Raw genomic sequence first — 144,179 nt, 5'->3', positions numbered from 1 at the left:
CCTGTGCTGTTGTCCCAGTGAATGCTGGGACACCGCATCGAGGAAAGAGGAGCGCAGGGCAGCAGGAGACAGCGCAATCCATTAAGGTAGGTTTATTTATTTATCTATTTCACTCCCCGCTCCCCCACCCCCATCTCTGTCTTCACCTCCCTACCCCTTGAGATTTGTGGCGGCCACGGCTGAGTCATCTGCTTATAACAATGCGGGTACTAGCAAGTTTCGATTGTCATAGTGTCCAATGAAGCTTTCAACTCTTCCCCGTATAGGTTGTTTGTGTACCATGAGCATTATAGTAAGACAAGTAAACAACTTTCTTTTACTTCGTCTTCCATTGCAAATGTCTTGCTCAGTAGACCTTTATGATTTAGCCTGACTTTTGTGGTGTCTTCTGTTTAAAGCATCCTGATTAGAGATAGTAATGCTGGCTCCAGGCCCACGAATTGTAGCTTTTTCCAAGTCTGGGACTTGGTACGAGGTCAAAGGCTGTGATAACGTCCTGGAAAGCTATGTAGAGTTGCATTTTTTTAGAGTGCAATACTTGAACACCATTTGCAAAAATGTAAGGATCTGATTGATGGTGGAAATGTTTTATTTAATGCTACCTTAAATCATATTTAAGATGTTTTTAATATTAATCCAGTCTTCAAAGGCATGGAGTATCATCATAGAGCAAATCTTGCTGTCAATGCCAATCAGGCTGATAGGTGTGTAGGATTTTGGGCCACTTTTGACACCTTTGTTTATCCTAGGATTATCACACTATTCTGCCAGGATGGTGGCAGGTAGTTGTAAGGGAAATAGCAGTGAAAGCTATGGTTAGAATGGTTTGCCACCATTCCAGGCAGTGAAAGAAGATTTCTGCTACAATCATATTTGGGACTGGGGCGTTTCTCTTAGCAAGGTTCTTTAATGTTGTCTGTATCTGGTCTTCACTGAAAATTTCTTTCATGAGGGTCTTCTACTAGTTAGCTCTGGCTCTGTCTCACTGGTTCGGGTAAATTTTCTAAAACCCATTTGGCATTGTGTTTGAAGGATTTCTCTACTGAGTTATATGCAGAGAAGAAGTGGTCAATCCATGCTCCTTTCAAGGTATGTGCTTCTAGTATATTCCTTTCTCCACCGCCAAGACATTTGCCAATTTTCAGCCAGGAGGACTGGAAATATTTTTCAAGCACTGCTTTTTCTAGGGCCTGCCATATTCTCTGAAGAGAAACTTTTTCCAATCACGAATTTGTAGCAAGTTCTTGCTTTCCTTATTTCTCCAGGGTCTGCTTCAGAACGTACCAATGTCTTCACACCTTCTCTACAGGATTTAAACTCATAATCAAGCCCCATGTCTGTTTGGTCACGATATTGATTTTTGTTATTTTGGTGTCTGTGTCAGATTGGGGTTTATTTGTGATGGGTTTTGCTCCTGGTGCCATGTTAGTGCTTATTACTGCAACTCTGCTATTTTTTGCCTGGCTTAGCCCGATTATTCCTCTGCAGTCTAAGAAGCGGTTAGACAGGAGGTTGCATTTTTGCATATCCTGGATTAGGTCGGAGTTGCTCCTGTTTCTGACTAGAATAGGCTCGTACCTGAGGCATGTTCCTTGGTCGTGTGAAGGTCGTCCATATTCACTGTGCCATACTTCCGTTTGTCCGTTAGCCATTTGTAGATTTTATTTTTTACGGAGAACCTTTTTTCCTTTCTGTCTGGTTTAGGAACACTGTGGCTTATGCAGTTTCTTGAGTCACATAGCCATTTAGCCGAGGGTGGCTACAATTTGCCGATTTGGCATTCTTTCAATGCCCTTAAGAGTTTTTATTTTGAGCAAATTGTTTTCACTTTTCCATACAGTGTTTTCCATGGCATCTTTTAGGTAATAGTCCTGAGCTGTGATGTTTGGAACCGTGCTTTTGTTTTTTTGTGTGTAATTTGATATCAATTCTGGATCTTGAATCCTTCTTTGCTGGGGTTTTTCTCACTCCTTTTTGGCCCACGTAGACCACAAGGTTTTGATGTTGAGACTTCATCGATGTTAAGTTTTGCGCCATCCACGTTTTCCCCTTCTCTACTTGCAAGATTGTTTTTTGTGTGCACCCGAAATTAGATTTTTCTTGCTGTGTCGATTTTGTAGTTAGGTGGAGGGCAGCAACTTTGGAACATAAGATTTTGATTTTGTGGTTCTTTTTGTGCAATATTTTTGCCAGTCACAGTGTCTTGGGTATCGTTTGGTATTACTTGTTTCATCTCATGGCTCCGGTTACTGGTTGCACAACTTCTTACCTTTACCTTGCTATTTTTGCTTTCCTGTGACGCTTGGTTATTGGGGTGCTTGTGAAACCATGATATCTGCCTTGGCATCATCTCCTTTCTCATTTTGGGTGTTTCTGCTTGTGGTTCCTCCCTTGGTGTGGCGCATGGTGTATACTGATTTCTTTTTCACTGGCATCCATAATGTTTACATTGTTGATTTGGTTTGATTGTTTTTGGGGTTTTCTTTGCATGAAAGAGGGTCCCGGATTGGTTATTTTGTTTCCGGGTCCCGTTTGCTTGAATCCAGCTTTCTAGTTGGATATAATATTTCCCATTTCCTTGCACTGACAACCAGGACTCTCCTCAGTACTCTGTTTTGGAAAAAAGGAGTTGGCTCGTTCTTTGGCACCAGCGCAATTATCTCGTTCTTCACTTTTTTGGTGTCTGTAGTGTTTGTTTTTGTCATTGGGCTCTCCTGACTTGTGCCTTCCTGCTAAATGTGGTGGTGGTGGGCGTTGGGGGTACATTCACTTGTGTGCATTGGGACCTCACTCCCTTCCTTCAGGAGTAATAATATTTAGTTGGAGGAGTCAAAGTCTAATTTCATAGCCATTATAGCACTATCTCTGCTATGTCTGAGGTGGCATTGGATTTGGCTTTTTTGAGTCAAGTCACAGTGGACGAGTGTTTGGCTATACAGTGATAGTAGTGTCAGTTTGCGGGAGGCTCTATAGACCGCTGGCCATCTTTCAGCCATTCTTTGACATTGTAGATTGAATCAGGTGAGTCTCCTCTATTCATTTCACCTATTTGTTTGCCCTTGTGGGGTGCTTAATCCATGGCATCTTTTAGGTAATAGTCCTGAGCTGTGATGTTTGGAACCGTGCTTTTGTTTTTTTGTGTGTAATTTGATATCAATTCTGGATCTTGAATCCTTCTTTGCTGGGGTTTTTCTCACTCCTTTTTGGCCCACGTAGACCACAAGGTTTTGATGTTGAGACTTCATCGATGTTAAGTTTTGCGCCTCCCACGTTTTCCCCTTCTCTACTTGCAAGATTGTTTTTTGTGTGCACCCGAAATTAGATTTTTCTTGCTGTGTCGATTTTGTAGTTAGGTGGAGGGCAGCAACTTTGGAACATAAGATTTTGATTTTGTGGTTCTTTTTGTGCAATATTTTTGCCAGTCACAGTGTCTTGGGTATCGTTTGGTATTACTTGTTTCATCTCCTGGCTCCGGTTACTGGTTGCACAACTTCTTACCTTTACCTTGCTATTTTTGCTTTCCTGTGACGCTTGGTTATTGGGGTGCTTGTGAAACCATGATATCTGCCTTGGCATCATCTCCTTTCTCATTTTGGGTGTTTCTGCTTGTGGTTCCTCCCTTGGTGTGGCGCATGGTGTATACTGATTTCTTTTTCACTGGCATCCATAATGTTTACATTGTTGATTTGGTTTGATTGTTTTTGGGGTTTTCTTTGCATGAAAGAGGGTCCCGGATCGGTTATTTTTTTCCGGGTCCCGTTTGCTTGAATCCAGCTTTCTAGTTGGATATAATATTTCCCATTTCCTTGCACTGACAACCAGGACTCTCCTCAGTACTCTGTTTTGGAAAAAAGGAGTTGGCTCGTTCTTTGGCACCAGCGCAATTATCTCGTTCTTCACTTTTTTGGTGTCTGTAGTGTTTGTTTTTGTCATTGGGCTCTCCTGACTTGTGCCTTCCTGCTAAATGTGGTGGTGGTGGGCGTTGGGGGTACATTCACTTGTGTGCATTGGGACCTCACTCCCTTCCTTCAGGAGTAATAATATTTAGTTGGAGGAGTCAAAGTCTAATTTCATAGCCATTATAGCACTATCTCTGCTATGTCTGAGGTGGCATTGGATTTGGCTTTTTTGAGTCAAGTCACAGTGGACGAGTGTTTGGCTATACAGTGATAGTAGTGTCAGTTTGCGGGAGGCTCTATAGACCGCTGGCCATCTTTCAGCCATTCTTTGACATTGTAGATTGAATCAGGTGAGTCTCCTCTATTCATTTCACCTATTTGTTTGTCCTTGTGGGGTGCTTAATCCTTAGTTGTACAGTTAATACGACTTTTAGGGCCAATTTTGACTGTTAGGCTGCCTGCTGGGCCCCCGTCTTTGCTGTCCAGAGTCACGTTTGTGGTCTTGAAGATGACTGCCACTCTCAGCCAAGTACTTGAGCAGCTTAGACTGCATCATTGGGCGGTGGTTTGGAGGGAACCTGGTGGGTTATGTTTAGGGTTCAAGGTCCCCTTACCATTTTGGGGGAGGGGCTGGACTGTGGTATTGCTGTGGTCACAGTGCGCTGGAGAGGAGCTTTAGATGGCATCTTTGGCTTTGACTTGGTGGCCACTTTTCTTCTCCATTTCGTACTTGCCCCGGATCAGTAACAAGTGGCTTGTCTCCTTGTCTCCAAGGAAGTGACATTACCTTAGCCATCCGGGCGGCACCCTGGAAGGGAGGCAAGGGGCCCAGCTTTCATTTACGAAGTAAAACAAACAACTTCTGAAAAGCAAGCTGTGGGCTCATGAGAAGAGGCAGTCGAATATCAGGGAAGAATCATCTACTAGGGAAACCAAACAGTAGGATATATGTGGACGAATTTATAGAGATGTTTACTTCAAAAGATGCTTGGAAGAGATTAAACCTGGGGGCTGTGAGCTACACATTTTCACTGCCTACTTTTGAGAAGATTTCGTTTAGGCTAATTTAATTTACATAAATATAGCTAGGCTTATATAGTTGACATGAAAGTAATGGTGGTCTCAGACCATAGCTTAACCATATTGGACATTTTAGGAAGGACTTCTAAAGAACAGACAACCACATCAAGTTGAAATTAATCCCTTAATTGTATCTAATCTATTAATTGAAGATAGAATCATCAGCCAGGCAAGAGCCTTTTTTTTGCAAATAAATCTGGCTTGCCACAGATATCAATAGTGAATCAATGTTCCTGAGAACAAGGTGGTTGATGCTACTCGTCGCACCTCTGTGACCCAGAGGTTTCAGGTAATATATTTTTTAAATTTCAGTCCTATGGTGGGTGCCAGCCTGGTGCAAGAAACCCAACCACCGAGGGTTTCAAAATGCACACAAACAAAGGCGGAGAAGAACCGCCTATGTCATGTGCTGTAAAATACAGAACGCGGGAAAAACTAGCAACCAGGGCACTCCAAATAAATAAGTCCGAGATAATTAAATTTTCATTAGAACTGTTTAATCCTTTATGTTGAGTAGTCGAAAGACATCTCCATAATAATTAAGTCCACATAGTAGAATAGACATATATGAAATCAAGATCAGCCAACACGTGTTTCGTCCTCACGGACTTTTTCAAGGCTGGAAACAAAAACACATAGGAACTATTTACAAATAATACCACCGTCCGGTAGGTACAGAGAATATACATGTTGTGTATTAGAATTAGAGAATGCGAGAAGGTTAAAAAAGTTCTTGTGCGTAGGGCGAGGTAACCTTTCGGCGTGAATAGATAGTCCACCCAAATTATAAAGAGAACCCATTATACTAGGACGTGAAACATAAAGGAAAAGCACCCTATAAAATGTCGGTGATCATAGATAGGTAGTGAATGAAAGAGAAGATAATTTGAAGTAGTAAAGAGTGGGGATGCAGAGAACAAAAGAAGTTCCAAAGCAGGGTTAAGTAAGTGGTGTGCTTATAGATCACCAAGGTAAGCATAAGCATAGTGTACAAACTAGATACTGGGTGAGGCAAACGGTGCCCGTAAAAGTATTGGTTTACCTCAAAAATAAATAGAGTTTGGGTAACAACAGTAGCTTCTGTTACCACTCCAATGGTGGTGTTTTCTCTGAAAGGGAGGACCAAAGGAAAAAGGAAAATAAATTATATTACTACCGTCATTGGATAATTTCCATTCTGAAAGTAGACGCACTATATATTGAAAGGGAAGGCGGTAATGAACCTACCAAGATCTAAGAGTAGTCCAATAGGGTATATGACTGTCCCTTAAAATCAGGGGACAGATATATTTGTTACAACACAGGTCCTGTGATCATAAGTGTATCCATAGTATACGTGCACAATGTCAGAGGGGCCTGTTTGAGACCCAACCTGTACAATTGGACGAAAAGAGAAAAGAAAAAATCACATTAAACAGAAGTGAAAAAAATGTGTGGTTCTGGGTGATAACAAAGAGATCGTGAGGGGAGTAGATTAGATAATGGCTATATAGTAAAAGAGGCCCAGATATCATCTGCGTTCTTAAATTCCATAAATGGAGGAGTTTTATGTCGAGAACGCGCGGTAAGTATACCGGGTCCATAGAGCAACTAAAACAGAGTGTATGTCAAAAATACTAGAGCTGGAGCATGTAAGTACAAACATGTAAGTGGTAACTCGCATGTTATAGGAACGTCCAAAACGTTGACAGAAAACAATTCAGTAACCTAGTTAATATGCGAGACAGATGTAAGGTTCACTTAGATAAACTAAGTGAGCATAGAAGCATGCTTCTCAAATTGTCGAGGAAACAAACGTGTGCCTCTACGATGACGTTAACCGTCATGCAGTATATAGGGAGCTGTAGTAGTGCGAGAAAAAATTATAATAAAGAGGAAGGCAAAACAGCCTTCCCCCTCACCTGTACTGCCCCCAGACTCCGGGAGTCAACGAAAAAGCAGCGCGAGTAGAGCTTTGCAGCATATGATAAGGCTGCAGTGTATTGTTGGGAAGACAGTTTCCTATGGAGTGTCGGCGTCTTAAGGCGCGTACTATCAAAACATGGAGAAAGGACTAACACCGGGCGTGCAGGAGACGGGCAGGAAACACTCGTATTCCAGAGTGCTGACATGGGCGCCATATTGGAGTGTGTCAAGCAAATCTAACTGAAAAAGGCTGCATGTGGTTGATGGACATAACCTAAAGCAGGTATGCTGGAGTGCAGAAACCCCCGAATTTAGAGAGGTGCATAGAAGAAAGACGAGTAGAGTAAATAAGACCCCATAACCAGAGTTATTGAAAAGGGAGATATATATATATATATAGTTTTTAAGGGAAAGGCATGTAGGGTGCATATATGAAAGATTGTACAATTATTATAAAGTTCCGAAAGTTTACACAACACTAAAGCACAATGTACATGGTATGAGAGCAGTTGGATATTGAATGACACGTAAAACAATGTTTTAAGCAATATTAATACATGATATTGACATATAAACGGGTAATATTGAGGACACACAGGGTTATATAGTGACATGGAAGGTATGTAACTTTCCCTTGGAGCATCCTATATGTACAAAATGTTGCATAACGTTTAACATATATAGTCATGTAGTACAAAAGGGGGGAGAACGGGGAAAAAAGGAGAGCAGGTTAGAGACTTCATAGTTTAGACATAACGAAACAAACTCACAACATAAAGGTATAATACCGTGTATGCGCATAGGTCTTGTTTATGTTCTCCTTGTGGAATAAAACGGAAAGAGGCTAGGTCATCAAGTTATATCATTGTGGACAGACATGTCCCTGATCACATGGTAAGGGTGTTCAAGATAGGGAATGTGAGAGGCATCACTATTCAGAGAAATACATGGAGATCCTTGTGAATATTGAGTCCCTGTTCTACCGCTCGTAATTTAATGATCCATCTACTTTCAAGACGTCTTAAGGCCAAAATACGGTTGCCTCCTCGAGGTGTTCTGTTCAGGGAGTCTATCCCATGGACATGTATGTCCAGGACTTCCCTGTGTCCGTGTAACTCGTTATAGTGGATAGCAAAAGGATAGTTGATGTTGGAAGACCGAATGGCTCTCAGGTGTTCTTGGATTCGCTCCTTTAGTGGTCGAATGGTGCTTCCAACATATATGAGCCCACATGTGCAGACAATGCAGTATACCACAAAGCTTGTGTTGCAATTAATAAAGTGTTTCAGTTCGTGTGTAACCAAGGTGTTGTATTGAAACCTTGTTGTTTTATCTTTAATATATCCACAGATGTTGCAGTGTCCACATCTGTATGTGCCAGGTGGTGGTTTTGGCAGCCAAGTGTCCCTATTTTCAGGTGGCATAAAACTGTGACATAGTTGGTCCCGTAGGGTAGTACCCCTCTTGTAAATGATGCTGGGTTTTGCAGTAAGACCATTCTTTAGGGTCTCGTCAGTTAAGAGTAAAGACCAATGTTTACGTATAGTTTTAAAAATTTGCGGGCTTAGTGCACTGTGTTTGATAACAAGAGAGATACGTTCTTGTGAACTGTTCTTCTTAGTGTTGGTAAGTAAATCATGGCGCTTGGTTTTCATGATCTTGTTACAGGCTTTGTCAAGGGTCTGTGGGTGGTAGCCTCTGTGTCTGAAACGTGATTTCATGTTTTGCAACTCTTTTTGGAATACCTGCTCCTCACTGCAGTTTCGGCGGATCCTTGTACTTTCCCCATAAGGAATCGCATTGATTTGTGGCTTAGGATGTGAGCTACTGGCATGCAGAAGAGCATTGCATGCTGTGGGCTTTCTAAATAATTTTGTGCATATGTTTCCAAGTTCAATGTAGATGGTGAGATCAAGAAAATTGATGGAAGATTGACTGGCCTCGTGAGTGAACTTGATATTAAAAGTGTTATTGTTTAGGTGCTCCGTGAAGGCTATAAGTGAAGGTGTATCACCTGACCAAAAAACCAAAATGTCATCTATATATCTGCCCCAGTAGAGAATGTGTTGTGTCAGCAGCGGAGGGCAAGAACGCCACACATGTGTTTTTTCTAGGTATCCCATATATAGATTGGCATATGACGGAGAAAATTTGGCCCCCATGGCTACTCCTTGTATCTGACGATACCAGTCTCCATTATGTAGGAAGATGTTATTATCCAGGACCAAACTAATCAGGTCCATAAGCATATTCGTATGGTCTAGTGAGGAGGCATCTCTAGTGTCAAGAAAATGTTGGATAGCCGTAAGACCCCCTGTTCTCGGGATGCTGGTGTATAGTGAGGTAACATCCAACGTAACTAAGTAGTGGCCCTCCGTCCAGTCATAGTCCGCAATTTTACACAGTAGGTCTTTCGTGTCTCTGATATACGATGGTAGGTTCTGGACAAAAGGCTGGAGGAAGATGTCTATGTACTCTGACAATTTCTCCGTAGGGGAGCCAATGCCAGAAATAATGGGTCTGCCAGGGGGAAACAGGCCAGGTTTATGTATCTTAGGTAGAATATAGATACACGGTGAGATAGGCGTATTATTGTACAGGTATTTAAATTCCATGTCAGAAATGAGGTCAAGGTTCAGGAAGGTTTGTAGTTTTTGTAGAATGCACCTATTTACTCCCGGCATAGGGTTGGAAGTAAGTTTGAGGTATGCAGTACAGTCAGATAGTTGTCGATCCAGTTCAGATACGTAGTCCGTTCTGTCCATAATCACAATATTCCCACCCTTATCTGCTTCCTTGATGACTATATCCTTGCAAGATCCGAGTGTGGAAACGGCTTGCTTCTCAGCTAGGGTAATGTTGTGTATAGGGATGGATTTGTGTCCCAAAATGTGTTGTTCCTCCATGCGATAAAGATCATGGGTAACTTTGTTGCAAAAGGAGTCAATTGCATAGTCCCTTGGTATTATAGGTGTAAATTTGGAAGTTGTCTTCAGACCGCTGGGAGTCCTAATGTTAGATTCTAGATTTAGATCGGAGAGAATCTCCGCCAGTGAAGGCACTTGGCCCTCTCTGTGCTCAATTGATAACAAAGTTTGAATATCCTTGACATCCCTGATGGTCATTGTGCTGGAGGTGTGGTACAAGGCAGTGGTGACCTGAACAGGGGTGTTATTGTCATAGAAATATTTCTAGAGTTTGCATTTACGAATAAATTTGAACAGACTGATGTGTAATTGTGTGAAGTCTGGAAGTGTGGTAGGTACAAACCCTAGACCCTTCCTAAGAATGTTAATTTGGTCAGGATTGAGGGTTAAAGAGGATAGATTGACAATAGAGATAGTGTCGGGAGTATCTCCCGTAGAGGCATGTAAATCTGTCATTGTTGAGCATTGCGGGTTGTCGAACGTGTGGCAACACCCTCTGGTCGTCTGTTTGTATTTGAACTTGTGTTTCCCCCGTCTGATGGTTTTGTGGTTATTTCTTCTCTTCTCTGGAGTTGTTTTTGACCTCTCCGAAATCTCTCCAATTCCAATAAAAAAGGTGATCTATGTGTGGAGGATGGCAATAGTGTTTGGTCCCTTGTGTCCTCACTAGTCCCACTTGAGATGCTGGATATATCTGTGTCACTAGTGGTGAGATTTGAAGAAGAAAGATTTTTCTTGGTGATTGGGGATTCCCTATTGCTATCTATTTTAAAGTTATCATACTTGCGTGAAAAGGTAAAAACCCTCCCATTCTTATAGTCATTGTCGTCTCTCCTAAGTTTTCGTAGTTTTTTGTCCTTTATATATAGTTGGTGTTTTTGTAGGACTTCCTTAAGAATATCAAAGTTTTTAGTTTTATTGTCAGTTGCGTCTATGTCATTAATTTCCTTTTCTAATAGTACAATGTCATGTAATATTTTATCTCGCTTGGCCTTGGCATCCCGGATGAGTATATCCATCATGCCATATGATGATGTGATTAGTAGTTGTTCCCACTCTTTAAGTAAGTCAGGGCTAAGATCATCAAAGGATGGAAATAGGATGACCCTAAGACCCCTCGGGATTTGGTTGTTTTCTATATATTTCTGTAGGATAGTGTAATCCCACCAACGTGAGAGTTCTTGTTTTTTTAGGCGCTCAAGTTTGATAAATTTATTTCTAAGACCCTCATGTGTAAGATTGGATGTACTAGGTGCACTTGTCTGAGCAGTGGTCTGAAATAGTTCCTTAAGCAGAGTATCTCTATTATCATCAACATTTGCCATAGTTGAACATATACAGATAATAACAAGCAGGTGTATGGTAACCAGTATAGGAATACAGAACTATGATAAAATCAAAAATTCAAACTGTTGTACATAGAGTTAGAGGGTGACAGAGTGCAGACAGCATTTACTTAACAAAGAATCAATGTTCCTGAGAACAAGGTGGTTGATGCTACTCGTCGCACCTCTGTGACCCAGAGGTTTCAGGTAATATATTTTTTAAATTTCAGTCCTATGGTGGGTGCCAGCCTGGTGCAAGAAACCCAACCACCAAGGGTTTCAAAATGCACACAAACAAAGGCGGAGAAGAACCGCCTATGTCATGTGCTGTAAAATACAGAACGCGGGAAAAACTAGCAACCAGGGCACTCCAAATAAATAAGTCCGAGATAATTAAATTTTCATTAGAACTGTTTAATCCTTTATGTTGAGTAGTCGAAAGACATCTCCATAATAATTAAGTCCACATAGTAGAATAGACATATATGAAATCAAGATCAGCCAACACGTGTTTCGTCCTCACGGACTTTTTCAAGGCTGGAAACAAAAACACATAGGAACTATTTACAAATAATACCACCGTCCGGTAGGTACAGAGAATATACATGTTGTGTATTAGAATTAGAGAATGCAAGAAGGTTAAAAAAGTTCTTGTGCGTAGGGCGAGGTAACCTTTCGGCGTGAATAGATAGTCCACCCAAATTATAAAGAGAACCCATTATACTAGGACGTGAAACATAAAGGAAAAGCACCCTATAAAATGTCGGTGATCATAGATAGGTAGTGAATGAAAGAGAAGATAATTTGAAGTAGTAAAGAGTGGGGATGCAGAGAACAAAAGAAGTTCCAAAGCAGGGTTAAGTAAGTGGTGTGCTTATAGATCACCAAGGTAAGCATAAGCATAGTGTACAAACTAGATACTGGGTGAGGCAAACGGTGCCCGTAAAAGTATTGGTTTACCTCAAAAATAAATAGAGTTTGGGTAACAACAGTAGCTTCTGTTACCACTCCAATGGTGGTGTTTTCTCTGAAAGGGAGGACCAAAGGAAAAAGGAAAATAAATTATATTACTACCGTCATTGGATAATTTCCATTCTGAAAGTAGACGCACTATATATTGAAAGGGAAGGCGGTAATGAACCTACCAAGATCTAAGAGTAGTCCAATAAGGTATATGACTGTCCCTTAAAATCAGGGGACAGATATATTTGTTACAACACAGGTCCTGTGATCATAAGTGTATCCATAGTATACGTGCACAATGTCAGAGGGGCCTGTTTGAGACCCAACCTGTACAATTGGACGAAAAGAGAAAAGAAAAAATCACATTAAACAGAAGTGAAAAAAATGTGTGGTTCTGGGTGATAACAAAGAGATCGTGAGGGGAGTAGATTAGATAATGGCTATATAGTAAAAGAGGCCCAGATATCATCTGCGTTCTTAAATTCCATAAATGGAGGAGTTTTATGTCGAGAACGCGCGGTAAGTATACCGGGTCCATAGAGCAACTAAAACAGAGTGTATGTCAAAAATACTAGAGCTGGAGCATGTAAGTACAAACATGTAAGTGGTAACTCGCATGTTATAGGAACGTCCAAAACGTTGACAGAAAACAATTCAGTAACCTAGTTAATATGTGAGACAGATGTAAGGTTCACTTAGATAAACTAAGTGAGCATAGAAGCATGCTTCTCAAATTGTCGAGGAAACAAACGTGTGCCTCTACGATGACGTTAACCGTCATGCAGTATATAGGGAGCTGTAGTAGTGCGAGAAAAAATTATAATAAAGAGGAAGGCAAAACAGCCTTCCCCCTCACCTGTACTGCCCCCAGACTCCGGGAGTCAACGAAAAAGCAGCGCGAGTAGAGCTTCGCAGCATATGATAAGGCTGCCGTGTATTGTTGGGAAGACAGTTTCCTATGGAGTGTCGGCGTCTTAAGGCGCGTACTATCAAAACATGGAGAAAGGACTAACACCGGGCGTGCAGGAGACGGGCAGGAAACACTCGTACTCTTACGGCTATCCAACATTTTCTTGACACTAGAGATGCCTCCTCACTAGACCATACGAATATGCTTATGGACCTGATTAGTTTGGTCCTGGATAATAACATCTTCCTACATAATGGAGACTGGTATCGTCAGATACAAGGAGTAGCCATGGGGGCCAAATTTTCTCCGTCATATGCCAATCTATATATGGGATACCTAGAAAAAACACATGTGTGGCGTTCTTGCCCTCCGCTGCTGACACAACACATTCTCTACTGGGGCAGATATATAGATGACATTTTGGTTTTTTGGTCAGGTGATACACCTTCACTTATAGCCTTCACGGAGCACCTAAACAATAACACTTTTAATATCAAGTTCACTCACGAGGCCAGTCAATCTTCCATCAATTTTCTTGATCTCACCATCTACATTGAACTTGGAAACATATGCACAAAATTATTTAGAAAGCCCACAGCATGCAATGCTCTTCTGCATGCCAGTAGCTCACATCCTAAGCCACAAATCAATGCGATTCCTTATGGGGAAAGTACAAGGATCCGCCGAAACTGCAGTGAGGAGCAGGTATTCCAAAAAGAGTTGCAAAACATGAAATCACGTTTCAGACACAGAGGCTACCACCCACAGACCCTTGACAAAGCCTGTAACAAGATCATGAAAACCAAGTGCCATGATTTACTTACCAACACTAAGAAGAACAGTTCACAAGAACGTATCTCTCTTGTTATCAAACACAGTGCACTAAGCCCGCAAATTTTTAAAACTATACGTAAACATTGGTCTTTACTCTTAACTGACGAGACCCTAAAGAATGGTCTTACTGCAAAACCCAGCATCATTTACAAGAGGGGTACTACCAACTATGTCACAGTTTTATGCCACCTGAAAATAGGGACACTTGGCTGCCAAAACCACCACCTGGCACATACAGATGTGGACACTGCAACATCTGTGGATATATTAAAGATAAAACAACAAGGTTTCAATACAACACCTTGGTTACACACGAACTGAAACACTTTATTAATTGCAACACAAGCTTTGTGGTATACTGCATTGTCTGCACATGTGGGCTCATATATGTTGGAAGCACCATTCGACCACTAAAGGAGCGAATCCAAGAACACCTGAGAGCCATTCGGTCTTCCAACATCAACTATCCTTTTGCTATCCACTATAACGAGTTACACGGACACAGGGAAGTCCTGGACATACATGTCCATGGGATAGACTCCCTGAACAGAACACCTCGAGGAGGCAACCGTATTTTGGCCTTAAGACGTCTTGAAAGTAGATGGATCATTAAATTACGAGCGGTAGAACAGGGACTCAATATTCACAAGGATCTCCATGTATTTCTCTGAATAGTGATGCCTCTCACATTCCCTATCTTGAACACCCTTACCATGTGATCAGGGACATGTCTGTCCACAATGATATAACTTGATGACCTAGCCTCTTTCCGTTTTATTCCACAAGGAGAACATAAACAAGACCTATGCGCATACACGGTATTATACCATTATGTTGTGAGTTTGTTTCGTTATGTCTAAACTATGAAGTCTCTAACCTGCTCTCCTTTTTTCCCCGTTCTCCCCCTTTTTGTAATACATGACTATATATGTTAAACGTTATGCAACATTTTGTACATATAGGATGCTCCAAGGGAAAGTTACATACCTTCCATGTCACTATATAACCCTGCGTGTCCTCAATATTACCCGTTTATATGTCAATATCATGTATTAATATTGCTTAAAACATTGTTTTACGTGTCATTCAATATCCAACTGCTCTCATACCATGTACATTGTGCTTTAGTGTTGTGTAAACTTTCGGAACTTTATAATAATTGTACAATCTTTCATATATGCACCCTACATGCCTTTCCCTTAAAAACTATATATATATATATATCTCCCTTTTCAATAACTCTGGTTATGGGGTCTTATTTACTCTACTCGTCTTTCTTCTATGCACCTCTCTAAATTCGGGGGTTTCTGCACTCCAGCATACCTGCTTTAGGTTATTTCCATCAACCACATGCAGCCTTTTTCAGTTAGATTTCCTTGACACACTCCAATATGGCGCCCATGTCAGCACTCTGGATTACGAGTGTTTCCTGCCCGTCTCCTGCACGCCCGGTGTTAGTCCTTTCTCCATGTTTTGATAGTACGCGCCTTAAGACGCCGACACTCCATAGGAAACTGTCTTCCCAACAATACACGGCAGCCTTATCATATGCTGCGAAGCTCTACTCGCGCTGCTTTTTCGTTGACTCCCGGAGTCTGGGGGCAGTACAGGTGAGGGGGAAGGCTGTTTTGCCTTCCTCTTTATTATAATTTTTTCTCGCACTACTACAGCTCCCTATATACTGCATGACGGTTAACGTCATCGTAGAGGCACACGTTTGTTTCCTCGACAATTTGAGAAGCATGCTTCTATGCTCACTTAGTTTATTTAAGTGAACCTTACATCTGTCTCGCATATTAACTAGGTTACTGAATTGTTTTCTGTCAACGTTTTGGACGTTCCTATAACATGCGAGTTACCACTTACATGTTTGTACTTACATGCTCCAGCTCTAGTATTTTTGACATACACTCTGTTTTAGTTGCTCTATGGACCCGGTATACTTACCGCGCGTTCTCGACATAAAACTCCTCCATTTATGGAATTTAAGAACGCAGATGATATCTGGGCCTCTTTTACTATATAGCCATTATCTAATCTACTCCCCTCACGATCTCTTTGTTATCACCCAGAACCACACATTTTTTTCACTTCTGTTTAATGTGATTTTTTCTTTTCTCTTTTCGTCCAATTGTACAGGTTGGGTCTCAAACAGGCCCCTCTGACATTGTGCACGTATACTATGGATACACTTATGATCACAGGACCTGTGTTGTAACAAATATATCTGTCCCCTGATTTTAAGGGACAGTCATATACCTTATTGGACTACTCTTAGATCTTGGTAGGTTCATTACCGCCTTCCCTTTCAATATATAGTGCGTCTACTTTCAGAATGGAAATTATCCAATGACGGTAGTAATATAATTTATTTTCCTTTTTCCTTTGGTCCTCCCTTTCAGAGAAAACACCACCATTGGAGTGGTAACAGAAGCTACTGTTGTTACCCAAACTCTATTTATTTTTTAGGTAAACCAATACTTTTACGGGCACCGTTTGCCTCACCCAGTATCTAGTTTGTACACTATGCTTATGCTTACCTTGGTGATCTATAAGCACACCACTTACTTAACCCTGCTTTGGAACTTCTTTTGTTCTCTGCATCCCCACTCTTTACTACTTCAAATTATCTTCTCTTTCATTCACTACCTATCTATGATCACCGACATTTTATAGGGTGCTTTTCCTTTATGTTTCACGTCCTAGTATAATGGGTTCTCTTTATAATTTGGGTGGACTATCTATTCACGCCGAAAGGTTACCTCGCCCTACGCACAAGAACTTTTTTAACCTTCTTGCATTCTCTAATTCTAATACACAACATATATATTCTCTGTACCTACCGGACGGTGGTATTATTTGTAAATAGTTCCTATGTGTTTTTGTTTCCAGCCTTGAAAAAGTCCGTGAGGACGAAACACGTGTTGGCTGATCTTGATTTCATATATGTCTATTCTACTATGTGGACTTAATTATTATGGAGATGTCTTTCGACTACTCAACATAAAGGATTAAACAGTTCTAATGAAAATTTAATTATCTCAGACTTATTTATTTGGAGTGCCCTGGTTGCTAGTTTTTCCCGCGCACCGATATCAATAGTATGAGAATCATTCAGAGCTACTGCTTATAGAAATATTTATTTAGCACACGTTACGTGTGGAGCTATACAGAAACCAGAAGAAGAAATATAGTGCCTAAATAAGTTGCAAGTGAATAGCGGACCTCAAACTGGAGGTTAACAGTTGTACAATTAATGACTTCGGAATTGAATATTATCAGAAAACATTTTATTTAATAAATCTACGAACTTTAGCTTTTGCAGAAACCGTTTTTTAAACGTTTGTTCGCGTTAAAGGATATGAATTTTAGAACGTGGTCAATTTTATATTAGCTGATAAAGTATACAAAAAGGACATCTTCTATATTCTCTAATGAATTTTGATTGTAATCCTACTAGATGACGCCATTAAAAATGGAAAAGTTTGATAAATTAACATGATAGAAAATAATTTTCCTTTATGTGACACTCCCATATTTTTAGGGTGCTTATGTGTGACATTTAATGCTTTATGTGCAACAACCTGAGTACAACCTTATTGCAAGTTGAATAAAACAGTTACATTCTGGTAATGAGATAAATTAACAACTTACGTGCCTTCGGTAACACTTTCTGTTGCATACTCTATATAACCATAGGCACCTCAGCTTTCACGTACCCCTCTCCAAGCACCAGGCTGGACCGGAAACTTTTTCATAGCATTTCTGTTGCATGCCAGGAAGTGGTGTAGTGTGGCTCCACTTCAGCGTCATCCTTCGCCAGAAGCGACATTCTTGACTGTCCGCGCATTCCGATGCAGAGCGCTGATACATAATCATATGCGACAGTGAGCAGATCTTGGAACTGGAATATTTTTTATAGATGGAAAAAAGAGTCCATTTGCCTAAACGGGTAGGTGGGAGGGTGGTGAGGAATTCGGGGTTAGAGTATCCACCAGAAAGATCATTGCCAAAAGGTAAGTAACTTGTTCTTCTGATGGATATTCTAACCACTTATTTCTACCTTGTGAGGCAGTAGCTCCCAAGAAGGTGGGACAGTGGAATGGTTCAGACCAAAAAGTCCTGTAGAGGCGAACAGGCAAAATGCCCTTCCTGTCAGACCTGGCTATCAAGGCAGTAGTGCTTTGTAAACGTGTGGATCACTACCCATGTTGCGGCCTGACAGAGGTCTTGCAGAGGCATGCTGAATGCATGGTAGCACTCTTGTCTTTAGTCAAATAAGCCCTTAGACCTTTGGCAGGATAGTTCTTGCCCAATACATAGGAGATTTCAATACAGGGGACCATCCACTGCAATATGGTCTCTTTTCACACTCTCTTACCTTTCGTTGCCCCAGTGAAACCCACAAAGAACTGACCATTCACCTGATGGTTCTATGTAAAAGCTCATTTTGGGTTCAAATAATGGACCCTCTCCTCCACTTTCAAGGGGTGAGGTGGAGGACGACTGGAATATCCAACTTCCAGAGATGTGCTGCAACCACCACCATCACTTTTGTGAACACCCGAGAAACAGTGGTAAGAGGACTACGGAAAACTGAATGCTCCTGGCCCACCATGACCTGCAGGTAACACCTGTGGGACTGCAGGATGGGAACGTGAAAATAGGAGCCCCTCACGTCCAGTGCTACTATGCTGTATTCTGCTGTACAGGGATAGAAAAGCAGATGTAGCATGCTGTGGCCCAGTTTCCTTCTAGTGCTCCAGGGCCATATCGCTGCCTTCTCTTCGAAGAGACGGGTGCTATCAAATGACACTTGAACGTCACCAGAAAAGCTCTTGGATCTTGTCCATACGAGGTGCAGAACCACCACATTGGTACAGACTGCCATGCCCAAGAAATCAGTGGTGTTCAGCCCAAATTGAATGATGTACTTCACTGAATCCGGATCATCTTGAAGGATCTTTGCAAGGTTGATTCCATATTCATTACAGACTGTTGGCACGATATCACTGACTGCATCCCATAACACATGCAAGTATCATCTCAGGAAGCAGCTGGTATTTACAGGTGGGCTGGGCAGTTGGAGGACAGCATCATCTTCCCAGATGCTTCAATAAAAATTAAGTTTCATATCAGAAGACATGGCAAAGAAAGAGTTACAATTTAGTCTACTGATGGAAGCCTGGACCACCAGACTTTCAGACATATGGTATTGCATGAGAAAAGGTAGGTCACCTGATTCAGGTCTGTGTCTTCTGGCCACTTGCTTATTTACCAGCAAGCGAGATAAGACTTGGCCCACGTGCCCTTCAGTGTGTTTATTCAGGTTTCATTAAAGAAAAGAAGTGATTCAGAGAAAGCCTGCCCAGGCTGCAGAACTTCCAGCAGGACAATGGTCTTCACCTCAATGGGATGGAGGTGCATATCTAGCATTTCAACAGCCAGTCAAAAGAGGCTGATTTGTCTGTAGGACAACTATGAGGCAGAATTCAATTTAGTGTCTGGGAAGGAGCCCAGCTCACTGGCCTCCTGAAAGTTCATATAAAAACAGTCCTCATAATAATGGGTTGCAGCAACTCAGTTTTCTCTAGTATCATCCTGACTGAGTTGACTGTATTCATAGAACAGAAGCTGCTTGTGGATGAATTCTGAGTAATGGCAATGTTATGTCAGAATGTGGTTGTGCCAAACGCTGTGGAGGGCACAACTGTGGTTGAGGTTGTGTCGTGCTCACCTCAGTCAAGAAAATAGGTTCATCTTCTGGCATTGCTGGCACCGGCATCGATGTGCCTGGGACAGATGAGAACTGTGAATTAACAGTGGCGCCTGGTATGAAATCAGATTGGGTGTCGACCCTGGAGTCAGAGTACCCATAAGCGAGTCAAGTTGTGCAGACAGCATTGAGGATGAATCTCCTGGTGGTATTCAGACAGGAGATCCTTGGGGCACAAAGAGGCAGCAAAGGGAGCCGCAAGGGTGCTAAAAAATACACAGTATGGCTTACTTCAAAGACTATCTGTAGCGGCATCCCCAATGGACCTTGGCTCTTGAGGCACATTGGAAGGGTTTGTGGAATCGGTTTCCTCGGAAGAAGACTGGGACCAAGACAGAAAGGCTCATTGATGTCCCTCACGACGTCTCTGGTTGAGAAGGGCAAGGTGCGGGAGGATCCCACTTTTACATTCTGGTGCTTCGTTTTAGGCTTGAACATAACTGATGACGTGGGATATGAGGAGGATTTTTTGCTAGAATGACCTTGAAAATGAGAAAGGTTGCCAGTCATGGACTTTGACCTTGATTGGCTCTTACATGCCTTCCAATGGTGTCTGGCAAAAAAGGGCTTGGCTTCTCAGTCCTGGATCACCTTGAGCTCACTAGGGCGCAGTCGACACAAGACTTGGGAATTGTGTGAGGGCTCTAGGCACCAGAAACTTACCTGGTGAGGTCTGTCACAGGCATCTGCTTGCAGCATTCGCTACACGGCTTAACAGTTTTTAGTGGGGTCATGTTGAACTGTACATTGTAGAGATAATATTTTGTTAGAACAATTATCAAAGATGAGAAGAAAGTTAGGGAGTGACCCCCCAAACCAGCATCCAAATGGCCGGAAAGAAAGGAACTGTCATCAGTGTGCAGAGGTAGTTCATATATGTAGTCCAATGTTACATCCGGTGCAGCCCCAGTCTCTTCCTTTTATCTGGAGTTTAAGGTGGAGTAGTCTTGCACATACTTGGCATATGTATTTATTGGTCTTTACTTTTCAGATCAAAAGATTTTCTTTTCTGGGCTAAAGTAAATATGATTAATTTTTGGACATAAAAAAGGTCTTTAGCTTGATGATGAAGTTGTTAAAGGTGAGATTGTTTTAACGTCTATAGCTTTGATGTTGAATGCCTTGACACGGTGTGTGATTTATCCCTTGACATTGATAACCTAGATATTCGAGCTCCTCTAATTTATGTGCACTGCAAGAGATGCAGAGGTGACAGCTGCCTTTGTGTCAACCATCTTCTCAATATCAAGTTTCAACAGCAGTTTTAACGGATCACTATGTCAAGCACTTTGATGTTGCCCAGGATCTCCACATTATCAGTTTCAAAATCTTTTTCAGCTTCTTACGGAGAGAATCTCTAGGTGTAGCTGCCAACAGAGTTGGAGAAAGATGCTCCCCTATTTTATCCTTTTACTGTGGAGCCCCTGCAGCATATTATGAAGATGGTTGAAAGTGCTCTCTTCCTCTTTGCTGGATGCCTTTGGGGTTCTTCAAAGTTCTTTTCAAAATTTTCTGGAAAAATAACTTTCTTGTACAGTGTGGCTACGTGGTATGGCAAAAGTGCTCTTTTCAGAATTCTTCCTGTTACAATCAGAGCATTTAAAGTAAACAAGTATTGGCAAAGCCAATAAGTCTCGCTTTTTGGCTTTGTAAATAGTTTTTGTTGACTGCAGAGAAAGCAGGGCACAAACGGTTCTACAAGCCATCAGAGCAAACAGGAAAACCTCTCTGTATCTGCAGTGCTGTGATACATAACTCTCCGGCCTCACGGAGTGAACTGAGAAGACGCACAAGTAATCAAGTAATCATCACTATGTCTTGAAGCGGCAAGAGTATAAATATGATGTGAAAAATAATTACGGTGACACTACTTTTTCATGCTTTTACATTCTCTATTAAACAAGAACACTGTGGGCTAAGACAATCCATTGGACAGGTAGACCAGTCCCAAAAGGTGAACAATGAGCACGTGCAGGCAACATCATATGAATTATTTAAGGAGGTTCTATTGCGTTTCTGTGGTGAAAATGCAGAACCACTAATCTGAACCCAGCTGTTAGCTCCACCACCATGGGCAGGAAGTATGATTTCTTGCCAGCACCTCACAGTTCATATGAGACAGCACGAAATCCATGGCTGCACACAACAAAGTCATCCCCATGGCCCTCCTGCTACCTGTGATTGAACTGGGAAGCCTCAGACACTAGACTACCATCGCCATACTATTTGGCAGCATGTGGCAGGCACATGCCATCATCACTGAGAGACCCAGCGATAGGAAATGGATGGGACAGGACCTGCATAAGCTGATGCTACTCAACCTGTCTGCGACAGCCACTACCTGTTATGCTACACAGCACTGCAATCTACAGGGGGCCCAGATGTTCTGTGCTTATCTGTAATAGAACATGTGCCTCCTATGTAAGCGTAATGCATATGTGGGAGCCCTGTTGCTTAGATGATTTCCATGATAGTCACACCTTAATTGATAGGTCGGGAAGGGTTGTGGCCTCAAGAACTATGGGGCAAGGTTTCCCTAGAGACCAGATTCAAAACGGCATTTCAAAACACAGTCAAATAAAGGATTAAATAAAAAAGGAAGTCTGAGATGAGGAATTTGTAAAACCACTAAGGTTTATTAAGATTGAACATCCAATACACAGATTAGGCAAATGAGCAGCAATCTCAATAATTTAGTAAAGATACATAGAACTCGAAAACTGAAAAAAATGACAGTCTCAAATGTACAGCTAATCAATTGACAATCAGACAACATCCCTAGCAAGAACCCAAAGTCTTAGACTCTCTCTGGCTCACTCCCAAATCTAGGGGTTTATGTAGCCAATTCCAGCATAGAAAATTAGGGAAACTGCAAAATCAGCATAGAGGGAGCAAAAGTGTTATAATTTCAACAAATGGTCACATAGAATCATTATCCTAATGAGGCTACTGGATTCGGGCGGCAGAATCACCTGAATTGTGGGGAACTGAGTTCAATCCCACACCATGTGACAACTGTCGGCCTAATCTGGGTCTCCAACTATCTAGAAGTGCCTCACCTCTGCCTAAGAGTCGGGAAGATTGTGGGAACAGGGTGCATGACAGAAATGACTTCTCAGGGAAGCCGCGATTGATCAGATCTCATCCTTTTCTCTCACTTACATTAGTCTCACATATGCAAAGGCAGAGAATGGTTCACTAAGGTTTATTGAATTAACTTCATCTTAGATAAAATGGTATGAATTGCAATAACTAGGACGATAAAATACGCTAGAAGCAATATGAGGGTGTATGTGTCCTAGGTCAGCCAGCCACAAGGTGGAGTTCCAAGGTGAGGTTTTTTTTTTTCTCCAAAGATCACTACTAGTGTCTTGTCAGTGTTGAGCTTGGGACAGCTGGTTTTCATCCAGGTGGCTACTTCAGTCATGCAGGCAGTGAACTTGTCCCTTGTGTCAGGGGTCTTATCTGAGGGGGGCAGTATAGGCATTATATTGTCGGTGTATGTGAGGATGTTGGTGTAGTAGGCATGTATGATGTTGGCTAGTTGAGCCATGTGTTGAAGAGGGTATGGCTGAGGCATTAACTGTAAGGTACTCCGCAGATAAGTTTATAGGCTTCCATGGTGTACTGTGTAAGGCTAAGTTCTTTCTGTCATGAAGGAGCAGATCCAAAGGGACAGCAGTGTAGGTGTCTGAAGAGGAAAGGATGTGATAGTGTTAAAGGATGTCAAGCAATCCAGGAGGAGGGCTGCTGTATCTCCTCTATCCAGGATCATGCAGATGTCATCTGAGGAGCACTGAGTGCAGTTTCTATGCTATTTTTGGGATTGAATCTTGACTTTGTTGAGTATAGGAGTGGTGGTTGACAAGGTAGTCACTGAGGCACCTGTTAATGAATTTCCAAGACCTTGGATGGGTATTATAGGAGGGAGATGGGTCTGTAGTCGGTGAGCTTGGTAGTGTCTGCTGAGGGTTTCTTGAGCAGGGTGGTGACTGCAGCATGTTTCCACGCTTCCAGGAAGGTTGTGAAGTAATTGGAGGCATTGAGGATCAGGGTGAGGGCTGTGCTGATAAGCATGAGTCCCTAGGTGAAGGTATGGTGTAGGGGTCTGATGGGGCTCTGGGGTGGATTGACTTTATGGTTCCAGCTGTTTAGTAAAAGCGATGGTGGGCAGCAAGGTCAGGATCTGTGCTGTCTGCTATAGGGAGGCTTGTAGTCAGGTTAGAAGGGTCCGGTAGTGGGTCAAAGTTACTGTACATGGCTGCGATCTTGTTATCAGGAGTCTCCTAGATTGTTGTAGAGGTCTTGACACAGGGTGATGCTGTTGGAGGTGTGAGCAGGTGCTGCACACTCTTTTTATAATGGTGAATTTGCATGTTGCCATGTTGATGCAGTCAGTAAGGACTGTGGGCTTGGTCTATCAGATTTGTTGGTGGTAGTGTGCTAGAGCGGATCTGATTGTGTGTTTATCTATTGGCTCGTTCTCAACTTGCACTTTGGATGCTTGCAGTGCCGTATTGTTAGCCTTTGTGCATCACTGTATTAACTGGCTTGTGTTAGTCTTTTTGTCGCACTTGAAGGTGGCCAGAACGTCATTATACGTGTGGATCTGGTTGATGAAGTTTACAATGTCGTCTGTTAGGTTACTGGTGAGTTATGGACCATGCCAGAGAGGGCAAAAGCCCAGTCAATCTCTTGGATGTTGTTCCAGCAATGTGGTGGGTCCCCTGTGGCTTTTGGTAAAAATGCTAAATCTAAGGAGTGTGATCTGTCCAGATGATGGGCAATTGTTTGACAACTGTAATGTTGTTGAAGGAGGGGAAAAAAATCAATTTCAGGGGGGTGTCTGGTGGCATGGGTGGGTCTGGTGGCATGCTGGGTGACACTGGGTTTCTGAGAATTTCCAAGACTGTGATTAAGTTGGGGGTTGGCATGATCGTCTAGGACAAAAGTCAGGCCTCCTCAGAGTATGAAAGTGCTGGAGTCAAAGATGAGGGGTGCAATAAAGTCTGTGATGTCACTGGCAAAGTTGGCATGGGATAATGGCACTCTGTAACTGAGGGTTCTGCACAAGGTGAAGTTGGCTGTGACCAGTAGCTTGAAGGTGAGGTGCTCCATATAGCTAGTCACTGTGTTCATGATGTTGATGCAGAAGAAGGTATCCTTAAATATGATGGTGACTCCACATCCAGACTTCTGCTGGTGACCTTATAGCTGGCAGGGAGGAGGAGTTGGTGACTAAGAGCAAGTCAGGGTCAATGTGCTTGGTCTCTTAAGTGTTGGGCAAATTACTTTGCTCATAAGAATGCCCCACTGAGCTTCCAGAAACTCTGCAAGCCTTAGACAGTGCTGCACCCAGTTACCAGTTTCTGACCTATTATGTGCCAAAAAAGAACTGAACCAGTCCAAATCTGGAAGCCTGGAAAAGAAACGCTTAAAGTTTTCATTTGTGTAAAAGGTTATTAATCCATGTCTTTACTTAAGCAATACTTATTTAGCTTGTATTGCTACTAAGATAACTGTATTGTGTTGCATGTATGATTGCCTCACCACAATCTGCTGCTGAAAGGTTACTAAGGGTGGAGGGCAGCCACTCGCATCTGCTAAGTGGCAGCTATGATAGTGTGAGACCCATAGCCAATTAATACTTATTAGGCAACAGCACTTTACTTGCAGATAATCTGGAACTAACAGATTGGTTGGGGAAAAAGTAAAACTACAAATTTCAGAAGGCAGAAAGAAGCTGGCTAAAAAAAGGCCAGGCTGGATGAAGGCGTCATATGACTTGAGACCACTAGGCAACTTTACAGTTATCCATAAGTATCCTGTCTAATATGTACATATATATGGGATATTTCTAGTGACCACACCTAGCCGAGAGCAGTACCGGGTAAAAGACAAGCACAAATTTCAACAATATCTTCCTCTGAGAACTTTAGGCTCCACAAATGCCAACCTTCTGACAGTCTCAAAGTACAATGAAATATGTGTGGGTGGCTGAGCCCTCCCAGCCCCTCTTGGCTCCAGTAGTGATTTACTTGGTTTCAGGAGGGCTCTGAAAACTTGGCTGTACACAGGTTAAACTTGTGCCACTATATATTCTCACCTTTCTTTTGTGATAACCAACACCAGGACACCTTTACAGGTAGCATTATTATAAACAATAATAAAGTTAACAAGTGATAGGAGAGCTAGCTGGCTTGTGGACGTTTAATGCACTGTGATGTAGTGTTCTTTATGGAGTTTAGTCTTCAACTCTTTCCTAAACTGGAGCAGCGGTGGCTTGGCCCTGATGGACATCGGCTGTTGTTCCAGATACTGGGCGTACAGATAGAAAAAGTCTGATGGTGTCCACCAGAGATGGTGAGCATGTCTTTAAGATAAGGAGGGGTGCTCATCATGATGTCTTTGTAAATTATGAAAAAGACAAGAAATCTTGGACAAGAGCCTATCATGTCAGCATTACCACTGTGATGCTAGCAAAACTGATTAATACTCAGTCACAAGCCTGGGTTGTCTCTCAGAGGCTGGTAGGCCTGAGAAGGAAAATGTCACTTACCCAGTGTACATCTGTTCGTGGCATGTTCTGCTGCAGATTCACATTTGTACATTTGTAGGACATCCCTTACTTTATACCTATATACTCTATCACTCCCTCCTTTACCCTCTGCGGGAAAATAATCTGACAATGTGGTCGATGCACATGCGCAGTGGAACCGAAGAGGAGGAGTCACTCGATCCCGTGACTCGAAAAACACTTCTTCGAAGAAAAACAACTTGAAACACTTTGAGCCCAACACTAGATGGTGGACTAATGCACAGCATGTGTATCTGCAGCTACACATGCCATCGAACAGTATTAGTCACTTGACCGAGTTGCTGCTAAAAGTCTGGTAGGTCTGGTTTTCATTTAATTATATGTTAGCCCAGTGACTGAAAGGTTAGTGGTGCCAGGCACATGCAGGATTGCCATGAAGGGCAGGCTTTGTTGAATAAACACCCATTGGATTTAGTGACTTAGTTAATGTGTGTTGGTCTAGTAGAAATTTCCTTAGGAGAAGATAAGCCAAAATAAAGTGAGGGTATTGAAAACAATGCCTATAATGAAGATGTAACTACTTATGTCCAAAATCTACCCAAAACATATGAATGCTTAGGCCAACAAACTTAGGAAAGTAATGAGCTTCTAAAACTGCATACGTGTTGTGAAAGTTTTATTTAGCAAAGTACATTCCTATGCAAAGGACTAGTAAAATTAATTTCATGAATTAATCAATGTATCTACCCAAAACATATGAATGCTTAGGCCAACAAACTTAGGAAAGTAATGAGCTTCTGAAACTGCATACGTGTTGTGAAAGTTTTATTTAGCAAAGTACATTCCTATGCAAAGGACTAGTAAAATTAATTTCATGAATTAATCAATGAATTGAAAATCAGCATAAGGTTCTGTTCTTGCCTGAAGGATTCTGTCTCAGCATGTCACTCTATTTTTGGCGGGTTTACTTGATACTCCAAGGGTTAAAAAAAAAAACATTTCAATGACCTTGAACTTTAAAAACATGAGTAAAAGCACTGGATTTTTAGCATTAGCTGCAAACCAATTCAAACGTTTCCAAGCGAAGGTTTCACAAGAGGAAAAAAAAACAGCAGACGTTTCCACTGCACAGGATTAAAGAAAATAGAGTGCCATTGAAAACAATGGACGGCTTCTAATGGCCGGTAGAAGCATGGAGCTCCAACATTCCAATGTTTTTGTTCATGGCTGTTGCTGTAAACTAAAGCATCACGGATCCCAAGGGGATTTCAATCCCCTTGGGTTCCATGAGGCCTTTCTTTTATTTTTTACAACATTCTGCCCTCTCGCACTTTGGCTCGGGCTTTTAAAGCTGGAGCGGGCCTTTAATGGCTGGAGTAGCCCACTACGGCGGGCAATGAGGCTATATACAAAAGAAGTTTAAACACCATATCACACAGCTTTTGTCTGTCAACTTCTTTGGTTTAGACGCGATCTGCCATTTTAAAAAATATTCTCATCCATGCCAAAATGAGAAAGCACTGTTTATTTTGAGCTATCTGCCTCTATTTAACTTTCTCCTTTGTTAAGGTTTGTTTCTCTTTTATCAGAGCGGTGAAGGATATTTTTTATACATAAGATTTTTTTTGATAGTATATGTACTTAAGAGATGGGTTTTGTTTTCCACACTGATATAGAAAAGAAATTACAAAAAATTCTCATCTGCCTTAGATGAGGAGGAGGTGGTGAACATGTAATAGGGGGGTTCTGGAAAACACGTACAACAGAAAGGCATTCTGTGCTAGGTCTACAACAGTAGACATGTTCTCTTTTGTGAGGGGAAGTTAAGATCTATAATAGTGAGGAGGAGTTTTAACCAGGTCAATGGTAGCGGAGGGGCTCCTTATCAAAGTGTGAGCAGAAGGGGTTCACAGGATGTTTTAAAGAGAAATCAAAGGCGGTCTGGCAGTGGACAATTTTGCAGATGAGATGTGCAACTGTGACATGGATGTCAAACACAGGACGAGAAAAGCTGTGGTAACGCGAGTAAAGATACTAACAAGCTGACGTTGCACATTACTTGCTTGAGGGTATAGAATTCCAGATCGAGGAAGGGACGGGAAGTGTCCACAGTAAAGGATTTGCATCAAGTTAATGAAAGGTTACTGCTGTGCTGCTGCTTTCATTGGCTGACCTCTTAAAATCTGTCACAGTGCACTGCCTTGTGTCTTGGCTAAATGTAACAAACCACAGTTTGATTTTGAGATACTCTGCTACAGCAGGCAGAATGAGTGGAAAGACAAAATAAGACCACAATAAAGGTAGAGGTTTCCAAGAGCTTTTTTCATCTTTCCTACATTTCAGTATCTTCTCTAGGCCTCCTACTGTCAGTGGATTAAAAAAAAAAAAAAAAAGAATCAAGATTTACTTCTTTGGCCATTGTTGGACATCTTACCAATGCTGTTTCGCCACCATGATGTTCTGTGGTTCCAGTGAGTCCGTAAACAGCGTGGTAACGGTCTATCAGCTTTGGTCATTTACAGAATTAGTTTAAAAACCAAACAACAAAATCCACAAAAGATGGTGATTCTGTTACAGTTACACTAAAAAAATTAAAACATGCCATGTGTGTTTAGTTATTATTGTCAGTCTGTATGTTTCCATAAAACAGTTACAGATCTTCCACACCTAGATCCTAGAGGCAAACCATTTTAGTTCAAACAGAAATAGTGAAATTGATCCTTTAGAGGTAGACGTAGTAGAAATTATGGTGGGCCAACAAGTTAACAAATGTTACTGTCGCTCTCCAAATTGCAAGATCATCAATTGCAGCACCTATATCATACTAAAACACTGCTCAAAAGTTAGTCACAGGCATTGTCTGTTAAAAACCTTTGACATGCCATAAACGTATTCCTTTAGGAGGCTTAAAACCTATATTATTTTTGGCTAAAACATTTGAGGAACCAAATTAAACATTCCTACTTGTGTAGGCCCTGCAAACCTTGAAAACACTCCTTTACTGCAGGTAACCTACAGGAAAAAGTCATCAACAGCAGCCAAAACACTATATATTAAGACATAATTTAAACAAGGAAACTGGCCCCCATATGGCCCCACATGGCCATGTAAACCTGAAAAACACCTGTGCATCTGTAAGCTCCTTCTTAAAATAGAGATGCTCTGGAACCTGAGGCAAGTCCCAAGTTGGCCAAAATGTGAGATACACATTTCATTTTGAAGTTGTAACAAATGTAGCAGCATTACAAAATATAAAAAGCATTTGCTGGTTTAACAGTTCAGAAAGAGGGTCTAATGTAAATCAGCTGCAGTAAACTGAAGCATCTGCATTGCTGGAGAACCCTCAAATTCAAGGCACATAGGGTGTGGACTGAGATGTCTTTTGAGCATTTGCGGCGGATTCTGGACTCCTTGAGGCATGTCGGGGGACAGTCTGGAATTTACAAGAGTCGCTGTGGTGCAAGATCTCCTTTCCTCATCTGTGATACATACAGTGGGTGGGAGTTGTTGTGTTTCACTAAAAAACAATTTCCTTGGGTACCTCCCATGGAAACTCACACCTTCCAAAATGTCCATAGCAGGCAGTTCTCTGATAAATTGGTTTTTTTAAATCCAGGTCTCTAATTGAGAGAGGGAAATGAGAGAAAAGTGATCAACACAATGGATTTACAACAAATAAGATTATAAACATCAAAAAGAAGAATTTATCAAATCTATGGACTTTTAATTGTTCAACGATGCTGTGGTTGGTTTCTTCTTGAGTATCCATTTAAATACTAGATAATATATGTATCACTATCACAACTGATAATCTTTCTTGCTATATTCGAATCACCTATGAAGTTCTCTTATCATCTGCTTGATCACTTCACACAGGCATATCCTTATATATTTTTTCTGTGAAGCTGAAAAAACTTTAGGGACAGCATGATTGCCTTTATATATTGCGTATTTCTTTATATATTGCGTATTTCTTTTTTCTTAAATTCTTCTGGTTTTTCATGCACAACTCTTTTGCACCACTTTCTTGGCTTCCCGGCATTTTCTTTAACATACTTATACTAGACCTTATCATACTATTTAGTCTCATGTTATTTCTTTTTCTACCCAGCCTTGAGAAAGCCCTGGCCTACACGCCTCTTGGGGCGAAACATGTGTCGGCTGGCCTACGTTACAACACTTTGGACTTATGAGTATCTACACTTTGGCCCTCATTCCGACCCTGGCGGTTTCAAACCGCCAGGGTGGAGGGCAGAGGAAGCACCGCCAACAGGCTGGCGGTGCTTCCCGGGCCATTCTGACCGCGGCGGTAAAGCCGCAGTCAGAAAAGGGGAACCGGCGGTTTCCCGCCGGTTTTCCCCTGGCCCAGGGAATCCTCCATGGCGGGGCTGCTTGGAGCGCCGCCATGGGGATTCCGACCCCCTTCCCGCCAGCCTCTTCCTGGCGGTTTACACCGCCAGGAAGAGGCTGGCGGGAACGGGTGTCGTGGAGCCCCTGGGGGCCCCTGCACTGCCCATGCCACTGGCATGGGCAGTGCAGGGGCCCCCTAACAGGGCCCCACAAAGATTTTCAGTGTCTGCTTTGCAGACAATGAAAATCGCGACGGGTGCCACTGCACCCGTCGCACCCCTGCAAATCCGCCGGCTCCATTCGGAGCCGGCTTCCTCTTTGCAGGGGCTTTCCCGCTGGGCCGGCGGGCGATCTTTTGGAGATCGCCCGCCGGCCCAGCGGGAAAGTTGTAATGACCCCCGCGGTCATTTGACCGCGGTGCGGTCTTTTGGAGGTTTCTGCCCGGCGGACGGTGCCCGCCGCCCGCCGGGGTCGGAATGACCCCCTTTGTTTTTTGCTTCTTTGTCCCTCTCAAATAATTAAATTGACTTTGGAGCAATACTGACGTCTGATGAAAATCTTTGCTTAATAATTAAACCTTATCCTTATAAAGGATCCGGAGAAGAACAATCTTATCTATCCAGTGGGTACCTCACCACCATTTGACTTAAATAATTGTTCAACGATGCTGGCTTCAATATTTGCAGTGGGATTTACAGTTAATTGGGAAGCTATACTGTACTATATCATTGTGTGACTAAGAAAGTGAAGTTGTCCTTGCTCTAAAATCTTCATAACAAACAAGTCCTGAGTTGTGGATCTTCGGATTTCCAGTCTGTGACAAGTAATAGATTTGTTAGAAGAGATATGCCTTGTCATAAGAAAACAACTAGTTCAACAAGGCTTCAACTGTTCCAGAATGCAATGGTGCTGCATGGAATAATGAGCCCCTTGCAGAAAGTTGCTGTCTGTGTCTGTAAGTTGCCTCTGTGCAGGGCTGCATTGTATGAGAAACATGCTGCATTTCCTTCCAAGATGGGATGGATGTCACAGATATCAAAGATATGCTAACTGTATAAACCGTAATTGGGGTTTGTAATGTTTTTAACAAGAGATGTTAAGCGGTGCTGGAGGGCAAAGCAGTGGGTGAAGGAACTGTCAGGAGAACAGAGAGACAAACTAGAGGGGCACAGAGAAGGTGGAGAGAGAGATAGCATGATTTACATGTGTGCCATGTTATCCCTTGTACACTTGCAGAACTCCAACTTGTAGCAGACACAAGACTGCAGATCTGTTTTCCGATTTGGCAAGTCTGTAAACGGTCCAGAAATTGTATTTTTATTATGCTTTGAAATGCTCTGAGTTGCCTCTTACAGGCACTCCTTTCAACATTCCCCCTCCCTATCAAACTTCCCAGAGACTCACTGCACTGATCCATTTTCTTATTCACGCACGGTTTTGCCTATCCTTTCCCATGCTCAAGCTATACAATGTTTCTGTGCCCATATACCTATGGAAATGGCTGCCCCAGGGCACATCCCACTGCTCTGCACTCGATCACTCTCTTTGCAGTGAAAAAGGCTGCCGACATAGTCTGCACGTAGCACTTTTAGATACCAGTCAGGCCAAACTTAGCAGTTTATATGTTTGTACTCTAATTACTTAGCCTTTGGGTTTTATTGCATTCCTTTAAGCTTCCAACACATTATATGATTTAAACATACCAATTTAATGTCTGGGTGCATGTGGTGCTCATGGTGATTTTAGCAATAATTTTATTCGGCGGTTTTGAACATGCATTATTTAGAACGACTGTTATGTTTGTTATTGTTTTTATTAACTAACCAATAAACTTGACATTGCTGACTTAGCAGTCCCCCTTGCCCTCTAGCCATACTACACTGCTGTGCATCACTCCATCACTCTCACCTAGCAGCCCAATCTCCTGCATTTCAAGAGTGAATCTAGTGATTTGCATCTAGCGTTCTTACACATGTCCCAACGTACATCTACAATGAAATGTTGGCCAAACCCACCACTCCTTGCATTCTGCAGATTATGGAAATTAGCTTCTATAATCTTAATTGGGGTCATTCTACTGAGTCCGAACTCTAAGATTTTCCTAGATCTTTTTTTAGTTTCAACTAGACAGCGCACGCTATCTCTGCGAGACCTTTCTTTACACACAGCGGGCTTGCCGCCTACCAATAACACACAATTTGTTAGTTTCATTTTCTTAGTCCAGGTTTGTCACTGCATGCAGGTGTGATGACCTCTTATGTTTGGCCCTCCCCTGGAGTATGGACCAAGTACTTGTGTCCATCCACTGCTTCTGGAGCTACTTTTTTTCCTTGTGTTCAAGCTCTCCATATGAGTGCTTGCATTTTCAGTCCATCTCCCATATCCCCATCCATGTAGCTTTTACCTCCTCCTACCCGAATTCTCTGTTGTATTTTTCCCCAACCCTGTACTCTATGCCACTGCACTCTACTATGCACCACTGCATTCTACTCTGCGCCACTCTATTCTATGCCCTTGCACTCTATGCCATTGTACTTTCCTGTATGCCACTACACTCTACACCACTCTACTTTGCACCAGTCCACTCTATGCCACTGCACACAACTCAATGCCACTGCACTACCTCAGTGAACTATACCCCACTCTAATATACAACTCTCCACTCTACCCTACTCCACAAAGTGCCACTCTACTTTACTCCACCCTACTCTATACCACTTCAAGCCACTCTACTCCACACCACTCCAATCTAGTCTTTCCCACTCCACTCTTCTTTATACCAGTCCACTCTAAGTCACCCTCCTCTATGCCACTTCACGCTGAGCCACCCCACTCCACTTTATGCCATACCACTCCACTCTACCCCACTTCATGTTGCTGTACAACATGGCTATGAGACATTGCTCTTGCATTGGTGAAATCGATTGGCTTTGGCAATGCTCGTTTATAGTTACTCTTAGGAACAGAATATATTCCATGCAGTTTCCAACTCCCCAAAAGTTCATAATGGTTTCCCCCTTAACTACAAGTCGTCTGCCACACTGTTGATCCCTCTGCACTCAACTTCTGCTGCTGAAAAACATCTCAGAGCAGTGCCTGACCTGGATCCAACACAACAAAGATACATTTCTTGCTAAGACTGAACCATTCTATCCTAATTGGTTTAGGTCTATGGCATTCATATCAGACTCAACTTCTGCAGGATGCAGAGCCAAACTTCTGTATTGTCCATCAGCTAGCTACTTCCACGATTGAGTTGCTTCATTCTGCAGTCTGGGAAAATCTAGGGGCTCACCTGACAATGACACCCGGTCGCAGGTCAAAGTTCTTATGCACGATTTCCAGGAGCTCCTTTTCAGATTTCTGGGATGTACCATAGGTAAACAATGAAACTGAAAGCGGATGAGCCACTCCAATGGCATAAGCAACCTACAAGACAAAAATGCTTTAAGAATACCGCAAGGGTGGCATGGTTTGTGGGCTGTAAATGATATAAATGATCTGGCATAATGGTCACAGTAATGAATCAGCAACAGTCTATTACATAGCCCAGTGGTGGGCAGCTGGGATTGGACAACGCCAGACAGTAATTGGAAAATGAGACATGCAAGGTAGATTAAGAGGCCACTGCTTCCATGCCAGAATGTCCCAAAGTATATAAAAAAATAAATTAAAAAAATCCACTTAAAAAGTTAATATATTTATATATGCTTATAAAATACTTATGTAATGTTGAGTGCAATGTTTTCTATAAACATACCCTGAAAGTGGTTCTAGGGTGCTTGTTTCTGGTCAAGGGATGACCTGGCTTGGCAGTTCGGCTGGACTGGTCCCATAAAGGGGGGGGAGGGGCAGGGTCAAGACTGATTTGCAGATGGCTGTGTTCAAACTGGGGTGGTGTGGTTGGCAAAAAAAAAAAAAAAAAATACGGTGGCTTAAGCCCATATCTTTGTGTCTTGAGGGAGGGGGGGGGCTGGGGTGTGCAAGGGGGAGATTGGTGTGTGTGTGTGTATTGTTCCATTGTTCAACATTCCACCCATCACCTGTTCGTTTTCTCTGATGTATGGTTGGCGCTCACATGGCAGGTGTTTTGCACCGTACAGGCTCACTAGCAGTACAGTTCTTCAATACTTCCAGTGTATCATCAATGTACATAGTACAGTAGTCATTTCACATCATATGAGCTGCAGAAACGCATAGCTCTACTGCATGCTCCCTGCTCAAATCGATTCTCTATTCAGCTGGGAGTCGCAACATTCCCAGTTCCCAGTCAAAGCAGTTCATGGCCTTCCAGCGGAGCAAGGCAACACCAGTTTTTACAAAATTAGAAAAGGAAGAAGTACACCAAGTTTTTAAGTACTGTGTCACCTGAGTCCTCTTGCAATCCTAATTTCCCATATATTGGTTAGTTTCCAAGAGTTCCAAAGTAACAATCAGGACAAAGGCGGTCATTCCTACTTTGGCGGGCGGCGGTCACCGCCCGCCTGGTGGGAACTGCCAGAAGACCATACCACGGTCAAAAGACCGCGGCGGTCATTCTGACTTTCCCGCTGGGCTGGCGGGCGACCGCCAAAAGGCCGCCCGCCCGCCCAGCGGGAAAGCAACGAGGAAGCCGGCTCCGAATGCCAAGCAGACACTGAAAATCAATGTGGGGCCCTGTTAGGGGGGCCCTGCAGTGCCCATGCCAGTGGCATGGGCACTGCAGGGGCCCCCAGGGGCCCCACGACACCTGTTCCCGCCAGCCAGGCTCTGGCAGTGAAAACCGCCAGAACCAGGCTGGCGGGAAGGGGGTCGGAATCCCCATGGCGGCGCTGCTTGCAGCGCCGCCGTGGAGGATTCACAGGGGCAGCGGGAAGCCAGCGGGAAACCGCCGGCTTCCCTTTTCTGACCGCGGCTTTACCGCCGCGGTCAGAATAGCCCCAGAAGCACCGCCAGCCTGTTGGCGGTGCTTCCTCCGTCCCCTACCCTGGCGGTCTCGGAACGCCAGGGTAGGAATTACACCCAAAGTCTTCTTTTAACATATAAGACTCTTTATTGAGGAGTTAGATCTTAAAATGAACTCGGTCAGCCCAGCCACTGTGTTGCGTTCTGTCATCAGAACTTCATCAGGACTACTGTATTAGTCCCATGCTGTACATCTGTAGCACAATCTTGCTGGATTCATTTTAGCATTTAAAGTTAACTCTCAGACATTCTCAAGGATTAGCTCAAAACACAATTGTTTTATGTCCAACAACTAGCTGCACTCTCAAATCTCAATTGTGACCTTCTCTCAGGAATAGATCCCCCATTGTTTTCTATTTTTCACAAGTAGTCACGTGAAACAAAGTGTTTCCCACTATAAGCTCCAGCATAGCTGTCTTGGAATGCTTTCCCTGTTAAATTATGGGGCCCTTATATAAATGAGAACAGAAATTGAGTATCTTACTCCTGGCACATTATTTAACGTCTTGGTCTTGCAGAGTTTCTTTCTGTGGCCCAACAAGTATATGGGAATGGCTCAGTCACCTATTACTGTTGTAAATAGGGAGTGTAGTAAGCTGCCAAACCTAACCACTGCACTTAGGCATTATACGTCACCCCTCTGCTAGGCCAAAGGGCAGAACGCATGTCCCAAGTGCGAGGATACCCCTGCATGAGAGAATACCTGGGCTCTGTAAGTGTGGGGAAGCCATCCTAAGGTATATAGCTGTAGGAAAGTACCCTATTTTTGGCATGGTTACCCCCAATTTCTGCCTGCTTTCAGTGCGTTATGACTGTTTCCCTGGGATCCTGCTAACCAGCACCCCAGTGACTATGCTCTCTCCCTCTAAATTAAGTTGCTTAGGACTTAGCACACCCCACAATTGGCATACTGGTGCCCCCATGTAAATCCCTAGAATGTGGTACGTAGGTACCTAGGGCATTGGGGCACCTGGGGTTCCCCGTGGGCTGCAGCATGTACTATGCCACCCATGGGATCCCTTGCAAAATGGGTCTGCAGGCCTGCCATTGCAGCCTGCATGAAAAGTTCCATGCACTTTTCACTAAAGGTCACTGCACCAGGTCACTAAGTCGCCCCTATTGCAGGCCCTCCTAGCGCAAATGGCAGGGTGCAAGCACCTGTGTGGGAAGGTACTCCTGCATGAGCAGAGGTCCCCCTACAAACTCCAGCTCAATTTTTCCTAGACTTCGTAAGTGCGTGGAAGCCTTTTTACCTGTGTACTGGAAATAGGTCATTCATTACCTGTGTCCAGCTACATGATGATACCTCCGAACGTGGGCATGTTTGGTATCAAACATGTTGGGAATCATACACCAATACTGTTGCCAGTATTGGTTGTATGATCCCATGCACTCTGGGGACTCCTTGTAGGAGCAGTGCTGGGGGTCCTCTCAGTCTTCTGGGAGTTTTCCGGGCAGCCTGCTGTGCTGCCACCGCATACAGGTTTCTGCCCTCCAGGTGCTTAGCTTGCTCAAGCAGAGGAACGCAGAACAATGAATTTTCTTTGGGAGAGGGAGGTAAAACCCTCCCCCTTAGGAAATGCATGTTACATGGCTTGGGATGAGTAGCCTCCCCAACCCACTGGCATGCTTTGAAGGGCACATTTGGTGCCCTCCTTGCATAAACCAGTTTGCACCAGTCCAGGGACACCCCGTCACCCCCCGGCCCTGCTCTGGCACGAAACTGGACAATGAAAAGGGGAGTAACCACTCCCCTGTCCGTCACCACCCCAGGGGTGGTGCCCAGAGCTCCTCTAGGTGGCCACTTGATTCTGCCATCTTGAAAATAAGATATGCAGAGGCCCCTGGGAGCATCAGACTGGTTAGGCCAGGTAGACAACATCCCTGACCCCCTCTGATAGGTGGGTCACTGCAGGGAGTGACCAACACCATTTTAGGGTTACTTAAGGGCTCCCTCACAGGTGGGTCCTCAGGTTTGTCTAGCAAGACTCTTTAAGGAACTCTGCAAGACATCTTCTGCTCCTGGCCTCTGGAAACACTGCTGGTCTTCATTGGAACCAAAGAAGCCTGCTTCTGGTGGGAAGGCTCCCATTGTAACATTGTTTCTCCGGATCCTGCAATAATTCTCCAACCTCCAAGGTTGTGCACCCTCCAGGGACTACTAGGGCTCGGTTTGCACCAGGAAGCACAAAGGAATCTCCCTTGGAGTGAAGGAGTCACTCCCCTGCAATAGCAGGCACCTCAAGACAACGCTGACTGGCTGCCTGAGAGTTGCAACGGACATCTGAAGATCCTGCAACAAAGATGGTGAGTCTGGGGCCTCCTCTGGGTCCTGCTCGTCTTCTATCAAAGTTGGGAGACTGTGGTCCCCTGCTCTTGCCAAATAACTGGCCCCTCTCTGCATCGCAACTGCTGCACTTGCCAAGGCTTGTTGACTCTTCCTCTGGGAAATCTGCAAGCTCCAAGAAAACCCAGCACTCTGCAAACCAAGGATCAGCGTATATCCTGCAACTCCTGCAATGTGGGTCTTCAGTTTTACTGGGCTAGTAAGGCCTCTTTGTGACTGCCTGTGTCCAGCGCCATGGATCACTTGTGGGGACTCCGCAGACTTCTGTTGGTCTTCCTGTCTGCTGAGGGCCAGCTCTGACTCCTCCTCCTGGGAAGTCTCCTGGACCTCCCTGGTCACCAAAACTTTGCAACTTCTTCTGCAACTCCTATTTGTGCTTGCCAGGGCTTGTTGGTGACCTGGCTGGTCACTAACCCTCCTGCTATCCAGCGACCGTTGACGGACAGCTCGTAGGTGAGTCCTGGGATCTTCTTCAGCTCCTGGACCCTAAAGCTGGACTTCTGCTTTTACCGACTGGCAGGAAATTAATTATCAGGAGGGTGGGCATTGCTACCTGCACCACCTGGGCACCTCCAAGGGTGATGGACTCTGTCCCTTTCCTTTGCAGGTCCTCCACATCCGGAATCCGTCCCTGGGTTCCACCGGCCTGGTCCACGGGTCATGACAGCAGCTGGACAATCCGAGGCATCCACAGTCTTCAGAGAGAGTCCCTTCTCCTCTCTGCATCCAGGTCAATGGTGTAGGTACTCCTGTCCTCTGGGTATCCTGGGGTTGGGCACTCTACCATCATTTTGCCTGCTTGTTTCTTCAGGATCACTGGGAAGGGTCCTGAATTCCACAAACTCCAACCACTGCTCTCTGTGTTAGCCTATGGGACAACTGTGTGGGCAACTAATACCTTACTTCTGGTTGCTGGGGTAACTTACTATACTTACCTCTGGTGTGCCTAACTGCCCCCAGCCCCTAGCTAACAACCACACTTATCTTGGCTGGAGCCACTATTTCACATTCCATTAGTTTTGTATAGGGTTCGGCCCTCCCCTAGAGCACTGTATAGTTCTATGCTACTTTGGAGATATTACACACAATATATGCACAAAATAATCATCCAAAGGGAGATATACCAATGTCAGTTTAGTAGTAGTGCTGTAAAAACATATTCTTAATTTTTGCAACATTTGTGTGGTTCTTTCTTGTGAATAAGTTACTGTCTGACTACTGTGGCATTGCAAGTGCTTTACATTCCTGCTGGATACGTTTTAGCTGCTCACCTCAGCTACCCCTAGGGAGCTTCTGCTTTCTGGACACCAATTCACTATCACTAAAGGTTGCCTGGACTCAGTATAGGGTGCCACACCATAGGTGTGCACCATAAACTGAGCCAGCCTCCTACAGGGAGCAATAGCACCAAGACAAAGCACTATTGGGAGCACCAACTTCAAATGTGGAATTTTGTAGAAGAGAGTACTTTGGCAGGAAAGGAGGAGAACAACACATTATCAATGGAATGTAGATTGGGTTTCCAAACTAGGTATGTTATTGCTAGGCAGACAGTGGATTTGAGCACTTCTACCTTACCCTAAAATTACACAGTCACCAAAAATCGGCCCAAGGAGCGGCTACATATAAATTATTACTTTTACATACTCAAGGATGAAGGCAATGTCAAAGGAACCTCCAACATGTGCTTCATACACGTGGAGAACGCCAAAGATTTAAATCTCTTCTGTCTATTCCAAGATCCTCGGAATGAGGGAAAGTAGGTTGACAGGTCTGGATTGTGAAAGAGTACTAAAAATTTAAATTTTAAATTTGTGTAGCAGATGTAGATGCATATGTCATATGGCCTAGGGTAGTGGTAAATTACACAAGTGAGCTGACGTGCTGTGATGGCTTGGGTTGTGATAGACAGCGAACGTTAAATGCAGACCACCACAATATTTTTTAAGACGTTATCAGTGACTCTTTGTAGGGTTTGTGTTGCTCTAGCTGGGTTCAAGGTTATGGTGGAAGGGATGGATGTGAGAGTTGGACCTGGGTTGGGGGTTCGGGTGCAGTGGGAAATATGGGTAGTGCGCCTCCTAAGGAGATGAAGGACAGAGAAAAGGATAAGGCACGCCTATACTACTGATTCAGTGGAGGAGTGACACAAGAGATGAGCTTCTTATAGGTGGGGAGGGAGAGTAAGGAGCTAATTTTTCCTCACAGCTTGGCCACATTGATGACCTCCTTTCCTGTCAAAGGCACTCTTTCTGGTCGTGAACCTTCATGTAATGCATGTGAATGCTGTAGTCTTGCCTTGCTTCTGCAGAACTAATTAAAAGAGCACCCGTGAAAGCAATTATTTGTAGATGAAAAGCTCAGAACTAGCAACAGTGTTTATTATGACCCCCGATTAAAGCTGACACCCTTCTATCTGATGGGAGACAAACCCCTTTAATGGTGCTGGTGTGAGTTGTTGAGAATTATTTACTGGCTTTGAAATTAGGCAAGGAGTCCATGTGTAAAGCTGTGTGTTAGACAGAAAGAAAAAAAGAGATAAAGAAGCTTGCAACAACTCTTTCAAAGGAGAAGAATGTGTTGAGTTTTACTTTTCGCTTAGTGTCAATGTTGCAGAATGTTGTATCCCTTTCAGATGAGAACTTTGAATGTATGAATGGGTGTTAACCAGGTTTCTGTGATGAAGACCACATCCAGTTTGTTTGTGGTAATTTCTGGAGGGTGAATAAGCACTAAAGAGCATGAGGGACTGGGGTTATGTAGAGGTACTTTGAAGTGATGACCCTTCTAGCAAAGTAACCTATAATACGCATAGTTTCAAAACTAACCAGTCCCCAGTTTAACATGCCATTGTTGATCAAGGTTGCAAAGGCCAGAGCTTCAAACACATGAGCTTATTAAAAGTCCTACCTGAACCAAGACACGGCGACACAACTTTGCATGTACCAGAGACTTCGCTACCCAGCGTGCAGCATATGCTGCAGACCTGTCCACCTTGGTGTAGTCTTTGCCAGAGAATGCACCGCCACCATGGGCTCCCCAGCCTCCATAGGTGTCGACAATAATCTTGCGACCGGTCACACCAGCATCACCCTGAAAGTTTCCAAGAAATAAGAACATTTGCCGGAGGCATTGTACTTACAAACAAAATGCACAGCCCCCATTTGTCAGACAAGATGCACCTTTGTAACCCATTAACACAAAACAAATACACCACACAGCAGATAGGGCATTTAGGGGCATATTTAAGAAAAGTGGTGCTGCACTCAGTGCAGCGCCGCTTTTCTTGAACCCCTTAGCGCCCCCCCTAACGCCGCCATATGTGCGCCGCATTTAAAATATGGCACACCATGGCGGTAGTTAGGGGACTAGCATCAGATTTTTTTACGCTAGTCCGGCGCTTTGCAGGGTTAGTGTCAAACATTTTTACGATAATCCTGCAAAGCACCCAGAGGCCATTGTAACCAATGGAAGCCTCCTTTTAACGCCTGCTCTGAGCAGGCATTAAAAGTGCTGGAAACAAATGATGCAAAGAAATCTCTGAGATTTCTTCACGCCATTTCTTTGGGTCCTCTAACAGGGGAACGCCCCCTTTGCATACATTATGCCTGGCACAGGCAGAATGTAGTGCAAAGAGTTACAAAGTGGCACAATGCACGCACTGCGCCACTGTAAATATGGAGTGACATTTTTGGCCTTCTACCACCACATTATCGTCCAAAAAATGACATTAATGTGCTGATAGAACGGCACTATGGGCTCTTAAATATGCCCCTTAGTTTCTTAGGCTGTCATCTTTAGGAGTTAGCACTCCAGCTTTTCCAGATGCTTTTGAGCGTGTACAGGGCTACACATGCTTATAAAATGACATGAATTATGCTCAAGATCTTAGACACACATTTGCACACTTGCTGACTGAAAGCACCTCTCTTTGATGCCACAGAAAGTGTGTAAAATGGTTGTAGGAAAGTCCTCATTTTTGACCTGGTCACCCCCAAACTTCTTGGACAGATACTGATGGTTACTGACTCTCGGCTGTGCCCTGGGTACTGCTTCCCAGTCCCAGGGCCAGTGCTATGTGTAAAGTGGATATGCAAATTAGGCTAATTATAATTGGCAATATTAACCTACCTATAAGTCCCTAGTATATGATAGGGCAGGTAGGTTTAGGGACCCCGGCATAGATAGTCCACCCATAGGTGCACTGCTGAGGTGCCCAGTGTCATTTTAAAGGCAGGCCTGCCTTGCTGGCTGCTTCTAAATTAAAGTTACATGCAAATTCGACTTTAGAATTAAAAATACTTCTAAAATCTTAAACCTTATTTTTACATATGTCACCCCTAAGGTGTGCCCTTTGTGCCCCTAGGGTTTGGTGCCATGTAACTAAGCAGGGACCTTATAAAAATAGTTTTAGAAGCCCTTGTGAGGTAAAACAACCAAATTAGTTTTTCCCTCATTGTAGTTAATGGCCTACATAGGCTAGAATGGGGAGACTTTATTTTAATTTAAAAAAGTCCCCTTAAGTGACAGATACCTCAGGTTTGGTATCAAATTAATTGTTATAATAAATCCCACAACTTACAATTGTTGGATTTAATATAACTTGTTCAGGTAAAGAGTTTTAATCTTTACTTAAAAAGCTGCCGACTTGTAGTGCTTTGCTCTGATTTGCCAGCCGCTGGCAGCCTTGCCAGGCTGTCTTGATGAGGTGTGAAGTAGCCTGGGCTAAACACAAAGAGATGTGCCTGGGGGAGGAGAACTTCCCTCAGCAGATGGAAAGGCAGGAAGTGGGGGGCTGCCAAACTGGTCTTCAAAGGCAGGGAAGGACATTTGGAGCAACTCAGCACCTCCCTCACATTCTGCAAACCCAGACAATTAGGTGCCCCCTTGATTAGATTAGGAAAGGGGTGAGTTTAGGATTTTTAGCCACACCAGTGGATGGCCTCAGACAGATGTAACCTCCAAAAATCATTTTCAGCCATGATGGATTTTTAAGGACTGTTGCTCCCTGGGATTAATTTTTGCCACACTTTCCAGGAAGTGGTCATCACAGGGGAGAAGGACCCTGCACCTGACTGGAGAACCAGGACCCCCCTGTTTTTCACCTAGGAGCAAGGATAAAAATGGCAGACCTGCACCCACAACTCAGATCACTACAAGGAAGAACTACAGGAGAAGAAGGACTGCCCTGCTGGACCCCTGACCTGCACCTGGACGCTGCACTCTGGAGGACTGCACCAGCTGCACACTTGGGCTTCACCACAAGGATGACTTTGCCTGGCTTCAACTGGTTCAAGGAGTGACTCCCTGTTTGCTGCAGGTGAAAAATTGCTAATCAGAGTCCCCTGCACCAACTCCTGAAGAACTAGCTGACCACTGTCCAGGGACCAAATTGGGGTTTGCGCCAGGTGCATCTGGGAGTTGTAGTCCGCACCCTCAAGGAGCATCTCAGAGCTTCTGGAACCATGGGGTGAGCTGTGGACCTTAAAAGAACATCTGGGAGAAGATCCAGAAGTTTGGAGGATTTTTGAAAAAAGCTCCATAAAGGGGCTGACCTGCCGCAACAACTACAGCCGGCTTGCCTCAACCGCAACCCGGCCTCACTTTCAGGTTCGTCTTGGTGAAGAAAATCTCCAAAAAATGACCAAGTCCGAACGTAGAAAGTTAACTGGGACCTCCCAGGCAGTGTATCCGAAGAGGGCTCGAAGGGCGTCGGATCAAGATTCAGGTTTGCCCCGGTCGAAGGATTTTCATCTAAAAAAACGACCAAGTCCGAAGGTAAAAATCTGCACCGAGGGCTCCCGCGACGCGTATCCAAAGAAGAGTTCCAGGAGGTTGGATTGGACTGGTGACTTGGTCCCGTGGAAGAAAATATCCAGAAAAACAACTAAGTCCTAAGGTAAACTTTTGACCAAGGCCTCCCGTGGGCTTAAACTTTGACTTTGCCCCGGTCGAGGTTTGACCAGATTGGCGCTATTTGTTTCTAAGCGCTAAAAAGCATTAGTTCTTTTTAAAAAATCATATCCCTGGTTCCTTTTATCCAATTTTATCCGTTTTGGCGTCATTGTAGAGCTAAAAATATTTCCTATTTTTATATATTGGTTTTGGATTTTTAAACTGTTTTCTGTGTTTTATTTGATCACTGTTTTGTGATATTTGAATGCTTTGTCTCCTAAGTTAAGCCTTGTCGCTCGTTGCCAAGCTACCAATGGTTGAGCTAGTTTTAATTTTCTGAGACTTAACTGGACCTAAGTGGGGGTTAGTGGCCTATTGCTAAGTGGAGGTACTTATAAATAACCAATTTTCCAACAATGGCTAATTTTAGCAGCTAATATAGCAGTGCCTGTTTTAACAAGAGATTTGTTCAACAGTGATTTTACTGGCAGATTACAGTGTTTTGTTTTGTTTGTTTTAATGCTATTGCAGTTTTATTTGTACTTATGCGAAACTGGGGGTAAAGTTTATGTTTCGGCACTATAGGGACAGGATCCCAGCAGGTATCCCTTTGTAAACTCTTGAGTTTGCCGTCACCATTTGGTGTATGAGCATTACCAGCTTTCCATTACCAGCACTGTACAATAGAGGACGCCATCTTTAGGGGTTGGTGCTTCAGTTTTCCCAGACACTTCTGGGTATGTGCAGGACCGCAGATGCTCATCAAATGACACATACTGCAGGTCCACACTGAAGGCAATTCAGTCAGGCGAAAAGGTACCTCACTCCCTATAGTCTCAAAAACGGAAAGAGAGCCTACTCGCCGTTTAAGTAACAAGCCGTGCGGGTAAAAAATAAATAAATGTGAGATTCCTAGAAACTATTGAGGAGTTAGGTGTTTACCACAGGAGCAGTTTTGTCTGGCAAACCATGCCCAGGAGGATGAAAAATGGGTGTTTTAACAAGCTGGTATATTTAAAATCCGATCTCTACCAGCCCACTCAGCACAGATATATGGCTTGATTAAGGAAATGAGCTCCCTATGCATAACAGAAAGTTGGTTATCGAATGTATCGGGCCAAGAACTGTCCAAGCAATACAAGAATGATGTAAAATTATCCATATTAATCATGCAGGGTGTAAAGAAGGGGGCTGGGATTGTTCTATCAAGGAAAAAGTGACAAATTAGATTTTTGAAGCATTGGAATGTAGGAGCTCGTTACTTGTGGAACAGACCATGATTTTCTGCTTTTATAATGCCCACCCAAAATAGATCTGATCAGCCATGGAAAAAGGTGTACAATATGTTTCAGACTTCAGTAATGAGCAGGCAAAACTGTATGGTGTTAAAAGATTTAAATCTGAATACGGATGATATAAGTATAACCAAAGCCCAACAGATTGTGGACACAATTGGGACCTGTACTCCGATACAGTATTTTTTAGAAAGCCATACATGTAAAGGGGCAAACCCTCGATCACATTTGAGCCACAGAGGCATAATCAAGACAGAAACCTAACTGGCCTTTATGTCGACTGATCATAATTTAATTACACTGTTTATATTATAGGATGCATAGAAATCCCTTTGCCAGACACCCGTAATCAAACTGACACAAACTTGGAAGACGTTTGATGGAAAGCAACTCACAGTAAAAATAGCCACTTTGTTAAAAGAAGTACTGACCTGCCAGTCTGACACTCAGGCTAATGTCATAATTAATGACTAGCTCCAAACAATGCAGGGTAATATTTATCGGAGTAAACATTATGTGGCTTATTTAGATGCTTTGCAATAAGAGAAAATTCTGCTTAGGAATCCGACAAGGAAATAGAGAGTTAACTACAATGGAAAGGATCTATCCATCAATAATAGGACAATTAAGAATGTATACAAATAATATAATGGGAGAAAAATCAAATTATTTGACTACTTAAATTGCTGCAATATATCAAGGGGTGGTATATAGAACAGTTAAGTCTTTCATGCAACCAGACTGCATCTCAAGTATATAGCTCACCCCCCAAGGAGTGCTGTAATAAACTGGCACCATACTAGTTTGTAAATATTCAGAAGACGTCTGATCAAATGAATCTGGATAGGAAAGCTCTGGCCACTTCTGACAACCTAGATCAGATGGCAAACACAACCACGAAGTAGGCCTCCTTTTAACAAGGTAGGAGATAAGGAAAATCATGCTGTAAATCAAGACATGGTCTTCAGGTGATGCAATTCCTATTTCCCTTTTACATACATGCGCATTGGTCTTTGCTCCTCAAGTGACATTAATGGCTCACTTGTTTTTAAGTAGAGGCACACTTCCACTCGACTGGAAGAAAGGAGTGGTAGGGCATCTTTTAAAGAAAATTACCATAGATAGTTGTACATGAGAGAAATATAGACCCATCACCTTGCTACCAGCCATTAGTAAATTCACAGAAAAAAACAGAATTAATGAGGCTGAGAAGTGTCTAGAAGATTGTCGAGATGAATGGAAACTAGGCTTCAGGGCTGGCAGAGGAATGGAATCAGATGTGACTTACACTGAATGAGCTGTGCCCAACTGTCAATGAGTGTGATAATGCTGCACTGATCCTGTCAAATCTGTCTGCAGCATTTGACACCATGGATCATAATTTCATGACTGAGCACCACAGGAGCCTAGGAACAAAAGGAGCCGTACTTCGTTGGTGTATCTCCTTTCTTGAAAATGTGATCTGACCCAGGGACGTTAAAATGTTGTAGGAAGATTCATAAGGATAGCCAAAAGGGTCACCCATCGTCATCCACTTCATTTAATATAAACATTCAACTGTTCTTGGAACTTGTAAAATCCTTTGGTTGAATGGTACTGTTATAAGCAAATACCACACAACTGATTGAGAGACTGGATCAAAATGCACCTACATGTGTAATCTAGCAGCATGCCCCAGTGTAGTATAATCCTGGATGGTCTATACCTTTCCTCAACTTAACACTAATAAAAAGGAACTGCTGGAAATGGGAAGCAGTTAGATCAGATGGGAGGACTCCCTATGGCCCAACTGCATGAGGTTAATTCCTGTCCTGGTGTCCAAGGTTTAAAAAAAAAAAAAGAAAAAGAAAATGGTGTGCACGTAGATATCTGTTAATGAGTCTTACCTAAATAAGCCTAAGCAAATAGTGTTGGTGTGTATTTTATGCAAAACTGACTATTGTAATATACTAAATCTGGGTCTTCCAGAATCTTGTTTGAACCCTTTACAGCAGATTCAAAATCTTTCAGTCATAGCATTATTCGCACTATGGAAATTGTAGACTGTTTCCCAACTAAAAAAGCAACTGCACTGGCTTCCTGTCAAATATCCCTGCTGTTTAGGGTATTATGGGGCACTGAAATAACACCTCTAGCAAAAGATTCAAACAATATTCTACACCTCTGATATCTAGGTTTCAACTCAAAACGTTTTGTTGTACCCATAGTTAAGAAAGCAAAAATGGGTGGCACAGCTCTGTCATATTTGGGACGACAGTTCTGGGGAAACCTCCTGCTTCAGATCAAGGCCAGGAATTCGTAGGTGGCCTTTCTAAAGGCTATGCAGATCTTTCTATTGTGTTAGTTTCGAGAAGGATGTTGCTGGTTGGGGTCTGTGCCAAGCTTGTGTATTGAGCACCAAGATGCTTTAGGTTTTGTTCTGTTCTGAAGTACAATTCACTTTCTGGTGGAAAGATGCTACTCTTGAAAAGGTACATGCAGTGTCTCAAAAAGGATAAAGTACACTAAGAGAAAAGGTAACAAAAGGGCTTACCATGTACATTGGGAACATCCAGTCTTTTTCATTCTTTCCCCCCTCACTATTTTTCCTCTCTTTCTACCTCTCCAGACTTCACCCTCCACAGTCCAAACGTTAGTAAATAGACAGCTTTTCTTTAAATACCCTCTAATCCCTTTCTGGGCAAAAGCAAAACACACTGGCTAATTTACAATACTCGTACAATCATACAAATATGACCAACCTCATGTGGATGTATAGCACATTGCCAGTGCTGCTGTAACAATTCTAAAATGTATTGAACCTACCAAGGGAATGCGCAGTCCACAAGAACATCACTGTCATCAAAGCACATCCACTCTACAGCGCGACAACAGGGCTGGCTCTAGGGCGGTGCGAACAGTGCCACCACACCGGGTGCTAACTGTGAGAGGGGTGCCGTGTTTGCAAGCATATTTTAGTTTTGAAAGACCCTACAGCAGCATTCCTCGCCTCAACCAATTTTCAGGCAACAATAAAAATGACAAAAATACCCAGGTATTTATTGTTCTACTTGGAGAGAGTTCTGAGTTTTTTCTAGTGGAAGTTTTAAGGTAGCCCAGGGAGTTAATACGTCTGCTGCAAAGAACATGTACCAGGCAGATCACAAAGTGCATTTAACGCAAATAGGTCAGAGTGTTACTGCTTTTGTCAGAGAGGTCCTTTTGTTACTTAGTTTATAAATTAAAATCCTAATATAGAACAGTAATCTATTAACTGTCAAAGAACTGCATGCATACTGCAAGATATAGATTAGAGTGTTATGTTTTCCCCCATTCTTTCATTATCTTAATTGAGAAAAAATGGTTCATTTGGGTATAAATAAATTCTCATTATGAAAGAGAACCCCCAACAATAGTGTTACATTTTAAATTCGGAGTTTGTGCTTCTCCAGACTCAGCACTCTTAAACTATACGGCCTACCAGTATGGATGACATGAGTCTCGTACATCTTGTAGTGCTCTGTTTTATGTAATGTTTCTTATACACTGATTTACATACTTTTGATCGATTGTCTCTATGTAATGTGTGTGAGGTGTAAAGTGCTCGGATACCGTACACTGGAATGAGTGGGGTGGCAAAAAACCAAATGCATCTACGGAAGAGTGGTTATGGAGACTTGAGGGGCACTGTTAAAGGGGGGTAGTGAGAGAATCTGTGGCGTAGGTGGTAATTCGGGAGGGTGCCAAACAAACACAGTTGTACAGGGCGGACCCAGCTCTAATGCCGGCCCTGCACGACACCATGCCATGGAAATGCACAGCTCACCAGCACTCCATCAGTTTCAACTGATATCTGACCTGTGGTCCTCCAATGACAAAACGCCCACTGGGTTGAAGATGGTAAATCGTCTTATCATCTAGATATTTTGTAGGCACCACATATTTGATGACTTGCTCTTTCAGGGCTTGTCGCATTTCATCCAGTGTGATTGTCTCATCATGTTGAACTGAAATCACAATGGTGTGCACCCGAACCGGGATCATAGCTCCATCGTCCTGAATATACTGGACAGTGACCTAGTAGGTAAACAAATAAATCAGTCAACCTCACTTAGGACTATTACTATTAACTGCAATGAGTTTACCTGAGAATTTGCAAATGCAAAGAACATCACATATTTAACTGGTTGGAAGCCAGAATAGAAGTGCATTTTAGCTCCTGCGGTAGGCTTATGGTCAGAAAGTTTCCTTCTGAGAAAAAGAAAAAAAAAAAAAACAACAGTACCCCTCAGATCAAAGGGACAGAGTTGTTTAGACCAAATCACAGAGGCTCGCCTTGATGATTGTCAATTTTTCATGTTAATCATATCATTCGACCATACATTGCTTACATTCAAACCCCATCCTTCACAATAGGGCAAAAACTAAGTTCCAACTTGGAAAAATAGATATGGCTTCAATCAAACTCTCTATAATAAAAATATAAATGATACATTTCATATAAAAACAGAAAAGAACCATATTTGCAGGCAGCTTCTCCAGGACTGATGTAATTTAATTTCGGCATTTCTGAAATTCACAGTTAATTCTGTAGTAAGCATCTTCGGTACAATTGTGTTCCCCATAGACCCGCACCATCTCTCATTTTGCTCTCATATGGCGCCACTAGATGCAGCTATTCCCATTAGAATTGATGACATCATCAACAAGGCTTTTAATCTCTCACAAACCAGTTATCTCATTCACCGACTTGAATGGCAGCAGAAACCATAAATAGCAGATGCCAAGTCATTCCTTCAGCCGATGCTTCCTAAATGGATAAAACGCATGAGCTTACTCCTGGCTGGGTATTCATGTTTCACATGGTCTGTCTTACAATGTCGGTTCTTCCTTACTCTTTCTGGCCAATTTCCTCAAGATGTCTTTAAAGAACTAAGTCCATTCTCTCAAGCAAACTAATTTGAGTACTACAGCCATTACTCCTCAACATCCCCTCTAAAAGTGGAATGACCTAGTGATCTCTAATGCAGAGCTCAGAAACACCTCTACAATTTACTGACACAACTGATTCATTATCACAGGAGTAAAGTTTACTTTATAATTATGAAGCATTTCCTACGCCCCCTGGAGCTTGAGGAAAAAAAAGTGCGCAGATTGATCTAGCAATAAGAAAGGGCTTTAAGCATGAATGATTTTTACGTATAGCAAAACTATACTTTGTTTTCTTGAAATATTACCTATAGTGCAAGATAGGCTGAGTTAAATGTCACTTTAATGCCTCCAAAGTGAAATTCCTACAAAGTTGCAGATTTTGCCAAAATGGAGAAAAACAATATTTAGATCCCACCAAGCCAGAGGGTTTTCAACTGATTACAAAAAAAATCAGATCCACAAAAATGCCTTTTGTTACATTGGTGAAAGAACACTATAGCCCACCTAAAAAGTCCCAAATGGCTGACTAACAACTCTTACAGGTGCCACCTACAATATGTGACACAATCAAGTGCAGGATAAAACTAGCCACCACCTACCAACCTAATTAATGGTTCTATCCAAAGGTCCCATACCGCTCATCAGTCATCTAGCTTCAATATTGTGATCTAACACTTTTCTAGGTTGCCTTGAATACATCTATAATTGCACAACAATTGTCCAAGGCATATGAATCCTAGTTCAAGATGTAGCACAAACAACTACACTATTTAAAAATGTGTTCAAAACAGTCCTGGACAAGAGGTACCCTCTCCTGGCTGGGGCGATGGGCTACGGTAAAAACGACCCTCCTTCCCAAAATACTCTGATGCAAACGCTACGATTCCAACCCCCCTCACCCCTCACACACATCCTAGAAAAGATGCAGAATATAATCGAAACTTCTATTTGGTGAGGGAAAAAGGCCTGTATGGTGAGGAAGCAAGACTTCTGGCCCATGACAGAGGGTGGCCTGGGGGTTCCACACTTAACACACTACTACTAGGCTGCATAACTTTGCTACAAGGTAGAGTGGTCATGGACCAAGACTGAGAAACACTGGAGTTTTATTGACCAGGCAATAGCCAGGGTCCACATTTGGAAGACACCATGGCTCCATAAAACACACAGGCCAATCAGGGTCTATATCTCCCCAGTACTCCGGGTGACAGAAAGCACATGGGACAGAGTGAAACGTATTAAATCCTTACCTACACGCATATCGCCAGACACGCTTATTTTAGGAACCCCCAATTTCCCAGTTGCCATGCAGGACACGTCGTTCCTGCAATGGCAAGTTGCCAGCTGTAAAAGAATCGGGGATTCTTTTGACCACGATGGAATTTTGGATTTTACTCAGCTCCAATCAGGTTATGGCCTTCGTTCGAGTGCCTGCTGGCTTGGCAGTATCTTGCTATAGGACACTGGATTATGCAATCTCATGTGCAACCACATGCTAGTCACCCACTCACACTTTGAGAAGTGGCTTCTCACTCTGGATATGGATCTGAGCATTTAACCCAACATATATGCATTACTTAACACACCACTACATAAGGCTGTGTCCTCGGCAAAGAGACAATGGGAGCTGGAATGTGGCAGTCTCTTCAACCCAAAGAATGGGCAAACATTCTGCACCGGGTGCATATGTCAGCTTGTAGTGCCAGTGGCAAAGAACTATTATTAAATGTTGTGCACTATTGGCACTACATGCCTGCTAGACTGGTCAAGTAGAAACTAGGAGGGACAGACATCTGTTGACGACACTGTAGACTCTGGAACATCAGCACACAACCTCGGTTACTGCCCCGAACTGAAAAACGTTTGGGATGAGGTCTAAACGAATATAAAATCAGATGCATGACATGGACCTACCACAATTCCCCTGCTGCATACTCTTGTGTCTACCAAATGCACCAACAAACCCCTTGGGCTCGTCAAGAGGCCGACCTGACACCCTTGCCCTAAGTGCAGCTAAGCAAGTCATTCTGGCTAAATGTGGCACAGACACTGTACCGACAAAACTGGAATGGCTGTACAAGCACTGGAGCCAACTAGGTATGGAAAAGTTAACTGCCGTGATTGAAAATAAGCTGCCCCGGTTTGACAACACATGGGGACCATGCATACACTTCCTTTCCCAAGAGTTTTGAGAACTCTCATGCCCAAGATATCTGCAAGTGCTACGTCTCACTCAGGCGGATTGTGCTCTCTGAAAGACTTACTACTGCTTTTTGATGTGCATGCTGTACCCGCAGCAGGGACTGCATTGTAATCCAGGGTTTCAAGTGATGTCGAATACCTCCCCCCATGTGTTTCCCAATGTTCCACTTTCCTTCCCTTCCCCGTGACCCCATTTTACACATCTCCTTTGCCACAGGAACCTGCCCCCTCATCTCCATTTTACACGGCTCTTTTCCCCCACCTGCCTATGGATGTAGGCGAAGGCAGGTTTGTAATGTTTGGTTTTCTCTTGTGAAAAAATAATGAAATAGATTTGAACCACTGAATGTGTTCAAAAGTGTTTGACATCTCCACTTAATTTCTTTTGGGGTGTTGAAAGGACATAGATGATGTACGTTACCATCAAGGTACTTGACATACTTTAAGAAACTTCATTTTATAAAATATTTTTCAGTATACGTAAACTGAGATTTGTTAGAGTGCGCTTTTTTTTTACATTGAACATTCTATGGCTCTAGACTTTCCAAAGGACCAACATGATCACATTTTCATGAAACTTTAAGAGCCATCAAAACTACATTAAGAATTAATAATATTTTAAATGAAGTTACTATCATTGTATATGAAGGTAAAACATTGGAGGTAAAGCAAATTTACCAGCGTAGTCAAAGAAATAGTTCAAGGGCAGAAAGCTTGAGTTGCTGATAAACTGTGTAAAAGTTACTACACCAACCTGTAACAGTCAGTTGAAGCCAGCAGTGGTGTAGATTCACATGCTGTGCACACTCCTGCCATTTAATGTAGGGCTTGAAAAGTTACAAAACAAGAAAGATGATTTTCTTTGCAGGGATTTCACTTTTAAGGTACCTTCTTTAAAATCGCAATGCACCATAACATGTACTCTGCCTCATTCTGTTACATATACACATAATATATTTTAACTGAAAAAAACTCCACAAAGGTTAAAGGGAATTTCACTGGTTTTGTTAGTTTTAAATTATTGGTTTTAAGTGACATTTTCAACCAGCTATAACTCCATAAAATCTTAGTTTTTTAGTGGACTTCTAAGGTTTTTTTATGTTTTCTTCAAAGCAAAGTTAGTTATTCTTACAATGTCTAACTATGTCAGCTTAACTTAATTTTTATTTTTTTCAATTCATTTCGGAGGTTTTTTTTTTTTTACTGTAAAATAAGATGGTGGGACATGGTGTTGTAAAGAGGACCTGACCTTGCACTGTCCACTGGGCTGTCCTGCCCAAACTTGCTGGCCCCCACCTCCTTCCCTCACCTGTCCAAGACGATGCATCTGCCCCTCACTTCAGCCTTGTGTGGTCGTCATTCTGTCACTGCCCTCCATGGTTAGCTTGCTGTTTCGGTGTACTCCTCCTGCTTCCATTGCCCGAGTCCATGCCCCTGTCACTGACCTCCTGCATAGGCTCTGTGGTTAATGAGCTGCCTTTCTACCCTGATTCCCCCTGTCCTCCGACATCCGTGTGCATGCCCCTGCCATCTCCATTTTGCCCACCATGTTCCACTGAGCTGCCAATGCCCCCCAACCTGCCCAGCATGGTCAGACTGCTGACCCTAAGCCTGTCCTCCGTTGTCCATGTGCGGACCCAAGAACCCTCCGTCCTGTCCTACATGATCAGTTGTTCTGCTACTGCTCCTCCTGCCTTCCCTGTGTGTCCCTTTATGTGGACACTGGCCGTCGCACCTGCCCCGTGTGGTCAGCTTGCTGTCCCCTCCCTAGCCCTCTGTTGTCTCCGTCCGTGTCCCTAACCCCCCTACCTCCTGGCCTCCATGGTCCATTGTGTTGTCACGGTCTCTCCCTCCAGCTCTCCGTGATCCACTGTGCTGCCACTCCATATTCCCCCTGCCATGAATTGTCTGTTGTGCTGACACTGCCCCTTCTGCTTGCCCCGCATGTTGCCCCGGCCTCCTCCGGCTCTCCATTGTCTGAGTCCATACCTCTATCCCCTCCCGCCTGCCTTCAACAAGTTGCTGGCATGTCCCTGCCATTCATGGTTCATTGTGCTGCAACTGGCCTTCCTGCCTATCCTGTACGGTCAGTTTGCTGCCCTCACCTACTCCCCCCCCCACCCCAAGCTCTGTTGTCAGTGTGCATACCCCTGTCCCCTCTGTTGGTTTTAATGGTCCGTTGTGCTGCACTGCCCTCCAGCTTGCTCTTTGTGATGCATTGTGCTGCTACACTTGCTACCTGCCCTATAAGGTCAGTTTGACACCTTCCTCCGGCCAACTATTGTCCAAGATAATGTTCCTACCGCATAACTCCTGCCCTGCATGGTCCATTGTACCATAAATGTCAACAATTGGAACTTGGGAGGAGGGAAATTTATAAATAATTCAATAATAAAATCGAGGAGTGGGGTGGGAATGATATTCCCCCATTGGCTTACAGTAAAAAAAGAGCAGATTTTAGATAGGAGACAGCTAAAATAAAACCCTTTTGGCCTTTAAAAAAAAATTAAAAAAAAAAGCAGGAGTCTCCCACCTGGGCCAGGTCTGTTGGCATGTATGGTGGTACTGTCAAAGCCTTCCCCTCCTGCTCTCAATGGTTCATTGTGTTGCCACAGCCTCTATCATCTATCCTGCACGGTTGGTTTGCTGCCCCTCCATAGTCTGTCCTGCCCTGTATGGTCCACTGTGCTGCCCCTGGCCCTTGCGTCTGCCAAAATAGACAACTTGCTTTCTCCGTTCCTCCTCTCAATTGTCCGAATCTGTGCCCCTGCACACCACAGTGATCTAATGGACAACTAGTTTGCTCTTTTTTTTTTTTACTTTACAAAAGTATGGAGCACTTTAAGTCATCTTGATGGAATCAAAACTGTAAAACCTAAGCATTTCCTCTAGAAAATATAAAAATGAGGCAGTCTTTTTCCCCATTTAAATTATTGTTAGTGCACTAAAAAAAAAAAAAAAACAAAAAAAAAAAAAAAAGGGAGGACACGTTCTCAAAAAGCATCAAAGCGCTTTTAAAATACTAGCTATTTTCAGGGAATGCTAACATTTCAGAATGCTAGTATTCTAGTTGCTCATTAGAACACTGTGGTGAAGCTGCAGTTGATCACCACGGAGTTAACTGGCAGTCTGCTGCAGGTGTTGAAAGTGCATGTTTCCATCTCCGTGTCATAATGTTTTATTGAAGTACACAGATGATATTTGAAAACTCATTTAAAATGTGTCCTAATTTTGCTTTCTATAGCACTAAGCATAATTTCTATGACAAAATGAACCCCCACATTTTCTTCCTTTCCAAAGGAGATGTTTCAAGTTTTATCTTTCTGATTCAATCAAGATAGCTTTTGGGGCTGCCACACTTATCATAAATAAGACTGTTAGCTCTCTGGAGGTTCTTTAGAACACTCTGGGAGGGTGCAGTACAACACAGGGGAAATCAACAGAGGCAGCTAATGCTGGATGACGTACACGTTTAACTCAGAATGTCAGGCTTTATTCTCACATACCTGAGAAAGATCGTGTGAATTTACAGAAAATATGCTCTCATTTTAGCTTCTGGAGCACCTTCCATATGAAAAAAGCAGGAGTGAAATTGTTTTCTCTTAAATGTGGATCATGAAATCCCAGCATAAGGTCAGCATTTTTCACAGGGTAAAATCACTTCAGAGTGCACCACAATTCACAACATGACTATAGTACCACCAATAAATTATTTATGTTGTAATTAACATATTTTCTCACCCTTTGAATGTGTTCCTTTTTTGACACTCAAATCTGCTATTCACTCAATGTATTTCAACAGGGACTATTTCTCAGAGTCATATAACAACTGCCACAAATGTTATCAATGTTTTGGCCAGCCAATGCCCTTTGGGGTGTGGATGTGCTAACCCTAACCCCTTACATAAAAATAAAAATATCATTGTCAGAATACAGGGGCCAAGTCCCCGAGTCTTGTAATGACTTCCAAAACATATTGTTCAGGATGTCAGAAATGAACTTGTCCTCTTTAATTTGGCCAGTCAGACCATACATGGACACCAACTGTCCTGATATTTATAAATTTTGTTTGAGCATTAATTTCTGAAAAACAACAGAACGGATTTAAACCAAATAGCAAAAAGCAAGTTTTTTGGACAATGATCTAGCTTTCTGCCTCATTTGGTGTAATGGAAATTGCGTGGTGATTCAGTTTTGGAACCACCCCTTATTTTTGGCGCCCACTTGAGAAATCATTCCAAATCTTTCCTTGCACAAACTAGGCAAAATAGAGCACGTTTTTGAAAAGTTCTGTGAAGATTTGTCAAACAGCGCCAGAGTTTTAAGCAAATAAAGGCATTTCCAATGTGAAAACTATTCTAACTATAACTACTCAGTGGTGATTGCCACTGGGGGGGGGGGGGGGGGGGAGGGGGAGAAGATAGAGAGAGAGAGAGAGAGAGAGAGAGAGAGAGAGAGAGAGAGAGAGAGAGAGAGAGAGAGAGAGAGAGAGAGAGAGAGAGAGAGAGAGAGAGAGAGAGAGAGAGAGAGAGAGAGAGAGAGAGAGAGAGAGAGAGAAAGAGAAAAATAGAGTATATATATATGGAAAATGTCACTTACCCAGTGTACATCTGTTCGTGGCATGAGGCACTGCAGATTCACATGCTGTGCATTATCCTGCCATCTAGTGTTGGGCTCGGAGTGTTACAAGTTGTTTTTCTTCGAAGAAGTCTTTTCGAGTCACGAGACCGAGGGACTCCTCCCTTTTGGCTCCACTGTGCATGGGCATCGACTCCATCTTAGATTGTTTTCCCCGCAGAGTGTGAGGTAGGAGTTGTGTATATACTAAAGGTGCCCATGTAATGGAGTATGTATGTACATAATGTGTATAAGAATAGTATATATTTACAAATTTCATCCAACTTATAACGGCTACAGGCTCCCGGGGAGGCGCATGTGAATCTGCAGCGTCGTATGCCACAAACAGATGTACCCTGGGTAAGTGATATTTTCCGTTCAATGGCATGTGTAGCTGCAGATACACATGCTGTGCATAGACTAGTAAGCAGTAATCTCCCCAAAAAGCAGTGGCTTAGCCTGTAGGAGTTGAAGTTGTCTGAAATAATGTTCGTAATACAGCCTATCCTACTGTGGCTTGTTGTGTTGTTAACACATCTACACAGTAATGTTTTGTGAATGTATGAGGCGTAGACCATGTGGCTGCCTTACAGATTTCTGTCATAGGTATATTCCCTAGAAAAGCCATTGTGGCGCCTTTTTTCCTAGTGGAGTGCACCTTTGGTGTAATAGGTAGATCTCTTTTTGCTTTGATATAGCAGGTCTGAATACATTTCACTATCCATCTGGCAATGCCTTGTTTGGATATTGGATTTCCTGCATGAGGTTTTTGGAAGGCTACAAACAATTGTTTTGTTTTGCGAAACTGTTTTGTTCTAGCTATGTAATACATTAGTGCTCTTTTAATGTCTAACGTATGTAAGGCTCTTTCGACTACTGAGTCTGGTTGTGGAAAAAAGACTGGGAGTTCCACTGTTTGGTTTAGGTTGAACAGTGATATAACTTTTGGTAAGAATTTGGGATTTGTACGGAGAACCACTTTCTGTTTATGTATTTGTATAAAGGGTTCTTGTATAGTAAATGCTTGTATTTCACTTACTCTTCTAAGAGATGTGATAGCTATCAGGAAGGCTACTTTCCAATTTAAGTATTGCATCTCACAAGAGTGCATGGGTTCAAATGGTGGCACCATGAGTCGTGTTAACACAATATTGAGGTTTCACGAGGGGACTGGTGGTGTTCTCGGGGGTATGATTCTTTTTAATCCCTCCATAAATGCTTTGATGACTGGGATTGAAAAAAGTGATGTTGAATGTGTAATCTGCAGATAGGCAGATATTGCTGTGAGATGTATTTTAATAGAAGAAAATGCTAGTTTAGATTTTTGTAAGAGTAATAAGTAGCTTACAATGTTTTTTGCGGAAGCATGTAGTGGTTGAATTTAATTATTATGACCGTAATAAACAAATCTTTTCCATTTGTTTGCATAACAATGTCTTGTAGTAGGTTTCCTAGCTTGTTTAATGACCTCCATACATTCTTGTGTAAGGTCTAAATGTCCAAATTCTAAGACTTCAGGAGCCAGATTGCTAGATTGAGCGATGCTGGATTTGGGTGTCTGATCTGTTGTTTGTTAACAGATCTGGTCTGTTTGGTAGTTTGATATGAGGTACTACTGACAGGTCCAGCAGTGTTGTGTACCAAGGTTGGCGAGCCCAGGTTGGTGCTATTAGTATTAGTTTGAGTCTGTTTTGACTCAATTTGTTTACCAGATAAGGAAGGAGTGGGAGAGGGGGGAAAGCGTAAGCAAATATCTCTGACCAACTCATCCATAACGCATTGCCCCTGGACTGAGGGTGTGGATACCTGGACGCGAAGTCTTGCCATTTTGCATTTTCTTTTGTTGCGAATAGGTCTATTTCTGGTGTTCCCCAACGTAGACAGTAAGTTTGTGGGATCTGGGGATGAATTTCCCATTCGTGTGTTTGTTGGCAAGCTCGACTGAGATTGTCAGCCAACTGGTTTTGAATCCCTGGGATGTATTGTGCTATTAGTCGAATGTGATTGCGAACTGCCCAATGCCAAATCTTTTGTGCTAAGAGACACATTTGTGATGAGTGTGTCCCCCCTTGTTTGTTTAGGTAGTACATTGTTGTCATGTTGTCTGTTTTGACAAGAATGTGTTTGTGGGCTATTAGTGGTTGAAATGCTTTCAATGCTAGAAACACTGCCAACAGTTCTAGATGATTTATATGCAGTTGTTTTTGGTGAACGTCCCATTGTCCCTGTATACTGTGCTGGTTGAGGTGTGCTCCCCACCCCATCATGGAAGCATCTGTTGTGATCACGTATTGAGGCACTGGGTCTTGGAATGTCCGCCCTTTGTTTAAATTGATAGGATTCCACCATTGAAGCGAGAAGTGTGTCTGGTGGTCTATCAACACTAGATCTTGAAGTTGACCCTGTGCTTGTGTCCATTGTCTTGCTAGGCACTGTTGTAAGGGCCGCATGTGTAGTCTTGCGTTTCGGACAATGGCTATGCATGAAGACATCATGCCTAGAAGTTTCATGACAAACCTCACTTGGTAGTGTTGGTTTGCCTGTACGTTTAGGATTATATTGCGGAACGCCTGTCCCCTTGGTGGACTTGGAGTGGCAATCGCCTTTTGAGTATTGAGTGTTGCTCCCAAGTATTGTTGTATTTGGGATGGGTGTAGATGTGATTTTTGGAAATTTATAGAGAACCCTAGTTTGTGTAGAGTTTCTATCACGTATTGTGTGTGAAGAAGACATTGTTGCTGAATGTGGGCTTTTATTAGCCAATCGTTTAAATATGGGAATACGTGCATGTGCTGTCTCCTTATATGAGCTGCTACTACGGCTAGGCATTTTGTAAATACTCTGGGGGCTGTTGTTATTCCGAACGGTAGCACTTTGAATTGATAATGTTTGCCTTGTATTACAAACCTGAGGTATTTCCTGTGAGATGGATGGATGGATGGGTATGTGAAAATACGCATCCTTGAGATCCAGTGTTGTCATGTATTCCCCTTTTTTTTTAGTAAGGGAACTACGTCCTGAAGTGTTACCATGTGGAAATGATCTGATTTGATGAAGAGATTCAGTGTTCTGAGATCTAAGATAGGCCTTAGTGTTTTGTCCTTTTTTGGAATAAGGAAATACAGGGAGTAAACGCCTGTTCCCTTCTGGTGATAGGGTACTAGCTCTATGGCTTGTTTTTGTAGCAGTGCTTGGGCCTCTATTTGTAATAGGTCTAAGTGTTGTGGAGACAATCTGTGCGGTTTTGGTGGAACATCTGGAGGGAATGTTGTGAATTCTATGCAATAACCATATTAATTGCTAGGACCCACGTGTCTGTGGTAATGTGTGTCCAATTGTGGTAGTATTTGGTTAGCCTCCCCCCCACTGGTTAGCCTCCCCCCCACTGGTGAGCCTCCCCCCCACTGGTGACAAGTGTTGGGGAAGTGTGACATTGAAGTCACTGTTTGCTAGGGTTTGGTTTGGAGGGCTGGAATTTCCCTCTTGGGAATTGTCCTCTGTAGGAACCACAAAACCCCCCTCTTTGGTACTGCGACTGGTAGGTGGGTTTTGTTTGGGAGGTGGATGATTCAGATGTCTGTTGTCGAAACCATCTCTAAACTGTGGTTTCCTAAATGTGCCTCTGTATTGTGAGGAGTAGAGTGCGCCCATGGCTTTGGCCGTGTCAGTGTCTTTTTTTCATTTTCTCGATCGCGGTATCCACCTCTGGCCCAAACAACTGATGTTGATTAAACGGTATATTTAGTACCGCTTGTTGGATTTCTGGTTTAAATCCAGAACTTCGCAGCCATGCATGCCTTCGAATAGTCACTGCTGTGTTGACAGTCCGTGCAGCTGTATCTGCAGAGTCTAGGGCAGACCGAATTTGGTTGTTTGATATGGCCCGTCCCTCTTCAACCACTTGTTGGGCACGTTTTTGGTGTTCCTTGGGCAAATGCTGGATGATGTCTTGCATTTCGTCCCAGTGTGCCCTGTCGTAGTGTGCAAGTAGTGCTTGCGAGTTTGCAATTCGCCATTGATTGGCTGCTTGTGATGCCGCTCTTTTCCCCGCTGCGTCGAACTTTCAACTCTCTTTATCAGAGGGTGGGGCATCCCCTGATGATTGTGAATTCGCCCTTTTTCTTGCAGCCCCCCACAACCACTGAGTCCGGAGGGAGCTGTTGAGTTATAAACACTTGGTCTGACGGGGTGGTTTATATTTCTTTTCGACCCTTGGCGTGATGGCCCTCCCTTTTACAGGCTCTTGGAAGACCTGTTGTTCGTGTTTGAGCATGCCCGGTAGCATTGGTAAAGATTGGTAGGATGCATGCGTGGATGCCAGAGTGTTTAACAGGAAGTCATCCTCCACTGGTTCAGAGTGCATTGTTACATTGTGGAACGTAGCTGCCCCGGCTAGTACTTGGTTATATGCTGTACTGTCCTCTGGTGGTGAAGGCTTGGTTGGATAACACTATGGGCTGTTGTCCGATATAGGTGGGTCGTATAGATCCCAGGGATCCGCATCATCTTGAGTCATCCCAGTATGTGTGGGTGACTGCGCCATCGGTGTACCCACTGGTGACAAGTGTGGTGATTGCAGTGGGGATGGTTGTGGTGAGAACTGTGGTGGTGGTGACTTGCCTCTAACCACGTTGGCTTTGGGTTTCATCTCAGTCTCTTGAAAAGCTAGTTTTCTTTTCGATTTGAGTGGAGGGGTGGTTTGTATCTTCCCTGTGTCCTTCTGGATTTCTAACCTTTGTTGTGTTTGGTCATGTTCTAAATCCAGATCTTGCTGAAATCTGTGCTTTTCTTTGAGCTGCATAGAAAGCCCTTGCTCCTCAGTGTAGGAAGAGTGTTTCGGCTCCGAAGCCGTTTTTTTCGGTAGCGAAATTCCCAATGAAATTGTCTTTTTCGGTTCCGATGAGCTTTTTCGAGGCTTGCCCGACTCGATAACTCGATGCCGAGTTTTTTTCGGTGCCGGATTCTAAACTGGAGTCGGAAGTCTTCGGCAAATCTTTGGCCTTTTTCGGTGACGATGTAATTTGGTCACCTTCTTTTCTGTGGGTTGAGCCATGGCCTGCTGGCGGTGGCGTCCCCGTGGTCTTGAGTTTTTTGGTGTGACACTGGGTGTGGGACGGGGCAGGTGTACTCACTGTTTGCCGCGCCGTCGAGAGTCGATCACCGTCTGATTCATCCGAGTCCGTTTTCTTGGATGGAAATTCTCTCTTCCTCCTCGACGTCGAGATGTTGTTTCGGCTTAGACGCCATTTGTAGTCGTCTTGCACATCGATCCCTTATGGTCTTCTTGGATCGAAACGCTTGGCAAGCTTCACAAGTATCCTCTCTGTGTTCGGGCGACAAACATGGGTTACAGACCCGGTGCTGGTTTGTATAAGGATACTTGGTGTGACACTTAGGACAGAAACGGAAAGGGGTCCGGTCCATTAGTCTTGGACGACGGGTGTGGTCGGGCCGACCAGGCTTTGATGAAGAGCGGAAGCCCCGAAGGGCAACCGAAGTGGTCTTGATGTCGGTGCCGATACGCTAAAACTAAACCGGTACCGAACAAGAACAATACCGACTAATTTTCGATTCTTTTCTAACTTTCCTGATTCAAAATACGGAGCGAAGAGGAACACGTCTGAACCCGATGGCGGAAAGAAAACAATCTAAGATGGATTAGACGCCCATGCGCTACGGAGCCGAAAGGGAGGAGTCACTCGAAAAGACTTCTTCGATGAAAAACAACATGTAACACTCCGAGCCCAACACTAGATGGCAGGAACAGTGGACAGCATGTATATATGGAAAATGTCACTTATCCAGTGTACATCTGTTCGTGGCATGTTCCGCTGCAGATTCACATGCTATGCACAGGTCCTGCCACCTAGTGTTGGGCTCGGAGTGTTACAAGTTGTTTTTCTTTGAGGAAGTCTTTTCGAGTCACGGGATCGAGTGACTCCTCCTCTTCGGCTCCATTGCGCATGGGCATCGACTCCATCTTAGATTGTTTTCCCGCAGAGGGTAAGGTAGGAGTGATAGAGTGTAAAGAAAAGAGATGCCCGTGCAATGGAATAGAGATATATACATATGTACAAATTCAAGTGTAACTTAAATGGCTACAGGCTCCTGGGGAGGGGGCATGTGAATCTGCAGCGGAACATGCCACGAACAGATGTACAATGGGTAAGTGACATTTTCCGTTCGATGGCATGTGTAGCTGCAAATACACATGCTATACATAGACTACAAAGCAGTTTTCCTCCTATAAGCGGTGGTCAGCCTGTAGGAGTTGAAGTTGTTTGAAATAGTGTTCGTAGTACAGCTTGACCTACTGTGGCTTGTTGTGCAGTTAACACATCTACACAGTAGTGTTTGGTAAATGTATGAGGCGTAGACCATGTTGCTGCCTTACATATTTCGTTCATTGGAATATTTCCTAGAAAGGCCATGGTAGCACCTTTCTTTCTGGTTGAGTGTGCCTTTGGTGTAATAGGCAGCTCTCTCTTTGCTTTAAGATAGCAGGTTTGAATACACTTAACTATCCATCTAGCAATGCCTTGTTTAGAAATTGGATTCCCTGTATGAGGTTTTTGGAAAGCAATAAATAGTTGTTTTGTTTTTCGAATTAGTTTTGTTCTGTCAATGTAGTACATTAGCGCTCTTTTGATGTCTAATGTATGCAGTGCTCTTTCAGCTACAGAATCTGGCTGTGGGAAGAACACTGGTAATTCTACCGTTTGATTCAAGTGGAACGGTGAGATCACTTTTGGTAAAAAATTTGGATTTGTCCGTAGAACTACTTTATGCTTGTGTATTTGAATAAATGGTTCTTGTATGGTAAATGCTTGAATTTCACTCACTCTTCTTAGAGATGTGATGGCAATCAAAAATGCAACTTTCCATGTTAAGTATTGCATTTCACAAGAGTGCATGGGCTCAAAAGGTGGACCCATGAGTCGTGTTAAGACAATGTTGAGGTTCAATGAAGGAACTGGTGATGTTCTTGGTGGTATAATTCTCTTTAGGCCTTCCATAAATGCTTTTATGACTGGTATCCTAAATAATGAAGTTGAGTGCGTAATTTGCAGGTAAGCTGAAATTGCGGTAAGATGTATCTTTATTGAAGAGAAAGCTAGCTTTGACTTTTGCAATTGTAGTAAGTATCCTACTATATCTTTGGCAGATGCGTGTAAGGGTTGAATTTGATTATTATGGCAGTAATAAACAAATCTTTTCCACTTATTTGCATAGCAGTGTCTAAAAGACTTCTTCGAAGAAAAACAACTTGTAACACTCCGAGCCCAACACCAGATGGCGGGATGTGCACAGCATGTGTATCTGCAGCTACACATGCCATCGAACATTATATATATATATATATATATATATATATATATATATATATATATATATATATATATATATGGAAAATGTCACTTACCCAGTGTACATCTGTTCGTGGCATTAGTCGCTGCAGATTCACATGCTGTGCATAGTCCACCGTCTGGTGTTGGGTCGGAGTGTTACAAGTTGTTTTTCTTCGAAGAAGTCTTTTCGAGTCACGAGACCGAGGGACTCCTCCTACTTTGGTTCCATTGCGCATGGGCGTCGACTCCATGTTAGATTGTTTTCCCCGCAGAGGGTGAGGTTGGAGTTGTGTATGTTAGTAATAGTGCCCATGCAATGGAATGACTAAGGGCCTGATTCCAACTTTGGAGGACGGTGTTAAACCGGCCCAAAAGTGGCGGATATACCACCTACCGTATTACGAGTCCATTATATCCTATGGAACTCGTAATACGGTAGGTGGTATATCCGTCGCTTTTGGGACAGTTTAACACCGTCCTCCAAAGTTGGAATCAGGCCCAAAGTATGTACAAAATGAATGTTAAAGTAATATATTTACAAATGTACAAATGTTGAAGATTACTTCCAAACGGCTACAGGCTCCCGGGGAGGCGGGTGGGCGCATGTGAATCTGCAGCGACTAATGCCACAAACAGATGTACACTGGGTAAGTGACATTTTCCGTTCTGTGGCATGTGTAGCTGCAGATACACATGCTGTGCATAGACTAGTAAGCAGTTATCTCCCCAAAAAGCGGTGGTTCAGCCTGTAGGAGTGGAAGTAGTTTGAAATAAAGTTCTTAGTACAGCTTGACCTACTGTGGCTTGTTGTGCAGATAACACGTCTACACAGTAGTGCTTAGTAAATGTGTGAGGCGTAGACCATGTTGCTGCCTTACATATTTCGTTCATTGGAATATTTCCTAGAAAGGCCATGGTAGCACCTTTCTTTCTGGTTGAGTGTGCCTTTGGTGTAATAGGCAGCTGTCTCTTTGCTTTAAGATAGCAGGTTTGGATGCACCTAACTATCCATCTAGCTATACCTTGTTTTGATATTGGATTTCCTGTATGAGGTTTTTGAAATGCAATAAATAGTTGTTTTGTTTTCCTAATTAGTTTTGTTCTGTCAATGTAGTACATTAGTGCTCTTTTGATGTCTAATGTATGTAGTGCTCTTTCAGCTATTGAGTCTGGCTGTGGAAAGAACACTGGCAATTCTACTGTTTGATTTAAGTGGAACGGTGAGATGACCTTTGGTAAGAATTTTGGGTTGGTTCTTAGAACTACCTTATTTTTGTGTATTTGAATAAATGGTTCTTGTATAGTAAATGCCTGAATTTCACTCACTCTTCTTAGAGATGTAATGGCAATGAGAAATGCAACTTTCCACGTTAAGTATTGCATTTCACAAGAATGCATGGGTTCGAAAGGTGGACCCATGAGCCTTGTCAAGACAATGTTGAGGTTCCATGAAGGAACAGGTGGTGTCCTTGGTGGTATTATTCTCTTTAGGCCCTCCATAAACGCTTTAATGACCGGTATTCTGAATAGGGAAGTTGAATGAGTAATCTGCAGGTAAGCAGATATTGCTGCGAGATGTATTTTTATGGAATTAAAAGCTAGATTTGCTTTTTGTAGATGTAGTAAATATGCTACTACATCTTTTGGAGATGCATGCAATGGTTGGACTTGATTATTATGGCAGTAACAAACAAATCTTTTCCATTTACTTGCATAGCAGTGTCTAGTGGATGGCCTTCTAGCTTGTTTTATGACCTCCATACATTCTTGTGTGAGGTTCAAGTGTCCAAATTCTAGGATTTCAGGAGCCAAATTGCTAGATTCAGCGATGCAGGGTTTGGATGCCTGATCTGTTGTTTGTGTTGTGTTAACAGATCTGGCCTGTTGGGTAGTTTGACATGAGGTACTACTGACAGGTCTAGTAGTGTGGTATACCAAGGTTGTCTTGCCCATGTTGGTGCTATCAGTATGAGTTTGAGTTTGACTCAATCTGTTTACCAGATATGGAAGGAGAGGGAGAGGGGGAAAAGCGTACGCAAATATCCCTGACCAATTCATCCATAGAGCATTGCCTTGGGATTGCCGGTGTGGGTACCTGGATGCGAAGTTTTGGCATTTTGCGTTTTCTTTTGTTGCAAATAGATCTATTTGAGGTGTTCCCCAAATTTGGAAGTAATTGTTCAGGATTTGGGGGTGAATTTCCCATTCGTGGACCTGTTGGTGATCCCGAGAGAGATTGTCTGCTAGCTGGTTCTGGATCCCTGGAATAAATTGTGCTACTAGTCGAATGTGGTTGTGAATTGCCCAATGCCATATTTTTTGTGTAAGGAGACACAACTGTGTCGAGTGTGTCCCCCCCTGTTTGTTTAAATAATACATTGTCGTCATGTTGTCTGTTTTGACAAGAATGTATTTGTGGGATATCATGGGTTGGAATGCTTTCAATGCTAGAAATACTGCTAACAGTTCTAGGTGATTTATATGAAACTTTCTTTGATGTACGTCCCATTGTCCTTGGATGCTGTGTTGATTGAGGTGTGCTCCCCACCCTGCCATGGAAGCATCTGTTGTTATCACGTATTGTGGCACTGGGTCTTGGAAAGGCCGCCCTTTGTTTAAATTTGTACTGTTCCACCATAGAAGCGAGATGTATGTTTGGCGGTCTATCAACACCAGATCTAGAAGTTGACCCTGTGCATGTGACCATTGTGATGCTAGGCACTGTTGTAAGGGCCGCATGTGCAATCTTGCGTTTGGGACAATGGCTATGCATGAGGACATCATGCCTAGGAGTTTTAATACCATTTTTGCATGTATCTTTTGATTTGGATACATGGCTTGTATCACCTTGTGAAAATTTTGAACCCTTTGTGGACTTGGAGTGGCTATCCCTTTTGTTGTGTTGATTGTCGCTCCTAAGTATTGCTGTGTTTGACACGGCACAAGGTGTGACTTTGCATAGTTGATGGAGAAACCCAGCTTGTAAAGGGTTTGTATAACATAATCTGTGGGGTGTGAACACTTTGTTAGCGAGTTGGTCTTGATTAGCCAATCGTCTAGGTACGGGAACACGTGTATTTTCTGCCTTCTGATGTGTGCAGCTACTACTGCTAGACACTTTGTAAAGACTCTTGGCGCTGTTGTTATTCCGAATGGCAACACTTTGAATTGGTAGTGTATTCCTTTGAATACGAACCTTAGGTATTTCCTGTGCGAGGGATGTATCGGTATATGGAAATACGCATCCTTTAGATCTAATGTTGCCATGTAGTCTTGCTGTTTCAGCAGTGGGATTACGTCTTGTAATGTCACCATGTGAAAGTGGTCTGATTTGATGTAGGTGTTTAGTGTTCTGAGATCTAATATTGGTCTTAGAGTTTTGTCTTTTTTGGGTATTAGAAAGTACAGTGAGTAAACTCCTGTGTTCTTTTGTGGACCTGGTACTAATTCTATTGCGTCTTTTTGCAGTAATGCCTGAACTTCTAGTCCTAGAAGGTCTAAATGCTGTTTTGACATATTGGCCCTCATTCTGACCTTGGCGGGCGGCGGAGGCCGCCCGCCAAAGTCCCGCCGTCAGATTACCGTTCCGCGGTCGAAAGACCGCGGCGGTAATTCTGACTTTCCCGCTGGGCTGGCGGGCGGTCGCCTTCAGACCGCCCGCCAGCCCAGCGGGAAAGAGGCTTCCACGATGAAGCCGGCTCGGAATCGAGCCGGCGGAGTGGAAGCTGTGCGACGGGTGCAGTTGCACCCGTCGCGTATTTCACTGTCTGCGCAGCAGACAGTGAAATACATGTAGGGGCCCTCTTACGGGGGCCCCTGCAATGCCCATGCCAGTGGCATGGGCACTGCAGGGGCCCCCAGGGGCCCCGCGACCCCCCCTACCGCCGACCGGGATCTGGATGGCGGTAGGGGGGGTCGGAATCCCCGCGGCGGTGCAGCAAGCTGCGCCGCCGCGGAGGATTCAATGGGGCGGCGGTACACTGGCGGGACCCCGCCAGTGGTGCCGGTCCGACCGCGGCTTTACCGCCGCGGTCGGAATCCCCATTGGAGCACCGCCGGCCTGTCGGCGGTGCTCCCGCGGTCCTCCGCCCTGGCGGTCAAAGACCGCCAGGGTCAGAATGACCACCATTGTGTGTTTTCGGTGGGACGTTTGGAGGGAGTTGGAGAAATTCTATGCAATAACCATGTTGGATAATTGCTAAGACCCAAGTGTCTGTTGTTATTTCCTCCCAAGATTTGTAGAACTGGCTTAGTCTTCCCCCCACTGGTGTTGTGTGAAGGGGTTGAGTGACCTGTGAGTCACTGCTTGTTTTGAGGGGTTTTCGGACCTTGAAATTTTCCCCGGTTTCTTGGGAATTGGCTCCCTCTGTATTGGCCTCGAAAGCCTCCCCTTTGGTATTGTCCCTGGTAGGTAGGCGGTGTTGTTTGTGAGGTGCTGGCTTGTGTGGTTTGACCTCGAAACCCTCCTCTGAAAGTGGTTTTACAAAATGTGCCAAATGTGCCTCTGCCCTGCGGGGAATAGAGTGCGCCCATGGCTTTAGCTGTATCAGTGTCTTTCTTTAATTTTTCAATTGCAGTGTCCACTTCTGGGCCAAACAATTGTTGTTCATTGAACGGCATATTAAGCACTGCCTGCTGTATCTCGGGTTTGAAGCCGGATGTGCGCAGCCATGCGTGCCTCCTTATTGTTACAGCAGTATTTATTGTTCTTGCAGCTGTATCTGCTGCATCCATAGAAGAACGGATTTGGTTGTTGGAAATGTTCTGTCCCTCTTCAACTACTTGTTTTGCCCGTTTTTGGAATTCTTTTGGGAGGTGTTCGATGAGATGCTGCATCTCGTCCCAATGGGCTCTGTCATATCGCGCTAGGAGTGCCTGCGAGTTGGCGATGCGCCACTGATTTGCAGCTTGTACTGCAACCCTTTTCCCGGCTGCATCAAACTTTCGGCTCTCCTTGTCTGGAGGTGGTGCGTCGCCTGATGTGGGCGAGTTGGCTCTTTTACGAGCTGCTCCTACGACAACTGAATCTGGTGTCAGTTGTGATGTAATAAAAGCAGGGTCTGTGGGTGGTGCCTTGTATTTCTTCTCCACCCTTGGGGTTATTGCTCTGCTTTTAACTGGCTCCTTAAAGATTTGTTTAGCGTGCCTTAGCATTCCAGGGAGCATAGGAAGGCTTTGATAATTGCTATGGGTGGAGGACAGGGTGTTAAAAAGGAAGTCATCCTCGATAGGCTCTGAATGCAGCGATACGTTATGAAACTCTGCTGCCCTAGCCACTACCTGAGCATACGCTGTACTGTCCTCAGGTGGTGAGGGCTTAGTGGGGTACGACTCAGGGCTATTGTCCGATACTGGGGCGTCATAGAGATCCCATGCGTCCTGGTCATCCTGGCTCATGGTGGTATGAGCTGGTGATTGTGACGGAGTCTGTGCCGGTGATATAGGAGGTGCCGGTGGTGGAGAGGGTGGTGGAGTTACCTTCTTCACCACTTTTGCTTGTGGTGTTGTTTCTTGTTGTTGGAAATCTAGTTTCCTTTTTCTTCTGATTGGGGGAAGGGTGCTGATCTTCCCTGTACCACTTTGTATAAAGATCCGCTTTTGCATGTGATCTACAGCTGTTGTTTGTAATTCCTCCTCAAACCTGTGTTTTTGAAGTTAGGAGGACAGTGATTGTTCCTCTGAGTAGGAACTGGCTTTCGGTTCGGTTGCTGGGCGTTTTGGCACCGAAACCGTGCCTTTTGTTATTTTCGGCTCCGACGAGATTTTCCTCTTTTTCGGTGTCGCACCCTCTCGGTGTCGACCATCTTCGGTGCCGCTATCTCTGTGCCGAGCAGCTTCGGTGCCGCTGTCTCTGTGTCGAGCAGCTTCGGTGCCGCTATCTCGGTGTCGACCCTTTTCCGCGGCACCTTCTCGGTCCCGAGATTGCTGCGTGCCCGTGTCTCGACCTGAGTCGGACGATCTCGCCACCGTCTCGCCCTTCTTCGGTGCCGATGGACGGTCACCTACTTTATGGGTTGAGCCATGGCCTTTCGGCAGTGGCGTCCCCTGGGCTTTGTCTGTTTTCCCCTGTGATGTTTGTTTCGACGTCTTACTCACGGTTTCTTCGACGTCGGATTCTTCCGAATCTGATTTGTGGATGGAGAATGCTTCTTCTTCTCCCTCTTCCTCGAACCTTTGTTGTCCTGTCGGCGTGGACGCCATCTGTAACCTTCTGGCTCTTCGGTCTCGGAGCGTTTTTCTCGACCGAAACGCTCGACAGGCTTCACACGTCTCTTCTTTGTGCTCGGGTGACAGGCACAAGTTACAGACCAAATGTTGGTCTTTATAGGGATATTTACTGTGGCATTTAGGACAGAATCGGAACGGGGTCCGTTCCATCAGTCTTGATGTTGCACGCGGTCGGGCCGACCAGGCCCCGACGGGGGATCGAAATTACCCCGAAGGGCTACCGGAGCTCTTCTGGATTCGGTGTCGACTCTAATCTAACCCGATACCGAACGAAACAATACCGACAAATTTTCCGTTGATTCTGACTAACTTTCCGACCCGAAACACGGAGCGAAAAGGAACACGTCCGAACCCGATGGCGGAAAAAAAACAATCTAACATGGAGTCGACGCCCATGCGCAATGGAACCAAAGTAGGAGGAGTCCCTCGGTCTCGTGACTCGAAAAGACTTCTTCGAAGAAAAACAACTTGTAACACTCCGACCCAACACCAGACGGCGGACTATGCACAGCATGTGTATCTGCACCTACACATGCCACTGAACATATATATAGATATATACACACACACACACACACACACACACACAGACAGACACACACAGTCTACACTCAAAATCAGAAGGGTCTGGCACTCGAAAACATTACTTGTTAGGCTTTATTTCAGCAAACGGAGACACAGAATGCGTTTCGGCTGCACCCAGAAGAATATAGAATTATAAATGTTTAGTTCCAGTCTCTATGGTGCAACAAGTGTAAATTTAAAAGTCTGTGACAGGCGAGAGGATTTTGTTTATATCTAATATGGTTTGGGTATTTAAACATTTATCAAAATGGCTCTGCACAGTGTGACAAAGGATGGGTGCAGCCGAAACGCGTTCTGTGTCTCTGTTTGCCGAAATAAAGCCCAAAGTCTTTGACTGCCGGATCACTCTGATTTTTAGTGTGGGCTTTGGTTGTGTTAAGGCGCTTGCGGCAGGGCCATTTCCGGCACCACCAGCGATCAGGCAGCCAGCCGGCAAATTGCAATACTTAGGGGGTTATTCTAACTTTGGAGGAGGTGTTAATCCGTCCCAAAAGTGACGGAAAAGTGACAGATTTACCACCAGCCGTATTACGACTCCATTATATCCTATGGAACTCGTAATACGGCTGGTGGTATATCCGTCACTTTACCGTCACTTTTGGGACGGATTAACACTCCTCCAAAGTTAGAATAACCCCCTTAGTGTTGATTGACACATGTCTCAAATATAAAACCAAATCCCCAAATGGTCATAACCAGGCCAAAGAACTCCATGTACATATTTAATCACTGTCAAATAATTGCCAGTTTTAACAAAGATCCTGCTGAGCATTTTAAAACCTTTAATGATTTTTTATTGATCAATGGTTTTCTGATTTGCCAAATTGGAAAACTTTGTATTTAATTTGAATAAAATGCTGCTTTGCACAGTAAGGACTAACTGATCCTTACTCAAAGGAATTTGCACAACTTAGCCCAATAAGAGGCAGGATAAATCTTGCTCCTTAGCCAGAATGAATGGTTGAGACGGTAGAGCTAGATGAGGCTGATGGTGGACAAAATGTATTCCAGGGTCTAGAATTTAGATCTGGTTTGAGCTTTACACTTATAAGTTCTAATTGATTGTTCTGGATTAAAAGCTTGCAGCTAAATGACGTACAAAACAATAATTGACATTGAATGTGTAGTGAAGTTAAGTATAAATTTGTTTATATTATCTTTTCAGCTTACCATTTTGCAAATGCAGTAGGTTAACCAGAAGGATTTGAAACAAGAGTAGTGAATGTAGGACCATTTAGAGAGAAAAAAAACAGAGGCTAGCGATGTGATCAAGACTATGGGGAAAAACATGTTATTTCTTTTGCTTGCTGCCATTGTAATAAATAGAACAGTAGGATACTTACAATACTGAAGTGCCACTATATATATATGTGTGTGTGTATATATTATTATTTTTTTACACTACTTACCTTGAGGCTGCTTCTAAGGAGGTGTGTAGGGTGCGTGTTAATCTTCAACACTAAAGGCTGCAAACTGATTGCTGTGAGTAAGTTACATTTTCCATTTTCCATTTTCAGCATATGTAGCTGCCAATAACATGCTCTAGATTGACAATCAGCATCCAGACACATATTTAAGTGGCTTGTGAGCATAGGCAGGAGAAACGCAGAACAGGGCATTAAACAGTTTGTATGACTACCACTTCCTCTTGGCATGAATGTTCACACCATGTAGTGCTTAGTAAAAGTATAAATGGAAGTTAAAAAGTCCCTTAGTCTAAGTGCTAGGGGAATATTACCCAAGAATGCCATTTACAACTTATTGTTTTCATTTTAACTCCAGTGTACACCTCATGGTTACAGAACTAAGCAGAATCCTAGTTTAAGGGATATGGATGGATATAAATGACAATTTGTGAGGTTAGTCTAAAGGGACCCCAGCCACTATTCTTGAGTGAGTGTTTCTTGCAGTATGTGCTTACCAATTCTAGAATGGAATCAATTCTCAAAAGGTCTGAGGTCTTCACACACACCAACTAACAATGAATTAAAACATAAAAACAATACATCCAAAATCATTTGAATATTTTGCAGTGCGTGCTAACTATGACAAAACTATAGAACATATGCATGAAAGTAGAAGAGACACCACAAATGTGACAAATATATTGCAGCTTATGATTTAGTTGTGGGTCTGGTCTTGCAGATATTTTGATTTCCTTGCAACATGTTCCTCTTTTTTCACAAGAAAATTGACCTAAACTTTGTTGATTCATCTAATCTTCCACTCTGGCCTGTCCATCCAGTCCTTTCTCTGAATCACTACACCGAACAGAACATGCAGTTGTTAGGCTCAAATTCCAAATTATTCTATTAAATGCTTTGCAGGAAAAAAGTGTACCTTTATCTGTTTTGTGAAGTTTGACTATTCTACCGTTTACATAAGAACTTTCACCATCACACAGTCTCCCACTTTCACTAGGATTTCTTTTGAAGGGTTTTATTTAAAACGACTTTGTCAGTTTCTTTCACAAATCAATTTCCCCTTTCTTCAGGATGCATGGTTCTCATCTTCTCACTAGTTTCTTCTTTCAGTCCAATCCATTTATTTTGGATAATACAATATTCTCTTTCAATGATTCAATAAAATCACTCTACCAACACATTTGTTTTAGGGTGATACAATGCACATTTTGTTATGTTTTATGCAACATACACTTAAGAATTTCTCAACCTCTTGAGAAAGAAATTGTACAACCTACCCACGGAAAACCTTCTCTTTGAAAAATCTTTTCCAAGAACCTAATTACCTTTTTAGAACTCACAGATATCAGCAGAATATTCGGCCATCTAGAGTACAGATCTACCAAAACTTACATTGAGGATTTTTCCTTTCTCCCACATTCCATGATGTCCATCACCACTTCTCAAAAAGGACTTTCAGATAGCTTACAAAGGGACAGCAGAAGCATAGAGGTTTTCAGAACATTTTCACTCCTGCAACACTCCCACACTCTATATAGTCTTCCCTACCTCGAGATCTAATAATAATAATGACCATGTAAGGAAATGCCTCCTTGGCATGGTTACCCCCTGACTTTTTGCCTTTGCTGATGCTATGTTTTGAATTGAAAGTGTGCTGAGGCCTGCTAACCAGGCCCCAGCACCAGTGTTCTTTCCCTAACCTGTACTTTTGATTCCACAATTGGCACACCCTGGCATCCAGGTAAGTCCCTTGTAACTGGTACCCCTGGTACCAAGGGCTCTGATGCCAGGGAAGGTCTCTAAGGGCTGCAGCATATCTTATGCCACCCTGGGGACCCCTCACTCAGCACAGACACACTGCTTGCCAGCTTGTGTGTGCTGGTGAGAACAAAACGAGTAAGTCGACATGGCACTCCCCTCAGGGTGCCATGCCAACCTCACACTGCCAATGCAGTATAGATAAGTCACCCCTCTAGTAGGCCTTACAAGCCCTAAGGCAGGGTGCACTATACCATAGGCGAGGGCACCAGTGCATGAGCACTGTGCCCCTACAGTGTCTAAGCCAAACCTTAGACATTGTAAGTGCAGGGTAGCCATAAGAGTATATGGTCTGGGAGTCTGTCAAACACGGACTCCACAGCACCATAATGGCTACACTGAAAACTGGGAAGTTTGGTATCAAACTTCTCAGCACAATAAATGCACACTGATGCCAGTGTACATTTTATTGTAAAATACACCCCAGAGGGCACCTTAGAGGTGCCCCCTGAAACTTAATCCAACTACCCGTGTAGGCTGACTGGTTCTAGCAGCCTGCCACACTCGAGACATGTTGCTGGCCACATGGGGAGAGTGCCTTTGTCACTCTGTGGCCAGTAACAAAGCCTGCACTGGGTGGAGATGCTATCACCTCCCCCAGGCAGGAGCTGTAACACCTGGCGGTGAGCCTCAAAGGCTTACCCCCTTTGTTCCAGCACCGCAGGGCACTCCAGCTAGTGGAGTTGCCCGCCCCCTCCGGCCACGGCCCCACTTTTGGCGGCAAGGCCGGAGGAGATAATGAGAATAACAAGGAGGAGTCACTGGCCAGTCAGGACAGCCCCTAAGGTGTCCTGAGCTGAAGTGACTCTAACTTTTAGATATCCTCCATCTTGCAGATGGAGGATTCCCCCAATAGGGATAGGAATGTGCCCCCCTTCCCTTGCGAGGAAGCACAAAGAGGGTGTACCTACCCTCAGGGCTAGTAGCCATTGGCTACTAACCCCCCAGACCTAAACACGCCCTTAAATTTAGTATTTAAGGGCTTCCCTGAACCTAAGAATTTAGATTCCTGCAACTTAAAGAAGAAAGAAGACACCAACTGCTTTGGCCCCAGTCCTACCGGCCTGTCTCCTGCCTTCCAAAGAAAACTGCTCCAGCGACGCTTTCCCCAGGACCAGCGACCTCTGAATCCTCAGAGGACTGCCCTGCTTCCAAGAGACCAAGAAACTCCAGAGAACAGCGGCCCTGTTCAACAAAGACTGCAACTTTGTATCCAGAGGAGCAGATTTAAAGACCCCTGCAATCCCTGCAAGAAGCGTGAGACTTGCAACACTGCACCCGGCGACCCCGACTCGACTGGTGGAGAACCAACACCTCAGGGAGGACCCTCCGGCGACTCCGAGACTGTGAGTAACCAAAGTTGTCCCCCCTGAGCCCCCACAGCGACGCCTGAGGAGGGCATCCCGAGGCTCCCCCTGACCGCGACTGCCTGACTCTAAAATCCCGACGGCTGGAAAAGACCCTGCACCCGCAGCCCCCAGCACCTGAAGGATCGGAACTTCAGTGCAGGAGTGACCCCCAGGAGGCCCTCTCCCTTGCCCAGGTGGTGGCTACCCCGAGGAGCCCCCTCCTTGCCTGCCTGCACCGCTGAAGAGACCCCTTGGTCTCCCATTGAATCCTATTGAGAACCCGACGCTTGTTTGCACACTGCACCCGGCTGCCCCCGCGCTGCTGAGGGTGTACTTTCTGTGTGGACTTGTGTCCCCCCCGGTGCCCTACAAAACCCCCCTGGTCTGCCCTCCGAAGACGCGGGTACTTACCTGCTGGCAGACTGGAACCGGGGCACCCCCTTCTCCATTGAAGCCTATGCGTTTTGGGTACCACTTTGAACTCTGCACCTGACCGGCCCTGAGCTGCTGGTGTGGTGACTTTGGGGTTGCTCTGAACCCCCAACGGTGGGCTACCTTGGACCCCAATTTGAACCCCAAAGGTGGTTTACTTACCTGCAAGAACTAACATTACTTTACCTCCCCCAGGAACTGTGAAAATTGCACTGTGTCCACTTTTAAAACAGCTAAATGTGTTTTATGTAAAAAGTATATATGCTATTGTGATTATTCAAAGTTCCTAAAGTACTTACCTGCAATACCTTTCAAATGAGATATTACATGTAGAATTTGAATCTGTGGTTCTTAAAATAAACTAAGAAAATATATTTTTCTATAACAAAACCTATTGGCCTGGAATTGTCTCTGAGTGTGTGTTCCTCATTTATTGCCTGTGTGTATGTACAACAAATGCTTAACACTACTCCTTTGATAAGCCTACTGCTCGACCACACTACCACAAAATAGAGCATTAGTATTATCTTTTTGCCACTATCTTACCTCTAAGGGGAACCCTTGGACTCTGTGCATACTATTCCTTACTTTGAAATAGTGCATACAGAGCCAACTTCCTACATTGGTGGATCAGCGGTGGGGTACAAGACTTTGCATTTGCTGGACTACTCAGCCAATACCTGATCACACGACAAATTCCAAAAATTGTCATTAGAAATTGATTTTTTGCAATTTGAACTGTTTTTCTAAATTCTTAAAAGTCCTGCTAGGGCCTTGTGTTAGTCCCTGTTTAGCATTTCTTTTAGAGTTTAAAAGTTTGCGAAAGTTTGAATTAGATTCTAGAACTAGTTTTAGATTCTTAAAAAGTATTCCAACTTTTAGAAGCATAATGTCTAGTACAGATGTGAATGTGATGGAACTCGACATCACCCCTTACCTCCATCTTAAGATGAGGGAGCTAAGGTCACTCTGTAAAATAAAGAAAATTACAATGGGCCCCAGACCTTCCAAACAACAGCTCCAGGAGCTTTTGGCAGAGTTTGAAAGAGCCAACCCCTCGGAGGATGGCAACACAGAGGATGAAGATAGTGACTTGGAGGGAAATTCCCCCCCTCCAGTCCTACTTAGGGAGAACAGGGCTGCTCAAGCCCTGACTCCAAATATAATAGTCAGAGATGCTGTTTCCCTCACAGGACAGACCAACATCTCTGAAATCACTGAGGATAACTCCAGTGAAGAGGACATCCAGTTAGCCAGGATGGCCAAAAGATTGGCTTTGGAAAGACAGATCCTAGCCATAGAAAGGGAAAGACAAGAGATGGGCCTAGGACCCATCAATGGTGGCAGCAACATAACTAGGGTCAGAGATTCTCCTGCCATGTTGAAAATCCCTAAAGGGATTGTAACTAAATATGAAGATGGTGATGACATCACCAAATGGTTCACAGCTTTTGAGAGGGCTTGTGTAACCAGAAAAGTGAACAAATCTCACTGGGGTGCTCTCCTTTGGGAAATGTTCACTGGAAAGTGTAGGGATAGACTCCTCACACTCTCTGGAAAAGATGCAGAATCTTATGACCTCATGAAGGGAACCCTGATTGAGGGCTTTGGATTCTCCACTGAGGAGTATAGGATTAGATTCAGGGGGGCTCAAAAATCCTCGAGCCAGACCTGGGTTGATTTTGTAGACTACTCAGTGAAAACACTGGATGGTTGGATTCAAGGCAGTGGTGTAAGTAATTATGATGGGCTGTACAATTTATTTGTGAAAGAACACCTATTAAGTAATTGTTTCAATGATAAACTGCATCAGCATCTGGTAGACCTAGGACCAATTTCTCCCCAGGAATTGGGAAAGAAGGCGGACCATTGGGTCAAGACTAGGGTGACCAAGACTTCAACAGGGGGTGACCAAAAGAAAGGGGTCACAAAGCCTCCCTAGGGGAAGAGTGTTGAGACATCCAAAAACAAAAATAGTAAAGAGTCTTCTTCAGGCCCCCAAAAACCTGCACAGGAGGGTGGGCCCAGAGCCTCTTCACAAAACAATTTTGGGTACAAGGGTAAAAACTTTGATCCCAAAAAGGCCTGGTGTCGTAGCTGTAATCAGCCTGGACACCAAACTGGAGACAAGGCCTGTCCCAAGAAAAGTACCACTTCTAACTCCACTCCAGCTAAAACTGGAATGGCCAGTATCCAAGTGGGATCAACAGTGTGCCCAGAGCAAATCAGGTGTCACACTGAAGCTACATTAGTCTCTAAGGGTGGGGTGTATTTAGCCACACTGGCTGCCTGGCCTCCTAACATGCAAAAATACAGGCAGCAGCTCTTAATTAATGGGACAAGTGTAGAAGGCCTGAGGGATACAGGTGACAGAGAAACTGGTTTCCACTGGTCAATACCTGGCTGGACAAACTTATCCAGTCACCAACGCTGACAATCAGACTAAAGTACATCCCATGGCTATGGTAACTTTAGAGTGGGGAGGGGTCAATGGCCTGAAACAGGTGGTCAAATATCCCAGTAGACTGTTTGCTTGGAAATGACCTGGAGTCCTCAGCATGGGCTGAGGTAGAACTGAAAACCCATGCAGCCATGCTGGGTATCCCTGAACTGGTGTGTGTCAAGACAAGGGCACAGTGCAAGGCTCAGGGTGAAAAAGTAGAGCTGGAGTCTGGAAAAAGGGCCCAGCCTACCAAGAGAAAAGGAAAGCCAGCTGGGAAACCAGCTGCAACACAACACAAAAAGAGAACCTCTCTTCTCAGGAAGAAGTTCTGCCCTCTGAGGGAACTGAGCCTATGGAGTTAGAACCTTATCAGGTTGAGCTCTTAGGCCCAGGGGGACCCTCAAGGGAGCAGTTGTGTAAGGGGCAAGAAACCTGTCCCTCTCTTGAAGGCCTTAGGCAGCAAGCTGCTGAAGAGTCCAATGGCAAGAAAACTGGAACACATAGGGTCTATTGGGAAGATGGGCTCCTGTACACTGAGGCAAGAGATCCCAAACCTGGTGCCACTAGGAGAGTGGTAGTGCCTCAGGATTTCAGAGAGTTCTTACTGACCTTAGCCCATGATATTCCCCTTGCTGGGCATTTGGGACAAACCAAGACGTGGGAGAGACTAGTCAACCACTTCTACTGGCCCAACATGTCCCAGAAAGTTAAGGAGTTTTGTGTCTCCTGTACCACCTGTCAAGCCAGTGGCAAGACAGGTGGACATCCAAAGGCCCCCCTCATTCCACTTCCAGTGGTGGGGGTCCCCTTTGAAAGAGTGGGTGTGGACATAGTGGGTCCACTTGAACCTCCCACAGCCTCAGGAAATATGTACATCCTAGTAGTAGTGGATCATGCTACTAGGTATCCTGAAGCTATTCCCCTTAGGTTGGCTACTGCCCCTGCAGTAGCCAAGGCCCTCATTGGTATCTTTACCAGAGTGGCCTTCCCTAAGGAGGTGGTGTCTGACAGAGGTACCAACTTCATGTCAGCATACCTGAAACACATGTGGAATGAGTGTGGAGTGACTTATAAATTCACTACACCCTATCATCCACAAACTAATGGCCTTGTTGAGAGATTCAACAAGACATTAAAGGGCATGATCATGGGGCTCCCAGAAAAACTCAAAAGGAGATGGGATGTCCTCTTGCCATGTCTGCTCTTCGCTTACAGAGAGGTGCCTCAGAAGGGAGTAGGATTCTCACCCTTTGAACTTCTGTTTGGCCACCCTGTAAGGTGACCACTAGCTCTTGTGAAAGAAGGCTGGGAGAGACCTCTTCATGAGCCTAAACAAGACATAGTGGACTATGTACTTGGCCTTCGCTCAAGGATGGCAGAGTACATGGAAAAGGCAAGTAAAAACCTTGAGGCCAGCCAACAGCTCCAGAAGTTTTGGTATGACCAAAAGGCTGCACTGGTTGAATTTCAACCAGGGCAGAAAGTCTGGGTTTTGGAGCCTGTGGCTCCCAGGGCACTTCAGGACAAGTGGAGTGGCCCTTACCCAGTGCTAGAGAGGAAGAGTCAGGTCACCTACCTGGTGGACCTGGGCACTAGCAGGAGCCCCAAGAGGGTGATCCATGTGAACCGCCTTAAGCTCTTCCATGACAGGGCTGATGTGAATCTGTTGATGGTAACAGATGAGGATCAGGAAGCTGAGAGTGAACCTCTCCCTGATCTTCTATCGTCAAACCCTAAAGATGGTTCAGTAGATGGAGTGATCTATTCAGACACCCTCTCTGGCCAACAGCAATCTGACTGCAGGAAGGTCCTGCAACAGTTTGCTGAGCTCTTTTCCCTAACCCCTGGTCAGACACACCTGTGTACCCATGATGTGGACACAGGAGACAGCATGCCTGTCAAAAACAAAATATTCAGACAGTCTGATCAAGTTAAGGAAAGCATCAAGGTGGAAGTCCACAAGATGCTGGAATTGGGAGTAATTGAGCACTCTAACAGCCTCTGGGCTAGCCCAGTGGTTTTAGTCCCCAAACCTCACACCAAAGATGGAAAGAGAGAGATGAGGTTTTGTGTGGACTACAGAGGACTTAGGGGCCAGATGTAGCAAAGGGTTTTACCCATTCTGTGTCTATGGGAAAATTCATTGGTACATATGGCCCTTAATTCTGTCACCAAGACAGATGCCCATCCCATTCCTAGAGCTGATGAACTGATAGACAAATTAGGTGCTGCCAAATTCTTAAGTACCTTTGACTTAACAGCAGGGTACTGGCAAATCAAAATGGCACCTGGAGCAAAAGAAAAGACAGCATTCTCCACACCTGACGGGCATTACCAGTTCACTGTTATGCCCTTTGGTTTAAAGAATGCCCCTGCCACCTTCCAAAGGTTGGTGAATCAAGTCCTTGCTGGCTTGGAGTCCTTTAGTGCAGCTTATCTTGACGATATTGCTGTCTTTAGCTCCAACTGGCAGGATCACCTGGTCCACCTGAAGAAGGTTTTGAAGGCTCTGCAATCTGCAGGCCTCTCTATCAAGGCATCCAAATGCCAGATAGGGCAGGGAACTGTGGTTTACTTGGGACACCTTGTAGGTGGAGGCCAAGTTCAGCCACTCCAGCCTAAGATCCAGACTATTCTGGACTGGGCAGCTCCAAAAACCCAGACTCAAGTCAGGGCATTCCTTGGCTTGACTGGGTACTATAGGAGGTTTGTGAAGGGATATGGATCCATTGTGACAGCCCTCACAGAACTCACCTCCAAGAAAATGCCCTAGAAGGTAAACTGGACTGTAGAATGCCAACAGGCCTTTGACACCCTGAAACAAGCAATGTGCACAGCACCAGTTCTAAAAGCTCCAGATTACTCCAAGCAGTTCATTGTGCAGACAGATGCCTCTGAACATGGGATAGGGGCAGTTTTGTCCCAAACAAACGATGATGGCCTTGACCAGCCTGTTGCTTTCATTAGCAGGAGGTTACACCCCAGGGAGCAGCGTTGGAGTGCCATTGAGAGGGAGGCCTTTGCTGTGGTTTGGTCCCTGAAGAAGCTGAGACCATACCTCTTTGGTACTCACTTCCTAGTTCAAACTGACCACAGACCTCTCAGATGGCTGATGCAAATAAAAGGTTAAAATCCCAAACTGTTGAGGTGGTCCATCTCCCTATATGGAATGGACTTTATAGTGGAACACAGACCTGGGACTGCCCATGCCAATGCAGATGGCCTTTCCAGGTTCTTCCACTTAGAAAATGAAGACTCTCTTGGGAAATGTTAGTCTCATCCTCTTTCGTTTGGGGGGGGGGGAGGAGGGGGTTGTGTAAGGAAATGCCTCCTTGGCATGGTTACCCCCTGACTTTTTGCCTTTGCTGATGCTATGTTTTGAATTGAAAGTGTGCTGAGGCCTGCTAACCAGGCCCCAGCACCAGTGTTCTTTCCCTAACCTGTACTTTTGATTCCACAATTGGCACACCCTGGCATCCAGGTAAGTCCCTTGTAACTGGTACCCCTGGTACCAAGGGCTCTGATGCCAGGGAAGGTCTCTAAGGGCTGCAGCATATCTTATGCCACCCGGGGGACCCCTCACTCAGCACAGACACACTGCTTGCCAGCTTGTGTGTGCTGGTGAGAACAAAACGAGTAAGTCGACATGGCACTCCCCTCAGGGTGCCATGCCAACCTCACACTGCCTATGCAGTATAGATAAGTCACCCCTCTAGTAGGCCTTACAGCCCTAAGGCAGGGTGCACTATATCATAGGTGAGGGCACCAGTGCATGAGCACTGTGCCCCAACAGTGTCTAAGCCAAAACCTTAGACATTGTAAGTGCAGGGTAGCCATAAGAGTATATGGTCTGGGAGTCTGTCAAACACGGATTCCACAGCACCATAATGGCTACCCTGAAAACTGGGAAGTTTGGTATCAAACTTCTCAGCACAATAAATGCACACTGATGCCAGTGTACATTTTATTGTAAAATACACCCCAGAGGGCACCTTAGAGGTGCCCCCTGAAACTTAATCCAACTACCCGTGTAGGCTGACTGGTTCTAGCAGCCTGCCACACTCGAGACATGTTGCTGGCCACATGGGGAGAGTGCCTTTGTCACTCTGTGGCCAGTAACAAAGCCTGCACTGGGTGGAGATGCTATCACCTCCCCCAGGCAGGAGCTGTAACACCTGGCGGTGAGCCTCAAAGGCTTACCCCCTTTGTTCCAGCACCGCAGGGCACTCCAGCTAGTGGAGTTGCCCGCCCCCTCCGGCCACGGCCCCACTTTTGGCGGCAAGGCCGGAGGAGATAATGAGAATAACAAGGAGGAGTCACTGGCCAGTCAGGACAGCCCCTAAGGTGTCCTGAGCTGAAGTGACTCTAACTTTTAGATATCCTCCATCTTGCAGATGGAGAATTCCCCCAATAGGGATAGGAATGTGCCCCCCTCCCCTTGGGAGGAAGCACAAAGAGGGTGTACCCACCCTCAGGGCTAGTAGCCATTGGCTACCAACCCCCCAGACCTAAACACGCCCTTAAATTTAGTATTTAAGGGCTTCCCTGAACCTAAGAATTTAGATTCCTGCAACTTAAAGAAGAAAGAAGACACCAACTGCTTTGGCCCCAGTCCTACCGGGCTGTCTCCTGCCTTCCAAAGAAAACTGCTCCAGCGACGCTTTCCCCAGGACCAGCAACCTCTGAATCCTCAGAGGACTGCCCTGCTTCCAAGAGACCAAGAAACTCCAGAGAACAGCGTCCCTGTTCAACAAAGACTGCAACTTTGTATCCAGAGGAGCAGATTTAAAGACCCCTGCAATCCCCGCAAGAAGCGTGAGACTTGCAACACTGCACCCGGCGACCCCGACTCGACTGGTGGAGAACCAACACCTCAGGGAGGACCCTCCGGCGACTCCGAGACTGTGAGTAACCAAAGTTGTCCCCCCTGAGCCCCCACAGCGACGCCTGCAGAGGGAATCCCGAGGCTCCCCCTGACCGCGACTGCCTGACTCTAAAATCCCGACGGCTGGAAAAGACCCTGCACCCGCAGCCCCCAGCACCTGAAGGATCGGAACTTCAGTGCAGGAGTGACCCCCAGGAGGCCCTCTCCCTTGCCCAGGTGGTGGCTACCCCGAGGAGCCCCCCCCTTGCCTGCCTGCACCGCTGAAGAGACCCCTTGGTCTCCCATTGAATCCTATTGAGAACCTGACGCTTGTTTGCACACTGCACCCGGCCGCCCCCGCGCTGCTGAGGGTGTACTTTCTGTGTGGACTTGTGTCCCCCCCGGTGCCCTACAAAACCCCCCTGGTCTGCCCTCCGAAGATGCGGGTACTTACCTGCTGGCAGACTGGAACCGGGGCACCCCCTTCTCCATTGAAGCCTATGCGTTTTGGGCACCACTTTGAACTCTGCACCTGACCGGCCCTGAGCTGCTGGTGTGGTGACTTTGGGGTTGCTCTGAACCCCCAACGGTGGGCTACCTTGGACCCCAATTTGAACCCCGTAGGAGGTTTACTTACCTGCAAGAACTAACATTACTTTACCTCCCCCAGGAACTGTGAAAATTGCACTGTGTCCACTTTTAAAACAGCTAAATATGTTTTATGTAAAAAGTATATATGCTATTGTGATTATTCAAAGTTCCTAAAGTACTTACCTGCAATACCTTTCAAATGAGATATTACATGTAGAATTTGAATCTGTGGTTCTTAAAATAAACTAAGAAAAGATATTTTTCTATAACAAAACCTATTGGCCTGGAATTGTCTCTGAGTGTGTGTTCCTCATTTATTGCCTGTGTGTATGTACAACAAATGCTTAACACTACTCCTTTGATAAACCTACTGATCGACCACACTACCACAAAATAGAGTATTAGTATTATCTCTTTTTGCCACTATCTTACCTCTAAGGGGAACCCTTGCACTCTGTGCATACTATTCCTTACTTTGAAATAGTGCATACAGAGCCAACTTCCTACAGACCACAAAAACACATTCCAACTCATTCTTTTGTCTCCACCACTCCCTAAATGTCCCTAACGGGCCGACTCTATTAATGTCTTTATTAGTGAGCTGGATGGAACAATCTTGTTAGTCTAGAAACATCACCCACTTGCCAAAATTATTCAATATTTTCTGTCAAATTGCTCTCTTAAGCCCACTTTCTTTCATCACATATTTTTTTTACCTCAGACAAGAGAAGTCTCTTACAAATTCTGTCTTCTATTATTTCTTTCAAACTGTACCATGAATAACTACACACAGTAATCATCCAGTCCTTTATCATCACCATTATCCTCTTTAACTAACCTGGACAAACAATTCACAGTGTTGTTCTTTACCCAAGAAGATATCCCACTTTAAAGGCATATTCCTACAAACATGTCACTCACTTTTCTTAGCAAAAACCAAATCTAGTTCCTTTTCACAAAAATCTCACAAAGAAGCTTGTGGTCCACTGTAACCTTAACCTGGTAACTTAGCTCTGCACCTCCCAGTGCCATGACAGCAAATACAGTAGTTTTTGCTTCCCCCCATCAACAACTTGCACAAACACTACATCATACAGTCCTTTCCAGACTCAAAGGCTCCTAAATTGGGGACTTGTTCTAAATCATTTTTTATTTAGTTGACTTTTTCCATTTCACCACACTACAAAGCTTAAAAGGCTGATTCGTAATAAATCTGCTCTGGTTCTCAATCATGCCTAAAAATGATTCTACCTCCTCTTTATTATCAGGTACCTCCAACTTATAAATCGCCTCCACAGGATCTTTTTTAGGTCTTATACCTGCTGCACTATCAACATCAATTCTTTCTTCTCAATACAGTACATCTTAGCTCTTAAAGTTAGTCCAAATTCCTCATAGGTCTTCAGGACCATTAGGACCCTTATGATCTCCCAACACTGAACCCTATATCAACACATTATCCTTACAGAACTGTCCACCTTCTGCATTTCCTAATAATGACACTGCTCTCTAAAAACACAGGCTATGGAAACAAGCCCAAAAAGCATTCATATACATCTGTATGTAACCACCGGTGTTATAAAGGCCATCAAATCTCAAGAGTCTCCGATTAGTCCTATTTGATGGTATGAGCTAAACCTAGTTTTGTTAAGCTTATTCGTAGCTCCCATCTACTATGTAAGCATTTCAATGTTTGGGGGTGGAAATTTGTCCAAAATAACCTCTTTATACAGAGATTGGAGACTTTCATGCAAATGAATCCCGCTATTGGCCATTTTCGACACCATCGCAGTGGCCAACCACTCTGTGGCTTCGACTTGTACACTGACTTGTAACCTACAAAGTTGCTCCATTTCCATCTTTACTTCCTCTTACATGACCACAGGAAAATGATCTCACCTTGGTTGATAAAGTTTTAGCTCTTTCCTTCCACCTTAGTCTATGCATGTTAAGTCTTCAAAAATCCCAGATCGTCTTGGAAAACACTCAGGAACTAATCTTCAAACCTGCACAGCCTTCGTCAACTTGATGTATCTAAACTTCAAATAATCATTCGGAACCAAAAGAACTCTAAATGTTTTTTTGCAGTGGCCATTCTAATATCTCACCTAATTTGAGTGACATATTACAAAGCTACCTTTTAAGTCGGTTGTGCCAATGGCGTATCTGTTCATCTTCATCATCTAACCACCATACAAGTTCTCCAATATGATGGTACGTTTGATACATAAATCAAACATATTACTCTTACTTTCTCCACTTTCACCCATTAGGAAGGATTATGTCCATTTTCCCCAACAAGCTGTAAAGCAATCTCATCACACATCCCGTTTACATCTTGGTTCCTTTTGGGGATTCTGGAGCTAGAACAACACTTTACGTATTGACCCCATTTTTTTCTTTTTTAAAACACATTTACTATATGTTGCCTTTATGGCAGGACACTCCTCGTTCCTGGACATAAGATCCCCCCTCATAACCACACCGCACCAGTAACACCGGTCCTTACATTTAATTTTTACCTCCATCATCTTTTCATATTCCACCTCTATCACTGCACTATGTTTTTTTCTTCACACCATCCTTCCTTATTTCACTGACATGTCATCATGTGGCCTATTATTTTGGCAACCAACAAAGCTTCATTTAAAAGTGGTTCGTCCTTCTACCAAACTCCTCTTTCAGCTTTTCACAATTAGAATGTAATAACAATTGGTCTCTGGTCCTTTCATCAGTAAAGGGTCCACACTTGCAATAGGCTGCTAATTTTCTCAAAGCTGTGACAAATTCCTCCCCCTTATGTGCATCATCCAAAAGTATACCTTTCTAATATTGTGGATACTCGTGGTAAATAGTGCTTATATATATCGTTTTCTTTATTTATTTTTTTAACACAGATGTATTTATTCAGACCCCACCCAGCATCGCCCTCCAAATCTGGGAAATTATACAGCACCTCCTGTCCTGCTATACCAAGGTTATGTAACAAAGGCAACGTCTACTCCACTCACACATTAAAATTGTAAATCTTTGCTTAGTTTTCAGAAAACTTTCCTACATTACTTCCACTGCTTTGGTGGTTCCCTAGGATGGTTTAAGAAAAATGATGGTGGTGCAGTATTCTGCATTTCTAATTCCAGGCTTGCAATCAGTACGTCTCACTCACCCATTCAACAAACTCAACAGTATTTACCACTTACTTCTTTGTATTTTTAACTTACATGAAGTCTTAGGGAAAAGTGTATTTGTTGCTGCACAGCTAGCTGTTTATACACAATTAATTGCTACCATTAATGAATTGCATTATTAAGTTCAATGGTAGTTTCTCAAACGTGGCATAAGTACAAGGTTTGCCTATCCCCGCTAGTCAATTGTCACTAGTTTCCTTTCCTCTGGTGCCATTCACTGCCAAAACAGTAACCAAAAGTACTCTACAAACGTCATTCGGGTGTATACACTTTTAAGTGCTTTCCTCCAACAGGACACCTCCAATAATTTTACTTTTTTTTTTTAATAATTGGTGTACCAGTCAGTTACAAGTGAAATTGTACCTCCAGTTTTCCCTCCATCCACTCAGCCTTTGTTGCAAGACCGTGAAGGCATGCACAGAACCCTCAGATCACAACCATCCATGTTTTAAGACCCTCAGCAACAGCATGTCCTTCTGATCACTGCCTGAATAGAGACGTCAGACTAGTGACGTCAAAGGCTTTGAAGCAGTCGCCTTAGCTTGCAATCCAATGGCTTTAGACCGTTTTTTATCTTTACAAGCACTCTCATGCCACTTCTGTTTGATGTAACTGATTCACAACGTGCACATATCCTCTGCTTGAGTTTCACTGCATTCAATGCCAACACCAATATAAAGCCTAAGCGTGGTGACCTGTTTTACCAACCTGTTTTTCATGAAAGCCACATGACTGATCTAGCCAACTGCTGTAGGTGACCTTGACAGGTTAACATGCCACCGATGTACACTTTCTGCTGTAGAACGACTATCAGGCAAGTTGGGTGCCACTTCAAACATTACACTCCACCACTGTAAGATTGCCCACACTAAAGCGGATTCCAGTTATAGGACATTACTGCATGGGGCAATGCAAGGCATTTCCACGCACCCATTACAACTTGAGTAACTACTACTATGCAGGTGAATTTTTCGTTCTTTTAAGGCTATATCTCCAAACCTCTTACCCTCCAAATCACTACCGACACTAATCCCTAAAAACGAATTAGCAACAAATACTACGTACCCCATAAACCTCAAACAAACACCTCCAAAAAATCTACCCATCCCTGAACTCTAATAACGCCTTACTGCCCAAAACCTCCCTATCCCTGACCACTAAAACTGTTTACCAACAATAAATTACCAAACCCTTATCTCCTAAATGCCTACCTCTTGTATAATATATAATTTTATTTATATAAACACACATGGAAACTACATATACTTACCAGCAAAGTAATGTCCCTTTGTGTTGGAGTGATTACCGTTGTTAATGTACTTTAAAAAAAAAAAAAAAAACTATATAGAAGCGGTGTTTAAGCTGGCGGTTAATTTTCTGGCACCACAGCCGACTGCTAATCAAATGCCCTGGCATAACATTCCTGACAGCATGTGCTCACCCGTTTTAGAATAGAACCACCCCTCAAAAGCATGTGGTCTCCAAGCCAAACCCCCCAAGCCACACATGCGTTTTTTTTGTCTTTTTACCTGTGTCTTGGAATCAGGCCTTAGCCAAGGCAGCTCCCCATTCCGCCTCAGCTCCGATAACCTGAAGTTGAGCTTGTGAGCGAGCATGATGGTAAGAGGCATGCACTCTTCGGTCTCATCCGTTGCATACCCGAACATCAAACCCTTTAACATAGAAGGGAGTAGGATTATGAGAGGTAGGTGGGATATTACTGAAAGTAATTATCAATTGTGTCTCTAGAGGGATGCCTCCTCCTTACAGGACCTGCCAAGGAAGAATTCCTACCCTAGCAGGTTAACTAGCACCGCTCGTTCTGCAACCAACTATAAAAACACACACTGTAAACATTTCTTTTGGTTTTAAGGGCACACATTTAAGTAAAGTAGAGAGAAAAAACTAGGAAATACCTTTACAAGATTTACAGTTCTGCAGCACCAACCACTGGGGTTTCTAATGAACTTTTCACAAAAGGATTTAAGCACGTGTGGCATGAAAAAATACTGAGGAGTCATGGTAAAAGTTAGTGACAGAAACAATCCTCGAGGGGTTAAATGCATAGTTAGCCAGGCCACAATATAGACATGTTTGGTTAAAATCCGAGGAAATGGATGTGCCAAGGCACGGTCTCTGAACTTAGCACCTCCCCGAGGCTCACTTATGCTCAAATTTGGTCAAGAAAAACATGAGATTGTGCGAGCATATACTCAGGAGCAATTCTAAACGTCAACTAATAGAACAAAGGAGAGGAACGAGAGAACAATTTGACATAAAGAACTGCTGCAGCAATGCAAAACTAAATGTGCTCACACTTTACAAAATGCAAACTAGTACGCTATAACCAACTGTCTGAAATAATACCCCCAAATTAAAAACAACTGTCATTAACGGAGAGATGCTTAATCAGGAAGACCTTGTTTGCCTCGAGTCAGAAAGTAGCACTGCAACCCACGTAAATATTTGGAGTGTACTTTGCAGTCAATTTACATTCCAAGGAGTATGCTATGGAAACAAATCTATCATAACTGTAAATTCCATCTAAATTAGTTTGTGCCCACCCTCGCCTCCAACCACCAAAAGCTTTTGTTTGTATTTCATTAAAGGCTAGAATATAGATCAACATTAGTTTTTTCATGAGAATCTGTGAGAATCGAATTCAATAAAGTGGGATCTAGTAGCAATCTCAACAAAAGTGGAACAAAAATGTGGACAACCCAAAACTGTTAAATGTAAGTTGCCCTTAGGCGACAATATGTGGTAGACCCTTTCCTGTCCCTTAATTATAGGCTCAAAGCTACAATAGATTGAAATGTGCTGAGTTTTATCCAAGATGGGTTCCTGCCACCTCCTTATACGTCTGGATTCCAAGAACGTGAAAGTGGCACGTCACAATATGTCTGTAAGAGGCACACTTTCAATAGGTATACCAGCACAAATCTGTGCTGCTGAAGTGAAATCATCAAGTAACAATCTACTTTGAAAGTATAACAATTCTTAACTCACAAGCAAACAGGTTTTCAAATTCAACAAATCACAAAAACTACTAGAAATTCAAGAGAGCACAAAATGTCGCCCCATCACCCAATTAATTATATGAATAGTCGAACATGTAATTAAATGAGCCCTAAATATTGAATGGTTGCAGAACTGAAACCCCCCCACTGCTTCCAAGTCGGGCTACCAACAAGCAGGGTGCAGTTGCACAGCATGTGAAAAATTACAGGGATCCCGATTTGTACTGGGAATTACTCTCAAATTGCCTACTATAAGTGTGAATCACTTTTTTTGTATACTTGATTTTCTATGAGAAGATAATTTAAACAAAAAAGATTAACTGGGCTGTTTGTGTCTCTGCAATATAAGCCATACACAGATGCATCAAATTAAGACTGGATTTTAAGCACTGGTAGAAGATAAATTGTGCTGAATAATGCAAGATGTAGCTTTCTATGGTAGTTTTGCTGAGAGTTTACAAACATACAGGTGGCAGTGAAACACAGGAGATAGAATAATTGAGGAAAAGCGAGAGCTGGTGCAATAGAGAAGCATGCCTGCCCAACCTGGCTGGAGAGCACCGTTTATCGAGATTACTTAAATTACCTGATCTCCAGCACCCACGTCCTCCTCGTTCCGATCCAGGTGAACACCCTGTGCAATATCGGGCGACTGCTGCTCCAAAGCCACCAGAACATTACAGGTCTTGTAGTCGAAACCTATTCAGAACAAGTGGGTGATGTCAAGAGGTCTTGGCAGCACATCAGTGAAATCTTCAAAAGGAATGTGGAGGAATATACAGGCGTAATGTATATATCTCTAAAGGGGAAGCTAACAGTAAATACCAAGCAAATAAGCAAGGATCAGATACCTTGGCTTTTGAGCAAAGAGCTTTGCCTTGTTGCCTGTTATGTACAGCATAAACAGTGAACAGACAACCAAATTCTTTAGGATCACGTGGAGGCGGACAAAAATTAGCAGAAAAGGTGAAAAGAAAAGTAGAAATGAAAAGGCAAGAGTTTTACCCATATGAACAGAAATTCCCTGAAGGTCAACCAACATGTGACCTGGAATTACAAATCGTCACTCAGCACATAAAGACTGTAACACACGCTGATGCCAGCCGAGGTTGTCCAGGGCTTAATATGCAGTTTTCTGCTCGTTAAAACAATTTAGCACCAATATTTGCAAGCACCTTCTTCTCTGTGATAAACCATGTACCAAAGAGCATGCTCCATGTTCAGCCCACCTGTGACCGGTGCACTCACTGCTCCTCTTACAGGGGCCAAGGGCAGCAGCTGGTGCTACAGCAGCAATGTTTATATGTTAGGGTTATCTATGCTCACCTCTTTTCAACCTCGTCAATTGGCCTTAAACTCCCTGCACCTTCCAAGCACCTTCATTCAGAATCAGAAATGTTAAATTTGGATGCCAAAAAGACAGCACTGCTCATTTTCTCAAAGCAATACCTAGCCTGTACAATATAAGGAATAGGCACACCATGCAACTGAAAAATTAGGACAATAAGCACTGGCAACTCCACAATGTCTGGCTTGCCTGTAATGCACAAAGTAGACACATGGAAGCACCATTACTCTGTGCATACAATGGTGACAATTACACAATGTTTATATCTGTGATAGGAAATTTGACGATGGTGTGAACTTCTTAGTATGCCAACTGACATCTAAAGTTGCCTGTAGCCAGACATAAAAAATGATGGCTAGTGTTTAGTTTCCATAAAAATTTATACAGCTCAATACAAGTGGAGCGAGCATGAACTATCTGGTGGAAAAGTAGAAAGGCTTGGAAGAAAAAGTAAAACGTATGTGCAGGCGGCTTTATTTTGTCATATTAACTATAACAATGCGAGGTTACAGTATAAAGCTTCCAAATAAATACATTCAGACTATTCTAAATATTTTAGGGTTTTTTAATGTACACATTTGCTTGTACCTTACGTTCTATGTAAAATTGTGAACATTTTTGATGGTGTTTAAAATGTATATTTTCCAAAGAGGAATGACATGGGAGGGAGAGTTCCACTCAACACTTTAATGCTCAGTAGGCTAAGAAGATTAAACCAACCTTTTGCAGAATCGTCATAGCCAATGTGCTTGATGGTCTCTCGAACAACTCGTTGATAGTCCACTACACCACAAGATGTGATCTCCCCACACAGCAGTACCATGCCAGTCTTGCATACGGTCTCTTAGGGGTGCAAGGGTACACAATATAGTAGTTTTAAAGATAGCTAGAACACTAAAGCCAGTCACAAAAAAGAAGAACAGTCTGCTGTGAATGACAAATGCCACATGCTAAATGTCTATGCATTGCTATAACGTTTATCATGGACACCCTTTTACTAGACCTAGAAGAAGTTTTAATTATACTGGCGATATCTGCATAATTACCAATTTTCAAAAATTAAGTAACATTCATGAAAAAAAAAAAGACATTTCCCAATTTTGCATATATATTTTTTTTCTTTTTACAAAAGACTTGTTACAAAGAAAATAGCTTGCAGGGAGATATTGGCTTATTTTGCTTTAACCAGTCTTCAGAGAGTATTGTGAGATTGTTTTACCAAAAGTGCATCCTTGCATGAAAAAAAAAGTAATGCGAGGTACTGGCAAACTCCATTTTGTGCTCAACGTGTAATTTCACAATAATTTTATGGAATTTCACAGGAATAGATCATGTGAATTCACTCACTCTTCCCTATTACACACTGAACCTAGGACATGTAATCAGGAGATAGAAGTATTTTTTTTTTTGCTTTGTTTCTCCAGTCAAATTACCTACTGCTTTGGGGTAAAGCTGCTTATTCAGTGATGACTCATTTTGCATACTGAACTATTCAAGTTAATTGTTGACATTTCCTCCCCCCCTCACCCCCATCATTAACACCAGTCAGTCACGGAATATTCGGCCGTACACGGCCATAAAAGTACAGATAAAAGATTCCATTATACAGCAGCATTATGAAATTCAAAACATTTAAATAAAATAAGAAAAATTAAAATCGGTTATATTTATAAAGGTCACTGCATAAAAGGACATGCTAGTGGTAGATTACAAGCAAATACGTACGACATTTAAAAAGTAAAAAAAAAAAAACACACGAAGTCAAATCCTAAAATACCTGTAAGACAAGGGTGGAGAGGTTACAATCAGCCATATTTGTTTCTCACTCCCAGAGAAAGGCAAACAAAATTTGCCACAGTCAGGCACATTTTCTGGATCTCCAGCTTTTGCAATCGCTCATGGGCCTCCTTATGGGAGTTCATATTAAAAGAGTGAAAAATGGGATAAAAAAATCGCTTTCTAGCATTTGCATACAAGGGACAGAATACAATAAAGTGCACAGTGCTTTCAAAGGTAGTTATTGCACTGGCATCTGGGCAGTGGTTCACCCTATACAATGTTCAGAGGAAAGGCAATAATCAAGTGCAATAGGCTAAAACGTAATCTAGTTAGATAAATCTATGGCTCCCATTAGAGAACAAAGAAAGATAAGTCTCACAACCAAGTGTCAAATTAGCGGAGTTATAAGCATGGCTTACAGACAGTTTATCAAAGGTCGCCTAGTGGGCGCTGCCTTGCCTATACTGAAAAGTCTCCTCTACTCTGGGAATGGCCCTGGAATCAATATTTGACCGAGTTTCAACATCATCTTGCAGGATCAGCTCTCAAAATTCTTTCTTTACATATCTAATCCAGGGTATGTTGAGGACAATGCCCAGAGAAAGGCTGTCTTCCAAGACGTCCTTTGAGAGTTGGTACATCAAGGTTCCCCCAAGTCCTTAACTGTAAAAGCAGTGGTGCCAGCTTAATCTAGTCCCCTGTAGGTGTTAAGCCCAGCTCGGAGACATCCATTAAAGCTAGGCAAGATTGGGGAACGGCCATCAACCTACAAGCAAACATATTTTCTACTTACTGAATTGGCCCAGGACTTTTTTTTAGCCCCAAACCCCTGCGCCATAAGTCGCCACAAAAACGAACTTACTCGGATACATTTCCCTCAATTCTTTAAATCGATTTGTGTCCCAACCTTCTTGCAAATGAGAACACCGCCTCCACAGGTCTTTGAGTATGAGCAGCCCTACTTTGATGTAAACTCTGCCTGTTTAGACTTTGGTCAAAAGCAAGTCCCAGATAGTTAAAACACTTCACCCTATGATTTTCTGTCCCACCTGAAAAAACAAAGCCCTAGTTTTCACATTTCTAGGGCCTAAACTCATTATGAATGGTTCTGTAGATTTGTTTTGAGATCAAGGCCCCCATGAAACTGTAAAAAGTGTCTAAAAGTAGCTTGAGACCATTAGCCGTCCTTGCCATTAGTACGGTGTTCTCTACATACAGCAGCACAGGCAGGGTTCTCATCTTAAATCTAGGGAGATCCTTCCAATCTTAGTGAAATGGGATTCTAACTCATTGATATAAATGAGGAACACAAGAGGGGCCAACATACGTCCTTGTCTCACCCCTAGATGTGACCTTATATTTTCTTGAGGTTTCCCACCTCTATCATATCCAACTCCGATATTATTATCTCAATACATTATTTGTAGGAGCCCAATTAACCCCGATTCAATACCCATCCCAGAGACACAGGGCCAGATGTATCAAAGGGTTTTTCCCATTCTGTGTCAATGGGAAAATGTGTTCGTACATATGGCCCACAGTACCACAACTTCCTCTTATTGACTAAGTCAAAGGCAGAGGAGAGGTCCATGTACTCAAGGTGGATGGAACCTCTCCTCGCCTAATAATAAATCCATATGGTCAGTTACTGATTTAGGCACTACTCCACAGTGCCTACCCCTCGACGGAATCTGTACTGAGCATTGGACAGAGACTGATTCACCTCCAACCAGGCTTTAAGTTTAGCTGCAAGGACCCTTCCCAAAATTTTCAGGCAACTTATTAACTTAAAACATATCCTATAAATAATAATTTGTATTCCATTATTGTTTTAAAGAATTGGAATGTGACTGCGAAAAAAGTAGCTGAAAATTCTGCAATAGCATGACAAATACTTGAAGTTGATATTCAGTCCAAAATATATAAATACTTTGGGAAATGTTGGTAAACAGAATTTCATTGACACATTAGATCAACATTTTAAATAATCAATATTTTCTGCACACTGAAGGACAACTACAAAAACCTTGGGGACTGAAGTGTTATTCCCATCAACAAACCAGAACGTGCAATGTGCACACCAACTGGTTTGCAAATGAAATTGCCATTTGCGATGGAGCAACTACTGCAAATTGCCCATTTGCAGGGGTTTTCAAAATAGTGTGCCTAGTAAATATCAGCCAACTATTTGCGACCTCCTGTGATATTGGTAGAGAATGGAGAGATGAGGAAAAAACAAGGGAGACCAGACCAATTTACACATTTGTATTCCCGATGGGATCAGTTTTGTTTTAAAAGCAATCCGTCTCCATTAATATGCCTCCACCCCCGAATGTTTCTTCCAGTGATCACAGATCGAGTTGTATTACTGTAAAGAATAACTTTATAATGTGATGTTAACACACGGTCTCCTTCATGACTTGAGAAAGCTCCTGTGGTGAAAGAAACGTGCTTTGGCATAGGACAATAAATGCAATGACTAGAAAAACAGACTCAGTTATTCGATATCACTTTGAAGACAACAATTAGGATAACACTATTGCAGGTTCTGAGACCACTGTGAGATTTGGAAACTTAACTAGAACCAGTAACAAGACAATTGTGCAAATGTATTTTATTTGCTAAAAACCACACAGGCATGTTTTGATAATTAAGTTACAGAGAATGTATGTCTCTTAATGCTGAAATGTATAAATAAATGACAAATCTCTGCACCATCGTCTACTGAAAAGATACAAATAAACAGTACCCTAAAACAATGAAGCCCACTCAGGAGTGGACGAATTGCAGCCAAATAAAGAAGTAACATTCTAGCTCGAAGACCGGTGTTACCCAGAGTATGCAGTCCACCCAACAGCAGCATTGGTGCAACCAATGGCAGAGGCAGCTTCCCAATTAGGAGACTGAAGCCGCGTGAAGACGGAAAGAGCTTCTCAGCTGTCTACTACTGATAAAAAAACATCTGAGGTTATTACAAATGAAGAGTAAACTGTGCCAGGCTTGAATAGAGCTGAAAAGGGAAGTGGCTGAAGGTAGTCACCCTTAACCTTTCCACCCTGTATTTGGTTAGTAAGGCTAGGCAGTACAGGAGGTAAATTCAAGTATCTTTAAGTAGACAGGTGGCCACCGAAGGTGAGGTAACCAGATTAAATGTGATGAATAATGAAAGATGATCAAGTGAAACCAGCATACATGAAAGAGCAAAGGGGTACAAATCAATTTGAAAACACGATGTCTTGCTTAAATTCAGACTCAGCATGCATGTTCACAGACTCGTGCAGTTTTAAAACACATTGCTAGTCTACAAAAAATACAGTATAAATTATCTTTTAGGGTATGCAGTTTGATACAGGAACTTTAAGGAAGCAGTTATTGCTACTTTCTGCTACGAGCTATTCTTCAAGTTATTGATACACTGGTGTGTGAATTTTAGAGGCTTCTGGCGAGGTCTGGAACTTAGCTGCACATAGCTATGTCGAACTTCCGTCTGTGTATACCTCAAGATGACCATGTGCGGACGAAGACCGTGCAGACTCACAGTAGCAGACTCCACATCCTCCTAATTTGCTGCTGACTTGTGGTGTTCGGGGTAGAAGGAAAAGAGTTCAAATGACAGCGATGAGGGGCACATATCCTAGGAAGCTTGGTAACGCATGTCATGTTAGTAATGGTACGCATGTGGACAAGAAGACAGTCTCAATGATGGTGATAATACCACCTCCATCATGGGTACAGGATGAAAAAAAAACATTGAGAAATAAAGGTGTAATGGGCACTATAGCAAATTACTGACATCCACTTGCAATTACTGAAGCAGAAAGAGTGCCTGGCATTTTGACTGTCAAAAACCATTAGTAGGGTCATATTTCGATGCAAGCACAAAATGCACTTGATAAAGCACTGAAGGGTAAAATTCTTGTACAGAATGGCCCATTAAACTAGCCTATTCATTCCATATCCCCTCAACCCCTCCCCACACCGCGAAAAAAGGAGGCATCCGAATTAGCCCCTCACGGACTTTCACATGAGGAGCCTGCATTATAGTCAATGTACGCTTGGTTTATAAACTAATAGTCACATTTTCAATGTAAACACAGACTTCCCAAGTGTGTTCTTACCTCTTAAGCACATAAACCAAGATTAATAACCAATTAAGATGATGATTTCTTGTATTAAACATGTATTTGAATTAAATGAACAGACATACATGTTTCCCTACATTTAGCTTCAAGACTTAGTTTATATCATTAAAACAAAGCCACACTAAAGCCTGAATTTTCTGGTCAGTATTTCAGTTATAAGCATTTCAATCCAAGACGAACTTGGATTTCATCTGGATTAGAATGACTTGATTTATGTTTGTGCAATATTCGTAGAATTACAATCACAAACCCACTCGGAGAAAAAACAACACAAACAAAACAAAAACTTGCTTTGGTGCAACAGTGGCAATAATAATTTCTTACTCAAACTCATGAAGGTTTTCCAACTAAAAATGCCGATCAGCTAGCCAAATTAAGCCTTCAACCACCGGAGAGCCAACCAACAAGTAAAATACACCTAGCCTGTGAGGAAATCCATTCCTACACCAAGCTATGCCAGTGGATTTCCAACTTCCTTTTACCTCAGGCTTAAAGATACTCCAACTTCTGACATCCTAAACTAAAGCATCCTTTACTTGTGACCACTTTGGAGTGGCTGTAGAATGCGTCCATTTTCTTGCGATAATGGCATTACTCCTAGTCCTACTCCCTCGCCTTCCTTTAAACCAATGAGGCTTCCTGCCTCCCACTAGACCCTCCCCTTCCCTTTTAAAACCCCCTCCCCACCCCTACCCCCTCCTGTACAAAAACCAAGCCCAAGCAGCAACTCAGACAGTTCGTACCGGGAGGGCGGGAGGGAACGGAAAGGAAGGCGAGGGAGTAGGACTAGGAGTAATGCCATTATCGCAAGAAAATGGACGCATTACCTCCCGTCCCTCCCTCGCCTTCCTTTAAACCAATGAGACATAGCAAGAAGCACACAGGAGACGGACACTGAGTTGCAAGAAGTTCAATATCATGCACTAAGGGCACCAAAACCCCACCCCTAAGACTTCATAGAGGATAAGACCCGGTGAACCAATACCGACTCCAAACTACCCAAGTCCGACCGGCCAGAATGCCGAACGAACGCCAAAGGCGAGGCCCAAGTGGCAGCCCTGCAAATTTCCACCACTGAAATCCCCTGAGACTCTGCCACCCAAGCCGCCATACCCCTGGTAGAACGACCCCAAACCCCTTGATGAGGAACAACCCCTATCAAGGAAAAAAACAAACAGAATCAATGATCTCACCCCCCGACTCAAGGAAGCCGTGGAAGGCATCTCCGCTACGGGCCGGCCCAAAATTTACAAAAAGCGAATCACCCTTACGGAAAGGAGCCACCACCCTCAGGCACTCCAACAAAGCCCTGCGTACATCCAACAAATGCAAACGAACCACCTCCACCAAAGCGGGATTCGGACAAAAGGAAGGAAGGATGACCTCCTGGCGAGCATGAAAAGAAGAATTGACTTTCGGGATAAAAGAAGGTACCGGAACCAGAACCACCCGATCCGGAAAAACTCCCCAAAAAGGAAAGGAACAGGCCAAGGCCCCCAATTCAACTAAACGGCGAGCCGAAGCAATGGCCACCAAAAAGAACGTCCTTAAGGAAAGAAGACGTAAACACAGTCCCCCAGAGGTTCAAAAGGTTAATCCGTTAAAACCTCCAATACCAAAGAAAGATCCCCTGAAGGAAAAGAACGTACATGGCGAGGAAACAAATGAAGAAGCCCCTGAAAAAATCCCGGCAACAAACGACCCTTAACCGGAAGGCTGCGCCACGGACCTCAAAATGCCTGAATAGCCACCCACTGTACCAGCAGAGACACCCCAGACAACCACAACTGTGCACCGTCCTGCAAGACCTGCATCACATCAAAGAGAGACGTGCCGGTAGGATCCAATACATGCCTCAAGCATCAAGAAGAAAAAAACCTTCCACAGCCTACCCTAAGAAAGTAAAGTGGAACGCCGCCTGGAACCCAGTAAAGTAGAACTTAAAGCCACTGGCACCCCCAGACCCGTCAAACCTCGGCGGGCCATTCCCAGGCCGTCAAGTGTAACCTCCCCTAAGACCTCAACGAGAGGCCGGGAAACTCCAGGGGAGACGGACACAGAGGAAGAGGCCACATCCGACCGGATGCCCTCAGCCGCAGCAATGGGAACCAATTCGCCCTAGGCCAATGGGGAGCAATCAGGACAACCCTGGCCCCCAGAAGCCGCACCCCTAACAGCAAAGGCCTGAGTAGCTGAAACGGCGGAAACACATACAAAAGGCCCCTCGGCCAAGGACACGACATCCCGTCCACCTCCCAGGCTTGGGGACACCGAAAACCGGGAGCCGAAGTGACCGAGCTACGCGTTTATTTATTTTTATTTATTTTTTTTTATTTATTTTTTTCGGACGCGAACACATCCAGCACTGGAAGACCCCAGAGCCGAACCAGATGAAGAAACAGTGAACTCTGGATGGAGAAAAGTTGAGAGGAAGTAACACAATGCCCGAACGTATGCAGCCCTGAGAGCAGAAACCCACTCCTGAGCCCACACAAAAATCTTCCAGGCCAGACCGAACAAAGCCCTAGACCAGGTCCCCCCTTGAAGTATGACATAAGCCCTGGCCACTACGTTGCCCGAACAAGCACCGCAGAACCACCAAAAGACCTCACAGCCGCAATCATAGAAAAGCACGGAGGGCCGTCTGTACCCCAACCATTCACACCATGGACCGGAGCACCACAAACTTCTTCACTGACACTGCCACCAAGCCAAGAAGAGTCTGAAACTGAGACCCCAGAAAACTCAGATCCTGGGATGGGACTAAACCGATAGCCCCCCGTTGATTAAAAAAAACGTGGTTCTGCCGGACACCAGAACTTGGGCAACCTGCTTCCGAAATAGGGCCTGCGAGGTAGAATGGAGCAAATGTCGTCCAGATATGGATGAGTAAACACCCCTTCTGAATGTAGCAAAGCCACCAGGGGGGCCAGTACCGTCGAAAAAATCTGAGGAGAAGTCTTGCGGCCGAACGGCAGAACACAAAACGGACAGTGCACCCGATCCACAGCAAACCTCAGGAACTTTTGAGAGGATCTTGCCACAGGCACGTGTAGGTAAGCATCCTGCAGATCCAGTGACACCAGAAAGTCCCCACGTCTGACCAATGGAAAAATAGTCTGAATGGACAGCATGCGGAAATGCACTGTCCCGATCCAGGTATCCACCACCTTAAGATTGAGCACAGGCCGAAATCCCACTGAAACTTTCTGTACAAGAAACAAGACCGAATAAGTGCCCTGACCCCGTTCGTCTAGCGGAACGCGGGAAATGGCCCCTTTGACCAGTAAGTCTCGCACTCCGTTCAACAATGCTCTTCTCCGTGACCCGCCTGAAGGCAGAGGTGTGGGACGTACCCCTGAATCTGGAGGAACCACAACAAAATCTATGACATAACCATCGGTCACCATGTCTATTACCCAATGATCGTCTACACTGTCCTCCCAAGCTGACAGAAAGTGACACAGTCTTCCCCCAACCGGCCCTCTGCCAGGCCCACAGTGATTGTCAGGACCCCTTCTTGAAACCACCCCGGGTCGCAGGAGCAGACTTTTTAGGTGAAAAACGCGGCTGAAAACGTCGTTTCCTGAATGAAAAGGATTTAGCATCCCTAGTAGGAGAAGATCTGGAATGCTTCTTCCACCCTTTACCCGAAGAAGAACCCCCTTTATAAGGTAAGGCATGCTTCCTCTCCTTAAAAGCCTTGGAAAGCATGGACGGAGTACGGACCACATCTGAAGACACATCTGCCAACAACCAGGCCGCTGCCCCATACCAGCCAGGAGCTCCGAACAGTCTGCCCCATCCTGAACAGCCACTGCCAGTTCATCCAAGTCCTGCACCAACGACTGGGCCGCATAAGCAGAAGAAATACCTGCCCTCAGAGCCAGATTCTCAGCCGCAAAAGCCCTCTTAAGCCCTGAGTCCACCCTACGGGCCGTGGCATCAGCAGGCACACAATCCTCCGGATTGACAGCTGTTGTGCCAATCAGGGTAGCCAAACGTGAAACCAGGAGGACCGAGGGAGGCCATACTTCCTTACCCTAAAGTAAAGAACGTATCTGAATGAACCGTGGAACCTGAGCCATATCCACATCCTCCACTCCCAAAACACCATATCCTTCACAGGTCCCCGAAAAGGCATGGAAAATTCAGACAGCGTCTGATATCGTGGAAAAAAGTGAGAGCCAGCGTTGGCGGGACTAAACACAGGAAACCCCAAATTGTCCCGTACATGTGCCATCACAACCCACATCACCTTCCTGGAGCCAAAATCACCCCCAGAGGACGTAGATGGAGCATCCCCTCCCACACTCTCAGAGGAGGACTTCCCTGCTATTGCAGGAGAATGGGTAGCCCTAGCCCCACTAGGCCAGGCCATCCCCGCATGAAGAGCTCTGGAAACAGCCTCCTGCACCTCCTCCCTGGACATGATGGGCGCAGCACCACCACCCTGAATCTGGGGGCTCCCAGGAGTGGAAATGCCATCAGCACCTCCCTCCTTTGAGGAGGAAGAAGAAATAATCCTCATAAGACATTTTAAGGGTGTAGGCGGGAGTCGTACCACTGTACACAGGTAACCTGCTGCACCAAAGGTACTTGACCTCGCCACTGAGCTCTAGCACCTGGATTCCGGCCATCAACTGAAACTGTAGGCACGATCTCATCCACAGATAAAATATACAGGGCCCAGGAACAATATCCCAGAACCAATCCAAATAAAGGATAAAACAAGAATTTCAGTCAAAATGCGGGCAGAACGCCCATCTTACCCGCACAGAAACCCAAAAACACTCTTCGGCATCCCTCCGCGGCTCCGCAGCGAAGAAAAACCGGAACTGAACGCCCCAGCCACCAAGAGCCGGCTGACCCCGTCAGCCGCCTCCCAGGACGTGTCTTACGAGCAGCCCCGCCTGCTCAGAAAAGACGCGCCCGGCCGAAGCACACCTCGCGGAGCTCCGCTTCCCGAGGAGTGCATCCAACGATGACCTCCAGGCCCCGCCGTGAAGGTAAGTGAAAAGAGAAAGTCTAGCGTGGGCTAGACAAAAAGAACAGGAGGGGGTAGGGGTGGGGGGGGGTTTTAAAAGGGAAGGGGAGGGTCTAGTGGGAGGCAGGAAGCCTCATTGGTTTAAAGGAAGGCGAGGGAGGGACGGGAGGTAATGGCTATGCAATGCCAAAACCTAACCAAAGTAATGCAGACGTCATTGGGCAAGGAAAATCTCTTACCGCAAGCAACCTTTGCATCTGGGTCCTGCTTGAGGTGAGCGTCTAACACTGCATCGCTGATCTGATCGCAGATCTTATCTGTAATAAAACACAAAAAACAGACATGATGGGGTGAAAGACAACAGTTGAACAAGGCGTAGTGCATGTAAGAGGAGTTCACGTTCGCGACACAAAAGGCAAACACCTTAGATGGCTGGATATTCATCTTCATGCGATAGACGGAGTATACAGGAACATGGAGAAGGGCAAGTCTTTTAAAACTAGATTTTTGAGACTGCTAGTGACCGGGCAGGGGAAAGCTGGGGATTAAAATTAAACTCTATGCGCACTCAGCAACCCCTACTGTGAGAGAGCAAGGGCCGTGCTTTATATCGTACTGCAAGTGGTTCCACTAGTTGATCATGCAGAAACAAATCTCTACACAGAAGCGCTACGCAGTCTCCGGGTTTACCTCTGCTTACTCTGCCCCACTGCCCCTAGCAGTCCATTTTAAGAATATCATAATTACATTGCATTCAATATGGACTTTAAATGCTTTAGTTTCAATACTTACAAACCCAGTCACCCAATGTCCATGCTACATAAAAAGGAGTGAAATGTACAAGTCTGGTAATTAACAGACATACACAAGAAGATAAAATCATTAAGCTCCCATCTAATGGCGGATTTCGGTTCACCTTGGCAGACTCCACAATGAAGTTTAAAAAATGCATGTAACTACACAAAAAAAAATCCTACTGAAGGGCTCTCATGTAAGCCTACATTCCTAATACTCGTTTCTATTTTACAAATCTTGCCTTTTGCTTTCAGTCTTTTTCAAACTGAGTTATCTAAATCAAAGTTTACCATGGGAAGGTCAATTCACTAGTATGTAAAGATTGTTGTCCGGTAAATGATGAATACCTGTCACGAGAACCACGCAGGTCTAGGCTAAACATCTGATGTAAGTAATCCAGATGTACGACCCTGTTAAGGCACATAGGGCCTGATTACGACTTCGGCGGAGATGGTTAATCCGTCCCAATCCGTCCCGGATATCCCGCCCGCTCTATTATGAGTTCCATAGGATAAAATGGACTTTTAATTTGGTGGGCGGGATATCCGTCACATTTGGGATGGATTAACCCTCTCCGCCGAAGTCGTAATCAGGTCCATAGTGTGACACAGTTGAAGGGGTTATTTCACCATTTTTAGAAGGCGGCTTTATTTCTGATGTATGACAAATGGGCTGGATCCTCCATGGGTAACTGACGGTCAGTAACTCAAACTGTCCCGGAGGATGGGCTTACCTCGGACTATGGTATCATATTTTGACACAACTGATATGTAAAATACCAGGTGGGTCAGGCAATTGGTTAAAACTTATTGTTACACACATTTGTGCCATCTTACATTTTCAATATGGTGCCTGTGCTCTGGATGAATAACCTACACCCGTGGTTCCCAAACTGTGCGCCGTGGCACCCCGGTGCGCTGTTAGAAGTTGCCAGGGGCGCCGCGTGCATTTTGGAAACATGCTGCATCTAGGCAGCTTTGATAACAGTGTTTACAGAGACTTATAAACGAAAGCATTATTCACAATGATCTCGTTTCTATCTGCTCCCTCGCGCACGGCCTTTGCAGCTTCACAAAACCATTCCGCTGGGAGCCCCCGTCCGAAAAACAGGAAAATATTTGGAAAGAACCGAATTAATTTGTATTTGGAAAGAACCCAGTTAATTTGCTAGGAGAAGTCAGGGTCAAGTTGCGTGCAGTCCACGGCCTTGCAGGGGAGATTTATGATGCACCATTGATGTTAAAGAAAATTCTTAATTTTATATCGCTAAATACAATCACATTTACATATTTACATTTTTATTACTGAATGGTTTGCGCCTAAAAAAGAGACAGTAGTATGAAATTGTATGTAATGGGGCTATTTTGACTGATTTTAAGTATAACTACTGGAGCACATGATCTGTTTCCATGTCTCTGTATTTATTTTGTTGAACTACAAAAAAACAGAAATTAGTTATTTCAGTGTTTTGGTTGGTCATGACGCCCTTTTCTCATTATAAAGCACACCTTTCCTTTTTTCCGCATTTGTGTTTAAAAAATGCTATTTAAATTGTCCAAAATAAATTATAGGCCCACAGTCCTCACTCACTGGCATGCCCAAATCAGATTACTTACTGAGTGTTACTGCCAAGGAAAGGCAATTTTCATTGGGAGGCCAGAAAAACGGCTACGGGAGGTACAGACCGAGTGGAACTTGGAAAGCACAGTTATCAAAAGCTGAAGGCGGCTTTGAAATAATTTAGAAACTACAGCGTGGGAGTGTGAACGACAGTGCTTAATTTGTACATAAAAATGTGCCGGTGCCCAAAGCCCTCCTCTTAAACATGTGGCTGCTGCAATTAAATGTGGGAAAACGGAATACTGAGGCAGTGTAATCCTGAAGCCATCTCAAGCCTCTTCAATTATTTTAAAGCCACTCCCTTGCCCCTTCAGCTCACTCTTGCAGCTTTCTGTTTTCTCCCATTGTGACACTATTTAGTTTTTTCTCTTCCTCAGTCTTTCCCATACGTGTCTTTTGCTCGCAGTAAATGCTTGAGGCAGAAAAATAAGTGCCGCACCTCAAAAATAAGTGCTGGTGCTGTGCACCGGAAACTAGCACAAATTAAGCACTGATGAATGAACAAGTACTGTTAAGTAGTGTTAGAGGAGAAAGTGTCCAGATTGAAGGCAGAATGTGTGCTCCAAAGGTGAAGTGTGAGGTGTGTGTGGTCAAGGCAAAGTAATGACGTTGTAAACAGAGAAGAAAATATGTACATGGAGGACAGCAAGTGTGACACACAGGGGAGATGTGGCTACATTTTCCAGACGTTCAAAAAAGGTTGCTAATTCATGGAAACATTTTTGGCCCTTAATATTGTATTGTTTCGGACTTAACTGAATTAAAAAAAAATCTTAAAGTAAACAACTTATATTTTTATTTTGTTACCAATATGATAATACCTTCATCGCCTTCATCCTAATTATTTGTAGGGAGAACAATTGAAGTACTCCCGAGGCTGGGCTTACATCGCCTACACAAAAAGAAAGTGACATAATGGGGAGCCACGGGCAATGGCCAATATAGGTAAAGGGAGCCGCGGGTCGAAAAAGTTTGGGAACCATTGACCTACACGATGCAAGTGTCAAGTTATATATGCATTCCGTGAAATGGCTTCTCAATATGGTACCAATGGTGAATGCCGCTTAGGGTAGGTTGCACTTGAAAGATTCCACCATACAGCACAGTTTTTTGGGTGATGTCCCCTGTGAAGCACATCTGGCGTAGTATATGCAGGTCGTGAGCTATTTTGACTTTTAGGTGCCCTAAGTTTCGCCTGTGGCGAACACAGAGCTTAGCAATAGGATTTTGGTTGGAGACCTCTTCTTGAGTAAGGTCCAAGACTGCTGTTTCAGGCTTTATATGATGGGGGAAATACACCTCATATTTTTTCTTAAAGATTTTGTTCCTATGCTTTTCGTTCACTAATTTATATTTATTTACTTACTGACAGTATTTTCCGGTTAAGGTTCTTGATAGAAAGACAACATACTGCAGATGTGCAGTTGAGAAATTTAGTTGCTATTTGCGAGATGTGAAACTCTGAAGGCAATTGGTCATAATATTTAAAAGGTACCTACAAAGGAGTGTGTTATTCACAGGACATAGTACAGTAGTGTTATTTGAATATAAATTGTTAGAAATACAAACAATGGAGTAACCGAATTTTGACTGTGGGCACAGTGGTGGTGATCTCCCTATAGGAAGCTATAGGGAAAAATATTACGTTTTATTGATCTTTTTAAACAATGTAAAATATATTATTTGAAAATACAGATGTAAATGTATTTTAAATCTTTATTTTTAACATACAACTAATGAAATAAAACGTTATAGGGCATTTATTAATTGAATGTAATGTGTATTAGTTTAATAATATGTAATAAAAAATGATTAAAAAAAGGCTCCTTCGAAACATTTTCCTTTAATATGCAGAAAACAGTTACAAAATGTGTTTAATTTAAATTACCTTTAATTTTGTAATTCAAGTTTAAAAATATACTCTAATTTCTTTGATGGGTATAAACATTTCAAATGAAGTAATTAAAAAAATATATACAATTCTTAACATTAAACAATGCACGTAAATTAGATGTCGAAATTATGTAATTGATTCAACAGTAGTTCTGCTAAGGGGTTTATTTTGTTGTCTCCATTGTTCTCTATGGGAGTGTGTTACAGTACCTGTGAGTGATCATGTGTGGTGTTTGACTTACTCCAAGGCAGGTCTGGAGTTAATTTACACCTGGTTTGATACCTTTAGGACTGTATTCACTTTAGAAGTGTAGTTTGTGAATAGCAATTATCCTACAATGGTCTCACTCATTTGTGAGTATGTCATTTTATTATCATGCCATCTCTAAACATCTTCCATTTAGTAGTAAGTATTCCCAGTTACCTAGCCACTGAAACGTAAATCCAAGTGTGAGATCTCCACCATTGTGGAAAAGATATCTCCACAGAATAGATAGGAGAGGTGTCCATCAGTAGGTTTGTGAGTAAAATTTTGTAGTAAGCAAGTCGTACCATTGATATTTCCTTGCATCAGTCTCACACAGGCAAAGTGTGCAAGCTCAAAGCTAAAGGCCAACATATTCTCTGGTCCAAAAGCCCTTAAGTACCAATTCCATATATGCTCTAGCAAGTTCTACCGTGTGCGTCTTTGCAACAAGAAAATAAGCTCTGTAACAAGAATGTAATATATATATATATATATATATATATATATTTTTTTTTTTTTGGTATTGATGGATGCACTTTTACTATCATAAGCATAAAGTGAACAAAACCAGCCAAGGCTCTTCTCTCACTAGGTCTGACAGTTTGCAAGTGAGAATGAGATTAATCACATTCTGTGCTAATACAGTCCCAATAGTCAATTGAGCTACTATTGGTTCATTCTATCACATTTAAGAGTAAACGCCTCACTTCAATAGTCTCAAATAAACTCAATAATTCACTCTGCCTATAATTCTGCAGGATAGAATACACGTTCGTTTGTTGCTTTTCAAAGAAACTTCCCAGCAGAAACCAGCTATGATTTGTCTCCATCCCCAAGCCTTTCTCTGTGAAATAATGGAAGGGTGGTTTTCATTCGCCTTTGCTGGTACTATAAACATTGACAAATTAATCAGCAGAAAGTGCGCTTATGACCACTGCATTACAACCTTTTTATTCTGCAGCTCAAAACAAATGTCCCACCCAAAATAAAAATCTATAAGTCTATATCAACAGACGCAATCTGTTGGGGCTAATAGTAAACATTTTAGAAGTACAAATCACCAGATGCAAAGCTTCACAGCGGAAATTAAATTCAGGTTTGATCAAAAGCCGATGAATAAGAGAGTTCAGGTGCCTGGAGAGCAGTAGAGTGCTGCAAGAGGAGACACTGGGTGGAGGAGTGATGTGTTTGGAGAAGCAATAGAAGACAGAAGGCTTTCAAGGGGAAACAGTGCAAAACAATGTTGTAAAAACAGACTATCAAAATCTCAACTACCAAATTCTCGACTATCAAAATGTCGACCGTGTATAAATATTTCCCTATACATGTTTTCGGATGCATATCATTGTTTAATCAAGCCACGTTCACGTCCTACATATTTTTTAATTAGGCTTACTTATTATTTTAACTTCGGTCAAAGGATATTTTTGGGTAAGTGCGTGATAGCGGATTCGGGTGCAAGTCGCATTTTTTTTTATAGTGAGATATTTCTACAAGGCCAAAATATTTAAAACTCATATCTTGTAGTCCAGTCTGTTTTTGCACAACATAAAACATGTTTTTCACAACGATGTTTTCACGTGCTACTAATAAATGGAAAACACCCAAAAAAAGTTAAGTAATTATAGGAATGAGAAGAAAATGAAGTCAGACCCGGCGTGAGAGACAGGTGGTTAAAGGGTGCCACTGGGTAAGAGACTGGGGAAAGAAACGTAACAGAGGAGTTTTGGAAAAAGGCAAGTCAAATAAATATAAGACAAGAGCAATCTAACTAAAGTTAGAGAAGAGGGACACGCAGCCAAGACCCTGGCAACCAAGTCATTAACAGTCGGCTATAGAAATGCAAAACTCATTTGTAATTTGTTGACGTTATTCCATTGCACGTTTGCAACAGTCGATCACCTACCTTGTGGTGCTGATGGACTTTGCACCAGACAGAGTTGCACAAAAAAACGAATTACGTGCAAACGTGTCAGAAGTGGTAGTTGACCCCGTCAAGCCACTCGAGATTACTTCTGCAGCATTCCAAAGGCAAGACAAGCTTTCCCGTAACATTTACACTATAATCCTATCCACCTCCAGAACGGCAGCACAGTACACCTAGAGTTTTATAGGACTTTCACAGATGCCTACACGTTTACCGGTGTCTGTTACCACCCCACTGGGCTTTGCTAGAAACTACGAGCACAGCAGTGTCTGCCTCCTGCTCTGGCCTAGTTCTGCCTCTAAACCCCTCTAACCCAACCCCCCCCCCCCCGCCCACTCCCCCCCAACGTTATTTCCCGACTACCCACTAGTTCCTCTCATCTCAGATTCGCTACCCTGAATTCACAAGCAAAGCAGCCCTTGTGCGCCCTCACGCGTCTCAAGTTTCTATACATTTCTTTTGGGCGTAAGAACAGCAAGTTTTCAAGGGCCAAAATACAAGCATTGTTATTTATTCAAAAACCAACCAATTGCAGGGCCAAGCTACCCTCTGCCTGGACTCTTATCAATAGGTACACACACTGCTTGCCCTGAACTGTAGAATGACATTTAATTGACAAGTCGTTCATTAGCAAACCTTCGTACCACAGCGTGTCCCTGGTTTTTCAAGGACAAGTTAGCACGTGCGCCGGGGACTGTTGAGATCGAGTTGACAGGTGGGTACTTAGAGCTTTGCCAGGGTTTTCTAGGCGACACAGTTACTTACAATCCTGGATGCCCGTGTAACCCAAAAATAGCCTCTCTTGGACACCGGACCGAGTCCAACAGCTCACCGAAACAAAACATGACTTCACCCATTTGCAGTCGCATTGAAAGGAAACTTGACAATAAAACTGGCCAATGCTGCACAAGCTAGGCGTTTTTCTAGAACGGAACAGACATTTTGAGATCAGATCAAAAATGTCTCCGCACAATCTTTTGGCCTACCCGCAGAACACCGTTCTAAATCATATGGTTCGCGATCTTTTTTGTTGGACAACACACATGATTTTTCCCCACCTCGTATTTCTTTTGGTATTTTCTCCTTATTCGACTTCCATCAATAATTGTATTCACTTGTGCTGCTCACACTCCTGTTCAATTAGACATGGTATTAATAACTGATCATGACACCCGCCACTAACACAGAGTTGCGCAATACATTGTCATACAAGAACGTTGCAAAAACCATGACCGGGCATAAAAGCATGATACAAATGTAGCAAATGTGCATGACTATCAGCAACACTGGACTCCCTGTGAGCAGTATGGGAATTTTAAGTGACTACCTTGCTTAAGAAATGGGGGTGCTGTGACAAACAATCCCGTGGTGCTTGGGGGTGTGGTAAGGGAGGAGCGGAGGGCCAATACCAATTACAATTTTTTTCCTATCCAGTCCACATATGCTTGATCACCTGATCCGGGGTAAAAGCGCTATATAAATGCTCACACCATACCATTGTTAAAAGTTTTTCTTAGGTTCAATGGCACAGACAAACCAGGCACAACATGGGTACCGCTTTCTTACGCTAGTCTTGACAGTATGCGCAGTCAGTTATAGCACAGGGACTGTATGGGCCTTCGGTACACCGCTGCCTCAAGGTCACCTCTGGCTCAAGGTCACTTCTCACACAGATCAGGTGTGCACTAGCAGCGTCAGAGCAAACACAAAAGTAACAGAGCAGAAACTCTTCTCACAACAGGTAAAGGAAAATGCATCAACAATGAACAAGTGTCAATCACACTGAAATAGAGTCTTGCCAGACCAGTGCAAATATGCTTTTAACAACTAATAGCAGTGCAAGGTATAGAAATGTGCCTTTGAAAGCTAGAAGGGTTGGGTCAGATTCCGTATGTGATGAAACTCCTTATCCCTTTCAGGGGCAAAGATAGTAGACATTCTTCTCGTAGTCCCCCACGATACTTGCTGCACTCAAATGAACCCTAATTCATTCCAGCTGATACCAGAACTTACGCCACCCGTACCCAAATGTTACACTCCATCCACCAGTTAATTGGAAACAGCACTGAAACCAAGCAAGGCCTGCACATTTCAGTGATTTTCCTTTGTGTAATCGACACCACCATAAAAGAAAAAGTGGGCACACACACTATCCAGCAGAAGTAGTTTTCAGAAATCGAGAATTTCATTGCCACTGCCACGTACATTTCTTATAGGCTAATTGCGCTTTGACGCCGATGCGGGTGGGAATCAGAGACACCACATCCATTGCCCTTTAAAATAGTTTCACCCATAAAATGGTATATATAGTCGGCCTCTAAAAATGAAGACAATGGTTTTCAAGAAGTAGTCTGGGGTACGTCACTGAAATGTAGCTTAGTCCTGGGCTGTAGATCTCTACACGGTATACGGTCCCCTCACTTCTCTCAATGGTAGAGACTAGAAGCAGGTTACGGACAGGGTGTGGTGGCTAAAAGCATTGGCTAAAAGCATTAACGTGGTTTTAGTGTTGGGAGAAGGAGGATGGGAGGTAGAGTCCGTCGGTATAGGTCTCATAGCAATCAGCTTAAAATTGACTTAGGGCCATATGTACAAACACATTTTCCCATAGACACAGAATGGGTAAAAACCTTTGCTACATCTGGCACTTAATTCGTTATGTGCTGCAGGTTGCATTGCTTACAAGTAGAAAATAAAAGAAATATCACAACGTCTGAGGGCCTAGACTGCAAGTTAAATTAGCTACCATGAGGCAGAAAAAGAGAGAGAGAGAGAGAGAGAGAGAGAGAAAAAAAAAAAAAAAAAAAAAAAAAAAAAAACACACACACCCCGTCTTCCTCTCTCATATAGTGCAGCACTAACTGGAGACTGAAGACAAGCAATGGCCTGATAGGAGCATTCTTCATGGGAGGGAACGAAGTGCTGACTAGGCCTCGCTAGAGTTGCAGAGCAGGAGATAACCATGCTGATTCTTTTGCACAAATAGGCGGTTTCCCTATAGTATCAAATGGCCTCAAGTGATGCACTGTTTCAATAAAGATGGCTTACTGTTCGCTTTTTGGTAGCCAGTGGGGACAGTCAGGGTTGGTATACGGGTGCCAAGATGATCTCAAGCATAAAATAATGTTACAACTATGACCATGGATTCTGTTTTTTTGGGGGGGTATATCTCTTTGTCAGAACTATTTATTAAGGTCCAACATACAGTCTTCAGTACAGACGCTTAACCGTACTTGGAAGAGGAAACCAACAACCCAGGAAATAAATTTGACCCAATTATAGGGGAAAGTATTGATAACTGTCTCCTTGTCTCCCCTCCATAATTAAATTGTTAATACGAGGTTAGTCCAGAGGAAGGTGTTTTTCCAACCAGCATAACACCGAATCACACACCAACAGGCTTGCTGTAGGTTTTGTAAATAGAACCCCCTGTGTATTAACCCCTTCCCTGCTAGACCTTTTCCCCCTCAGGTGCCAGGCCTGTTTTTTGGCTATTTGGGGAAGTTCGCGCTTAGGCCCTCATGACTTTTTGTCCACATAACCTACCCACGCTAAATTTGCCTCCTTTTTGCCTCTAGTTCAGCAGGCACCTAGGGAAACCTACCAAACCTGTGCATTTTTTTAAACTAGACACCAAGGGAATCCAGGATGGGGTGACTTGTGGGGCTCTCACCAGGTTCTGTTACCCAGAATCCCGTGCAAACCTCACAATTTGCCCCCCCCCCAAAAAAAAAACCTTTTCCTCACATTTTGGTGACAGAAAGTTCTGGAATCTGAAAGGAGCCACAAATTTCCTTCCCCCCAGCGTTCCCAAGTCTCCCGATAAAAATGGTACCTCCCTTGTGTGGGTAGGCCTAGTGCCCGCGAAAGGAAATGCCCCAAAACACTATCTGGACACATCACAATTATTTAATACAAAACTACCTGTTTTTGCAGGGGGGGGGGGGCACCTGTGTTTTTGGTCCTGGGCTCAGCAGCCATACAGGGAAACCTACCAAACCCAGACATTTCTGAAACTAGACACCTGAGGGAGTCCAGGGAGTTGTGACTTGCGTGGACCCCCCAGTGTTTACTTACCCAGAATCCTTAGCAAACCTCAAATTTAGCTAAAAAAACAAAACACTACAACATTTCTGTGTGGGATCACCGCACCAGGACAAATTTCCTACCACCCAACGTTCCCCCTCAGTCTCCCGGTAAAAACAATACCTCACTTGAGTAGGTGGGCCAAGTGCCTGTGACCGGGAAGAGACAAAAACAGGTCGAAATTGAGAGGGAACCAAAGCGGGTCCAAAAGGGCAGTTTGCAAAAAACATTTTTAGGCTGACAAGTGGGGCAGAATTTTTATTGGCATAGATGAGACAATGCTGGGTGGTAGGAATTTTGTGGATTCCTGCAGATTCCGGAAGGTTCCATCACAAAAATGTGGAAAAAATGTGTGATTTCCAGCAAAGTTGGAGGTTTGCAGGGAATTGTGGGTAAGAAAATGGTGCGGGTGCATGTGAAGCACACCACCCTGGAGTCACCCAGATGTTTAGTTTTCAGATGTGTCTAGGACTCCCCTTCCATCCCTGCCCATGGGTGGGAGGCCCACAGAGGAGCGCTAGCACTTCCATCGTGGCCCGGGTACAGGATGAGGTGGTTACGTCCGTGGCGCCTGAGCGCCATGCCACCAGACGTAACAACCTCATCCTCGGCACCCAAGGGGTTAAAAGCTATGTCTGCACATTGCCAAAGATCTGTTAGGAACAGGATTTATAGATGAAAAACTGTTCGCTTTATGTTTAGATGATCGAAGTGGATGGGTGTCACTGATATCATGGAAGGGGGTGGCAAGTTTATCTTTATGGATTGCATTTTATTTTCATTTTTGAGGAAGCTATGCACCAAAAAAAAAAAAACTATTGAAATTAACTTCAAATAGCTCTCTGGTTTTCCTGCATTGTTCAATAACTAGAATGATCTTACACTGAACCTAAAAATGCAGTGGGTTTCACATTTGCTTGAGTTAGAGCTATTGGCGGTGTAAATTCATAACTGGACTTTTCTTGCCACATAAATTGGTCCACCTTGTTTCATAATTTGGTCTTTTCCTGCCACACAATTCCAGTGGCCTGCATGTAACTAAAACATTTACATTCTTCTCTATCTGCAGCCAAAAATGAGAATGTTGCCATTTAGCATTCTTATTTAAATCTGTCATGCTAATTGCAATAGAATACCACTTTCACCACCCACCATGAGAGTTGATGGCTGGCTAACACAAATTCCAACACAAGACAGCCAAGGAGTAGTAATGAGAGAAATAAACTAGAAGGGTCACCCAAACATATCAAGAGTGTTCAAACAGTCATATTGTAATGAGGATGTTAAGTCGGCCTGAATCATGGTCATAATTGCAAAAAGGAGAGATTAGCATATGTTTTTTTAATGTCATACAAACCCAATAAAAACCTTTAACAGGAAAAAAAATGCTTGACATTAGTCTGTAATGCTCAGAACAGCCCCTACAGGATGCCACATTTAAAATAGCATTTGTAGGAAACATGGTCACGTTACTATATAGTTAGCCCCTAGAGGGCATAACCACATGAAAAAAATGACTGAAAGTATTGCAGCATAACCATATATTTAGTCCCTAGAGGGTGTACTGCATTACACATTTTTTGGGCTAGTAAGCCTACTGCAGTGATATTGCAAACAAGACCCTTAAAATACAAACTAGTCTCCGCTGTAAAACAAAAATTCCACCCATGAGAGAGATTAAAAAGACACTGCATGGAGGAATGGGTTATTATTTTGAGGGTCCCCACTAACCTAGGGAGGGGACCCAGAGATCTAGACGGAGCATGTTGTGGTAAATGTTTTGGAGGTGGTCCCACTGTCCTAGGACCACCACAGGCTGAGTTATGGGCAAATATGTTTTGTAAACGAACGCCCTGCAGAGCATTATGGGATGACCAAGTGTGGCAAATATTATAGTATGTTGACGTTAATGCTCAGAACAGCCCCTGGAGGACACCACAATAAAAAAATGTAATTTGTAAGAAACATGGTCATGTAACCATATAATTAGCCGCTAGAGGACATAACCACATGAAGACAGAAGGGTGCCAAGTAATGTAGTGCAACCATATATTTAGCAACCTAGAGGACTATGGGCCTCATTACGAGGCTGGCAGTCTTAAGACCGCCAGCCTTGCTATGGCTGTCAGACCGCTGCAGACAGGGTCGTTGGGCCACCCCATTATGAACCTGGCGGAGCCACCACAGTCCAGCTGCAGACACCTCCAGCCTGCTGTTCCCGGTGATTGTGATCCGCCAGAGCAGCACTGCACGCAGTGCTGCCCTGTGGATTATGAGTCCCCATCCATCAGCCCTTCCATGGCGGTTAACTGCCATGGAAAGGCTGGTAGAATGGGGGAGTCGGGAGCCTACACTGTCCATGCACTTGGCATGGGCAGTGCAGGGGCCCCCCCATGCACAGACCCCTCGTGCATTTCACTGCTCGAATTACGGGCAGTAAAATGCGCGATGGGTGCTGTTGCACCCGAAGCACCACAACACTGCCACCGGCTCAATTATGAGCCTGCGTCAATATTGTGGTGAGTTTTCCATTGGGCCAGCGGACAACTCCTAATATGGCAGGCAAAAGACCTCGAGTACTGGCAGTCTTTTGCCTGCAACGGCTTTGGCGGTCCTGTAAAAGGACCGCCGAAGTCGTAATGAGACCCATAGTGCCTTACACATTTTCAGCTTTAGCCGGCCTACTGCAAATACTAAGGCCCTTATATACTACTCCAAGCTGTAAAAACAAAAGTTCCAGCCATAAAACAGCTTAAAAAGGGATTGAATGGTGAGAAGGGTTATTATTTTGTGGTCCCCACTATCCTAGTGTGGGGACCCAGAGATCCAAACGGAAAGAGTGTGCAATGCTGAATGTTTTGGTGGTGGTCCCACTGTCCTAGGACCACCACAGGCTGAGTTATGTGCAAAAATGTTTTGGAAAAGAGTGCTTGCAAAGCACTATGGGGCAACTTTTCCCTGAGTGCAGTGAGTATTGGAATATTAGCTCTTCTGCTGTGCCGGGAGAGCAGTGTTGGGGATTTCTCTGTTTTGTAATAAAGCATTTATCAATTATAGATGTTTTGGGGAAAACCTATGAAACGTGAAGGAGAGAGACAAAAAAAAAAAAAAAATGACTCATTAGTTAACAGTGTTAACAATGTGACCAGCGCTCCAATACAGTTGATGGAGTTTGTGCTGGTGTTGCTGTGACCGCCATGGCTGCTATGGAGCACAAAGGAGAAGAGACAAAAGAGAAAAAAAAAAAAAATTGTGCACCTGCACTTAAATATATCGGCCATCATGCAATTATCCATGTAACAGGGTCAGTCTGCAAGGTGGTAACAAAAGTGCCCCAAGGCGGGACAAACAAAGCAATTACAGATGACGTCAAGGGATTTTTGAAAGGCAAGCCCACAAAGAAGGTGTGTGAGGTGGGTGTGATTAAACGTCTACAATACTTACAACAGGTCAAAGCGTTTGCATTCAACCTAAAAAAAGAGAATACAACATGGGAAAAAAAAAAAAAACTGTTAAGAGGTCTGGAGAATTGGTGGAGAAAAAGGTGGATCAGTGTAATGCACATCAGTGCCTGGGTATGTGGCACAATGAGAAACTAAGCCACAAAGTTCAATTAGCAGCAATCAGATGCAGAGCTAATCAATCATTTACAACTCAATCTGAAGAAACTGTACCATAATCTGCACAATCAACCACAACTGGCTCCTTGAAATTAGATCTCTTTAGAGCAAAACTGATTCAGGCACTCACTTATGGCTCACCCCAGAATGGGGTAAAATTAAATTCTGAATTTAAAAATAGCAGGAAATAAGAGAAAATGAAAAATCACACTCCCTGTATGTTTTTTTTTTTTACCAATCAGCAAATAATATTGATCTAATGAAGCATGGCAAAATGAAACTTGCTGCAGTGCCTTGAAAATCTTGACCAAAAAAGGGCGGTAATGTCATCCTGAACAAACATCTATGCACTCAGTAATCATTCAATGGGGGCCCTACTCATACCATTTTGTTCTTCAGTAGCTGCCCAGTGTTACATGGGATTGGACCTGAAACATGAAACCAAAGACCAATGAATGAGGTTGAGATTTCTATTGTTCCCCCCGGGGCATCGCTGAAATATGGTCAAGGCACGATGACGTCTTTGAAGCGCAAATGCTGCAGAGGATGTAGCTATTAGAACAAGTTATTGGAACACATAATATGCTCATGCCTCTACCAACTCAATCTGTGCAGAAATGTGCTATGCTCTTGCTTTCTCAGATTTGGGGCACGAACAATCAAATCAGCATGCCACCTTATTTGCCAGCTGAACAAATATCTGGATTCGGCAGTCTGACAGCTAGACAAATGCAAACAGTCAACTGCACTCAGTGAGTTATCAAAAAGTGGGATTATTTTGGTGTGGCTAGAAAAGCTTTAAAGTGTCCTTTGTGGGTAGATAGTTGATAAGTCTGCATTGACAACTGCAAATTGGTTCAGGTTCTGTGTGTCATACTACAAGTAATTGAAAGTGACTAGTGGCATTTCAGGAATAAGTATTAACAACGTATTGTGGGTACCCACATTTTCACGACCAGAATTAATGGCACAAAGTCTGGTTACAATAGAAGGTATACATTATTAATCAGGAGATTATGTAAAATGTGACTATTAAACCATAGCACATCTACTTATTTCCAGATCCTTAGGAAACTTACTGACTTGTTTTAATAAGTATTTTTAATCACTTTTCGAAAGGGCCTATACATTAATTAGTTGAATGTTTAGGATTAATCTTTTTATCACTTGTATAAAGGCTGTTCTGTTAGGCATTCATATATATTTATGTTTTATGCAATTTGAATAATGTCGTTTTTATATCTAGCTCATTAACAAATAAAATGTGCTATTTTACCCCGGAAAAGTATCATCTAGAGGGAATAACTTTTCAGAAAATATTTTCCACAAGTGTTGTGTATTTTACGTCGCCCTGTAGAAGCAAACTGGAATGCTGACAAGGCCTGTATGCAATTTCCCTTTAGTTTTTATTGAGTAGATCTGCACAAGGGCTTTACATTTTATAGGGAAGTTACAGTCTATGTCAACAAAATTACCTAATGTGTTTGTATGATTTTAAACGATTTTATTGACTGGAACAAATATGGTTTACTTACTTGACATTATTTTACATATAAAATAAAAACGTGACAAAGAAATGTTCTCCTTATTGTTTCCAAATTACTGTTTGCAGGTTGTGGCATTTATTCGGAGGTAGTGTAGTTTCTAATTCTCATTTTATTCAGTTCCACTTCCACAACCTTCTATGCTTTGTTTTGAGGGAAGTCCTTTTTTCACTGATTGCTCTTATTAAGACGTACCATGCTCACACTAATTAGCACAACTGAGCACTATTTACAGGGAGGCCAAAATATACAACTCATTTAGTCACTCACGTGCAGTAGCCACTATGTAGTTACAGTTATGATTCACAGGTGTAGGAATTCCTTGGAGTTTTGATTGCTAATAACTTTTTTCCCATTTGATAAATCTCCACAAACCTTTCCAGACATAGCTTTAGCTACATTGGCAGAAGAGGAAATGGTTTGCGGTGATTGGTTAAGAGGTGCAAAGATAAAAGGGGGTTTCCAAAAACTTTTTTTTCCACCAATGGATTTTCCATAGACTATTTTATCTTGTGTAGTGTGAAATGGCAAAACAGATTTGCATGAAGTTTGGCAGGATTACGCATTATGGTGCGCAGGTGACCCTTTTAGGTACTGCAGACAAGCAGGGTTTTTTAAAGTTGTAAGTTATTTTCACTTGGTGATGTCTGTAGTTTCACAAAATTTCAGAAAAGTACTGCGTTATATAGCAATTACAATCCATTACGCGGTTGGCTGACTGCCTTTGCAAAAGTTAAAGGCAGCCATTTTGTTTTATGTGCACTTTAACTGTGTTCTACGTGCCCCCATACACAATGTATTCAACTTGGTAGCTACACTACAATAACTAAAGCTTGCGACTCTACCATGCAATGTGTTCTCAGAAAAGAAATGATTTGCAATGTCACAGCTAATGTTGTAAATATTATTTTAGATTGTATAAGTGTTATAATATAAAAGGATATAAGCAGTGCATGGAGGAGGGGAGAGTTATGAAAATTGTAGGGTAGCTACTGAGCTGAATACACTGTGCATGAAGGTGCACAAGTTATATGAACTCGAAGGAGATCCATATATTAAAAGGTTTAAGTTTACAAATTTAAATTTTTGTGTAGTTTAATTTTGGTTTGTAGTTGAAGTATAAATAAGGTTATATGAATTCAAAGGTGGCACACAAATTGTAAATGTAAGGTATCATTATAAGTTTAGAATTTGTAATGTTTGTGTATTTTAAGTTTGGTTTGCATAGAAAGAATGAAGTAAAATCTTCATAACTATAGCAGAGGTTTAACTTTTTTTTTTTTAATTGATATATATGTATACATATACACACACACACACACTTTATATGTACTTTTGGTTATTTACTTAAAAGGTAGCAACTCAATTCACGTTTTATTGAGCACTTTAGTTAGCAACAGATCTAAGGGCTAACCCCAAAATGAGAACACAGAACTCATGTCCTCCTTGACAGACGTTTTCAGAACTGTTTGAACACCGTGTCTCATTTGGCGTAATGGAAGTACCAGAAATGATCAAGACCAAGTAATATTTTCCCTCCGTACTCGTTACACCGTGAAGCCTCTTACCTTTTCTAGGCTTCGGGCATCAAATATGTAGAGCTTCATTATTTGCTGTGTTCTGCAGGGAAATTTACTTTGTGTTGAATTTGATTCCTAGTAGACCTATTTCCATTGTAGTCTTTAAAAAAAAAAAAAAAAAAAAAAATGTAAACAAACATTTTGCCAGCATTCCGTGTGGTTTTTCGGGTTATATGAAGCTTGTCATCTGCTTCCTCCTCCTGGCATCTCGTTTCTCTCACATAATTCGGTGACTCAACACACAATACTGTAGTTGGTGTTGTTGAGGCATGTCGGTGTTCTGTTCTTTTTTCCATCGTTTTTATTACATTTCAAATATGCAGCTTCCTGATACTCTGCGCAAGGACTATTATATACTGTATGACTGCTACAGCCCCGCAACCCTCACAATAGCAGAATTTCTGGAAAACCTTATTATATAAAATCAGAATATCATTAACATTATCTGGCATTTCTAATACTGGTACATATAATTTGGCAACAAATAATGTGAAAAAGATTTAAGGAGGTTTTTGTCTCGACTTAAGATTCTGAAAGTCTTTTTGAATAGAAAAGTTTCTTAGTAGTGAAATGTGGAAGATAAGGCCAGGTAATAAGGCACTGTGTCACAGCAGTGTTTGAGAATGTATCGTTATCGAAAGTGATCACAACACGACCTGGGACCAGGCATTCCTGGACACGCGGGATAGTAGCTAATGGGTGACACAGGCTGCGACACGTGTTGGATAGCTGTAACTGTGGTGCAAACAAAGTTATGGCGGTTTGTGTGGTTCAATCATTTTTCAAGTTTTTTTATTTATTTATTTGTTAAGATAAAACAATTGTCCCCCCCCCCCACAAAATAAATATATTTAACAAATCATTCAAAATATCATCATCACAAAGTATGCTTCTTTTCAAATATCGGAAGCTGGACAAGTCCAAAGAAATGTGCATTTAACAATGGGGCCGTGCGCTCAGACACTTTGGGATTTAATTTATCTCCCAGGCCCCGTCCTAATCACTCCTCTGTGCATCTACCCTCAACCATTCAGGGGAGCTTGCTGAACAAATTCTCCGTCTTCTGTCTTTTCCAAACCACTGTCGGTCTGTCTTGTCTGCATTTTTGAGCGCCCCCTGTTTTCATAAGTGACCCTCTCAGCCTATGTGCATTTGTCCATACCCATGCGCCACTTAGATACGTCCATCTCTGCAAGCATGAGACCAAGGGAAAAAGGGTGAATCTAGCCCTAGTCAAGTTTGCGCCGTTTGGTATACCTACAAATATGTACTGCGGTGCCAGGAGGATCATTTCCTCCACTACTGCTGAGAGTGCATCAACTACTATTCTCCAGTAAATTTATACAATCCTACAACCCAAATAGTAATTACTGACTAACGTTCCTTTTTCCTCTTTCCAAGTCAAGCAGTTGGGGCTTTCTACCAACCCCTTCCCAAAACGTCTGCTTTTGCAGAAGTAATTCCTATGCAGAGTCTGGAGTTAGGGAAGCCACAGTTTGGCGGTATAAGCTGTACAAGCTAAAGTCAAGGGGAAGTTGCGATACTTCATCTGAAACCACGGTTGACTCCTACTCCTAGCAAGGCAGGCGGGAACCCTGGGCGCCTATTTTGGCGGGTTAGGACATATTTGTCCTCATCCAACTTTGATCTAGAGCAAGAGAGAAAAAACGCCAAATGTGTAAATCAAGATGAAACAAAAGATGGAAAAACAGAAGGAGGAAGCAGGGATGAAAAAAGAACATGCAAGAGTGAATTAAAGAGACAGGAAGTGTGGTGACAAAAAGAAAGAGGCAGGAAATGAAATTACAACTATAGCAGAAGCATCTAAGTGCAAGGTCGACCAGTAGTGGCCTGTTGTCTGGTTCTCCATTCCGCATATTTACAATTGTGTCCCGGGAACACGATGTTCTATTCCAAGGGCTCAATATTGTTGTGTGGAAATCTGCCCTCGTTATTGCTCAAGCTGGGGCGCGCACAGTTGTTTCAGTGTCGACTGGGGAAAGGGGGGCTTCTTTAGGAAAGTTTTATGTACTCGTGCTGCTCCTATACTCTCGCTACCCCTGCTTTCTATGCAGAGTGTTTCTTCCTTTTCTGTGCCCTGGCGGCACTTTAATGTTATGCTCTTTTCGCACCAGCACACGTGCGTATGCTAAAATCCTTTGTCCCAGAAGGCTACAGGTCTGTTTCAAGGCAGGTGATTCCGCTCACTGCAGGCGCTCTAAATAATATCGTCTGTCAAACATACAGAAGACTGGAACATTTCTCCTTAGGTCGTCCTCCCTATGATCCCGAGGGTCATAAATTGTGAGTAACAATGGATAGCAGCAGCTATTCCATGATTTGACCTCTTAGGATCCGCTGGGGCTGCGACTCCTCGTCTCACAGGTCATGAAGGCAGAGATGGTCGACATGGCTATAAGGGCAGTTTACTGGTTTTTATTATTAACGAGCACGCCCAGCTTTCTTCTCCCCGCCCCTTGAAGCAACAAATAACAGGAGGCTGGTGAGGGGCTAAGTGTCATCCGGAGGGTCAGAGGGTGCATGATCTTATTTCCGCTCCCCGAGCAATTCAGGCCAACGCGTCAATCCCTGCACTCTTAGTACTACACACGTCCAGCTCTGTGAAGGAAAGGGTGGCTGTTAGCACGTTTCGTTACAATGACGTTTCAGTCGGTGCCACACACGCTGCCACGCAGGAGCATTTTCACCCCCAGGCATACACTTCCTAGAAGCTTATCCTCTACGGCGTATTTAAAACTGTTACGAGGCAGATATATCGCTAATCTGCTTAAACGGTACATTTTGAGAGCAATTGCATCTTAAACGGACAGGTGAGTGCTCTTAATTAGCAACACCGCACCTGAGCGCCAACTTCCACCATTGCAGTGTTTTTCCAGCTTCTTTCTCGCTCCGCCCGCGGCCCTGCCTAAGATAGTTCATTCATAACGAGGCGGGAGTTCCGAGAACTGTGGTCGTGTGTCGCTGACCTTTTAGGTATTTCGCTACAGCGTGGCCCCTCCAACCGTGTCCGGTTACCGTGGTCTTAAATGGCATAGGCTTCGAGGTTCTGAGCCAGCCCCCAAGTATGCCACCTGCTTCTGGCATCATAATGTAGTGACTTTTGGGTCGCAGAGAGGGGCTGGAAGGGAGGGTCCCTTAGATTTTTCCAAACATATGTTATGTCGTACGCACTGCGCGGTTTTCAACAGGGAATGCCATCTACTGGAATGAGTCTTCAAATAATTTTCTTACACCGGGGTAAGTACATCTAAAAAAGACCACTAGTTAGCTGAGGTCCAACAGTGCACTTTGAGGAAGTGAAAATGCAACCATCCAAACAAGCATTTGCAATTGAATGGGTCTCACGTTTGCTCGAGTTAGAGCTATTAGCTTTGTAAATACCTAACTGGACTTTTCTTGCCACACAAATTCAAAATGAAAAGTAAAACAGTTGACCTAAGCACGTCAATTCAAACTGCCACGACCGCCAAGAGTGTCAGAGCAAAGAAGAGACACAAAAGAAAAAAGAAGCTCGCTCGCAGTCAAACGTATTGGCAATCGTGCAATTATCCATGTACCAGGGAGGGTCCTCAAGGTGGTAACAAAACCGCCCCAAGGTGGGACAAATGTAAAGCATTTACCAGTGATGACAAAGGATTATTGAAAGGCAAGCCCACAAATGAGTTAAAGTGATGGGCGTGAGGTGGTCGTGGTTAAAAGTCCACATAGATACCAACATGTCAGAAAAGCAGAGCTTGCGCGCTGCTATGTTCGACCTAAAAAAGATTCAGGAAATACTGATGAAAGGGTTTAGTCCAGTAGCGTAGCAAGAGTGCCAGGGGCCCTGGCGCAACAAGCAAAATGGCCCCTTTCACTGCTGTCGGCATGGTAAAATACAGCAGTTATCAGGGTTCAATGGACCCACCAGGCTCTGGGCCCTGATGCCACTGCAATTGCTGCACCCACGGCAACCATGCCCCTGGTTTAGCCTTTACATACAAACACATGTAAAATAGAGATCTGGGTCTTTGTAGACATCGTAGCATGCATACAAGCATGAGGTTGCTCAGGGCACATTGAGGTTTGCTGGAAAAACTGAGCAAGAAGTTGAACCATAAACAGCCAGGGTCTTTTTTTTATTATTTAATTTTCTTTCATTTTCTAAAGCGTAAGGTGAAAGCAATCAAGACTGAAATATATTGCTATCGAGCCACAATCAAGTTGCCACATTATAACTACTAAGGTCGGTCATTTTAGAAGTCATAGGGTATTTATTCCGCAGATGCATTAAGATATAAAGACAAAAAAGGTGAGCTTTCTGAAAATAGAATTTAGAGCGCATCATTACATGAAGGCAGATACTTTTGTACAGTAGGTCCACCCCCATCGAATGGCATGTAACAGTGGTTCTCAACCTTTTGACTTCTGTGGACCCCCCACTTTATCATTTCTGGAACCTGGGGAACCCCATTGAATCAATATTGGAATCTTGGGACCCCCCCCCCATTGAGTCATTACTGGAAGTAAGGGACCCCAGCCTACACATCGTCCAGATCATATTCTGTTTAATGTGCCTGCACTGCTCCCACAAATAAATCTGAAGATACTAATATAATTTTTAGCACCCAATTTCAAATTCCTTGAAATTTACAGTACATTTAAAAAAAATCATTTGTACGTTTAGCCACTTTAGTTATATACGCTTTATTAATCTGTTGATATTATTTAGTTTTCTAAGCAGTGACGGGCCACCTGAGGAGGCTTAAGCGGACCCCTGGGAACCACTGGCTTATAACATGCACAGCATCTCATAACCAGTTACCAGCCTTAGGCCAGGTCCCCTCAACCATATCACAGCCACCCTGGGATTAGCAGCAGAAATGTCAGTCACCTGACCAACAATGGGACGTTTGTTACATGATACAGTATAGCAATCATGGGGTACAATGACAGTGAGTAGCCTATAACGATAACCTACATTTGTCACAGGACACTAGCAAGCCAGGTGAAGGAAGCAGCGGAACTGCCAAATGCAATATATTCAATACTTACAGAATGATAACATTTATGTAGCAAAGCAGTACTGCAAAATATTCTGTTTAAGAATTTGAAACAGATAGTTTCATGCCCGTAGTTCATGGAAATCAGTCTCCGAGACTAAGAGTATGCTCAGGCCTCATCTTCAGTGGTGTCGCTAGAGGATCGCTTGTTCCTCACAATTTGCGAGTGTAAGTGGCCTGAGCATGTCAATGTAACACACAACAAATCTCATCAGGGAGCCAAATATAGCCCCTAGTCTACATGTTTAGACTAAGTATTCATTCTAGCCCGTAAGTAGGTACTTACAACTTTACACATAATTAATCTTGGGGATAAGGAAAGCAATGTTAGCTGTATGCCCTTCCCAATTCCTGCACAAAAAAGGACTAGTTTTTAGTTCAGTAATAATTTCAAAATTCTGAACCTCAGAGCACAGAATGTCTTTTTTTAAGCAGACAAGACAATATTTGAAAATCTACACAGATGCTTTGTTCTGTGTCTTTTTTTTTAATATGGGATCCTTTAGGACCTTGAATGTGATCCTTGTAATCTACATACTGCACGCTAGATATGGGCGAGTCACTGAAAGCTTGGGCTATGCAAGAGCCTGAAGCCTAGCTGTGGCGACACTGGAGGTACTGTTGGTACCACAAGGCCATAGCAAGCCGAGCTTTCATGTGGATTCTGCCTGCCACCTTCCTTTTACCCAGGATGTTGCAGTACAACCAAAGCGGTCAGCATTGGAACTGTAGAACCAGCATCTAGTCTCGGGGTCAGTTCAACATCCTGTTATTCTGGGAAATCACTATAATCTCCCCATGCCTTAAAAAAAAATGTATATGACCATGTGTAATTAACTGGTGCTCATGTAAAATGCCACAATATCTTTGGGTCGAGTTTAATACATAAATAATGCATAGTGCTAAAGACAAAGCCTTAACAATCAAAGAACACACAAATAGATACCCATTTAGTGTCTGATTTCTACACAGTGTAACCAGAAAACCTAGATAAACTGTGGGTTCCCCACTTAAAATACTTGCCTAGGATCACACAATTTATTTTAACAAGACCTTTTGTCCATTAAGGCTTATGAAAGCACTTTCAAATATGTGAGTTCAGAATACCAATTGTGTTTGATTTAATAGACTATAATGTTTATCTATAATAATCTGGGCCACTACAGGGTTTAGGACAACTGCCTTGCCTCTTAGTTAATTAATGGTTCATGTTTAAAAACTATCACTTTTTCTAAGTACTTCTCAGTGCAGAGCTATAATGTGATGTATTAATGTCAAAACGTCCACCTGTTAAGGAAACACACTTTTTTGAATCACGTTTTATGTAATTTTGGTTGTATCCTTCATATTTCAAACATTTTAAGGGCTTCACTCGAATGGGCATTAAGAGCTAATCCAGACCCTTGGTTAGGTCTCTCCCTGTTGATTTGTTGGCCCGCCCACCTCTACTACACATATGGAATTTCTATTCAGGAACGTGGTCAGCATTCGAAATAGAGCTAGGTCATGATAGGTCTACCACTTAATGGCTGATGTATTAGGTCTCCACATGTGTGGAGACGTAATACATAAACCTTACAATCTACACTGAAGGGGTTTTGTGGCCCTTTACCATTCACCAAATATAATATATTTTACATTCTGAACCTTTTTTGAAAGGGCGGACTACTGTGACAATCTGCAGTCACACCTGTGATAAAAGGATCCGCATTATACTAAAGACCTAAGTTGCTGGATACTGGGAGGCAAACCTGTGATCTGTGTTCCCTATACAGAGTAAAAGGGGTAAGGTCTAACGACTTGAACTGAATTAAGGTGTGATTCACACAGCCGTTCATTTACTCCAATCATCACCCTGTCTTACCAACTAAAGGCGTCTGCATTCTTTCAGTTTGCTAATTTTGCCAGGTACCATTATGGGGCCTACTGGCTGGAGTTTACTTACACACTTGGTCAGTCAATCAAGAGCCTTTCACGTTGCTGCAGTGATGTTATGATAAAAGACCCCATCAGTTAAGAGCGTCTGAGGTTAGAATACAAAGCAGGCTCATTCTGAATTAATCTGACCCCCCTGCAATAATCTTCACCTCTATAATGCACAAAACTCTGGATCTGTCCAACGTTTCCCTTCTCCCTCGGAGTACAACCTCAGCATCAACATGATACAATGGCTCAAATCTGACATACAGTCAGCGTGCAACTGTTAATAGTGGAGCAGCAGCAATCTGCAGTGGTTGAAACGCTTATTTCCTCCTCGTTGTTTTCCACATGTGCACCCCAAAATATTATTAGTCTAAAAACAACCTCTTTGCACAACACTGTGATCACCAGATTGGTTATTCCAACAGCGACCCCGTTGGGTGACATCAAGACCTCACCTCCCATCCTGTACAATTCCTCAAGACTTCTGCAGCCACATTACTTTCAAGAGTCCTTCTACAAACCAGCTCTTTCCCTCTTTCTTAAACAGCGACACTTTTCATCCATGCTGTGTAAAAAAACAGTATGACATATCTTGGTCTTGTCCGCATAAGCGCAAATTAGAGCTCTTACGCAACATCATTAAGGTGTTAGCATAACTCACCAATAATTAGCCAGAGTAATTGTAAAGAATCGCCCTGCCTCATGCCCATTAAAGCTAGGTGGGTCACAAAGTTTTGTCGTTCTGAAAGTTAGGTTGCGGTTATAAAAAAGTTTGGGAAGCACTGCCATAAAGGACCTCTTCACAAATGATCTTAGTTTATCAGCATTCTCTTGCATATCTTTCAGGAACACCCTAAACGTATCTCATATACCAACTCAAGTACAGTGGTACACAAGAGAATGCCCTTAGGATTCAAGCCTTTATTGTGCATCAAACAGATCACATCATCAGCCTTCCTGCTTTCGTAGATTTCTTGAGAACAATAGCACAAAGCTCACTGTTCGCATGCATTACCTTTCGCTTTTAAACCATGCTGTTGTGGACCCTGGAAAACATTAGGCTCAAGGCAGTTGTCTAGTCTTTCCTTCAGTGAATGCATTATTAGTCCCACCTTAGACGCCAGGCACACTAGCTAGGTAAGGGCTATGAAGCCTCCTCCATAGCTCGGGTAGCAAGAACACACAAGCCTTCCCCAATCTCCAGAAACATTCCTGATCTCTAAAGATAATTTTAACATAAAAACGTAAATTGAGAAGCAGGCAAGTGATCTATTTTACCCACTTTTTCTTTTGAGAAAAAACATAAACACACATTCTTCCCATACTACATCCCAGCCAAGTAACCGTGCCAATAGAAAGGTTTTCAAACCACTGCTGAGCACCATCTGACCAATGCCAAACTCACGTGACAGGCAATTTAAAGGGTAGCAAACCAACACATTTAACACCTTTCTTTCCATGCCACTGAGTGCACCAGTCTCACGTGGCTGTTAAATACCCGCCCTGCACCCCGAGATGCAGCAATTGCTGGACGATTGATGCAGACCGATCACTGGAGGCCAGGATTGAGCAGAGAAGGGTTAAAAAGTATCCCAAACGACTTCTCACCCTTTAGGGGGGGCGGAAAACCGCTGAATTGCAAAAACCAACGGGTCCATGTAACAATATTTATTCATTTGAAACGTGTACACAAAGTAGACGGGAACACAGTGATCCACCAACTGCAAACAATAATGGTGACCTAGTAAAATATACGAAACTGCAAACGGACTAACGTCTCTTAAGTAAAATATCGTGAGAGTGCTTGAACACAATTATAGGACACCATATGATTATTTAGCTACAGCTTTTCAGAACATATAGTTTGTTTGATGGGTAGCGATGCCAGTGTTGTTGTGATGATTAGCGAGCTGTAGCCAGGGATGTTTTTGAGCACGAAATGGGAGGACAATTGTCAGATAGGCATCAAAAGTGGTCTAGTCTCTGACCAAGACCCACCGTTATCAGAGAAACTCATGCACAGCAGTAATTTACTTGTGGTGGAGAAAAATACACCTTCTCTGCAGTGCCATCCAGTTCTCTAATTCTGAAAAATGTTAGTGACACCGTCACTTCGGTCATAGTTCCAACCTTGGTAAAACATATTTTATGTCACATGTAGTTATGAATCACAGAATATGATACCACAGTAGCCTCTAGGTTTTAGCATACAAAATGAGGTACTGTCTAGGATCAACGCCAGTCAGAAAGGTAGACTGAATGAAGAACCGCATCCTGGGTGGTCTTCAATGTCTCCATCAAACTACCACATTCCAGAGCTGGATTGCCAGGAATGAAAAAGCTCTAAATGTAAATGGTATTTTGAAGCACGTAATAATTCGCCAATTCACTGTTGAAGACCTTAATGTATGTAGAGTTTGATTTCCCATTTTAAGCATTTGGAAAGGGGCTAGTATGGTTTTGCTCAGTTTATATTTCCATTAAACCTCTAGCAAGACGTACATGAAGTTGATCGGTGGCATGGCAATTGTGCCATGGTCCACGCCGCAAGCAATGAAAGTAGACTCTCAACCTAATGGTTTGCTACATAAGAAACAGCCTCACACATTCCAGAGCCTAGATGCCACCATATCTACTTCACCAATTATAGCTATGCCCCTGGAGTAGATCCATTTATTTGATGTACATGTGGTTAGCTTCACCCACTTGGCAAACCAGTTTGTACTAAATTGTAGCCTGGCGTCAAAGCGGCAACAAGAATTTAATGGTCATCCAAATCAGTTTGTTTCCATCACAAGGCTAATGCCAGTTTGTGACAATAAAAAAAAAAATGTGCCAATCAACACACTGCTTTTCATACTTTGGTGATGTGTCTGTGTGAAGCATATGACAGAAGTTCTGAGTCCTTGCAGATGCAGTGCAATTTCTGATACCACAATCCATATACCATCTATTCCAGCTCCTATCTACTGGAAGGATTTAAGTATCTCACTGGGTTACTTATGGCACAAACCTAGACCAACATGTAGTTTCTAGATTATCCTAAATCTTTGATTTGAGGCTACATGGGAATAAGCCAGATTCGATTTTATAATTTCATGGTTCAGCTCATCTTAGGATCTAGATGTTGAACACCAAAATTCTTTGCAATCCATAGAAATGCGAGGAGAGCTTGTCAGCTCCTTTGAGTATCATTTAAAAAGTCAGAAGATAGCACCTAAGTTAGTCCTCGCCATTCAGTGTGAAAGTCACGCCTCACAAGCCCAGAAATTCGGAAGCACGGTGTTGTGGAAAGGTAGAGAGCGATTTGCAATACATCTGCTGATGTCCCTGTACATGCAGCCATAACCCATTACTCAGTGTTTAAATAACACTACCCACGTGGACTGGGGTATGTATGTATTAATTTAACAATTGTCTTGTGGGACTCATTCAAAAGTGGTACCTTCTTATGCGTCTTAGAAGGAACCCACAGTTACTTAGACTTATTAATCGGACCAAAATTCATTTAAAAGAAAACAAAACATAGAGCTGATAGAGTTTACATCTTGTAATGTTTAGACACCAATTTAGTGTAACATTCAACAAAGTAAGAGATCATAGTGCAGATGATGCAGTGCTCCACTGTTGATTCTTTGCAATTCATTTTGGTCCAATGAATAAGTCTCAGTAACTGGGTTCCTTCGAAGAGATATAAGAAGGTATCATTTTTGAATGAGTCCCAATGGACAACTTTCCAACTGATACATAGTCCATTACTCAGCATTAACGAGTGGTGCTTCACAAAATTCTTAAGCATTTACCAGGACAACAGTGACATGAATAGAAGAGCCCGTCTTCCTATGCTGGAATCAAGTCTTACCTGTAAACAAAGATATCTCCCCAGTCCACCTCAACTTTGGAACAGTACAACCCATTTGCAAGAAGGAAAGCTATAACCACTCAGATACAGGAGTAAACACCAGTCGACGAGCTATGCAAAAGAATACGGGACTTAGATGTGTAAGTGGCCACATGGCGTATGTGAGCAGCACTCTATGTTCAAGCTCTAAATTGCCACTAAACAATAAAAAAAAAAATACTAAGAACATTTCCTGTTGATATAGAACACACACATATATATAAAAGGTGACTTTCATTAGATAATCAAAAGAACATTAATTCCATTCTCTCCTTTACTTAGTTCAGGTAGGAAGACTATTATGAAGGCACTTCCCGAACCAGAACAGTTTCTGAAATTCACAAAAAAGGTCAGCACTTCCAAGCTCGCCCCAGTTTTAAACAAGCTTGTACAGCAAAAATGTTTTTTTAATTTCTAAAAGAACAAATATTTGTGTATTGTTCCTATCTTACCAACTCTCCATGGATTATCTTGAGAGATATAGCTGTCCAGTTGGTGTCAGATGGCTTAACGTTCGTCCTTTGATGGCTATTTACTTGATAAGGGCTCTAACCTTATCAAACTCCGAGTCCATTGTGAATATCTTGCTTTCATTCTTACTTGCCACAGGACGATTATACAACCAGTGACAGCCGGGTAGATAATCCTCTATACCGTCTCTCCCGTGGCCTTCATGTGGGGTCCATGTTCCTTTTTTAATCCAGTTTTTCTGCCTAAACTTGTTGGGGTTTGTATGGGTGGGTAATTTTTATATAAAAAAAAAAAAAAAAAAAAAAAGAAGGAAGGAAGGAAGGAAGATGGACCCCACATGCAGGCCCCATAGGAGACAGTATGGAGGATTATCTACCCAGCCTTCACTGGCTGTATTAACTGTCTGTGGGGAGTAGGAATGAAAGCAAGGTCTTCACATTGAACTCAGTTTGGTAACGTTAGAAACTGGGTTTCTGGTTGCCAGAGGAATTCACCCTGTTCAAACAGGAACCACAATCCTAGTCTGGGTACGTCACCAATACATCCTGGGTTAACTTGTGCTCACCCCTCTGGTAGCTTGGCACAGCGCAATCAGGCTTAATTTAAGAGGCAATGTGTAAATTATTTGTGCAACACTTCAGACAGTAAAAAACACCACACAAAAATAATCCACACCAGGTTATAAACATTGAGCTTAAGTTAGTAAATAAAACCAGACCAAACTTACAAAAATCCAATACGTAGAAGTTGAAAAATGAATTTTAAAGATTAAGCTCCCTTTGTGTGTGGCAGTCTAGAGGGAATGCACATGCCTACTTGTCAGCACACCTCAGGCGTGTACTGGAGAAAGGCAGTAGTCACCAAATGGCAAAAGCAAGAAAATGCCAATGTTCTACAAGTGGCATTTTCAGAACTGCAATTTAAATCTGACTTCACCATAAGTTGTGATTTTAAATTCTGTTGGAAAGTGGATTGTTGGTCAGTACCTACACCTAGCAATAGGCCACTAACCCCCACTTAGGTCCCGTTAGGTCTCAATAAATTAAACCCAGCTCAACCCTTGGTAGCTTGGCAACGAGCAACAAGGCTTAACTTAGGAGACAAGTGTGTAAAGCATTTAAAAATCACAAAAAAGTAAATAAGTAAAACACAATAAAAATTCAACACCTATTTTTTGAAAAATATATAGTATATTATCTTTAAACTGACACTAAAATGACAAAAATCCAATGTAGGGAACCAACGATAAGAATTTTTAAAGATTAGTAATTCTCTTAGAAGCAAATAGCGCTCAAAGGGTTAAAAAAAAAAAGGGCCACACTGGACAAGGAGAAAATCCAGAGTTCAGGCCACCCACGAGGTAACACTTGTTACACTTATTTTCAGAAGTGTTTTTTGATTCAGGAAAGTGGTCCACAGCACCAGCAAAGGGTTCAGAGGCTCTGGTTTGCCTCTTGGGGTCTGGGACTACAATTCCCACAATGCATCTCTTCAACTTATGGAATTGCTCCAAACTTCTAGATTGTCTTCCAGGGGTCCCTTTTGGGTCCTTGAAGTGTCCACAACTTGATCCAAGGCTCCAGAAGCTTGGAGCTGTTCCCTGGGGGTTGGGACTATAATTCCCAGAATGCACCTGGTCAGAATACTCAAATGGACACTGGTCACCTGAACTCTTCTTGCAGGAGTTGATGCAGGGGACACTGGGCAGTTCCTTTGTACCTGTAGCAAACAGGGAGTCCCTTCTGGAAGCAGTAGAAGACAGGCAAAGTCATTTTAGTAGTGAAGCCCAAGTCTGCAGCTGGTGCAGTCCTTCAGGGTGTTGTGTCCAGGTGCAGGTCAGGGGTCCAGCAGGGCAGTCATTCTTCTTTGTCTTGTTCCTTGTAGGGCTCTTCAGTGCAGGTGCAGCTCTGCCATTTTTATCCTTGCTCCTGGGGTGTAAAGCAAGAGGGCCTGACTGTCCAATCACAGGCAGGCTCCTTCCCCCTTAGACGCCTACTTCCTGGGAAGTGTGGCAAAAAAAAATATATATATCAGTCCCGGGGAGCAACATTCTTCAAAAATCCAACATGGCTGCAACTGATTTTCGGAGGTTAGATCTGGCTGAGCCCACCCACTGGTATGGATAAAAATCCTAAACACACACCTCTCCTAATCTAATCAAGAGCGTACCTAATTGTCTGGGGTCGCAGGAAATGGGGGAGGTACTGAGCCGCTTCTATGTCCTTCCCTGCCTTTGAAGTCTGGTTTGGCTGCCCCCCTCCTCCCCGTCCTGTTTCACCATCTGCTGAGGCAGATCTCTGCCCCAGGAACATCCGTTGTGTTCAGCCCAGGCCACTTCACACCTCATCAAGGCAGGCTGGCCAAATCAGAGAAGGGCACTACAGGGCTGAAGTTGGCACCTTTCAGGTAGAGTTTAAAAACTCTTTACCTGAACTAGTTATATTAAATCCAACAATGGCAAGTTGTGGGATTCATCATAACAATTAATTTGATACCAAACTCAAGGTATGTCTCTCTTAACGGGACTTTGTTTATTAAAATAAAGTCTCCCCATTTTAGCCTATTGAGGCCATTCACTACAGTGAGGGAAAAACAAATCAGGCTATAAAACTATTTTTATAAGGTCCCTGCTTACTAGTTACATGGCACCCAACCCTAGGGGCACTTAGGGAACACCTTGGGGTTGACTTATTTGTAAAAATAAGGTAGTTGAAGACATTGGAATTAAAAACTGGAATTTGGAAAATGGGCCTGGGCACCTCAGGAGTGCACCTATGGGTGCACCCCCTATGCTGGGGTCCTTAAACCTACATGCCCTACCATATAATAGGGACCTAAGCAAGTTGACATAGCCAATTACAATTAGCAAGGTTGCATACTAATTTTACACCGAGCATAGGCCCTGGGACTGGTTAGCAGTAACCAGGGCACCATCAGTCAGTAAAACACCAGCAAAAGTGAAAAATGGGGGCAAATAGTTAGGGGGCCTCTGCAATCATCTCTGTTTTCTGACAAATTGAGAGTACAGAGACATCAAACCTATCTCTTCCAGATTGTGAATTACACTCATTAGGTGTAATAAGGTAATCCCAATTTGATCCTCTGGAACACTTAGGCACTGCAGTATTGAAAAACAAATTCAAGTTTTTCACTACCAGGGCATGGAAATCGTATAACTACATGTACTTTTCAAATACACTTCCCCTGACCCATGGGCTGTCCAGGGCCTACCTTAAGGGCAACTCATATGTATTAAAAAAAGAAGGTTTTGACCTGGCAAGAGGTTTACTTTGCCAGTACGACATTATTTAAAATTGCACACCCAGTCTCTGCAATGGCAGGCCTGAGACATTGTGCGTCCCATCATAGCGTCCCCTTACCAATCAGTGCTGCAGGCCAACTAGCATTTAATTTACAGGATCTGGGCACATGTAGTGCACTTTACTAGGGACTTATAAGTAAGTTAAATATACCCATTGGTTATAAGCCAAAGCTACCATGTTTTAGGGGAGAGAGCACAAGCACTTTAGCACTGGTTAGCAGTGGTAAAGTGCAGAGTCATAAAGCCAGCAATAACAAGGTCACAAAAAGGAGGAGGAAAGTAAAACGTTGAGGGTGACTCTTCATTGAGGGCCATTTTTCAACACATAAGGTTACAGACCTTAGCAAGTAAGTATCTATCAAAGAACCAATGTTAGGCAGTAGATGACACCAACTGGACAGCTATTTTTCTGATGATAATCCATGGAAAAGTTGTTAGGATAAAAGCAAATACACAAATGTTTGCCTTTTTAGAATTTAAAACCATTTTTTGTTGTTAGACGACTGGGCTGCATGCACTTCTAACTTTAGGAGCTTATACTGTCAGTAAAGAGTCTACAATGTTATGGTACTGAAAATTGGATCCCTTATTGGAACCCTTACCATATTAGTTGTTGAACCACGATCTTAACCAGTCACTGCTCTCCTTTAGTCGGTTTCTACAGATTCAGCCATGTTCTGGGCATGCCAGCTATACTGTACTCCATCAGCTATTCACCAGCCTCTATACTTTCTATGAACAACTGCTATGTACCGTGCCATCCCAGCAATGCTTTTCATACACTCAACCAAGCTCTGCACCCCTCTGTCATGCAGGGTGGACGGGCCCAGTATGGCGATCTGCTCACGTTTAGCCAAGCTCCGACTAAATTTAATTCTTTCATCAATCATAAAACTCCAACTCTGGTAGGAATCAGCTTCTAAGTGATTAAAGCTAGCGGCAGCTCCTCCTCTACGGCAGAGGAGCATCGCCCCCACTACCACCACCCTCACCCCACCCCGCCAGCAGGTGCAAATTGAAAAATAAAAACGATAATAAACAATATTCTCTGGCGGCCAAACACGTGCACTGAGCTCTCTCAGACCCAGGCTCCCAGTCTGCCTGGGAGTGCCAAGCCAGGCCACACCGGACAATACTAATGCTGCTCTCATGCTGCAGCAGCATGAGAATTGGCTGCAGGGCAGGTTGGGAGCCGGAGCCTGTTGTGAGTGAGGACCGAGGAGCAGCTTAGCGAGGCGGCGAGTCAGGTAAGGTTTTTTTTGTTTTTTGTTTTTGTGCCCCATCCCCCGCTTTGCCCACACAGAAGAAGCCCCTGATTAAAGCACCAAGAAGGATATAAGGTGCGATGGGGGACAGAAAGATGTGGGACAAGAACCAGGATGTGTAAAGTTAGTGTAGTTGGAACTGCCTTGGCTATAAGCTCTCTCTAGCCTATTGATTTGGTTAAACTTGTGTGCGTGCTGTATGCTCCTAGAGTGTTAACATTACCACTCATAGCAATACCTGTATAAAAGTCACCTTGGAATATTAAAATAAATGATCCTCCTTGAACCCGTCAGGCTATACGCAGATCTGAGCAACACATGCTCAGTGCCACTCAGCTACATACCCTACTGCCTAGCCAGTATTTGTTAGAAACAAAATCTGATGCTGAATTCTGGCAATGTATAGAATCAAGAAGTAGGTTTAAAACGATGCAAAATACTTATATGGGGTATTGGCACATGCAGGGTAGGAACCACATGGGAATAACTATTGAAACCAAAATAATACTTATTTAAAAGTTTCTGTAATTAGCATCAAATGGAAAAAACAAGCGTTAGCAATCTGCATAGGTCGTGCTTATAAATAAAAGTTTCATCCACCAATCATCTCATTCACTCACATACGCGATCACAATAACAATATTAAACATGGCTGTGTGTGGCCAATTTGCAGTAGTATTGTGCACGGTGTATAGATGTTTTAAACTTACACCGTAGCATAGACGATACATTCCATCATGGTCATTTAGTCGTGGCACAATGCCAATGAAATGAGCAGCACACACGCCGCAATTAGCACTGTCTGGGGAGCTGAAGTATGCTCTAAGATATTAAAACGGAAAGAGGTTAAGGAAAGAAAATGAAACTTAACTTAAAGCAGAAAATGGAAAACTGAAAAACTGTTTTACCAGCCCTGGCACTCAACCACAGTCATTTTCAGTCAGCTGTACCTATGTGATCAGATAAATGGTGTCATGCAAAGGCCAAGAGAGTCAAGGCTAATGTGAGCTGGCACTTTGCACCATGCTGTATTCTGAGATCTCCAAAGTGGTGCTCGTCAGCACCCTCACATGTTGCTCTCCAGTGGTTTCATACCTCTGTTTTACTTTGTGCAACAAAACATTTAAGGACAGCATATAATGCCTTCCATGTTCCGTTCTTTGGGTAGCTTTTCTAGTAACAGTTGCCCCGGTACATGTCAAGGCATAAAAACACTTTTTCCAGAATAGCAGGGATATAAGGAGTGTGGAGGCAACCTCTGTAGTGGTGCACTGGGATAGCTCAAATGGAACCATAAACTTCCTCCTGAAGTTTCGGTTTGAGTCAAAGAGATCCCCCAGGCCAGAAGCAATAATACGACACCCTTTAAATGTTTCTGAGGAAAGAAGACCAAGCACATGCGATAATACAGCCAAGAGAGTATCACTGATATAGACTAATTGTACCTAAACTTCAAGGTGTGTTACTTTATTGTCTTGATTATTACCACATATTGATTTAACGTTTGGGTGTTGACTAGTAGAGATTCTAGTGAGACATGGCCTAGCAGCCAGGATAACGTCATGCATTATGTTAGATGCAGCATTATGACATTTGCAATTACAAATGCAACAAAAGTGCATACTAGGTGCATTTGGAAAGCTTGAAAAGTTGATTATGCTAGCACAAGCGTTATGAAATGTAGCATAAAATGCACTGACTTCATGCACAGAAAACATTTGTTTTTACACAAACATGTTTCCAATACTCCGTTCTATTGATTTGCTAATGACCCTGAGGCAACCTTTTGTACTGCTTATACTTGTGGTAACTGATATATATTCTCTGAAAAAAAAATATTGGTTTGTGGCGTCCGTGCTTGCCACAGTAGCCTCTCGTTATCGTGTGGCTAAACCACTTATTAAGGAATCCGTGCCCTGCCTTCAAATCCCAGCTGGTGTTTCAATGGAAACATTATGACACTGAGCAAATCACTTAAACTCCCTGTGCTTAAAAGTGTTACTATATGTGAAATGTAATTAAATTAAAATGTTGAATATTATACATTGTGAAATTCAAATGCACTCAGTTTGTAAGCAGCTAAGTTTGTCCTGTATATATATATATATATATATATATATATATATATATATATACACACACACACACACACACACACACACCAGTACAACTGTACATTTAAATCCTAACTAGAGTTTACAAATTTGCTCTAAATGTGCACCATTTTCCACTAAAATGTACAAACCTTTATTAGAGGAAAATCCCAAAACATTTTTTGTATAACAGTATTTAAACTAACATGTTTTGCTAATGTTAATGACAAAATGTCACATTAAAAGCATAATAATTTGTGGCTAAATATCCTAAAAAAAACATGTGGGAAAGCCAATATTTCCCATGGCGTAAGTTTATATATGTATGTGTGCGTTTTTAACGTTTTTTTATTTTTTATTATTATTATTATTATAAGATACTGGAGGGCAACCTAACCTGTCTTGCTTTCTTATTAAATTCTACCAAGAATGATCACAGTTCCACACTCAGGGTTTGTCAATAAGGGAAATAAACAGCAAACTCCTGGCTTACAAAGAAGGTGTGTGAGATTTCATTTAACAAACGTGTCTACAGGCTTTCTTGGGCAATAACAAACCATGCTTAAAGGCATACTACATTTAATATACGAGTTTCGCAAAAAATAAAAAAAGCCTACTATTGTTTTTTTTTTCTCCTTGTCATATAACTAGTCAAAAAAACTGGGTGCAGGCAAGGAATGTGAGAAAACTGTACACACTAAAAAGGTAGGTTGACTGTCGCAAGCCACAAAGAACTGGCGAGCAGCAAACACGGTTATAACATCTGGGACGAGGTGCACAGAGGTGGGGCATAAAAGTACAAGAACGCGGGTGGAGTCAAGCAGCAAGCTGCGGCACGTGGCCTGAGCCGCCTCAAGAAGCACGTGCAGTAGAAGCAGAGGGTCTGGTATTTAAAGTCCCCTTTCTAGACACGCCAGCCTTACCTGGGTGACCCTCACCCACGGACTCGGAAGTAAACATGAAGGCCCCGTCCCCATCAGGGGAGCAGTCGTCCATCGTCCCGTTCATGGGTGTCCTGTGACTGTGTCCGGTACCGCGGGTGCAGAGGGCGAGTGCTGTGAACTCTCACTCCCCGGGAATCCCTGCTATATAGGGAAAGCTGGGAATAGCAGGCTTACAGGAGGGGCACCCAGTGCACGAGAGGGGGAGGGGCATATCGCTGCACGAGAGTAATGGGAGGGGCAAAAGAGGGGCGGAGAAGGGGCGAGCACGCGAGGACTGAATCTACGCACGGCGCATAGGGAGGGGTGAGCGTTGCACCATGAGGAGGGTGGAACGCTGTGGGGCTGTGTCAAGTGGCGTCTTGGTTTTAAAAGTCCTCGCACGAGAGTTCGACCAGTGTATTTGATACTTTTAACTCACGTCTGCCTGTCCTTCCCTGATTCTTCCAAGCATTCTTTCAGCCCCGCGCGCATTATTGGAATGTTTACGCTGGGATGGATCATAGTCCCAGGCATGTAGACCCACATTAATCTATTAAACCACCAGACTTGGCTAAGCTAAAATCAGTCCCAATGAATCCCTGAGAGTTACTTGGTGTTAGACAGGTTAGTGGGCAGAGGACAGCCAGTGATATATGGCGTGCAGCTGAGAGGGGCTTGTAACTGCAGGTGGTCTGCAGTAGGACATAACCCAATGGCGCATGTCAAGTGTGCCCGCCGTCTCCTGTTAAGTTTTTATTTTTTAAGTAACAGTATGCTTAATGAGACTCCTTAGTTTAAATCACGCCATCACCATGACGTTTAAATTCCTATGTAAAGTATCTTTTGACCCCAAAAAAACGGGACCACCACACAGTGTCCATCATATCACAGGGGTTACTTGAAAGCCACACATATCTCTGAAGTGGTCTCACGTCAGGAGTAAGTAGCCTTTCCAATCCATCCTCGTTTTTGTTGTCCGCCATTTGAGTGGGAAAGGCAACAGCACCATTCAGAGAAAATAATCATTAATGGGTATGATGACGCAGAAAAAGAGGGTTCGACATATATTCATGTACACTGTGTAACCGACATATATATTGAAGTGTGATTTTAAGTAAAAGAAATAATGTACGAGGGAAATTGTGCCCTCGGGGCAGTTCGCCATCATTATAAACGAGCTTTATTAATCATGAAGTATTAAAAATGTATTAATCCGTCATAATCGCAAATGTATGCTATGATTTCTTGTTTGAAAACTGTTTTGCTTAGCTTAAATTTAGTACAGGCTTTGGCCTAGTTGCTTGGTTTCAAATTCTAACTGCGTGATTCTTTTTTTTCCTTGAATTAATGAAATATATTCTTGCTTGAAGTTGTATTTTTCCAGTAGAAACTGGCTGGTACACTTATCTCCAAGGTTTCGTGCTAGGCCGGTTACATCCCCTTTGATACAAGGTCAGTCTCTGCAGGTGCGGACAATGAAGGTACAGATAGTAAAATAATTGGCAAACCATGATACAATTTGTGTTCCAAGGCGCCAAGGACAGTGTATGCATAAATGGGCGCTAGTAAAAGACAATTTTGATTGGACAATTTGAAGCCAACCTATGAACCCTCCAATGGAAGACCCTACAGAATTTGGAATGTTTCTTACTTAAACCCACCGGACAAAGAGAAGTCAGCTATTTTCCTCGATGCCAGTTTGAAGCCTGATGCCAGACTCCATTTTGGACGACACCCTGATGCCCTTTTCTCTATCTGAGAGAAAGAGACTTTAAGAATTCTCACCCTAGAGACTTTAACTTTGATTTGCCCCGTCTTGCCCATGCAGTAACTTTGCCCTATTCTCCTTGCCGTTGCAAGGAAGCTTGCCCTTAACTTTGCCCCTTTGAAATTTGCCCCATGCTGATCAACCGGTACCTGAAGGACGAAGACTTTTCTTGAATGCTGATTGTATTTGGTAAATATGAAAGGATAAATGTATTATGCATTGTGTTTTTTTTTCCTTTTAGGTACCAACTGCTATTTTGATAGGATCCTAGCTAGAACTTTTCCAAATTTGTGTTGACTAAATTAGTTTTGCATGAAGTCCCACATGCCAATGCTAATTAGAGGTTAGTCGAGGTATTCATTCAATGTACCATGAAGAATTGAAATCTTGTTATGCTGACCGAATGTATGCAATTAGTCAAATACAGTTAGTCACATTGGTGATTTGCATTGCTATAACAGAGTGTATCATTATTCAGATTTTACGTAGATTGCGTTTCTTCCGCCGTTATGGACAGCTAGTAATGTTCATATACATATATCAATTGGTTTTGAGACACATATATATCGTGCTAGCTTTGTTAATATAGGGAAATAAATTCACTAACTTTTAATAAACTGGTGTGGTTATTCATGACTGAAAGGTCATGGTGCGCCGAAATACCAACTGTTATTGATTTCTGATGTGTTATATTGATCTATTAATTGAGTGCTGATTACCGATTACAACAGTTATTGATTATTGATCTGAGTGACTCGACTATTGAGGATGAGGAGAGCCCGACTCGGTTAAAAGATTCACCGACCTCCAACGTGTCCAGGTACAGGTAATTTATAAGGGCTGGACGCGTTATCAGGTAACACAATAACTGCTTATATTGGGCAAGGAGATAATTCTGCAAGGAACAGAGTTACATGATTGGGTGAAATAAAAGTGCGTATCTCTGCACTTATGACAGACACGCGGGAGAGGCCGTTACATTTAAAAGGCAAAAGTTGTTAAGACTCCGAGGAAGAGATCCAAGAAGGTAGGCAACCTCATGTGTACTCTAGCCAGTCCCCACTCTTACAGCACTGTCATTGTGGGGCTTATAATTTTACGTTAAACTTTGTAAATATGGGCTCAAAAATCCCAGCATCTAAAATGTTAGTGGCTTAAAGATTGGGACTTACTGTAGGTTTAACACACGACATGACGCCAATAGGCAGTTATGCCACTGCATGGGAAAGGAAGCAAGAAATTGGCACACAATTGCATCAAAAAAGAAGTGCAGGCAGAACCGGCTTTAAGCATGTGCAAACTGGGCCTTCGCTCAGAGCTCTGATCTGCAGCGGGGCGCTGGGGCTATCTGCTGCAGTCTCCCTCCGATGGGTGCACATAGAAAAGTGTCTTTAAACCTGTATTTGAAGAGGGCTAGTATCCGTGTCCGCATTTTGTCTGTTTTTCTTTCACACTAGTTATTTTTCTCATCCTCACATTCACTGCACCCCGCCATCCCCGCTTCTTCCATATTTCTGACACACAAATAGGATGAACAGGAGGGTGTACCAAATTTGATGTCCACTAGGACATTAGCTGAGCTAAAGCCAGGTCTGGGTGCAGGACAGCATTGAACTCCGTCCCAGTTCATATCTGGCAGACTCACACCTCCTCGACTACTGCTTTTTCTGGATATAACAGAAGACATGTTTTCAAGCAGAAGATAATCACAAGAAAACATATTTTCTGCTGAACTTCAGAAAGACCATCGCAGCTCTGACGTTCTTGTACTTTGCAGCCATTGCCCCTTCTCTATGCCAAGTGCTTTATCCCCCCCCAATCATGATGTAGGAGTTCAAGAACCCTTGTCCCCATCAACCCCACTCCTTGCCTCCCACAGTACCTTTAACTCCCTCCTCTTCTATTTCCTTGACAAGCTGGCACCCTCTTGTGTTTCTAGATGCCGACAGATTCGCATTTTGGGCTGAATGCCAGAAGCATATGACATGACGGAGGGCATGAGTTTGCAATACATTGGGAACAAATAGCATCTGTTTTTACAGCACTACAATAAACATGTTATATATAAGTGGATATTTCTCTACTGAACAGTGTTCCATTGCTTTGTAGCTATGGCTGTAGCTGTGCTTTATAAGTCTTATTTATCCATACAAGCATATCTCTGAATTTTTGATTACCATTGGAAAAAAACTATGAGAAGTAGGTGTATTTGTAACATGTACTGGCATAGCCAATAGATCTATCCAGTGGGACATATTTTATAAGCACATTTTATAATATTTAATTTGCAACTCCCCACAACCAGAGACATGGGTGATCAAGTATACAATATCACTCCAGGTGTCTGCTGTCAAGTCCTGTGCCATCACTGGACACTACCCCTGCCCTGTCAGAGCACCAGGAAGTGGGCGGAGGGGCAGGGGGGCAAAAAGTGAACGAAGAGGGCACAAAGTTTCTGCTTAATCTCCTCAAAGGAGTGCCGTTTCTGTTGGACAGCCTATGTATAATCTGCAAATATCATGACCTTCGAATTCTGAATGTGGAGGTCTGGTTGGTTCTGATCTGGATAGTTTGTCTGCAGTGATCCAGGATTGGAACCAGCTTTTGAGCAGTTCACTCAGCCTTGAGCTTTCGACCCCTTCCAGAAGCCCAATAAGGCATATGTTGTTACGTCTGGAGTGGTTCTCGGCATCCCCTGCTCTCTCAGCCAAGGTAGCCACTGTGAACATCAGTTTAGATACTTGACGCTTGAGTGTGGCTATGTCATCTTCAGCCACAGAGATCCGCATCTCAGTTTCAGTCACTCTTTCTGTGACTTTACGTAGGTCCTGATTTAAAAGCGAGAAGTCTACACGGAGGCCATCCACCTGGTCTCCACCGCCTCTCGTGAATCTTGGAATGCTTTGAGAATTGTTCCTATACCTGTAGAAGGTTGAGTTGGGGCAGCGAAATGAGAGGCCTTTGCGATCTCCTTGTTCTCGGAGGTTGGAACAGTGTATTGGCCCTTTTGGTCTGAGCTGCCGTCGGTGGAGGACGCTTACCACCTCCCATGATCATGTGCACCTCTACCGAGGGTGGTGAAAAGGAGGGTTGCGAAGAGCAGGCCCGCTTGCCACAGGGCAGCATGAGCAGCCCATCCCAGTAAGGGCCAGTGCGTGCCACTAGGTCCTCAACTTTTATATCTAACCCAGCCTGGTAAGCAGCTGAAAGCCGAGCCAGAGCAGGCCTTGAAATAGGTCCACGGCCCTTTAAGGGACAACGTTAGGATGCAGAGTACTGCACCATATCCGGCACCCAGGGGAGGGGGAGCACACACCCACCTCTTGTGTGGTTCCTTCACCCAAGAGGCGGCGTAGTCACAGCCGCACGGAGACCTTGGACGGGGACCATTTAGGGCATGAGACCTCGACCACAGTGTCCATCATTACACTGCACCGGCTCCAGGCGACTCCAGCCAAGCGCCACAGCACCCCCCAGGTGGAGAAGGGGGAATGGAAAAGGGGCCACCCCAAGTGAGGCAAAGTGCAGAGGGGTGGTGGAGGGAGGCTGTTGGCTAGGAGAACGACAGATGAGATGTGGGCAACAGGAGCCGTATCAATGTTTGACCAGCATATTGGGCTCCTTGACCACACCCCTCACCTGTGGGACTTATTGGATTTGCCACTGATCTCTAACCATTCTCCACAGCAACCTCAATGCTTTGCCGCATGACTAAAGAATTAAAAAAAATCTTTTGATGCGTCCAGCCAAGCTATTTTATTTATGCGCTTACCTCTAATACGTGTGCCTACAAAATGCTGCAGGTACCCGTGTTGGATCGCTAACTTAAAATAAAAAAATGTCTTTTTTTAAGTGGGTGGTGCGAAGCAGCGGAGG

At 43.3% G+C, this 144,179-nt stretch overlaps 1 protein-coding gene across 3 annotated transcripts; it reads right to left on the bottom strand.

The window, feature by feature from the left end:
* Positions 1–26,965: 26,965 nt before the first annotated feature.
* On the bottom strand, positions 26,966–138,778 carry LOC138300926 (S-adenosylmethionine synthase). 3 transcript variants are annotated; one of them, XM_069240824.1, is made up of 9 exons: positions 138,536–138,778; positions 102,505–102,582; positions 92,078–92,200; positions 90,596–90,708; positions 88,519–88,662; positions 48,826–49,044; positions 40,709–40,891; positions 33,803–33,936; positions 26,966–29,777 (listed from the first exon to the last, which is right to left on the bottom strand). In XM_069240824.1, the coding sequence occupies exons 1-9, from the start codon at positions 138,618–138,620 to the stop codon at positions 29,675–29,677; spliced, it is 1,182 nt and encodes a 393-aa protein (XP_069096925.1). In that variant the 5' UTR covers positions 138,621–138,778; the 3' UTR covers positions 26,966–29,674. The 3 variants fall into 3 exon arrangements, with proteins under 3 accessions (XP_069096925.1, XP_069096926.1, XP_069096927.1); XM_069240825.1 differs by lacking the exon at positions 138,536–138,778 and adding an exon at positions 108,727–109,012; XM_069240826.1 differs by lacking the exon at positions 48,826–49,044.
* Positions 138,779–144,179: the final 5,401 nt, after the last annotated feature.

This window comes from Pleurodeles waltl, chromosome 6 (assembly GCF_031143425.1).
Source record: "Pleurodeles waltl isolate 20211129_DDA chromosome 6, aPleWal1.hap1.20221129, whole genome shotgun sequence".
NCBI lineage: Eukaryota > Metazoa > Chordata > Amphibia > Caudata > Salamandridae > Pleurodeles > Pleurodeles waltl.
The sequence above is the reverse complement of the archived record's forward strand: the minus strand, read 5'-3'. Positions and strand labels throughout refer to the sequence as shown.

Bases quoted from the DNA above. Each gene is read 5' to 3' on its own strand.
- LOC138300926 (XM_069240824.1), bottom strand. From the start codon at position 138,620: ATGAACGGGACGATGGACGACTGCTCCCCTGATGGGGACGGGGCCTTC. The intron at 40,892-48,825 runs GTCAGATATCAG...GGAAACTTTCAG, and splicing joins TTGTCATTGGAGGACCACAG to GGTGATGCTGGTGTGACCGG. The intron at 29,778-33,802 runs GTGAGCCCCTAG...TCTCTCAATTAG, and splicing joins CGACCGGGTGTCATTGTCAG to AGACCTGGATTTAAAAAAAC.